At 40.3% G+C, this 106,818-nt stretch overlaps 1 protein-coding gene across 6 annotated transcripts; it reads left to right on the forward strand.

Annotated features, from left to right (window-relative positions):
* The first annotated feature begins 11,826 nt into the window (after positions 1 to 11,826).
* Positions 11,827 to 88,766, forward strand: Lrrc9 (leucine rich repeat containing 9). 6 transcript variants are annotated; one of them, XM_037210611.1, is made up of 32 exons: positions 11,827 to 12,013; positions 19,243 to 19,324; positions 19,603 to 19,821; positions 20,631 to 20,771; positions 21,402 to 21,465; positions 21,968 to 22,038; positions 23,746 to 23,928; positions 25,757 to 25,912; positions 29,187 to 29,368; positions 30,276 to 30,407; positions 37,418 to 37,594; positions 37,906 to 38,038; positions 44,246 to 44,378; positions 46,828 to 46,950; positions 47,960 to 48,075; positions 48,688 to 48,900; positions 53,626 to 53,745; positions 55,440 to 55,631; positions 56,863 to 56,988; positions 59,835 to 59,969; positions 61,322 to 61,499; positions 63,306 to 63,526; positions 66,830 to 66,952; positions 71,217 to 71,347; positions 72,338 to 72,446; positions 73,051 to 73,190; positions 75,266 to 75,402; positions 76,352 to 76,569; positions 79,559 to 79,627; positions 84,682 to 84,822; positions 86,974 to 87,045; positions 88,531 to 88,766. In XM_037210611.1, the coding sequence occupies exons 2-32, from the start codon at positions 19,277 to 19,279 to the stop codon at positions 88,741 to 88,743; spliced, it is 4,416 nt and encodes a 1,471-aa protein (XP_037066506.1). In that variant the 5' UTR covers positions 11,827 to 12,013; positions 19,243 to 19,276; the 3' UTR covers positions 88,744 to 88,766. The 6 variants fall into 6 exon arrangements, with proteins under 6 accessions (XP_037066506.1, XP_037066508.1, XP_037066507.1 ...); XM_037210613.1 differs by having other exon boundaries at positions 37,906 to 38,023; XM_037210612.1 differs by having other exon boundaries at positions 37,909 to 38,038.
* Positions 88,767 to 106,818: the final 18,052 nt, after the last annotated feature.

Here is a 106,818-nt window from a genome sequence, read left to right on the forward strand (position 1 = left end):
AATAGGGATTTGTTCTCTGTGCCCCACAGGATGTGAAAGCCATCAATCAAACCACTTATCCCCTTACCTTTCCTGTAAAGTTATGCGCCTTCCCAGATTAAACCCCAAGGGTAGTCGTTATTGAACATCTTGTGGATATGTCTTCAACACCTCTGCTCCCCTTTCACCTTTCTGTGTTGGTTATGGCAATTCACAACCTTGGTCCATCCAGCTCCTGCAGTCTGCCATGTTAACACACACAGCTAAACACTGACATAGAAAACTCAACACCATGCCAACTGATGTCGCCTTACATTTCAGACCACTAACTGTACAAGAAGAAAATGCTGCTGGGTAATCGCACTCTGTTAGTGGAGTCCATCCACTTGTCCTCTCTTCTGGACCATTAAATCATCTTTCCTCCCATCAGCCTCCACACCCTTCTTCTTGGATGACATTGAACTCCTGACTTTCCTTGAAAAAATGAATCCATGAGAAAGGGACATCTAAACCCTCTCCCGCCACACCACATAACTGCCTTTTGTGTCTATCTACCCACCTTCTCCCCTGCCCAAGCCAAAGCTAACCCTGTGGCCTGTCCTCATCTCCTCTCGGTTCTTCAGAACCTTGCTTTCTCACCTCATTAGCATGAAGCACACGTTATTCTCTTACCTTAAAAAGAACTCGTATTGACTCTATTTCTCTTTACGTTCTCCACCATTTCTCTTCATTCATAACAAAAATCCTTTTTAAGAGTTGTCTGTAAGCATCAGTTTCTAGTTCCTCCCCTTCCATTCATCTTTAATACACTCTATCTTTAATGTTATCAGATCATTAGGGAGTAGTTTTGGTTACAGCTGTGGAAAGCTAAGCCCCCTCCTTCCTCCCTTTCTTCCCCTTTCTGGTTGAGGGTGATTTTTTGCTGGTTTCCTCTCACGTCTCTGACCTCTAAATATTCAAATGTCCTGGAGCCCAGTTCTGTCTTCTCATGCTTTAAGTTTCAGACTGTAATTAGCTCTCAACATGTCACCACTTGATCTTCTCCCCTCTGTGTTATGGTTTAGATAAGAGGTGTCCCCTGTGGCTCACGGGTTCGGTGATTGGCCTCTAGCTGGTGGCATTATTTTGGAAGGTGGTCCTAGATGGAGGCTGTAGGTCACTGGACATTAGCCTTTGAAGGTTATACCTGGTCCCCAGCCACCACCATCCTTTCCTCATACCAGAAAGAGGTGGCCATGTCAGAGAGAATGAAGGGCCTAGAGGAACCATTCAGCCCCTAGGGCAGTTTTGACTACTACCATGCTGTTCTCCCTAGCTAAAGCAATTGCTGACTAAGAAGAAGCGTAGCACCTGCGCTCTACACATCCCTAAAGATGTGATCTCTGGCTGTGGGTGCTCTTCTACTTGCTGGTCACAACTGTGATACAGTGGGAGCCATTTAATTGGCAGACACTGGAAATTAGATAAAAATCACTCTAGACTAATGTAGAAGAAAGTTCTAATTCTCTTTGCCTATTTCGGTAAAGAACAGGACACATATTAAAGCACATAGATTATATACAAATTCCTAATGAAAACACTGCATTTGTGGAAAGAGAAACTAGGAGACACTACTGGAGCCCCAATCAGACTCCAACAGTGGTCTGTTTTGTTGCCATGGATGCTGGCCTTCTAGAACTTCACCGCCTCATTCAATCTTAAATCCCATCCAAAGGTCTGGTGTGGTTAACCTTGTGATTCCTGGACTCATTCACTCTTAAATCCCATCCAAAGGTCTAGTGTGGTAAACCTTGTGATTCCTGGACTTACCTCTGGCCTCAGCTGTATCGCTCCAAGTCTCTTCCACACAAGATCTTAGGTTGGTAGAAACCCAGATGGGCCTTTTGTTAGTTACTTATCAGCACACTTGACAAAAGCAACTAGAAAAGAAGCCGTTTAACCAAGCAGTGGTGGTGCACGCCTTTAATCCCAGCACTCAGGAGGCAGAGGCAGGCAGATGTCTGGTTTTAAGGCCAGTCTGGTCTACAGAGTGAGATCCAGGACAGTCAGGGCTGTTACACAGAGAAACCCTGTCTTGGAAAGAAAAGGAAAGAAATGAAAAGAAAAGGACTGTTTATTAGGGTAAGCAGTCTGGTCAAATTACATTAACAGTCAAACAGAAATCTTTCTCCATCTAATTTAGTCTGGGACCCCTCAGTCTAAGAAACGGTATTTCCCATATTCAGTGTGGGGTTTCCCTTCTCAGTTAAACGTTTTTGGGCACCAGTTCATAGACATGTCCAGAAGTACGTTTCCTTAGTGATTCAAAACCTAGTTGGCAGTAGTTACCTCCTCCTGTTTACTTTGGACAGGGCCGTGGCCCATGGAAGGCAGTGTGAACACCACGCAAGGGCACGGGCAGAGAGATCCCAGCTTGAGTTGCTTTCCATGCACCACGATCTTTTCCAGAAGGAAGGGCCTCCTTTTTCTTGGTTCAAAGGTGCTAGCCCTAAGTTATGTCTTCCCAGAAGAATAGCCTTTTCTGTTCCCAAAAAGGAGCTCTACGTACGGATTACTGCGGACAAAGTATGTCCCCTTCCTAAGAGTCCCTGCAATATGTCTCTAGGGTTGCTGTAACAAACTATTACTAACAGCCGAAATTTCTTTTCTCCCACTTCTGGAATCCTTAAGTCCCCAATCAAAGCGATAACAGTGTCATGCTCCCTCTAGTGGCTCTCGGTGACTTTATTCACTTTTTCCTGCCTTTTAGAGGCAGACAGACATCTGGTCACCCTTGGCATGTGACTGCCCCCTCCAATTCCTGGTTTGTCTTTTCATGACCTTTCTTCCTTCAGTCATGTCTGACTGCACAAGGCCTTCTTCTAGATGCCAATCAATCATTGGATTTAGGTAGGGCCCACCCTAATGTGTATTACCTTGTTTCCAACTAGTTCATGTTTAATCTTCTTACTTCTATGGTGGGGCATGCCTGGGACTTGGGAAGCAGAGAAGGGAGGATCGCCACAAGTCCAAGGCCAGATTGGTCTACATAGTGAGTCTTAGACCAGCCAGGCTTACGTATAAGGTTATACTCTGAGTTCCATTCTGAGCTTGGGGGGAGACACTATTGAACCCAATACAGAAAACAATGGCCCTTAGGAAACCATTCACCGCCCCCACGTTTTTCCCCTGCTAGGATCATTCCACTGGGTCTTTCGAAATTTCCTCAACCAGTGTTTTAGTCAGGATTTTCGGAACAGGAGCAGAACTGACAGAATATCCCAATTATTAGATTTGCTTACACAGTGTGGTCTGGGTAATCCAGTGATGGTTGTCCTGTACTGAAGAGTTTTTCAGTCCACAAGGCTGGTTGGCTCAGCAGCACCAATTGTGTTAAAGGAGTAAATCAGTGGCTCTCAGTCTTCCTAACGCTCTGACCCTCTACATGTTCCTCGTGTTGGGGGGACCCCCAACCATAAAATCATTCCATTGCTGCTTCATAACTGTAATTTTACTGCTCTTACTAATCATGATGTAAATAGCTGATATGCAGGATATCTGATATATGACCCCCAAAGGAGTTGTGACCCCATAGGTTGAGAACCACCAGAGGAGAGAACCCTGGAGAGCTTCTGGTCTTCAATCCTTGTTGGAAACCCAAAGACATAGCTTCTAATATTGGTGGAGGGATGCCACAGTAAAGGGATAAACTTGCCACAAGAGAGTGGATGAACCAAGCAGGATCTCCAAGACTTGCGGCAGCCGTGGGAGACCCCAGGGAGTGTCAAGTGAGGACAGTGTACCAGAAACCAGAGGCCTTCAACCTGACCAATGACTCACTGCAATGAGCATTTGCTAGAGTAAAGCTGATTGGACAAAAGGGTATATATGCCATGTGACACACCGCCCCCAATGCCATCAGGAGGAATGAAGAGGTACTGGAGAGGCAGGAAAGATGGAGAAGCAAAGAGGTTTTGTTGTTGTTGTTGTTGTTGTTTGCTTGCTTTGTTTTGTTTTGTTTTGATTTTTTTTAAAAATTTTCTTTTGGGGGCTGCTACAGGGGTGAAGGGAGGATACGGTGGGGACTGGGAGGTGAGTGGGTGAGTGGAATTGAGATGCATGATGTGAAATTCACAAAGAATCAATAATGAAATTAAACTAAAAAATATTTTTTAAAAAAGTGAGGACAAGCAGGCAAAAGTCATCTTTAGCATGGCCTTCCTCCTTTGAATAATCAGGTCGAGAAAAATCCCACCCACCAGGGTGTCCAGCAAGTTGTGTGTTAGTTCATTCCAGGTCCAATCAAGCTGTCAACCAAAATTAACCAGGCATCCAGCATGGCAAACATGGGCTCTTTACCAATCTCTGTCGATCAGATTTGACACCCATTCACCCTGAATCTGGAAGCCGGTGAGAGTCGGTTGCAAAGAACAAACGTTTGGAATCGAAGCAGCTTCTCTCAACAGAATAGCAGCTCCAAGTGGGAAAGGAATGTTGTTTGCTCACTGTTCTCACTCAAAAGCAGTAAATGGCAAGTGTTTCTTCAACAGATGGATCAAGAACTCTGGGAATGTCTCTGAATTCAGGTCTTGGAAATCTGTAGTCACAGTCTTGGTTAAAACTCATAAAATAACCATTGCTCCACATTCTGTGCTGCTGAGACCTGATCTAAGATGTTGCCAAAGCTGCTGCAAATATCTGAATGGTAAATATTAGGCTTTGCAGGTAATATGGTTTCTGTTGCATAACTAGTCAACCATGATATTGTAATGAGCAAACAAATGGCTGTGGCTGTGTTCCAATGAAAACTCACTTTACAAAAACATGGAGCCAGCTGGACTTAGACCACAGGCCAAAGTTTGTCTACTCTTTCTCTAAACAAACAGTGTTCTGTACAATGCCCTTTGTAATATCCTTTCTTTGCTACCATCCTTTCCTGTCCTCAGCCACCAGAACCTCAGGAAGAACGCCACCTTTTCTTGTCAAGGTGTACAAAAGCTGCACCTGAATGTGGCATACTATTTGGTGTTTGCTGAATGGGTGGATTAGCTCACAATATCTGCAGAGCATGCAACTCTAAAAGTGTGTAGAGCCTGAACAAAAGCAATGGCCAATGGTATGTGAAGAGAGAGTCACCCCTGGGACCACACAATGAAGGTTGATAAAGCCACCCACATGCAACTCCATCCTGAAAGAAATACAAGTGTGCAGTATAACCAGTGAGAGCCCCAGGAAAGCTATACTCAAAAAACTACAGAACCAGTTAATTGGATGTACATGTTGAAATATAGACATATATTAAAATAGCACAAGATTTAAAAATCAAAACAAAATTTGTATCGAAATACTGTATATGTAAATAAAAATACAGACAAAGCATTTAAAAATAAAGTTATGAGGTTTATAAAATGTATTTGATTGTATTATATCAACCAAAAAATCTTCTAACTCAGTGGGTAAAGATACCTGCTGCCAAACCCAGTGACCTGAGTTCAATCCCCAGGATTCAGATGATAGAAGAAGAGTGTTCATCCTTGAAAGTTGTCCTCTGACCTCTGCATGCATGCCATTGCACATGTGTGCCCATGTACACACATGCACATGATAAATACATGTCTTTTAAACACATTTTAGAATTACAACCTACAAAGTGAGAGAAAACTCTTGCCGGCTATTCTTCCAACAGAGGAATAGTATCCATAATATTAAAAATAAACTTAAATTTTTTCAGGCAGTGGTGGTGCATTCCTTTAATCCTCAAGTTCAGGAGACAGAGGCAGGTGGGTCTCTGCAAGTTTGAAGTCAGTCTGGTCTACAGAGCCAGTTCCAGGACAGCCAGGGCTACACAAAGAAACCCTGTCTTGCCGGGCGGTGGTGGCGCACGCCTTTAATCCCAGCACTCGGGAGGCAGAGGCAGGCGGATCTCTGTGAGTTCGAGACCAGCCTGGGCTACCAAGTGAGTTCCAGGAAAGGCGCAAAGCTACACAGAGAAACCCTGTCTCGAAAAACCAAAAAAAAAAAAAAAAAAAAGAAACCCTGTCTTGAAAAACAAAACAAAGAAGAACTTAATTTTAACATCAAAAGAAAAAGTAATCCAATCAATACATATACAAATGAACTAAAGACACTTCTCAAAAAAATACAGACAGCTGGTAGGTATTTGACAAAAATCTTAGACATTTTTAACCAATAGACAAATGTAAATCAAAACTAGATTGAGACTTTTATCTTGCTCTAGTTAGAAGTGTTATCATCAAGAATACAAAATAAATAAGTAAAAGCTGGAGAAGATTCCTTCTATTTTTAGTAGAATGTAAATTGGTGCAGCTTCCATGGAAATCAATATGAAGATTCCTCAAAGGACTAGAAAAGATCTCCCATATGACCCAGCTATACCAGTCCTGGTTATCAAAAGCAGCATGCAATAAAGAGATCTGCTTAACCATGCTTGTTAAGACACTCTTCACAATAGTCAATTTACAGAATAAGTCTAGGTATTCATCAGTAAGTCAACAGATAAAGAAAAATATACATCACACACACACACACACACACACACACACACACACACACACACTGGAATATACTATTCACCTTTAAGCACAAAAATCATACCATTGATAGGAAATGGATGGAACTTCATGTCATTATGGTAAGTGAAATAAACTAGACTCTCAGAAAAGCAAGCATTGCATGTTTCCTCTCATATGGAATCTGGAGAAGGGAGAGGGGGAAAGGAAGAACATGAAAATATGCAGAGGGCTATTGAGGAAGAAAGGGTACCAGTGGATGAATACTATCAAAATATGTAACATGCGTGTATGAAAATATCACAAAGAAACCCATTGTTCTGTGTAATTAGCATGCATTAACATTAATAAGAAACCTTGATTTGGCCTGGGAGAGGGTAGGATATAGACAAAAGCTGAAGAAGAAACAAAAATGGAGGTCTTCGTTATGCCCAGCTGGTAATGTGCTCAGATCTAAGAACATGATCAAGGTTTTCAGCCTAAGTTCTTAGTACAGAAAAGGTGGAGACAGGGTTCTCCTTCACAAAGGACCAGTTATCTTTCCAGTGGATTAAGCCACCTGCTCTGGCTTGAATTCACTGTCTTTGGGCTGCTGCCTAGAGGTAAATAACATAACCAGAATGAAAAATTAAGAGGGGAAGTTACCTGAGACAGAGGAAGTTCCTTTTTCTGTCCATTAATTATGCATCAATAAATCATAGCCAACGGCGAACTCTTTTAGGTAGAAAACTTAGAAATAGAATTATGTTGACCTAATTAAAAGTTTGTCTAGAACAGCGTCTAACTTTTAATTATATCTTAATATATTCATTTCATAGAATTTGAATGTTCATTGCTAGATGTTAATAAGAAGGCCTCTGATGCTGACTTTGTAAGTACCACATAATTACTCCTTGTACTGCCTGAGTAAATCTTCATTTGTGGGTTTTTATGACATGCAAAATTCAAGCACAAGACAGTGAACTTTTACAGATACTCTAATGAAACCATTAGCTGGGAAGCAGTCATTTGTATAAAGATCAAGTGTCTACAAGAAAATAAAATTCCAATTAGCACTTGAAGTCTCCAGACTTTCCATTCTTTGGACTTATATTGAATGGGATAATGAAGCAGAACTGTAATTAGACATCATTGCCATTCTCTTTTCTTAATGATAGGTTTCCTAGATAAATAAATTTAATAGCCAATCCAAAAGAGTTTAATTAATGAATGATTATGCCATTCAAGCTTTTCTTTTCTTTTGAATTTTTTCTTTTATTGAAAATAGATTTTTTTCCTCACATAATATATACTGATTATAGTTCCCCTCCCCCTACTCCTCCCAGTTCCTCCCCACCTCCCCTCCCCTCTGCATCTAACCCCTTTCTGTCTCTAATTAAAAAACAGGCTTCTAAGGAATAATGATAAAACAAAAACACAATCAAAATAGGACAAAACAAACAGAAGGAAAAGAGCCCAAGAAAAGGCTCAGGAAACATACAGACACAGAAACCCACTCGCTCACACACTCAGAAATCTCATAAAAACCATAATGTATACAAAAAGGACCTGTAGGGTAAAACAAAATAAATAATAATAAAAAGTAAGATGGGGAGGAGCCCTGACAACATTATGAGACAAGGAACCTCCAAAGATGCCATGGAGTTCATTTTCTGTTGGCCATTAAGTGCTGGGCATGCAGTCTGCCCTTAAGGGGAGTTTGTTTCCTAGTGAGACTCCCCCGGAGAAAACTAAATTTTCATTTGCAAGTGGTTATCTATTGGAGACAGCTTCTGGGTTGGGGATGGGGGCAGGGGTGTGTGTCCACTTTTTCTTTCAGCTCCATTAGTGATTTCGCTCCCATGGTTGTTAGGGTGTTTTCGTTTTGTTTTGTTTTTCACAGACACATTTTAAAAAAGTATAATAAAGCAATCTCAAAGTGAGAAGAGATTAATAAAAACCAGCCCTGCGGCTTGGAACTGTAAGCATCTTTTGCTTTAAACGACATCTGGAGTATTGAAACAAGCAAGCAATCTTTTAAAAGCTGCTTTGGACAGAGCCTTGAATTTGACAAATCACCAAAGGTTTCTGACTCTGAACTTGTAGAAGATGCTGGCACAGCTCCTGCTGGCTGAGTCCTTGAGCTTTCCCTAGAGAAAAAGAATTCTCTTCCCATGGTGTGTGTGTGTGTGTGTGTGTGTGTGTGTGTGTGTGTGTGTGTGTGTGTGCAGATGACTCAGCAGGAAAGATGCATGTTAAAAACTCTGATAGGTAGTGTCTGCCTGTAATCCCAGCACTGGGGAGACAGAAACAGGCAGATCTCTGGAACTCATTGGCCAGCCAGTCTACCATAATTCCAGGAGCATCAGGTTCCAGTGAGAGACCCTGTCTCAGAAAACAAGAGAGATGGCTCCTGAAGAGCGACGCAGGATTTGCCTCCTCAGATGTGCACTCACACACAAATCGTTTTTTATATAATATGCAGGGTATGCTAGCACCGTCTCCTGTAGGGAAATCACAGCAGATTTCTATACTTCAAAGCAAAACAAAGTATTCTGATCATCTCTGTATTTTCACCCCCAAACACTACATTCTTCCCATTCTAGTTGGCTTTCTATTACTCTGATAAGCATCACCGACAAAAAGCAATTTAGATGGGAAAGAGTTTATTTCATCTACAGCTTGCTGTGGATATCACTCTGTATAAATAAACACTGATTGACCAGTGTTTATTGGCGGGACTAACAGAGGAGAAAAGAGAAAACAGAAAGGGAGGGGAGAGACTGCCAGCTGCCACCATGACAAGCAAGATGTAAGGTACCGGTAAGCCATGAGCCACGTGGCAACTTATATATTAATAGAAATGGGTTAATTTAAGATATAAGAACAGTTAGCAAGAAGCCTGCCACAGCCATACAGTTTATAAGTAATATAAGCATCTGAGTGATTATTTTATATGTAGGTTGTGAGACTGCAGGGGCTTGGTGGGACCTAGAGAGAAGCTCTCCAGCTACAACAGCTCCCAGAGCACACTCACTCCGTCACTGAAGGGGAGTCAAAGAAGGAACCTGGAGGCAGGAGCTGAAGCAGAAGCTTGGAGAAAGGCTGCTTACTGGCTCCCTCCCCATGGCCTGCTCCATGCTTTCTTATACAACCCAGGACCACCTGCCCAAGGGTGGAACGCCCACAGCGGGCTGGCTTCAATCTGCCATGTCAATCACTAATAAGAAGATACCCTACAGATTTGCCTTCAGGCCAATCTGACGCAGGCGTTTTCTCAATTAAGGTTCCCTCTTATCAGATGACTTTAGCTTGTGTCAAGTTGAGAAAAAAGAAAGAAAGAAAAGAAAGGAGGGAAGGAAGGAAGGAAAAACTAACTAGCATACCCCAAGGTGAAAATTTTGATGCATCAGTAGATAATTTTGTCTAACTGATCCATGATGTAATCTCCTTAAAAGTTATAAAAACAAAACTACCACCTTCTAACTAGTCTTTATAAGCCTAAAAAGAAAACTTCTCCAAGAGTAGGTTATCTTGTTCAACTAGATTTTCAGAGAGGAATATCGCGTACTAGTAAACCATGAATCAGACTTTTTTTTTTTTTTTTAACCCTGGCATTAGTTTTACCCTTAAGCCACAGATATTTTATGTGGCTTACTCTTAATCTGATGCTGACAAGAGGAAACAATGCTCAGTGAAAGGAAAAGACGGAGGGAGAATTAATTTACCTTTTCTGTGAGTTTGTTTACAGACAGCAAAGCCAGAGAATGTGTTGCACCCTTGAGTCGTTAAATAAAATTATTTATAATCTGAAATTTCGCTTGAGAAAGCAATCTAAAACTAGCCGGAGAAAAATGGCCATCTGGTGATGGAGAAGGGCATCACAGACGCTATTTTGCAAGAAGACCCAAAGATCATAAATATTAACAAAACCCCACTGAATAGTTAAAAACTAGCGCAGTGCCATCAGAAACAAATTTTTACCATTTTTTTTGTCAATTTGATACAAATTTAGCATGAAGGGATCTAAATTGAGGAACTGCCCAGTCAAATTGTCCTGAGGTCATGTCTGTGGGACATTTTCTTGATCGGTGATTGACAGCCCACTGCGGACAGTACCACCCTGAGCGGGTGGTTCTGGGCTGTGTAAGAAGCAAGGCGAACTCGCAATGGGCTATAAGACAGTTTGCAGCATTTCTCCGCAGTCCCCTGCCTCTGCTTCTGCTTGAGTCCCCTCCCTGACTTGCAGCTCCAAAGACTGTGACCTGGCCATATAAGTCAAACAAACCCTCTCCTCAAGTTATGGTCGGTCATAGTGTTTATCACTTGCAATAGACAGCAAACAACGGCATTCTCTGTCCCAAATAACCCAATGCAAGCTCCCAAGCCATTATTGATTGCCCTGGTAGCCGCATTTTCAACGTTAAAAAAAAAAAGTTTTTATTTAACCCAATGAACCGCAAATATGTCAACATGTGGCTAATGTAAAAGTCATTAATGAAATCGTTACCATTGCTTCTTTGCATAGTAAGCATTTAAAGTACAAAGTGTACTTTATGGCACACCGGTTTGAATTACCCCATTTCGAGGGCACATACACGGTGTGGTTAGTGGCTAACTCCCGCAGACAGCGCGAATCTCAAGAACAGAGAGGGCTGGCTGAGGGTGATTTGGGTTGTTTTCTAAGTTCATTGTTTTCTCAGCCAGTCTCTTACTTTCTCCCTAAATTCCACTCTATTTTGTAAATAATTATTGCCTCCTGAGCATTCTGTCAAACGTAAAAGACACTCAAAAGCCTGCCTGAGAACTCCTAGAAGACCTAAGGGGATCTATCTCTTGGAGAAAGTGCATCCAGACTTCCCTCTTGTCTGCAGGGCTCTTGGAGTTGCTCTCGGATCTTACAAGACTCCGAAAGCTGCAGGGGGGCACCAGCTGGGGCTGAGAGCATCCGCTGAGGAATGGGGCAGATCTGGGGAACCGTCTGGTGACATCACTGCTCTGTGCCATGGTGGGGATCAAGACCGGTTAATACTGCTGTCTTCACTGCTATCTTCGAGACTCCCAGCGTCGAAAACTTTCACCGTGAAAATGTCTGGACCGGGTTCCCACCGGCTTGCCCACAAACTGTCACTCAGTCCTCGGAAGCAAACAAGGTGTAAGATACACCCAAGACTGAGAGAACTATAGACAACGACCGGCTCCCACCGTTTCCCCAGGAGCACTAGCGAGGGGTGGGGGTAGAGTCTTGGGGGGGCGGGGGCGGGAGCGGGTGTCTTCCCTGCCTATGTTGATTGGTTGGAGGTTACCACCACGTGATGCAGACAAGACTGGACGGCTGATTTCCCCGCCCTCTTCATCCCCTTCGTGACCCAGAGGTCAGGGGAGGCGGAGTGCGGGTTTCCTAGGCAACCGCAGTGGGCGGTCAGTACACAGCAGGCCCGGGGCTGGAAAGCGTGTGGTATCAGCTGCACACAGGGATTGGGAGGTCGGAGTGCACTCTGACCTGTCTCGGACAGCCCCGGAATCCATTCTCTCTCTGGAATAAGGTGGGTATCCGTTCGCCCATGGCCTCCAGGCGTCTCTGCCTTATAGGAAAGACCAGGGTGTTCGCTTTACTCAACACGTGGAGGAATCTACAGCAGCACAAAGGTCAAGGGACCTACGTAATGGTGCAATGGGGGATTATAATGATATTATGATAATAGTTGTAATAATAAAGGAATAATAATAATTTAGAGGAAGGCCCCCAAGAAGTGAAGAAGGAAAGGTATGCCACAGTCTCGGGTGGGTATTGGACTGGAAGACTCGGGTGCTCACTGGTCAACCAGATACAGAGCATCTAGAGAGAGAAGGGCATTTACATGGGCCGTCAGAGAGAACTGTCGGATCCTGACCCCTTTATACTCAGTTGAGAAAACAGTTGGACCACATAGGGCTTCTGCTCTGTAGAAAAGTGTAGTTTCCTAGAATGGATGCTTACTCAGCTCTTCTGGCAGACAGAAACAGTGCTTTACAGGCCAGGTAGAACTGTGTTCTGAATTGTCATGCAGAACAGTGTTCAACATTATATTGAATAGGATCTGTGGTGTGACAGTTAATTGGAACCATTTTGTAAATTACATTGAATACCCACCAGGGGTCAGACATAGCTCCTGTCCTCGATAGTGAGCATGTTGGGAGAAAAGACCTGCAAGTATCCCAATACAATGTGAGAGACAGTGCTATCCACGGGGCATGTGCTAGACTTACCCAGTCACATGAAAGAGACCCTTCATAGTAAGACCAAAGAAAACTCAAGTCTTCGGAGAAGACTCAGCGTAATCTTAAAGATGTATGGAGTAAGTCAAGGAGATAAGACATTTCAAGGAGAGAAAGAGGCATCTTCAGAAGTACAGCTATGTCAGCCATCACAGGAGTTGTGGCCAGTCCTGGGATGTTGTAGTGCTATTTTGGTTGGACAGGAGTTTGAGAGATTGGTGTGGTAGCTATAACACCTTCTAAGAGGAGTGGCATAAGCAAATGTCCACTTCAGGAGGCTGGCTGCCCCAGGGGTGTAGGGAGTGGGGAAGGTGGAAGTAAAACAGTAGGAAGGTGTCCAGAGAAGGGGACATGATGACAGAGGATGGAGAGGAAGCATGAAAGCCCTGATAGACTTTAGGGTACACAAGAAAAAGGATTTGATGAGGAGTGAACCTGGGGAGAAACATGGCAGTAGGTCTCATGTTTCCGACTTGGATGAAGAGGGGATGATGGCGTCCTTTATCACGAGAAAGCGTTCATTAAGGAAAACCGCATGAGTTGGGAAATATGAGCTCAGTTTGGGACACAGTGAATTTGTGATGCTTGTGACAGGTCCACATGGAGCTTTCCACATGGGCTTTGGGATTTATTGCACAGGGAAGAAGAAAAGGTGAGTGACTTTTACAAAGAAGGACGCTATTAGTTCAAAGTAACAAGTAGGGGGCTAGGGAGACACTCTCTAAAGAAAATCAAGATGGATGGGACATGATAGATGGCCCCTGCGTTGTCCTCCGGCCTCCACACTTCACGTGCATACACCAGCGTTTATATCTGCATGTGCATACACAGAGAGGGAGGGTGCGAGGGAGGGGACAGAAAGAAACCAGGCAGAAAAGTTAACAGTCGTCAACATCGCTCGGTGTTATCAGCATTGCTCAATGTCACGTCAAGGTCAAGTTGAGAGCTAACACATATCCTCTGCCTTTGACAATTTGAAGGCTGTTGTTGGTCTTGTTTAACAGTAAGTAGAAGCTGTGGTGGCTTGAAGTGTTTTCTTTCACGTGACAGTGGGCTGAGGACTGAATGGAGGCAGTGAATTGTTGCTACTGATTGTCTGCAAAGCCCCCTGTCAAAGTATCAAAAGTAGCTCTTCATTTAAAAAAAAAAAAAGCAAAATAGAAAGGACTTTTCTAAATAGGAAGACCTGGTACTCATACACAGAGGAAAGGAAACCTTATGGAAAGGAGATCTTTTTTTTGTTTTGTTTTTTGTTTATTTTGTTTGTTTGTTTTGAGACAGGGTTTCTTTGTGTAGCTTTGGTGCCTTTCCTGGAACCCACTCTGTAGCCCAGGCTGGCCTTGAACTCACAGAGATCCACCTGGCTCTGCCTCCCGAGTGCTGGGATTAAAGGTGTGCGCCACCACCGCCCGGCCAGAAAGGAGATCTTATGGAAAGAAAGATGAAAGACTCACAGAACAATGCTCTAACAGAGGTAGAAAAGGGTGGATCAGTGCACAGAAAAAAGAGATTCATTTCAGACAAAATGAATTTATTTATTTATTTATTTGTTATTGTATGTGATACATGTGCCCGTGTATTGGGAGTGTGCATACCCATACAAGAGTGTTCCTCCATTGCTCTCCTCCTTATTTTTTTAGGTAAACCAGGAGCTTACCAATTCAGCCAAATTGTCTGACCTGGCAAGCCTTCCCCACTCCCAACCCCCGGCCCCACAACTTCTTGGGTCCTTTCTGTCTCCACTCCCAGGCTGGGATGTCCAGCTTTCACATGGGGGCTGGGAATCCAAACCCAGGTCCTCAGGCTTTCCACAGCAAACACAAGCGCTTTACCCACTGAGCCACCCTCCCCAGCCCCAAAGTGTGTGTGTCCACTGAGCCACCCTCCCCAGCCCCAAAGTGAGTGTGTCCACTGAGCCACCCTCCCCAGCCCCAAAGTGAGTGTGTCCACTGAGCCAAAAGTCCTAAGGGGAAGCAAGAAAGTATCTTTACGGAGAAAAGAAATTTAAAGGGAGCACATCCTAAGACAGCCCTGTTTTCTTTGACGATGAGGACAAGGACAAGTTCATCTGACGAGAGATGGGGGAGGAGATATGAAGGGGGGGTGGAAGGGGCAGGGAAGAATGAAGGGAGAGAAGGAAAAAGCTTGAAGGGGGTGGTGAACGTTAGAATACTGTCATGTGTCCTAGGATTTTGTCTTTAATCCTCCCCATTGGAAAGGAAGCTAATGAGAAACAGAAACGGTCCCCTCTGTAACTGGGGCATAGCGCCTCATGGCTCAAACATAGTTGGAGTTTTCAGTGAATTTTGTCTTGTCAGTTAACTACTGAGTTAGAATAGGATTATTTGGGGCACTGATGAACACAGAATAATGCAAGTTGAGAGGTAATCCACATTGTATACCCAGAAAATATCTCCTTGACTAAATGCAGAGATTTGGGGCTTTGTTTTTAGGAAGACTCAGCACTGTGAAGGTGAACACACTCCTATATTAATTTTTGTGATGTCCTATCAAATCAGAATTACAGCTGGACTTCTCAAATCCTTTTTTTAAGATTTAATTTTGAATGTTAATTGTGTGTGTGTATGATCAAGGTGTGCAGGAACTTAGGGAGGCCAGAGGAATGGGATCTATGGAGCAGGGGCAGTTCTTAGCACCCTCATGTGGGTGCTGGGAATGGAGCGTGGGTCCTTCTGGAAGAACAGCAAGTGCCCTTAACCTCTGAACCATCTCTCCCACCCCAGGACAGAGTTTCTTAAACAACAACAACAAAATGTTAAATCTTAGTCATAAAAAAATGAATAAGAAAGACTAACCAAGAAACATAAAAAAAAAAATGAGAAGGGAATTGTATTAGTCCCTTTTCTAACGCTATGAGCAAACACTATGGCCAAGGCAACCATTATAAGTTATAGAAGAAAGTGTTATTCTGGGCCTGTGGTGTCAGAGGCTTAAGAGTCTGTATTAGTCAGGGTTCTCTAGAAGAAGAGAACTCTCTCTCTCTCTCTCTCTCTCTCTCTCTCTCTCTCTCTCTCTCTCTCTCGTGTGTGTGTGTGTGTGTGTGTGTGTGTGTGTGAAAAGGGAAATTATTAGAATGACTACAGGCTGTGGGTGTGGTCTGGCTAGTCCAAGAATGGCTGTCTCTAACTAGAGCCAAGACTGGATGTCTCAGCTAGTCTTCAGTCTGTGTTGGAATTCTGAGGAAGTAGGGTTCTAATACCAGCAAAGTGGCGTCTCAGCAGCAGGAAAAATGGGCTTGCCCATGAGAGCGAAGGCAAGCAGGCAAAAAGCAAAAGCTTCCTTCTTCTGTGCCATTTTATGTGGGCTGCGGCAGATGGCGTGGTCCAGATTTAGGGTGGGTCTTCCCCCCTCAAATGATCTGATCAAGAAAAGAATCTCTCATAGGTGGGCCAAGCTGCTTAAGTTAGAGTTGACTCCAGATGTAGTCAAATTGACAACCAAGATTAGCCATCACAGAACCAATCACCTCATCCCTACAGTGTTACGTTCAGTGGCGTAGCCAGAGGGGCCCTTTTCAATATCAACACAGCTGGTGCCACACTCAGAGTCCTGTTTCTTGCTGTCCAAAAATCCAGTCCTCAGAAAGGGCCCATGAGGCAGCAGGGGTGCTGGCCCTGCAACGCTCCTCTGCAGGTCCTGTCCATCTCCATTTTCTTCAGAGTGGTCCACCACACCCATCTGCCTTGTTCTGGACATACGCCGAGCATGTGCTCACTCTCTCGGTCAGACTGCTGTTCCCTCTGCCTGGATGCATGTGATCTAAATTCCTTCATGGCTTACCTTATGTATTTAGTTCTTTGCTCAAATTCCACCATATCAGAAGCTGGCTTCTCTTTCCCCTCCTCGGCCATTTTTCTTGTACCCGTTAGGTCCTTGGTGTATACGTTAATGACGGGATAAACGGCTGGGGTAATTTTCTGGTTGTATTTTGCTCTATGACACTGGCTAGGGCCCCTGCTCTTCTTCTTGGCTCAGTGCCTTAGTCCATTTCATGCTGCTATAACAAAATACCCAGAGCCAAATAGAAACAATAGGCATTTGCTTCCTACAGTCCTGTGTGCTGGGAAGTCCAAACTCAAGGGGCCAGCTTCCAGTATCTGGTGAGATCTTCACATGGCAGAAAGTGGAAGAGGAAAAGAGGACCAGACTCCCTCCATCAGGCTGCGATTAGGGCCCTAGGTCCCATTCTTGAGGGAAGGAACCCTCTTGATCTCTTAAAGACCTTTTCTCTTAATGGCACTGTGTTGACGGCACCTGAACTTTGGAGGGTCCTCGTCCAAGCCACGCCTTCATCATGGTGGGAGTGTCCCCAGTTCACAAGGCCTGAGTGCGAAGGAAGACAGAAGCTGTATGCTGCTCTTACACTGCTGCATCGTGAATGCTCCATGGCTCCCTTTTACCAACAGCTGCTGCTCTGAGTTTGAAAATAGCTTTAAAAAAATTTTTTTAAAATAGCTTAGTAAAACTTCTCTTATGGTGTCTTGAATCTTGGCATAGTTTGTACAAATGGCTTTTCTCCCAATCTAATGTGAGTGCCTTCGCCAGTCTTCCTAGTGATCGATCTTTTCCCTGGCACAGGTATACATCTCAGCTTGCCGTAGGTCTTCTACTTGTAACCAGGGAGCACAGGTAGTAAACCCAGGATTCAAATCGCCACTTTGTTAACATCTTAATTTGTGTAAGTTCCTGAGTATGAATATAAACGTAATTGAATGAGGGGCGCTAATAAAACTTAAGTGAAACTTTATTCAAGTAAACGTATGTACAGATAGCACACAGATTCTCCTCCAATACCTGTATCTGTATCCCCAAAACTCCCTTCTGCTAACTCACCTGTGACTGAACCACAGTTATTCAGGGTGCTGGGACCATAGCTTGTTTCCAATTTGCATGTGAACTGGTGTAGAAAACATGATCATCATATGTGCACATTTTCTGCTTCAGATTGTGCCTATGAAAATCATCAACATTGCATTTAAAAAGAGTTGTCTGTCATTTCACTCCTGGGCATAAACCCAACAGAAGTGTTGAACTTTGTCCCTAAACACGCACTTACATTGCTGGCCCTCAGTGAAAAACAGTCCAGATGTGTATCAACAGTACAATAAATTAAAATACAATTAGACACTCAGACTCTATAATAGTAAATGTATTTTTCAAAAATAACATTGTTTTCTTTTTCCCTTTCTCCTCTCTCCTCATCTTACCTTTTACTCTTAACCTATTCTCATTGGCTTTCTACCCTCAGAGTAACTCATGCTAGTGACTTAAAATGTACATTTCCACATTTTCTCTTCACATAATTGGAAGCCCCTCAAGCCACAGGAATGGCCAGGCCCCTCCCCCGAAAACCCCCAACTGCCAGGTTCCACCCACAGAACACTCTAACTGCCCCGAATGCTGGAGCCTGCCCCCACCCTACAGAGTAAAAAGCCCAGTCTCTGGACATGAAATCTCACCAATCTCCACCTGGAAAGCTCCACCCTCGAAAGTTCCACCCCCTTCCCAGGAAACTCTAGATAAGCCCTCTATCCTGTTCAGTTCGCTGCTGTTTCTCACCCAAGCAGAGGCAGCCATCCTTGTGGATTTTCCCCTCCTAATAAATCTCTCGTGTGAGGTTTGTTGCGTGGTGTGACTTTGTGGTATTCCTTGGTTCCCGGCTGCCGGCATTCCTTACCTTCTAGGCTGTAATGCTGACAATAATCATGCATAGGCACCCATTTATTTACAGATACACACTTCTAGGAGGGAGTTAGAGTTAATGAAATTATACAGTGTTTCCCACATCTTGTTATAGCATTGTATTAAAAACAAGATCCCTCCACTTTTTAGTATATGAATTACATAATGAAAATATTTAAAATTATGAACATTTAGTTAAATTGTATTAAAGCCATTTAGATATTAATTGAGCAACTGTGTCAAAAGAGATACCAGTGAACTCATTTTAATGAATATTTATTGCCATGCCATATAAGCCTTAATAATTCTTCTTTAATATCTATTATTATATATATAGAAATCACATAGCTCTTAGGTATCTAATTTCAGTTTTTTAGCTAGCATATAGATCAGAAACTATATCGACATTCCAGAAGTCCTTGTTTTGCACCTTAGAGACCTGGGTTCAGCTTGGGGCACCACAGCCTGATAAGAAACCGAAGATACAGTCTATGTATGGCAAAGAAGCAGGAAGACCCGGTAACAATTCGAAGTCTTGGGGGAGGGTGAAAGATAGCTTCTTTAAGTATTCTGAAGGTTTATTGTTTAGAGGAAAAACTGAATTTGTTTTATTTGGACTAAACAAAATAGAAAGAGTTATGGAGAGGCAGTATTCAGTTCAAAATACTAAAAACATTTGTAGATGGAAGCTTTAGAGATGGAAGGAGATCTGTGTGGAGACCCGGAAATGTCGCAGTTGGTAGCTTTCAGATGGCTCTCCATTCAGACCACCGTGACTCTAGGACTAACCTCAATCTTCCATTTTCCTTAATAGATATATTAGTATGACCATTGTTTTTTAAAGGAAGATGATTGAAAGTGAAAACTTAACTTCAAGTGACATCATTAAAGAACTGGTGAGTCCAAGTCTGACTTCTTTTCAATAGTATTTGCAAGAATATTAAGTAGAACATTTTGACACTCCTCATGGAGCTGTGAGGACTAACAGGAGGGACATGCCTTCTCTCGTATGACTTTTGGAAGCACAGAAGTCATGTATGTGATCCAACTTTCTCTTTTGTGGGAATACTAGAATGGTGTAGTTCAATGTGTAGTTTATGGTTTGGGATGTCAAAATAACAATTTTTTAACTATTTAGAACAGATAATAATCAAAATTCTTTCTTTTAAAACAGTGTTTGTGCAATGGTTTATCTTATGAGATGCTTGGACAAGAAGGATCAGATACTTCAAAACTGGAGATGTTTTTCTCAGGGTATCCCCGTATAGTTGGATTATCGTTGTTTCCTAGCTTATCGAGTCTTACAATTGTTGCTCAAGATATAAAGGAAATTTCAGGGTTGGAGACTTGTTCACAACTTAAAGAACTTTGGATTGCTGAATGCTGCATAGAGGTAAGTTTAAAATAAAAGAGAAATGATGAGGTGCATCTAATACTGAATTCTTGGCTTTGGAAAAATAATTCATTAAAATATGTGCAGTATGTGTGGATCAAAACTGATAAATATGTGTACAACGTGAAAGCAGAAATAAGGAATCAAAACATAAATTTGTTTGTTAAATGTATCAAATCAGATCACAGCCAATATTTGCTTACTAGTAAAATTGATTCAGTTAGGTGCTAAGTGGTTAGACATGTATTTTAGAAAGCAACACTACAAAATGCATCATGAGCAACAGAAATGTACACACATTTTAACTCAGAAATGCTTATTCTAAGAATTTTATACTAGAGAAGTAATTCAAGAGCAGAGAAGAGTTACATTCATGAAAGTATTTGTTACATCATTTTCGCAATAGTTAAAAATATCAAATGTGAAAATTCTGCACATAGGGTAATTTTAAAGAAAACTATTATAAATTTCACAAAATATTTTGTAATCATTAAATATACTTTGAAAAATTATGAAAATTTGTTAGATGGTCTTGGGCAAAAAGGAAACCACCTATTAAATCAGATGTATGTGATTTTATTAATAAAAAGCTGATGTAGTTGATTAAAATGTAAAGAAAGTGTACAAAATTAAAAACAGCTGTATTTCGGCAAAGAAGTTGTATGTTTTAAATTTTTAGTTTATCTTTTCGGGTGTTGATATTGCGATGAAGGGGTGTTTAAAAGAAAAAAGACTCAGAAACCTGCTTTATCTGATGAATTGAATCTGATGACAAAATAAATGACCGCTTTCAATCTCCTTTTCCACAGAGAATTGAAGGTCTTCAAGAATGCAGAAATTTGGAAAAATTATATTTATATTACAATAAAATTTCCAAAATACAAAATTTAGAGAAATTAATAAAACTGGAAGTTCTTTGGCTGAACCACAATATGATAAGTAATATTGAGGTGAGGTAATTTTGATAATTTGCATGTAAGGCCAGTTCACGCTGTTATAGCATTTAAACCACAGTGTCAGAGATCATCCAGTCAGTCTTGAGGGCAAAATATTTATGAATAGCATAGTTATTGTTGTCAAAAAGAACTGAGGTGGGGCTAGAGAGAGATGGCTCAGCGGTGAAGAGCACTGTCTGTTCTTCCAGAGGACCTGGGTTCCATCCCCAGCACCCACATGGCAGCTCACAACTGTCTGTAGCTCCAGGTCCAGGGAACCCAAAGCCCTCTGCTGTTCTCTGGACACCAGACACACGCGTGATACACAGACGTGCATGCAGGCACAACACTCATGCACAATTTTTTTAATAAAGTAAAAAGAAGAACTAATGTGTAGGCTGTGTTTTAGAAGGAACCATTGTCGCTATAATTATAATCATGCTGTGAGACATGTTGTTTCTCCACTCACTCCGCTTTTCTTCTCCTCCACTCCTTTCTGCTCCTTCTTCAAATTCTCTCCAGGTTCCATTAAAGTGAGAGGGGGTGGCTTCACTGTACCCGTTTTCCTCTGTAGAACACCCAAGGAAATAACCAGGGTGATCAGAGTTAATGGTTTTTAAGATTACATGTTGTCTACACTTCCAGGGCTTACAGACGCTGAAGAACTTAAAAGACCTCAATCTTGCAGGAAACCTGATAAGCAGCATTGGTATGTACTGTTTCCTCTGGACTCTGGGCTAATGCGTTCTCAAAATGCGTGCTTAGAGTCGTTTCTTTTAGACTTTATGTCATTGAAAAACACTTTTACTTTTGCATATATTTTTATCTTAGATTGTGGTTTCTAGATAGTGCTTCTTTGAGAGTTTCTCACAATGGGTTTTGATCATATTTACACTCATCCAACTCTTTCCGGATCCACCCCCACTTCCCTGCCTATTTTGAAATCTATGATTCAAATATGTAACTATCAGTCAGTAATAACTATTGCTGATTATACAGTGGCATCATGAATTCTATTGATATGCAGGAAATAATGGCCATCTTTAACTCACAAGGATGCCAGGATATATAATAAAGGTAGAACAAGAAACTTAATTATTTTTATGATGTTGAGGATTGAACTCAGGGCCTTGGGCATGTCCGGCAAGCACTCTGCCACTGAGCTATATCCTCATCCCTAATGGTTCTTTAATCTTGTTTTTAAATTAAAGGTCCATGTCTTGACCCCAATGAACAACTGGAAAAATTAAACCTTTCTGGAAACCAAATTACTTCTTTCAAGGTATGTTCAACTAAATGATTGGTTTCTGTTTATCAACCTGAGTTACAAATGGTATAGACCAAAAAACACAGCCAGCAGTCTTCCTTCAAGGAACAGTTTCACTGCTTTGTGCTTCCTGATGCTCCAAGGCAGCAGTTCTCAGCCTATGGGTCGTGACCCATTTGAGGGTCTCATATCAGATGTCCTATGTATCAGATATTTACATTACGATTCATAACAGTAGCAAAAGTACAGTTATGAAGTAGCAATGAAAATAATTTTATAGTTGGGGGTCACCACAACATGAGGAACTGTATTAAAGGGTCGCAGCATTAGGAAGGTTAGAACCATTGCTCTAGGGAGTTTGAGAGGCATCTGTTCAATTAGCCATAATGATTGGACCCTTTTAGAACTAAAACAACAACAAAAACCCCAAGTACTCAACTGGCAGGGTGTTACTTTCTCTGAACTTTCTCCTAGGCCTTCTGGCTACATCCATTTTACAGGAGGTTCATCCTCTAATAACCTCTAAAAAAGTGGACTGCCCCTTCTCAGTCCAGAGGTCTCTTCCTCATTTCTGTCTCTATTCATTCTCTGAATAATCCCGTCATACCTTATGACTGCAAATACACCTAATCTATTTACTGCTAAAATGGTCCCTCTACTTACCCTGATGACTTCTCTGAACTACAGACCTCAACCGACTTCAAACTGATGTCCGCTCCCCAACCCTTCTTTCCCTGCAGACATCTCTGATTCCCAAAATGGTATTTCTACTCTTCCAGTTAACTAAGCAAAAATCCTTACAGCTCTGTTTTACTCCTGCTATTCCTTCATTCTCCACCTTCAACCCATGAGCAAATCCTGTTAGTGCCCATTTGGAATATGCCCAGAGTCGTCTTACTGCCTGGATTACTATCGACTATGGGTACCAATCTGCATTACTGAGAGGAAAAATTAAAACACAACTCCTCACAATTCGCTCTATTTTTCAGTGTGTGTGTGTGTGTGTGTGTGTGTGTGTGTGTGTGTGTTCACAATGTAATTCTGATGATGTGGGATCGAGGGCACAGGGTCCAGCACACCTGGTGAAAATATTAGAGAAAGAGGAGTAAGGAACAATTCTGAATCCTGCAGTGTAAATCGGTACTCTTTAACCCAGAGAAAAACAGAAGAGTATTGCAAAGCAGGGAAAGAGTAAATTAAGAAGAAATTTGAGTAAAATGTTACCTGAGTAGTCAAATTGCAAAGGAATGAACCAATAGGAAAGGCTGGAGCATTGTAACAGGCATGGAGGGGGTTCCTCGGGCCGTGGGAGTGGACATCCTAAGAGGAGGAGATGAGTATGCCTAAGAGCGAGGAAATGAGAAACCGTGGGTCCAGTTGAGTAGTGTGAGCATTGTCATCTGGCTCAAACACAGGGTACCCGTGAGAGCCTGGGGAGCTGCGATGAAAAGGCTCATCAGGTCTCCGATGGTGGCCGTGTTTGATAGACAACACAGAGCTGTCACACCTCTCCAGCAAGGGGCCATTATAATACGATCACAGATCTCCCTAGGGAATCGTAAAGTAGAGTTAGTGTTCTTTTGGTTTGGAGCAGCAGCTGGTACAGAAAATGCATGGCTGTGTGGTCCGCCATCTGTACAGCAAAGGCCGATCTTTTCTTCTAGAGTTTCTTCTAGAGACCATTCATAACCGACTTACCACTGCCATCGCTCGCTGTTTTAGGACCTCACGAACTTGACCAGGCTGCCTCGCTTACAGGATCTGTCTCTGAACGATCCGCAGTACAAAACCAACCCAGTCTGCCAGCTGTGCAACTACTCTACCCACGTGCTGTACCACCTGCCTTCTCTCCAACGACTCGACACGTTCGATGTCTCAGCAAAGCAGATCAAGGAGCTGGCCGACGTAAGTGGGTCCACAGTCAGGGGTCTGTGACGCAGGGTTGCCTGGTTCATGGCTTTCCCCGCCTGGGTCCCCCATGTGGTTGGTGGTATTATACAGTCAGCTCCTATCTCCTGTCTGCTCTCGTCCCAAGAGCAGGTGTCTCACCTAAACGTATACAGATAATAACATTAATGCTGGAATTCGGTGATCGTAGCAAAAATGGGAAACACGTGTCTGCTGGGAATAGAATCTTTGATGCATGGTTATTAAAATTATTTTAGAACAAATTAAATTTAGTATTTTTAAAATCTTTTTTCCCACGTGGCAAAAATCTGAGTTAAATTAGAATTTCATATAAATACTAAAGGGTGTCTTGGCATAACTCAATAAATACAAGTAAGTTTAGTGAATATTTCATTGTTTATTTGAAATTTAACTTGGCATCCACTATTTTGTCTGGAAAAATAAACAATTTACTCCACAACACATGGTATTTTAGATTTAAGAATTTATTTGAAATCCTTTTAGCTCTCAATGACTCAAGTATATTTGTTTTGGATTTTCCATTTACCCCAAATATTCAAAATAACAACAAACATCATTTCCCAGTTTTCTTTCCTTTCTTTTTTCTTCTTTTAATTCTTAATATGTGTGTTTGTGCTTGTAGTGAATTGTATGCTTGTGTGTACACATGTGTGTGAAGGTGTGCTCACCTGTGTGTGCTCATGTGGAGGGCACAGGTGGATGTCAGGTGTTTTGCTCTCTGGCTCTCCACCTTATTTTTCAAGAGGGAATCTCTCACTGAAGCTCGAACTGATCCTCTAGGTAGACTGTCTAGTCAGTTCTTTTTGACTAATCTAATTCTCAGGTATCATTCAGCTTGTCTAGTTCATAATAGGCTATTTAACCAATCTGTTATTATTAGCTGATAAGTAAGTGGATGGTATACTAGAATTAAATATAAGGTTTGAGATAATTGCAGCAAAGTGATAATTTAATGACCTCAGTCTGAAGATAGTTCACTTAGAGCATCATTTTGCAGATTGAGGAGCAGGCTAAATCTTTTTTTTTGGTCAGGGTTTTTAAAATTATATTCAATTTTACATTTGCTTTTAACCCCTTTTAATTTGTTTGCTTTCCTTGAATTAATAAACTAGGAACAGTGGTTTAATATTTGCTCCAGTCCAATGTCCTATTAGCTAAATATACTGCTTTATAAATTAAATTATGTCTGCAGTTTCTTTGTTGGAAATTCTGGAAATAGATGTGCGTATGCCACATACTCACATATTAAACACAAAGATGTTCATTGAGATTTTGTGACTTACGTATTAAATTAAGTAAATCCCGAGAGCATCATCACATCGGCTGTCATCATCAGCATTTCTAACGGAGCTAGCCAGCTTCCAGTTTCATCAAGAGCTTGTTGTGCTCATACAGTACCACTGATGGCTATGTCTGAGTCAGATTTCTATTGCTGTGGCCCAAAGCTCCTGGGGAGGAAGGAGTTTAGTTCAGCCTACTTCTCCATCATCCAGAGAAGTCAGGCTGGAACTCAAGGCAGGAACCTGGAGGCTGGAGCTGATAGAAGAGTGCTGCTTACTGTCTTGCTCCTCATGTCTTGCTCTGTTTACTTTCTTATGGAACCCAGGGCCAAACACAGTGAGCTGGGCCCTCCCATGTCAATCATCAGTCAAGAAAATGCATCACAGGCTAATCTGGTGGGGCAGTTTCTCAATTGAAGTTCCCCGGATGACTCAGGTTATGTCAAACTGACATAAAACTAGCCAGCAGAGCTATCTGTAATGTGTTTTATCTAATCCGGTGTTATTTACTCTCTTATGTTCAGACCACAGCGATGAAGAAAATAATGTATTATAACATGCGAATAAAAACTGTTCAGAGACATCTGAATGAAGAACTTGAAAAACTGAATGACAAAAAATGCAAGTTACAGAAGCTGCCAGAAGAACGGATAAAATTATTCAACTTTGCAAAAAAAACCGTAAGATTTCATCATTGTAGGGAAATTATCAGACAAAATAGCAAATTCTTAACTGTCCCCATCCCCACCCTCGAGTGTGTGTGTGTGTGTGTGTGTGTGTGTGTGTGTGTGTGTGTATGTGTGTGTATGTGTGTGTGTGTATGTGTGTGTGTGTGTGTGATTAATACCGAAGACTAAGATCAAGTCATGTTTACTCTAACAGTATTTTGATTCCTGGCTTGGTAGTCTGTGTCTGTAATCACAGTGTTCCTAAGGTGAGATTGGGGAGTGGAGACAAGGCAACGGAGAACAAAGAGACCCTGTCTCCAACAGTCCAACAGGGTGGAACGCGAGGACCAAAGCTGGGATTATCCTCCACATATGTGCTGTGGCATGCATATGCCTGCACTCACACAGACAGATGTACACACACACACACACACACACACACAACACGCACACACACACACACACACACACAGAGGTATACAATGGGGAACTTCAAATCAAACTCTGTTTTAGTAGTATGTGTGCTTTTTATTCAGAATAATTAGATTCCTTTTATTAAAAGTAGATCTTGAAAAGTTACTAGATCTTGAAAATAGAACCTAGCGTGTGTAAAATTTTCTGTAACTTCTCAAAAACGTGAAGGAACAACGGATTGTTCAACAAATAATGTTAGAAAAGAGCCAAGGTATTTAGGAGTGAGGGAGTTGGTTTTACACTTTACCAAACTAAGTATCAGTGGGGGTAAAAATTAAATGAAGAAAAAAATATCAAGAATAAATATGTAAATGAATTGATTTAGTGGGTCCCAACCTGCCAAATTAAAAAAAAAAATACTATTAATTGCAAAGAAACATAGATTCAGTTGCAAAACAAAAAAGTAAGATTAGTTTGTGCTAAAAGGCATTATTCTTAAAAGGTAAGAACACAGGCTAGGGAGGTGGTTCAGTAGATAGAGTGCGCCACACCGCACGAGGACCTGGGCTCAGTCCCAAGCATCCATACACGAAGGCAGGCATGGTAACATGTGCTGGTTATCTTAAAGCTGGTGAAGTGGAGGACGGTGGCCCTTGATGCTTGCTCGCTAGCCAGCCTAGGCTACTTGGCAGACTCCAGGCTACTGAGATACCCTATTGTTATGTGGACAGTACCCGAGGAATGATGCCATCTTTGACCTCTGGCCTCCACACGCTTGTATATACACAAGCACATGCCCGCCACATACACATTAAGGAAAAATATGTCTGAGAAAGTTCAACTATCCTAAAGAAACATGATGTGCACACAAAGAGATTTTATCCTTAGTACAAATGTGTCTCTAAGTAAGATAAGGTTAAAAGTAGATGTGCAAATAGAAAAATTGAAGGAAATATATAAATCAGCACTTTACAGATGAATACATTACAGTGACTGATGAACACCTGAATGTCGCACTCCCTGGTGAATTTTCAAATGTTAATGCAGTGTGAAACCATGTTTACCTATGAAACTCTCACCAGCAGTAGGTGGTACAGATGAGCGGCATACACTCTCCTGGGCTCACGCAAGTGGTCACACTGCTTCCGAGAGCGCCTAGCCGTCAGCTCAGCAAGTCTACTTGTGCACTTTATTCTACGGATGTTTATCACCACCTCATCAATAGTAACCAAACACTAGATGCTACATAAATATTTAACAAGGGAATAAGTCAGTCACTTTCATAATACACTACTAGGGCTGGAGCATGGATCGGCTGCCCTTGCAAAGGACTCCAGTTGGTTCCCAGCACCCATAACCAGGTGACTCCTGACCACCTGTAACTCTGGCTTCAGGAGATCCAGCACCGTCTTTGGCCTTCATAGGCATATTCACTCATTACACATACCCACATATCCATACATTTAAAAGTTAGAAAAAAATGACACTTATTTTAAAAAAAAGAGGTTTGATATATACATATATATGTATATATATAATGGTCTTTTCTACAAATGGGCATGTTTTTATTTTATAGTCAGAAGGATATTCTTAAAGTGTTAATTAAATTTAATTATTTGATTAAAAACCACAGAAAGATCAAGTTGTGAAAATCATTTTATAATGTGCCATTTCATGCATGTAGGTTCAGAATCCCTTATCTAGAATGCTATACAACCAAATGGATTTCAGAGTTTGGAGTTTCTCACATGTTGGAATATTTACATGGACACTACCTTATCTAAGTGTCTAAAACATGTCCAAAGTTTCAAATTTGGATGCACTTCAAATTTCAGCTTAAGAGTACTCAACTATATTAATTAAAATCTGCAAGCAAGAAAAGGAACATATGTCATATAAACTGCACACATATTTAAACATGTAATTTGATTTTAGCAGCCAGTTATAACTATATCAGTGAAGAAATGTAACCAAGTAGTAAATTTCTTTTTATAAACTTTGTGGTTATAGTTTAGCTTTAAATCGTACAAGAGATTTGCCCTGAACCCAAACTTTATGGATGTGAATGAAAGGCTAAGTAATCAAGATAAATAATATTCAACGCAATATTTTAAATATCCCAATTAATACCAAAAACCCTATTATGGACAACAAATCCCAAAATATTAAAATCTGATACAATGTGTATTTGTTTTGTTTTGTTTTGTTGTTTTTCGAAACAGGGTTTCTCTGTGTAGTTTTGGTGCCTGTCCTGGATCTTGCTCTATAGATCTCACTCTGCAGACTAGGCTGGCCTCGAACTCACAAAGATCCGCCTTCCTCTGCCTCCCAAGTGCTGGGATTAAAGGCGTGCGCCACCACCGCCTGGAACAATGAGTATTTTTTTTTTTTTTTTTTTTTTTGCTAGTTGGATAGTAAAACAAAAGGAAAACTTTATCTCCCCTTTGTGTGTTTTCTATGATTTATATCTCTCCAGAAATAGTTAAAAACACTGAAAAGTAATTATGTTTTTAAAATCTCATTTTTTGAGATCTTAAACGGTTTTATTCACACCCAAACCAGCACTGATTGTAATTTCACTTTGGCTTTTGCAAGCTCAACATTCCGTGGTCTATTAATGTCCTCACTGTCGGTTGAGAGACCACCAAGCTTCCTCTTTCCAAACCATCACTTGTTCAACAGATGACGGATGAACTTGCACCAAGGTTGAAGTCAGCCTTTGACTGTTATAAACCGGAACTTCCTATTACCTAGATTTCTACTTTGATCATCTAAACTGATAATAAATCTCACTACAAAATGAATATCTGAATCAAGGCTTTGCCTTAATGTTTGATTGTTAATTTGCTCTCTGGTATGTTGTTGAAAACAGTTAGAACGGGAATTGGCTGAACTCAAGGGACCTGCTAAAGGGCAAAATGACAACGCACCGGAGGCGGAGAAACCCAAGACGAGCGAGACTGTTGCACAAGAATCAGGTCTTCAGCAGAAGATCCTCACCAAACTGACTGCCCTGGATGAGAGGGTCACATTCTGGAACAAGAAACTAAATGAGTAGGTTTGGTGAACTGTCTGGTCATTCAGATTGAAAATATAAAATTGTAACCATACTGGGGGGCAAGAGTTGAGCTCAATTCCCTTGAGAAATGGGAGGCAACAAAACATGACCTGTGTTGGCGCTTGGGCTCCTAGGGCCCCCACCCGCTCAAGGCTGGGCTCTGAGGCCATTTTCAGGTAAGCACCGTGAGCTTCCTCCACTCAGCTTGCTATCACGTCTGTTTCTGTCCACAAACTAAAAGAAAGCAATTGGGCTTTCCTTAGTTCAGAAACTCAGCCAGCAGTCAAGACCCGGCCAGGCACAGCCACGGCCCTTGCATGGTTCACACTGCACTTTCGTTCACTGGGCCGTCGAGGAAAGAAGTTGACTGGCCCTGTAATGATATTAACAGGATTGTAACATTTGGGGGTAGGAGGTTGTTCCATGCCAAGTGACCCTAAACCAGCCATTTAGACGTAAGTACCATTGGTACTGACATGGAACTGAGGATGCTGTGGTACCGTCTCGGTCTGTCTAGGACTTGGCCCCCATGTTCTTAGATCCAGGCAGTCTCCTTAGCTTTCCATACTCTGAGGGAGGGTAACAAAATCCTGGGTTATTTTCACTGCCAGACACAGAGTATCTCATTCCTGGTTAGCTGCTAACATTAACCTTACTCATCCACTGGAAAGCAAAAAGTAACTGATATTAAAATGCATGTTGCAATACATGAACGAATTGAATACATGTTACAGTACATAAATGAACTGAATACATGTTGCAGTACATGAACAAACTGAATACATGTTACAGTACATGAATGAATTGAATACATGTTACAGTACATGAATAAACCTCTGTGCTTGAATACTGTGAGTTTTCCATATCATATACATATCTGCATGTGTATTTTATCTCTGGTAGAATTGAAGCAATTTATCATATTGAAGTAAAACAGAAGAGGAAGAGCCACGGCTTATTGACGCCATTTTTGCTGACCGAGCTGGAGACTGTGGGGAACATCCATTTTGAAGAAGGCACGCGAGCTGATGACTGGTAAATCTGAGCTTTGAGTGTAGCTTTAAAGATAATTGTACTTAGGACCCTGAGCCGGATGATCAACTTATAGAGTGTCTCATTTGAAAATAGTTTTTATCAAAATAGCCATCTGTTGAAAATTTGCTATTACATATTTCCCACCTGTACATTTGTCCAATTGCTTTATTGTAGTGAGCCAAAATCTGGACACCTCAACAATGCTACTCTCTGCACATTTTTTCTTAGCCAGGCAGCAGAAAAAAGCTTATAAGAAGTGTACAGAAATTTGAAGAGAAAGGTTTATGTTCCACTGTTGTCCTCTCGCATGTTTTTTTTTTTTTTTTTTTTTTTTTCGAGACAGGGTTTCTCTGCGTATTTTGCGCTTTCTGAGCTCACTTGTAGCCAGCTGCCTCGAACTCACAGAGATCCGCCTGCCTCTGCTTCCCGAGTGCTGGGATTAAAGGCATGCGCCACCACCGCCCGGCCAACTCTCGCATGTTTATAACGTTGCGGGGTAGCTGTAGCCCTGGATTCTGAATCCTGGCTGAAAACCAGAACAGACCTGCAGCAGACTTGGCAGCAGCAGGTTGCCACAAGGGAGGGCCATCTCATGGCTGCCCTGCAGGCCTGTGGTCAGAGTGGCCACTGCTGGGAGCTCAGTAGTCAGTGAGCACATGGTCACTGTGTCAGGAGAAGGCCCGCAAAGCCAGGCTTCAGGCTGTGGGGTTCCCTGCTAGTGTCACAGCCGGCAGGAAAGCAATCCAGCTGAGGTAAGGATGACACTTGGTTCAGCCTGACGTAGGCAGCCAGGCTGGATCAAACTTCTGGAGTCTGATACCAGGCAGTTTATTGTAACATAGTTAAACACAGTACCATTGGGAAAAACAGCTTCTTGATGTAATACAATCCCCGATGCACAAGGAGTCATAGTTATCTCAAAACTTAATTAAAAATACGTGTTGTTTCTTCTAAGAAGATGGGTTCTAGAGCCGGGCGGTGGTGGCGCACGCCTTTATTCCCAGCACTCGGAGCGAGCCAGGCGACTCTGTGAGTTCGAGCAGCTGGCTACAGTGAGTTCCAGAAAGCGCAAACTACACAGAAAACCTGTCTCGGAAAACCAAAAAAAAAAAGAAGATGGGTTCTAGAGATAGGCTGCATGTGTTACCTTAAGGGTGCAGGAAACGATCTGCCACAATCTTGGTCATACAGATAGCACAGAGGTCATGTGGGCTAATAGCCACTTCCAACCTTGGTTTTGAGAGGGTTTTGGGGGGCTGGCTATACAGCTAGTGTAAGAATCATCTAGACTATTAAATACCTCTGGCCCTGGTTGTGGGAGCTTGATATGGCCTGGTCCTTCAGATAATGCAAATCACCTAGACTATTGACCACCTTCAATTCCTAGCCTTCTGGGTGGGAGAACAGATTTTACATCTTTTCTTTGAAAAGACAATCCTGGATGCTTAACATTCCTGGTTTCCCCAATGATCCGTGGGTGCAAGAACTTTGTGCTCCCAACACCAAGTGAAAATCCCACACAAAGTTGGAGAGGACCACCAGAGACAGAAGTAGAGCCTGGTCATTCATACCTCAGAACCATGGCCTTCCTGTCAGTGAGATAAGGAAACAGGTGTGTTGTCTCAACTAGAAGACATGATTAGAACCAACCCTTAGAGAAAAAGAAAGCCTTGATGAAAACTATTATTCATTATGAGTTTCACATTTCTGAAGTCATTTTCTCAAACCGAAATGCCTTTGATACAACCAAAGGTTGCTCTGGAACCATATTGGAGACCTGGATATGTGCAGAGTCAGATGTGTAGAACTACAGGATGGGCTCATACATGGCCCTAGAGTGCAGTGTTACCTGACATCAGCAGCAAGGCAGGTTCTTATGTTTATGGCACATGATGCCAGGGTCTCGTCAACGTTTAGAAACAACATGTGATTGCCAAGTATCACTTAGATCAACAGCTGCTTTCAGGAGAGGTCTTTACCCTCATGAGTAAAAGCTTGGATTCTTGGTTGAGAAGTGTAAAGAGCTCTCCCCCTAAGGGAGAAAGGGGCTTTTAAAATACATTCTTCTATACCAGTGGATCTTTTCTACCAGTGAATTTGCCCTGAAATTATGTTTATTTAACCACAATACTTGGTTTTTATGTACAAGGCCATGAAAGACATTCACACCAGTTCCCACATAGACAGGTCTTGGTTTTTCAAATGCACGAACTCACCGGTTCTTTAGGTTGTAAAATGTAGTCTTTGTTTATATTCGTTCAGCCTACTTAAGAGTAATAGACAATAGAACTTCCATTAGAGATAATATCATAATTCTGTTTCTGTTTAACCTCTTAACAAAACAAGACAGTAAAAAAAAATATTTAAAAATAAAACCACCAAAATACCATTTCTGTTATTATGGCTTTTAATGGGTATTTGTAGATGTAACTAACCGTCTTATTAAATAAGAAACACAGAAACAATGTAAAAGAAAGCGAGAGTCAGAGCTCAGAGCTAAAATCTCACCCTTCTGCCTCGTGTCCCAGCTTCCGAAAGAACCTATTTCTGTCTGTTCGTCTATTTATAGTATTTTGTTCTGCTTCTCATTGTTGTAAACCAAACACTGACTGCCTTGTCACTGTCTGAATGTACACCCCCTAGTCTTAAAGGTATATGTCTCCAATGCTGGCTGTATCCCTAAACACAGAGATCTATGGATTAAAGCGTGTGCCACCGCCACACTCTTGCTATGGCTCTAATAGCTCTGACCCCCAGACAACTTTATTTATTAACATACAATCAAAATCACATTTCAGTACAATTAGATTACCACCACAGGTATCTACAAAGCATTCATTTGGATTTAATAAGGATCAGCTTGATTCATCTTAAGGAGGTAATCAAATGTATATTGGCAGAATTTCAAGGCCAGTTACTTGCTTTAAGTATTCCACATGCTTGGCCATTCAAGGTCTGCTCTCTTATGTATGATTAAAAAAAAAGAAAATCACAACTAAAATGCTTTAAATATCCAGGTGCCTCATTTCTGGCTGTTTTATTTAAACATTAACTTCTCTTCCATCAATACTCTAAGGCCAAGGATCTCTCCTTAAATAGGAAGTGCTTGAGTAGAGCTAGGTTTTCTATTAGAATAATTTGTATTTCTTCAACAGAAGAGAAAAAATCCCTGCAGATTTCTGATTGTATACCATTCACTGTTTCTCAGCATCATTTCTTTCATGAATACATTTACCATGTTTTTCAGTTTCCAAAAGCTTCTTATTTTACAGATACATGCTAGTCAAATGGTAGGTTGCTGCTGTTAGCGCGGTTGTTTTAGAAGCAAATTATTCCTCTGTGTATTGCCCATCGAGTAACTCATTTGTTTCATGTGACATTCAGCAAGTGGGGACTCAGAAGCATGAAAGACATGGTCCTTGCCCTTGAGACGCTTACAACATCATTACAGATGTAGTCTAGTTAGAAGAAAAATAACCTGAAAGCTCCATGAAACAATGGATGAGTGACCCTGTGAGCTCCTGGGGGAAGAGAGGCTTCACGTGCCTTTAAGTGAAACCTCTGCCACAGGACTGGGTTCACAGCCCAGTACACAATTACTAATTGAAATCTCTCTATCACTTCATAGGTGCTCATTTAACAATCCAACTTTTTAACATATGATGATTTTCAGTAACTGATCTCTTTGTATTCATTTTTATTAAAGTATACTGTTAATGAAAAATAATGATTTTGGGGTCCTTTTCCATACACATATGTAGTGCACTTTGATCATACCTGCCTCTCACATTACCCTCCCACTTCCCAAGTCTATATTAAGAGATTTGGCTATAATACTTACAGAGCTACGGCAGTGGGATGTCATGCTCTACACTCATAAGACAGCACCTTAAGCCTGCCATCCACTAAAGATTTGTCTAGAATCAGGAAGTGAATTTTCATAGATGAGATTGAAAATTTTGGGGGCCATTTAAAAGAGTTTGTGTTTAACATCCTAAAACACATGTGTGTGTTTTAATGGAGTATCTTAGTCTGCAGTGTGTATTAGTGTGAAGGCTTACACATTCAGGCCACATTGAATGAGTGAGGGTCATGGGCAATGAGGAGCCTTCAGTTTCCTCGGTATTGAAATACTTGGTCCACTCTTTCTTCCTTCCATGGGTTTTGTACTTAAACATTTTCCATTTTCTTTTCATGTTTTTCCTTGATGGTGTCTTCCTGGACTTTTATAAATTATTCCTTGCTTCTCTCTCTCTCTCTCTCTCTCTCTCTCTCTCTCTCTCTCTCTCTCTCTCTCTCTCCTCATACCCTTCATTCCTGTCTGTTGGACATTTCTATCTGAATGTTCAATTGATGAGGCAACCTCAACAAATACAGAAGGAATCCACTTTGAGATAACAGAAGAGAAAGGCCTTTCATCCAAACTGCTTGTGTGATCTTGAAATACCATTAGCCCCTTGAGCCTCATGTGGGAAATGAGAAAATAATCAGATAGGATTAGACAAAATAATATGAAAATACTTAGTGTTCGATGTTATGGTTTGGTCTCAGCATTTTCTTGTTAATCCAGGCTGCACAAACACTGAAGCCATTTTTTACTTCATTCTTTCCCTCAGTTTCCATATCCAGTCAGGAACACATGCTGTCATGCTGTCATCATGCTATTCAATCCACCTGTACACCGGCTCTCATAGTGTCCTACCTGGACCACAAAAGCCAGCATGGCATCTGCCCAATGATGCGGTGTTAGCCAACCAGGAAAGCTCCTGGGCATTCTGTAAAACGACCCTTGCTAGCTGGCTTTTACTCAGAAAGCACCTTGTTAAAGACAAAATCAAATGGAAGTCCTTGCCTGTGAGTTTCCAAATTCCTTTTAGACCTTTCGTCTGAGGTGGTGCATTAACTCTTTCCCAACTATCGTCACTCTTTGTGGCTGATCTATGTGCCTCACTGTTCTGGGAGCAAGGCCTTGGGCCTCCCTTTATCTTTGCTACACACACACACACACACACACACACACACACACGCACGCACGCACGCACGCACGCACGCACGCACTCACTCACGCACGCACGCACATAAGACCTGTGAGAGGATTCTATTTCATGAGGCTTTCTGTCTGTTTCTGGTTCATACATTTCTGAGAAACCCATCTGGAAGTTTGATAGTCTGTCCATCACTGCCACGATTCTTGAGAACACTGGTGCTCTGCTAAGAAGCCCACCGAATGATAGGAAGTGTCTCTGCAGTGCCTGGAGAACTAGCTCCTTTTGGAGTGTAGGAAGTGAACTACTGAGAGTGCGGGCAATTCCTGACATGTTATTTAGAGGAGACTTGAAGATCATAGATCCAGCAAACGGTCCCTTTATGGGAAGGGCCAGTGGGTTTCTCACCCTAGATGTTAATGTGGATACTTAGTGCGACCTCTGAACTCCGGGCAGACATAGTACTAGACTGTGACACTGTCCATCTCTGTCTGCTCTACTAGATTTGGACTCTTCTGGATTACCTAGACTTGAGAGGCAGGAATTCTGCCACTGAACCACCAACACTCCCACAGGATTAGCTAGACTTGGCAAGTTTGGTTTTTTACGTTAGGAGAACAGTGGCCGGCAGTCCCTGCCTCTAGCAGTGAGAAAGTGGGGTTCTCTAAGGCAGGAGTTCAGATATTGGGCTCACAAACCACCCATCAGGAAGCATCCCTCTGTTGCTTTAGCTCTCAGACACATTCAAATGATTATGAGGTAAGTGTATCCCATACAGGGTCACTTGCTTCCTGTTTTTCAATCTCATCTTAATCTCCGTCCTGTACAATTTTAAGACAAAATTGTAATTTTATGAGAACGGCCAGATGAGGGCAGCAGAGAGCCGACCAGTCGTTGAGCGCTTCCTTCCTTGTTCTTGAGGTTCACAAAGCTGCAGAATAGTCCATCTCTGGTTCACAGATCCCACTTCTTCCTGGAAAATCTTCCTAAGACTTCAGGAAGGCGCCCTGTGCACTCCTCACCCAACGCATCTCTTCTAAGTCTTCATCAGTTTAGAATCTGCTATATTTATGGTTCTATATAGTTATTGTATACCCACTCCCTTTGGAATATAGGCCTTAGGAGAGAAACCAGAGACACTGCCCTCCCTCACTCATGTGTCCTAACTTAATTAGGAGGTTCTTGTAATAGACACAGAGATAATGATTCCAACAAGGACAGCACCCGCGGTGATGATGACCAGGGATCTGGTTCAGCATGCATCTTAGATGTGGTGGCAGGCATGCTGAAGGATGAGATGAGGAAGAATGAGGAAGAGTGGAGAGGAGTCACTCCTGTGGTTTTAAATGCAGGTTGGGGCCAGATGCTGAGTAAGTCAGTTTTGAAAGGCTTCACATACTCTAGCAGGTATTTTAGAAAACTGTCAGATGCTCAGATCTGGGTATTAGAGCTAAGTTTGGATATGAATATTTGCACATGACTACATGCCAATGAAATCACCTGAGGAGAGTGGAAACAATGTTCTGGTTCCTGGGGGGATGCAACCTTTCCAAGTCTGTTGGAGGCATGTAGCTCAAAGGGCTTCCCTGATTACAGAAGGTTCTAGGTTCAATCCTCGGCACCATTAAAAATGTAAAATAAATGAAAATTTTAAGAAAGAATCATTTCAGGGAGTGGGGGTGGAGAATGAAGGGTATATGCGGTAGGAAGGCAGCCAGGAAAATAAGGTCATGCCAAAGCCAATCAAACAGACTTAGGAAGGAAAGAGTATTCGGTCAACATAGCCTTTAAGAGGAAGAACCAGATAATAGATAATAAAAAAAACCATCTTACTATGTTTCAAGTTTTAGCACCTTTTATTGGTTAAATATGCCAATTGGAACAAAAATACAGTTACTGTGATCTGATGAAGTATGTTTAGCAAAACAATCACAAAATAGGAGCTGTAGCTCTTATTACACGTGCTCTGTGTCCTTCAGCGTCTTCTGTTGTGTGTATGTGTGTGTGTTTTGTATCCCCACATAGGTTTAATTCCTGCTATGAACTAATTCTCTCACGTTTCTGTACCTGGGACTTCAGAGCATATGGTATCACAGGAGTGAAAGTCAACCGCGTCATTAAAGTTAACAACCGTATGCTGAGACTGAAGTTTGAAGAGAAATTCCAAAAGTGTTTGGATCATGAAGATATGCATGATTTGGAGTAAGGATCGTTTCTGTAACCAGTGGCTGTAAAGAGCCTGCCTTTGGTCTGTTTCGTTTCGGGGGGGGGGGGGAGAATATGAATAGCCTGTTTTAAAAGTTAACCGTATGAAAAACACACCCTGCTAGTAAATTATTCTGGCCCTGCATCTTCCACAGCTGAGACGGCTTCATGATTTGTCCACACTGGCCCTGTTTTTTGAGAGTAGGGTAGGGGCACTAGAGGTTTAAATGACTGGACTACCCATTGCAAACGGAGACTCACCGTGGGTGCACAGTTACCTTACCTCCCTCTGTCTCCATTGTTCTGAGGAGCTATCGGAAGATGCTGGAGTGTCTGTTTTATGTTTTTGATCCTGAAGTGACGGTGAAGAAGAAGCACCTGCTGCAGATCCTTGAAAAGGGATTCCAGGAGAGTGAGACAAGCAAGGTAGTGTCCGTCACTGTGAGTAATCCTCTCGCTAGAGCCCATGGTCTGCCACTGGTCCAGAGTGTCTCCCCATCCCTGCGTCCTGGGTGATAACAAGCTTCTGCTCCTATTTCCCTGGAAGCTTAGTGACATGGTAGACAGGCACAGGGGAGGATGGCACAGGAATTTCATTTTTTGTTTGCCTGACTTGACTTCATCCTGCTTGGAGTCTTACTTTTACCGGTGACTTTGAAATCTCCTTATTTAACTGGCTCTATTGGGGACCTCCAGTACCACTGTCAACTCTCCGTGTTGAAAACACCCCATCAGCTGACTTGGTGCTTTTTAATTGTCTCCTAGGTTTCTTTTCTCCTTTTCCTGCCGCTGCTTCTTTCCTTTCTACTTTTCTGTCCTCACTGCTGACACTACTTCATCGCTGGGCCCCCGAGCTCCAGCACACCCAGCCCACTTCCCTGCACTGCCCCATGAGGCAGCTGTAGCCCATTGCTACAGAGCACTGCTTCCAACCCACCTCACACCGTGGCCCACTGGGTTTGAACCCTCACGTCACTCCTCTCCTGATGTACCATGTCACCTGCCTCTGCCCACTTCTTTTTTCACTGTGTAGCCACAGATGACTTTGAACTCCTGATCTTCCCATCTCCACTTCCCAAGTGCTGGAGTGAAAGGCATGCACCATCACACCTAGTCTATACAGTGTTGGGGACCAAAAGGGGAGCTTTGTGTGTGCCAGGCACACTCTACCAACTGAGCTGCGCGCCTATCTCCTGTGCCTGTTTCTGTCTATCCTGTAAATGAAAGTGATAGTGGTATATATTTTGCAAAGTTGTTGATAGGACTTAGTTAAATAGTATGTTGAAATGCTCTTGGGTATTTATATACCAAAGTTCATGCATCATTATTAAACATTCAAAGAGTAGAAACAACCCAAATGCACATCAATCAATAGGTGAGAGATTAGATAAAAAAAAAACTGCCATTAATTTACAGTAGATTATAAAGAGAGATATGAAGAGATGAGATTCTGCAATATGAATCCATACGACACAGAAGAACTTTGAAATCACCATGTTAAGTGAAATAAGCCAAGGGGAAAATATTGTTTAAGTACTACACCACGCAAAGGCAGAGATAAAATAAAGAACAGATATCACCAGGTCCTGGGGTAGGTGAGGGACAAAGACTTATTCTTTATTATGTACAGAGTTTCAGGTCAAGTTAAGGAATTATTTTTGGCCATGGATAGGGACGATGGTGTCACAGTAATGTAAATAACCAATGACACTGTATTCTGTGCTTAAGAAACAGTTAAAATGGTCAGTTTTATCTTGTGTGTATTTTACCATAATAAAAAAGAATGACCAAAAAATGTATTCTGGAATTGGGAAGACAGTTCAACTGGTAAAGTCTTTGCTTTGTAAGGTTCTGAATTCCATCTGCTGCACCTGAGTAAACCTTGGGCATGGTGGTAAATGCTTGTCAACCCAGCTCTGGGAGACAGGAGAGTTCCAAGAGCTTGCTGGCCTCCAGTCTAGCCAAGGGCAAGTAAGACAGATCCTGTCTCAAAAATATAATGTCAAAAGTGATAGGGGGACACCTCTAGTGTCAGCCTATGTCCTCCACATACAGAACACACACGGGGGCGGGGGATTGCAGAGAACTCTGGGGAATGGATTGGAGCAGATGGCAGGCCACTGACTTAGAAAGCTACTGTGACAGCCCAGGCCACAGGAGGAAGTGATTCTGGCAGGTTAGTGAGTGTCCTCGTGGTGACTTCCTGAAAGGAAATAAGAAGGAAGTGAGGAATTTAAGGTCTTAGAAGGCAGAGTGAATGCTCACATTCACTCCAGAGAACTCTGAGCTATCATGGACACAGAAGGTGGGGTGAGGATGCTCACACCCTCCATGTGCTCACTGCCCTCCAGACACTGTGCTGAGTGGTTAATGCCCTGCCTCTCCTGAGAGACAAACTGTCTCCTTTAATTCCCCTGATAGCTGTCTGTGCTGCTCTGCTAACCGAGGCAATCCCCATCTTCCTATGAATACTGAGCAGTGGAAGCGAGGCTAGTCTAAACCCATGTGCTGAAAGTTTAAACACCAGCTTTCCTAGTGTGAAAAAATGGCTCTCATTTCTTGGGTTGATTATGTGTTGAAATGACAGTATTTTGGATATACTCAATCAACAAACTGGGTTATTAAGGTTTATATGAAAAGTCCTTGGATTACTGCTTAGAACATAGATAGTTTCTGATATTTTACCATTATTATCTGGACCATAAGACACATCAGTTCCTCCCTCTGGCTCCTTTTTCAAGCTCTCCTTTGGCATCCATGATTGTGCTTGCTAGTTTTATGTCAACTTGATACAAACTAAAGTCAGCTGAAAGGTAGGAACCTCAATTAAGAAATATTGCCATAAGATGGGGCTGTAGGCAAGCCTGTAGGGCATTTTCTTAATTAGTGATTGATGGAGGAGATTTCAGCCCATTGTGAGTAGTGCCATCCCTGGGCTGGTGGTCCTGGGTTCTATTATAAAGTAGACTGAGAAAAGCCATGGGGAGCAAACCAGTAAGCAGCACCCCTCTGTGGCCTCTGCATCCGCTCCTGTTCTAGGTTCCTGTCCCTGCTTGAGTTCCTGTCCTGACTTCCTTCGGTGATGAACAGTGATGTGGAAGTGGAAGTGGAAAAAAACCCTTTCTTCCCCAACTTGATTTTGGTCATAGTATTTAATCACAGCCATAGTAACTAAGACACTCATACTACACTATTTCTGTCCTTCTAACTTGTGTGTGTGTGTGTGTGTGTGTGTGTGTGTGTGTGTGTGTGTGCGCGCCATGTGCATTCAGGTGCCCTCGGGGGTTGAAGTTACAGGCAGTTTTGAGCGGCCATGTGGGTGTTAGGAATCAAACCCAGGTTCTCCAGAAGAGTGGCAATTGCTCTTAACCACTGAGCCATCTCTCCAGACTTGTCCTTCTCACACTTGGTTGTTCCGCCATTATTTTCCTTTTGTTCCTTGCCTCTACACATAGGAATACTATGAGGTTAAAGTTTACAGTCTTCTCTCTCCAAATGACATCAGTTACTTACCTTGAGAAGATCAGAGGAATGAGAACACTGTCATTGTGAAGCACCCAGAAGACCAGATGAGCTAAATGTCTATACCACAATGGCAACCAGTGAATAGAGATAAGCACTTGGGTTATGCATCAGGAGACAGGCTCTGATAAGTAGTTTGGACAAGAAGCATGTCTTGGGTTGCTTGTGTTTTATACACCAGAGGGCTGGAACAGAGAAGAAGAACCTGGCTTCAGTCTATGTTCCTATTAGCAGATACAGCAGGTGGCCAGATGAAGTGTGGACTGTACTTGAGAGTCTCCTAACTCAGCACCAATTTTCTCTCTGGTAAAATAATGAATCCTCATTTCCTGGGCCAAACCTTCTCATCCTTCAAGACTCAGCTAAGGGTGTTCTTCTCTCTGTAGCTTTCCCTGATTCTCAAACAGTTAGAGCACTCTTTCCTAATTTGCAAGTTAAAATTTTTAAGTCAATTAAAATGAAGAACTAGACAAAAAAGAACAACCAGGCCTCTCATTCCAGCTGCCTGCAAGTCTGAGACAGGAGGATTGCAATTTCAAGACCTGTCTAGGCTTCTGAGCAGGTCCAAGGCCGCTCTGGACAACTACCTGAGACCTTTTCTCAAAATAAAAAATGAAAGGAATCCTGGGATTACAGTTCCATGGTAGAGCATTTGCCTAGCTAGCATTGGGAGGCAAATAGGTTCGGTCCCAAGTAAGTGGGGGAGAGATGGCAAACTGTATACAACCCAACAAATCCTTGAACTTCAAATTTACATTTACATACACTTGTCAGCCTTGTGTGTAGGGCTTAAATCTTTGACAGTGAAATTGACCCTCTTAGAAGTTTTGGCCCCAGCCATAACCACATCTCATTCTACTTTGGATGGTCCTTAGGTTCTTAAACATCATCTTCAGCCCAAGAGCCACCTAGCTTGTAGGAGCCTTCTTGGCTCCCACCAACTTAGACTTGGCTTTGCCCAAACACTTTTGGCAGTAGTTTTAAACAACTAACCTTCACTGAATTTCTGTTGTGTGATATTTTGTTTGTGTTGTGACAAGTAAAGCACTTGGAAAGGCTCACACCTTAGATACCAGCACTTGGGAGGCTCACACCTTAGATACCAGCACTTGGAAGGCTCACATCTTTGATTCCAGCACTTGGAAGGCTCATGCCTTTGATCCCAGCACTTGGAAGGCTCACACCTTAGATCCCAGCACTTGGGAGGCTCACACCTTTGATACTAGCACTTGGGAGGCTCATGCCTTTGATCCTAGCACTTGGCAGGCTCATACCTTTAATCCAGCACAATCAGGAGGTGGAGACAGGAATATAAGGCAGGTAGAGATAGGATCTCCCCCAATTCAGTCTGAGGATTCATAGAAGTAAGAAGTCTCTAGTGGCTGTTACTCTGCTTCTCTGATCTCCAACAAACTTTGTCAGAACACAAACAAAAATCATACAACAAATTTCACTCAATTTTCCACTTAGTTTTCAAAGAAACGAATTTCCTGCTTTTTATTTCATTGCTTTCTGTGTTGTGCATGGTTTCTAGAATAAGAACAACTGCTTGACAAGTTTAAGAATAAAATTGATTGGATCTTGGTACACATGCAGCAGGCTGGATAGGATGAAGTTCCTCCCTGATGTTAAAGGGAGCGTCTTATCTTTGACCGCCCTTGTGCTGCAGGTTAAAGAGCAGGCATGGAAAACTCTGGCTAACCCTCCAAATTGCTAAGCACTGAGTTCATTGAGTAGCAATCACTTGTTATTCCAGAACTTTCAATGTGCTGCAATGCCATCATTTGTAAACCTTTCTCTACTAGTGCATAAGGGCAAGGACTATGTTTATAGACCAAATTCTCAGTAAAATTGTACTGAATGAGTGGAAGATGGTCATAACACCTATGTATGTATGTACCTTAGTACATTTTCTGCTCTTAAATAATTTTCCTTTAAATTTCTCTTTGGATTCCCTCCTGTCTTAAAGCCCAAGCCACCGGTCCACTATTGCTTTCTACTCATTTAAGAAGGGTACCTTGTCTGATGTATCTTGAGATGCCTTATATTTTTAGTTCCTGTTCATAGTTCCTGTCTTCTCTCTGTCCCCTGAGAGCCAAGGTTAGAGCGAAGTTTCCCAATGCTATGCACCAAAACTGTAACTAAGCACGTAGTGATGTTCACTGCAGGGTGAGAAGATCATTTGCTCAAGTGTGGAATTTGTAGACCCAGGAATGACGCTTTAAGTGTTTGGTTTTTTAAAGAACTTCTTTAAATAGCTTTGGGTTTCAATTAGAAAAAAAAGAAAAAAGAAACCTCTGTGCATGTGGGGTGTGTGTGTGTGTGTGTGTGTGTGTGTGTGTGTGTGTGTGTGAGAGAGAGAGAGAGAGAGAGAGAGAGAGAGAGAGAGAGAGAGAGAGAGACATTTCAGAAAAGACATAATTCTAAATAATTTTGGCTGTTACTCAAAAACTAATGATAAATTTAAAACTCTGAGGTTGTGACAAGGACAAATAAATCTGAGTTCAAATCATGACTTTGCCAATTGCTACATCCATCTTTAGATACTCATATAATCTCTTATCGCTCTAATTTTCTTACTCAGAACAGCGATCTATTTGCTCTTTAGAGTGGTCTGTAATTATTCCTGATACAATTTGGAAGAAGTGAAGTTTGTCACATAAAAGCTGATGTTTGTGCACAATTAGAAACGTTTTTGTTTCTGGAAAATCTTGTAGACTGTATGGTATACATGGAGAAGAACAGGATCCTTCCCTGATGTAGTACCTCACCTCCATGGGGCCTTCTTTTTGGAGTTAACAAGAGTTTTCCACGAGTCCGTGTTGAAAGCTGTTGAGCCCTGCACCACATGGTACTGTGGCTGCTCTTGACTCTGGCTCACTTCCTGGGAGCAAATTTTGTTCCTTATCACTTCTTTATAGACCTATTTGCATGTGAATTTTGAATATTTAAATGGCTTTGCATAATGAAGCTGCACCTGGAGGTTATCTATTTCTCCGCAGATTGCCTTGGCAGACGCAGAAACATAAAATGAGAGCTATCTGCATTGAAGTAGGGATATTGTCAGTTTTGTTTAAAAAAAGAAGAAGAAGAAGAAAGTCCTCAGATGTGTTTCCCCCTTTCCAGCCCCCTCTCAGAAACGAAGCCGTTACCCTTGTGAACAGCCTCAGTATGTGTGAGTGCCCCCGGATTGAGTTCCTCCAGCAGAAGTGTAAGGAGGAGATGAGGAGTCTGGCAGACTGTGACCTCTTCAGACACGGTAATACAGACAGTGCTTCTGAAGTCGCTAGTCCCTGCTTCCTCGGTCTCTTCCGAATTGTCTTCGTTCTCGGTTTTCTCCAAGAGATTCTGTCCCAATTGTTTTACGTCATTCTCACACTATAGTGCCATGTTTCTATCATGTTTCTATCATGTTTCTATCATGTTTCTATCATGTTATCGGCGCTGTCAGCTAATACTCAGTGTTTATTGTGTATCAGCCTTAGGAAGAAGCGTCTTTGTTACTCAGATATTTCATCCACCTTACACACGTTTTCGGAGTCTGTGTTTGTTCATGTTGTGTTGCACCATAAGAATGAACCCAGAGGTCTGTACGTATATTTCTTTACACACACTACCTTCACAAGAAGGAGCAAAGAACTGGCTTGTGTGTGAAATAGCCAGATAAAGTAGTGAGGAAGGTTGGACTCCACTGATCTGAGTCATCACTCTGAGGTGGTAAGAAAACCTGATTGACTTGCTGTCGGCAGGACACAGGCTGGGAGGCATGTGGATTAGACATTGTTCTCTAGAAGGCAAGCTGCATGCTAATGTATTCAGTTACTAAATACTATCCTTGCACTTAAATAGACATCAGCATTGTCGGGGTGTTCTGTGTAGCGTGGGTCAGTTGAAGAAAGAAGGCACTCCAAGATGAAATTTTGAGGCCTATGTGTCAGGAAGGTCCAGCCTTTCTAATGAACTGAACCCTGAACAGCCATACAAAGGCGTATTTATTGATTATTACACAAAGTTGTTTTTTGGGTAAAGTATTTCCTCATACCAAGGTCCCTAATCTAATCTATATGTCTCACTAAAGGAAAGCATCACATTCCTCAGGACTTTAGTCCTTTATTATGCATCATTGGCAATACACAATAATCCAAGAGCCTCGGGTGTGCCAGGGTGTCTGGTGACCAAAGCCATACGAAGGCTGTAACACCCCTTCAGTAAAACAGTTCTACAAATCAGGGAAAACAGTCACTGTTTTCCACAAAGATTCTTTACTGGTTACCACACTGATCCTTCAAGATCAGAGTACTTCTAGAAAACAACTGTTCACTCTAATGTCTATCCCAGACACAGCGACTCTGCTAAATTCCAACAACTCAGGGTAAGAACAAGAACCAACTTGCAAGACGCCTCTGGAAGGTTTTATTTCCAGGTTGGGAGAAAGGCCAGTTTATCAAGCCTTCTCTTGCCCTGCCTTCCACCGCTTATCCTTAGTTCCCTATGAACTTAATTTAGTGCTATTGTATGTCAGGAACTGCTTGGTTTGTCTGAACCAGTTGCTATGTCGTGCCTGCAAATACCGATAATCATGTAATCAAATACAAAGTTACAGTTACTATAATAAGTATCAATGTGAAGTATTGATACATACAATAAAGATAATAGATAATCAGGCTAGGGATTAAGGGCACCTATTTCTTTTATCTCTCAATCACCAGACTGACCGAGCATTGGATAGGCAGCACTTTGGTTTGTGCTCAGTCAGGACACCTGCTGTGGTTGGAGCTGTGGCATGGTAGTAGAATGCCTGCCTGGCCTGGCATGCCTCAAGCCTTAGGTTTAAGCCCCAGCAGCACGCATACACTTACTGAGTCTTTGAGACTAGCCTTCCAGGATCCAGCCCACAGTTCCTCGGGGATGCTTCATGGCCAACTGTAAACTGTGCCTGATTTCCCCTTCTTTCATGTAGTTAAATAGCATCAGAAACTCCAGTTGATTGCAAAATCAAGAACTCTTTCCTTGAAAAACTCTGACACTTTTAAATCATTCTTTTCCATTCCCATTATTAGAAAAACCTCATATTTACTATTTACTTAATCCTCCCAAATTTACTATTTACTTAATCCTCCCAAAATGCATTTTCTAAAGCAGGTTCTCCTGATTTACATTTTGTATCTTATGTATGGTGAAAATAAAGAAACAGGACTAGAGAGATGCCTTAGTGGATAAGAGCACTGGCTGCTCTTCCAGAGGACCAGAGCTCAGTTCCAGCATTCACATTGGGTGGTTCAGAACCACCTTATAACTCCAGTTGCAGGGAATCCAACACTCTCTTCTGGAACAGACACTGTACTCCTGTACACAACCCACGCTCAGACACATACATATACACATAAATAAGGATAATAAATAAAATTGTAAGAGTCCTGTTTCTGCCTTCTAAGTGCCAGGATTTTAAGTGTGAGCCACTGTGCCCAGCACTTAAAGGTGAGTTCACTGCAGTCACGAAGCTCCTTTCGTGACCAGTTCATTTCTTTAACAGATAAGCCTTAGCTCCTATTTTGAATCAAGTTCTGTGCTGTGTACTATATAGTAGCAAGCCAGATAGGCATCTCTGCCTTTACAGGACGTTATGTCATGCTTGAGGTTAGTAAAGATTACACTGGAGATGGGTTAAGGTCGTATTTGCTCAATTATGTCTCCTTTTCCACATTTAGGCACCATCCTCATTTCGAAGGTTTTCCTTGGCCAGAGTGTTCAGGCTCGTGAACAGGAGCCCATCAGTAAAGCCAACTATCCCACGGTTAACTCGGTGTTCATGCCGCAGAGACATTTGCTAGGTATGTCTGCCAAAAAGAAAAATGTGTGGTTTCATACCTCTCAATACAAAGCATCTCTACTTAATACAATAGTTTATAACATAGCTAATGATCTAACCTCTACGTAACAAGACCTATAAACTTTTCTACAAAAACCTACTTCTGGATACTAATGATTGTTCTGTTACATCAATAAGGTGTGTGTGTGTGTGTGTGTGTGTGTGTGTGTGTGTGTGTGTGTGTGTGAAAGAGAGAGAGAGAGAGAGAGAGAGAGAGAGATTTATTTCACCAATTTTATTTATTTTTTTACATACCTACCCTCGACTCTCAGTATCTGAGGAATTGTTCTAGAGTTTGCACACACACACACACACACACACACACACACACACACATACACACACACCACCTATAGATACCAAACTTCATGGATTCTCAAGCCCATATCAAATAGTGTAGTGTATGCATGTCACCTATACAGTCTTCCTGGGTACATTACACCATCTCAATATTGTTTTAATACCTAATTCAGTACAAATGAAAGGCTGCAAATCTTGACTGTGTTCAATGTTCCAGGAATATGACAAGAAAAAAATCTGTACATGTTCATTACAGACATTTTTCCTAAAAAAAAAATATTTCTGCTTGGCAGTTTTTGAATCTATGGTTGCAGAAGCTGTGGAAACAGAGGTTTTCATGTGTAAGTGTGTGCAGTGTGTATACACAGGTGTATATGTGTATTAGTTTTCAAATGATTAAAATAGGAACCTTTAATAAAGGTCTTAGAGTGCTCTATTTATCAAAACTCCATGGTCATTTATTCGTTGGTAAAATGCTAAGCATAAGCATCAACCCTACTCTGGAGAAAGAGCTGTTATGGTTCTGACATCCATGTTGGAGTACCGGAGCATTTTTATAACTGTGGGAAATTGGTGGTAGGGCCTTACTGTTACTTCTTCATCTGTCCTGGGGTAAAAAGGTTTACTGTATTTTGAATGTTTGTCTTGCTTGGTTTTCTTTTCTACTCTAGATTCTATCCTGGGACAAAGACATTGTGATTGTGGCTATCGGCAGTACAAGTGGTTTGTCTTTGACCATGACCTTGTTTTGCCAGAGTACATCGTTGAATTTGAGTATCTCACAGTGGTACGCATTGCATTGTTGTCCGTTTTTACAAGCAGGGATTCCTTAACTGGGAGTTGAACAACAGAACAGTAGTGTTATGCTGAGCTTGTATTATATGTGCTTATTCATGCTGTGTGTGTGTGTGTGTGTGTGTGTGTGTGAATGTACAATGGCTGTTCTGTAAAGGTCTGCATTTCCAAAGCATATCGTTATGGCACCTGAATGCTTTTGTTATGTGAGCATATTATAGGAGTATTATACAGCGGTAATATCACTGGGAAAGATTCAAAGGCCATGGATGCCTATAGAGTAAACATGGGAAGCTGCTCCCCCCTTAGCCTCCTGCCCCTTCTTTACCAGCGCGTCCACCTAACAGCTCTGTGGGTTTGTCTGCAATCCTTTTCGGTTGACGTCTATGACAACACACAGTCTTAGCTAGTAGAACCAAGCTCTACGCCTTGCTTTTCACAGTACATTGTGAACATATGTTGTACATAGATGTATAATTTCTTCTTCCTGTTAGATATGATGTTATTGTATAACTGCAAAAGTCAATTCTTTTCTATATAGCATATTTGGTTTTTAAAGTAACAAATAAGCAACTGAATTTTAAACATTTGAAATATTTTTTAGGTCAAAGTTCACTCTTTATTTTCTACATTAAACACTGTTATTCTAGAAGAAGGCAAAAAATATTCTGAAGGATTAGTATTCTCACAGGATTTGAAATTTGATGATGAGGTTATGAAGATGGAGCCCAAGATTAAACCCCGCCCAAAACTCATTAGTTTGGATGATAAGACGATAATTTCCCTTGCTAAGACTAATGTTTACAGCCATATTGTGGTGAGTATTATGAGAATAAAATGGGAAAAAGGAAACTTGAATTTGAAGTTTGAATCTAGTTTATGGAGTCTAAAGTTACTAGGTTAATGTCTCCTGTTGCCAGGAATCATATAATTTGATTGAAAAGTGCCCCGCCCCTCTTCATGTGTAGACTAGACCAGGGTTCTCCAGTAGTAACCAAGTGAGAACCACGTGTGTCTTTTTAAATTCTCCAATGACTTTGTCACAATCTTGTCAAGGCAAAACTCGTTTTAATGATACATTTTATTTAGCCCAAATATGTAAAATATTTCAACATGCCATCATTATTAAAATTTATTAAGGAGACATATTAGTATTAAGTCTTTATTTTGGAGTGTATTTTCTACCAATACCATGTCTTAATTCAGTCTAGTCACGTGTTGGACGTTCAATAGCCACATGAGGTGGCTTTCCAGGCAGCCAGTGCTTTTATTCTGAATGATCAACAATCTCTCTTTAAATGATTGAGGTAAAAGCAAAAAGTATCTAATCCGCGTCTGGTATTAATCAGTGGGTACAGGAAAGCTTTGTCTCTACATGTGTAGCGGAATTTGAGCTACTGATTAGAGTGACATGCGTACATTGAGCTGACTCTACTTGAGATGGTAACCTACCTGTGTTTCTGACTTTGAGTCCTACCAGTTTCAGATGTGCTGCTACCGTGATTTCCACACTACCCCCATCTCTGATCTACTCTACTGTCGTAGCCTTCTAACCAGGCCTTCTGAACTCCAGGAATTGCCACTCACCTTGTGGTCTGCTAATCAATATATAACTAAATAAAATTCAGGGCAGGAAAGATGGCTCAGCCAGTAAGGTGCTTGCCACCAAACCTGAAGACCTGTGTTAGAACTCCAGAACCACATTTGGAAGAATAAACCTTCTGCAAGTTGTCCTCTGACCGCCACATGTGTGCCATGGCACACACATCTACATATACATAACTAAGTGGATGAATAGATAAAACAGACATGGTGTCATATTTCAAAAATAATAGGAGGGAGGTTCTGGGAGGTGCAACAAAGCCCTGCCCCAAAGCCTGCTTCACTCAACCTCCCATAATCTTCTCAAACTGCCAATCGGATCTTGATAGTTCCGTCCTATCTCAGATACTCCTACTTAAAATCCTCAAATGTTTTGCCATTACTCTGAAATGGCCCCAAAGTCTTTAACTTGGCCAATAGCTTATAGGCCAAGTTAAAGCTGTTGACACAATTTCTTATCAACCCAGTGTTATCTTAAAAAAAAAAATTAAAAGTTAGACACAAAGCTATCTTGAGGAAAGGGCAGGTGGTTTTTTTCTTAAATTACCCATAAGAACTCCAGGGATTGTCATCAACTCCAGCCATACCCAGTACAGTATGTGGCACACACAAGATGGTCTTTAGTTACTAGTTCAAAATGTTTGTGTACACACACACACACACACACACATACACACACACACACACACACACACACACCAGGGACACTGGGTTGGGTTCTTTGCTTGTACCTGCAGAAGTAGTAAATGGATGCACCTTGAGAAACCAGATTTTCTTCCCACATTGCAGTATCTCACTGTAGGTACCATGGGAGCTGAAATACAGGTAAAGATGCAGAAATGATTTTGATCTTTGAATTTAATTACATGACTCCAGTGCTACATTTCTAGATTCATGGTTCAAGAAGAAAATCCTAAAGTGACTGAGTGCAAAGTTGAAAATAAGGGAAATTGACAGTTCTAAGTTTATTTCCTAAGTTACTAATTTCAGAAAACATAGCTTTCAGAGTGTTATAAGAGACTGTGTTCATGGAACTGGATTGTCACCATCCACTGGATATTTAAGTCTAGATGAGGTTAAGTCTGTCTTAACTGGTTGTCATTACTAGTGGGGGCTTCATGTCCTCATCGCCTCTTGAGCTGTCAAAGTGCAGAATGGTAATTATAGAAGTGGTCTTCTCGGTTAACATGTTGAGAAAAATACTTTGAACTACAATGCTGAGATTTCCACATAAGAACGAGAAACTTTCATGATAAAATTTAGTAATGAAATGTCTCTAAAAGATGAATGTACTTGATTAGACTGAGCCCGGCAGCATGTGTTCCTCTAAACTTAAAGGGATTAAATAAAAACCAGGAAAACACCCACAAAAAGTGGGTGTTGTAAATAAAAATAAAAATAGGAGCAAATAAGATTTCATGGCACTTGGCCTGCTGGGGATTTCTTCACACTTAGATGTCTGCTTTGATTGACACTTCAGATTCGACTATACTGCACAAAACCAGGAATTTCTAGGACTGCTAGGAATTTCTCATTATCATCGTAGGAATACCTAGACATTTTGTCTTCTCTGTCCTTTGTGTGTGTGTGTCAGTATGATAAAAGAAATTCAGAGTGCATTTCTTATTTTCCTCTTAAACACTAGTATTATTATGACATCAGGAAACAAAATTTACAAAAACAAAATAAAAATATACCCCTATATCTTATGACACTGAATTTTATATTCTCTTATAAACAATCAAGTGTTAAAATTAGAGTTGTCAGTTGTAAATCTGACTCTTAAGTTCATTTTTTTCACCTGTAATTTGCTTAGAATTAGCTATGTCAAAGGCAGCAAATTAACTGTTGGTTGCCTGTTCTAATTAGACTTCTATTGTCTTGACAACACCTGACCAAAAGCAGCTTGGGGACAGAGGCATTTATTACCACTTAAGCTTTTCTGTCCATCGTGAAGGAAGTCATGGCAGGAACCTGGAGGCAGGAGCTGATGCAGAAGCCATGGAGGCATGCTGCTTACAGGCTTGCTTTCAAGGCTTGCTTAGCTTGCTTTCTTATACCACCCAGAACCACCAACCAAGAGTGGCCTCCCCAGGCCTAGAAGTGAGATGGACCCACCCACATCAATAATTGATCAGGAAAATGCTTCATAGACTTGCCTGTAGGCCCTCTGATGGAGGTATTTTCCCAACCAAGGTCCCTCTTTCCAGATGACTCTAGCTTGTGTCGAGTTGACAAAAACTAACCTGGACAGTACTGAAAATGAATAAATTACTCTCCTCACCTCAACAACATCAGTTTCATTTAGTGAATAAATATATAAACAATGGAGGAAGACGGGAATCCTGGATAAGCTTTATAGAGATGAGTTTAATATGGATTTTTTAAGGATATGAAAAATCTACTTGTTTATAGCTGCCAGACAAAGAAAAGACTCTGTCTTATAGGAACACGGTTTTGAAAGATACTAGTATCTTGCAGGAACACTGAGAACTTCAGTCTAACTCAAATGCAGGGTTGTGATGGTGGGAGATGAATGCGTGTGTTGGAATTCAAGGAAGATGTGTGAAGCCGAGGCAGGGGATTTAGGAGATTGGAGCCACATTATGGGATAGGTTTTGGAAGCCAAATTCAAATGTTTTCAGAATTCAAGGAACAGAATCTCTCTTCTAAAGATCCTAACTTTGGTATCTTGTGGGTGGTCTTAGCGGCACAGTCAGGCATGTGGTATGAAGAGTCAATAGGAACTGTAGCCGTGGTCCAAAGAGGAATCAGTGCAAGGCACTGGTGTGGGTGAAAAAATAGACATCTGGCTTGAAAAATACTTCTATAGTCAAATGTATATGGAAAAGAAGGGAATGGTAATCAATAGATAATGAACCTCTTAAGCCAGGCAGCCTCGTGGAGAAGATGAATTCCATTCGCGATATATTAAATGTGATGATACATCTGTACAAACTGTCATTGATTTTTAGAATCTTCTGCACAACTTAGCCATTTATACATTTAGCCAATTTTTGAACACTATTGGAAATTGAGTTGTTTCTTCCCGAGAGGAACACAGTTGTATCCCCAACACAAAATGATTGCAGTGCATGGCCATGGCTGACAGTACACACCCGAATTTATCCCACAATGCCACGTGTGCCTACTGTAATCGGTTAGTTGTACGGTACATTTCCTTGTGCCATTTTTTTAAACTTTGTAGTCTACCCAAAAATGCCTCTTCACTTGAGACTATTCATAACAGGGAGTTTTGAAGACAGAGAAGCATGTATGCATCATAAGAACTTCTAAATATAAAACTGCAATGATGTTCATTTTGTGTATCTGAGGGTGAGATGTACAGAGAACATCTAGGCCTCCTTCTGGTGTAGGCTTGGTCTTAGATGGCCTGTCATCTTCTTTGACATTCTGTCCCCCTGTTTCAAGACTCTTCAGAATTTCTTTCTTGGCCCAGTGGCTCCCCCAAGGTGCACCCTGTCATCTCTTTCCTGTGAGGTTTTCTGCCTGATGTCTTAAATCAGGAGAGCCTCCATTGTTCACTGGCTAACCTGAGAAGCAGATCTTTTCTAGTAAATACCTTAATCAAAATATTTATTCACTAAAAATAAATTTTGCCAATTATTAACAGACTTAGACCAAGTAGGAAGTCATGTTAACCACCTACCAGTCCCATTGATGTTGTTATAAACTATTTTTAACTTTCAGCATCACACTGCATATTTACTTACTGTATTAGCATCCTCTGGATGTTATTCAAAACAGCTGTGTGCTCATTTTGCATTATTGTAGATGATTTAATTATCCTACACTTGAGCTTAGCCAAAAGGCCAAGAAGTGGTGATAATTATTCTAAATATGTTAGATTTTAACACCTAGATTGTGTTGCAGAAAGTAACGTATTTTGTTTTTTAATTTACATTTTATTTTGCTTCAGAATCTGAATCTACATGGGAATAGTTTGAGCAAACTGAGAGATCTTTCCAAGTTAACCGGACTTCGAAAATTGAATATTAGCTTTAACGAATTTACTTGCTTAGATGATGTATACCATTTGGTAAGAGCTGCTCTTCTGAAATGTAAATGCAAAATCAAATGCATAGAGGAGGGAAGATGGTCTGGACCTAGGGGAAAGGAAATGTAGGTCAAAGGAGAGACACTTTCAATTATGAGACAAACACGTTTGGGGGATCTCATGTACAGCACAAGTGGTCGCTGTGTTAATTAAGTGGCCTTATTATTTATTTTATTATTTACTACAAATAAAATGAAGATACATTCAAATAAACCATGCAGATGTGCAGCTTGGAGTACTCTTAACAGAGAGCTTGCTCATAAGCAGCCCTCATAGAAAGAGAGGGGAGTTGCTACCTGGGTTAGTGCAGCTTCCTAGATCCCTCTGCCTAGATCCTCTCTCTCCTGCACTTGCCCCCCCCCCGGGGGGGGGCTGCCACCCAAGTGCACATTGCTCCCATGATAGTTTGGCTTTGTCATCTTAGGAAAGGCATGTTTTATTGTTGGCAACCAGTTATTTGATTTCTAATCATTAATTTCAGAGACCGCGCACAAACAGTCTAGAATAGCAGAAAACAGGTTATCACCACCGTGTAGAAATTGTATCTTCGCATTATACCTTTCAGGTCCCTCTTAAAGATTTCCTTCGGCTCCTGAATCATTCCCCACAGTTTACCTGGAGAAATTTTGGCTCTAAGAGCTCACAGCGTAGCAGTTAGTGTCCTTCTTGGCACTTTCCATTGTATTGTTGTGAGCAACTAAAATGGAACATCCTAGTGTAATGTGCAAGACTCTGAGAAATAGTAACACACCAAATACTATGATATGCTGCTATGAAAAATCATTTTGGACAATATGTAATGAATGAAAATCCCAAAAGCATATAAAACAATAGGAAAGTATATATGTGAAAATAAAAAAAACAATTTTTACTTCTTTCTAGCAATAGACTTACAGATGCTTTCCAGTTTTCTTCCTTTTATTTATCTTTCGTTTTCCAAATTTTCAATAAATAATGTGTTCATTTTATTATTGAAAAATTATTTAAAACTGTGTGATTTTTAACTGTGCTGGTGGGGACTGAAACTAGGACCTTGTGCATGCTTCGTAGACATGCTAGCACTTGCCCAACTTTTTATTTCAGATAGGTTCTCAACCAGTGTCTCACGCCAGCCTTGAATTCTCTCTGTAGAGCAGACAGGCCTCGAACTTCTTATCCTCTTGCTTTGCCTCCTGAGGAGCAGGGATCAAAGGCCTATACCGTGAGGCCCAGCTTTAGAGACCCATGCACCTCAAAAAAAAAAAAAAAAAAGAAAGAAAGAAAAAGAAAATTATAGAATAAAATTACATTTCTGTCTCCAAGGATGTGCTTTGTGAATGAAAATATAACCAGAAGTCTAGGTGTAAAGACGTATTTTATTGTGGGTAACAACTTGTCCTGCAAGTCACCATTTGCCTGCCCTCTTGTGCAGAAAGACCTTGCAGTTCTGTGTTCAGAGAGATGGGAAACCTAAGCTGTAGTCTCTGAGAAGGATTGGCTTTGAGTGTGTGTTTGCTTGTAATCCACCATTGTCAAAGCCATAATCTGACTGAATAATTGACCCAGAGTATTGTTACGCTATGACAGAGTGACTCTTGTGTAGGTTTTCGTGAGCATTAGAAGAAAGCATGGGATGTGTTAAAAGAAGTGGAGAAAAGCACTTGGTGAATACAGACTCCTCTCTGTATGTGCTGCAGTATAACCTTGAGTATCTGGATGCCAGCCATAACCACGTGATAACTCTGGAGGGATTCAGAGGCCTGATGAAACTGAAGCATTTGGACTTGAGCTGGAACCAGCTGAAGAAGACTAGTGAGGAGATCAACGTGTTGTGCAAACACACCACGAGCCTTCTCACCCTTGACATTCAGCACAACCCCTGGCAGAAGGTATGTGACAGACACCATTAGAGAAGCAGATGCTCTCGTTCAGAGCCGTTCCTCTGCCTTGCTGGCCAATAGGAGCCAGACACAGGCAAGCTGCCCCTGTGTCTTGTGAGTTTAGGGTGGTGACCTAATGTATCAAATGTGATGTCATGCCAGATATCTTGTAACCTGTGACAGTTTGAATGCATTATTGCTCTAAGAGTGATTGATGTCATAGCCATTTGCAAACTTCTAGAGAATTCCTGTCAGTGTGCTAGAATGCTTTTGTAATGACACACAGGAGCCAAGGAGAATACGATACAGTGAGGGAAGCATACTGTTAAGAAGGGAACAGAATTTTACAATGTGCCCTAAACCCTAGATGATAAACATATAAGTTTACTTTGCAATTTTCATTATTTATTCTCTTTTAAATGCAACAATCATGTCCCCTATTAAACCTGAATAATAAAATCATATTCTGTTATAGAAAGAAAATTGAACATTATTTTATTATTGTTCATAGTATATATTTAAGGTTATCTCCAAGTATTTTAAATGAACCCAAATTTATAATTTTAAATATCTTCATTGCTTCTAAAATATTCATAGAGCCAGACACTGCACTTGAGAAGCAGAAGCAGGAGAATTGTGAGTTCAAGGCTAGCCTATGTTCTGTAGTGAGACCCCATCTCAAGAATAAATAACTAAATGACATTTGTAAGGCTATGTTTAATATTTTAAAAGTACTAGTAAAATGACCAATTCCATTAAATGGACTATATTACTAAATTTATATCATTGAAATTCTTCTTTTAAGCTAAGTAAAAATGAACTATGTTTTTCTTTGGCCAAAGCAGACTTCTTGAATGGTCACTGTCTCTCTGTAGTTAAGTTGGGCATCAAAGGCAGGAGATTTTTGCTGAGTCCAGCACCAGTTCCCTGGCTTACTGCCTACTTCATAAGCAGGAATCACCACCTTGGTTCCCATCATCCTTTTCACCACAGACACTTTGCAACAGCTCCTGGCATCTCCCTCCTTCACACCCAAGAAATCAAACAGGTTTATCCTTACATAATTTAATTCCAACTATTATTTAAAGAATTAAATTAAGTCTTAAGTTTTATAAGTATATAGTAAAAAGAGAGATGTACAGTTCTCAATTATATGGAAAGAAAGGAAGAACTACTTTCCCGTGCCATAATGCATGTGATATTTTATGTAAATTAACTTTTTGATATTTTTTTTCCTAAGCCAACCACATTGAGGCTGAGTGTTATTGGCAGACTAAAGACTCTTACGCACTTAGATGGACTCCTCATCTCTGAAGAAGAAACCAGAGCAGCTCTGAAGTTCATTAATGGAGCAAAGATTACTCAGGTTGGAGTAGTAGGTTACTATTCCTTATGTTAGGTGGAACACACAAATAATACTTACAGTGGAAATTAATGAGGCAATTCCACGTAGTTTATCTGATAGTCAAAAGAGGTTTATTTTGGGTAAATTTACAGCAAGCAAAGGAGTCAGTTACGGGATCCAGGAGAGGTGAGGTTCAGTCCAACATGGTTCTCTGGAGAACTCTGACTTGGTCTGTAGTCCAGCATCCATCATCCAGGATCACGAGGTAGCCAAGAGAGCGAGCATGCAGGCATCTCAGGTCTTAAGGGGTCCCTGTCTCTGCCCCAGGCAGTTACCTGCTGCCTACTAATTCAGGAGTAAAGCACAGACAACCGCTGCTACAAATACTTTTTGTGTTTATTTTCTTTCATTAAGTTTGACATTCTCTCCTAACACATTAATAAAAATCAGCATATAGTGAGCTTACCACTTGACGATGTTTCTACTTCACTGTACCCCCTCCATAACTCTCCATGAAAATGTTACCTTGGAACAGCCCCAAATGCCACTCCCCTCCCCCCAATATCTCCATAGCAACTATTTTCTAGTCTCATGAACTTTCTAGAGCCTGTACTTCTAGAGCAGTATTTGTGTATTCAGTAAGCTTAGAAGACTTTCAGAAAGTAGTTAGTGCAGTATCTGCTTAGTACCAGTATTATGTGTAACTGGCTGAAAAAAAAAAAAGACACTAGCCTGTTAGCCTGTGGAGAAAGAAATACCTCCACTACACAGATAAATAATCCTGTGCTCTGGGTGTTGGACTTGTAGATTAGTGACAAAGCATTTATTTACTCAGCTCGGGTTAGGCCCTGGACTTGATCCCCAACGCTCAAAAAAGATGCTAGCTCTTTTGCCTTATTTTTTGTGGAAAACTTGAATGTTAGTTCTGTAACAACACAACAATTTGTTTGGGATCTACTCAAAATGGAGGGAAGAAAATTTTTATTGATAAGATTATAATTAATGTATTGAGAAAGACTTAGAGATTTGTCCCAATAGAAATCAAAGACCACTAAAATTGTTAAGGTGTGATATTGGTACCAAATGCAAAGACAGACCAACAGCTTGGATCATAGACCCAGGAGAGACCCAAACCTCTGGGAGAGCTTGACAGACAACAGACACACCTTTGCAGACCAAATCAGCTGCTCAGTAGAAAGTGCTAGGGTGAATACATTAAAACTCCACTGCGAAGGCAAAACCAAGAATGGTTTAGAAGAAAATGTATTTGTGATTTATTCTTGTGACCATGGTTTAAGAAATTATTCACAAGGAAGGAAGCAACAGATAGAGTTTGTCTACAATAAAATTGACACAGCCTTCCCTTAAAGGATGCTATGAAGGAAAGAAAAATAGGTAGCATGCCAGGGAAGGAAATTTACAACCCAAGTGTCAAAATGTGGTCTCTATCAATATCCAGAATGTGTACAGAAAAAGATGACCAACTAAGTGGGGGGCGGGGAGGAAGGGGTTTGAAAAGGCATTTTACTAGATAGGATAGCAGAACAGTCAATTAATTTAGAAAAAAAGATTCTTTACCACATTAGAATTGAAAAATGAAGTCCAAACCACAGTAATCAGTCAATTATCCTTAATCTTACAGATTGGTGATAATTGTAAGTTTCAGCCAGAATATGAAATAGTAATTATAATTGTTACAATCACTTTAGAAAAATTGTTTGACTCCTCACACCTCTCTTCACTTCCTACCTCTGTCTCTGTCTCTGTCTCTGTCTCTCTTTTTCTCTTTCTCTGACTGTCTCTGTCTTTCTCTCTCTCTGTCTTTTCTCTCTCTCTCTCTCTCTGTCTCTCTCTCTCTCTCTCTCTCACACACACACACACATACACACACACACATTTCTATATCTCAGCAATTTTGCTTGGGATCATATTCTCTGAAGAAACCCTGTGTATGTACAGGAGCCATGAACAAGGGCACAAGGATAGCCACCATGGTAGTGTTCTTAATAACAAAAGCTTGGGACAAAACATCAGCATTCACGGTCAGCAGAGTCATTAAGAGAATACTATACAAGGCTAGAGATGTAGCTCAGTTAGTACTCAAGGGCTTGCCTAGCATACAAAAAAGCCTTGGGCTCATCCTCAGCACTGCATAAGCTGGGCATGGTGCTCACATCAATATCTCCAGCACTGGGAGGTGGAGGCAGGTGAATCAGAAGTTCAAGGTCATCCTAAACTACATAGAAAGTTCAAGGACAGCCTGGGCTACATGAGACCTTGTCTGGAAAAGAGATTGAGGAAGAGGGAGAGAAAGAGTCACAAAGAGGGAGCTCACATACTACTGACTACCAATGAACTCCAGCTAAATGGTGAAGCATAAATCTCCTAATGTTGAAAAGGAGCAATGGAGCAGAAAACTTACTGTTGGTTTCCAAATAGTTCAAACAGCGTAAGGTATAATGACGTGTTGTGTATGCACACAAACAAGACTGAGAGAAGAAAGCAAGTGAATGGTAGACAAAAATGCTGCCATACGGGGCGGGTGCAGAGGGCGTGGGATGGGACCATAGGAGCTTGCGTGACAGTGGTTCTGTTCTAGATCGTAAGTCGGTTTCTTGAGGTCGTTATATTGGTTGCGGAGTATATAGCGTTCTTAAAGCTGTGTGTTATCTTAGAATGCTTCAGTGTTTGCAAAACAAGAAAAATTGAAAGTTAAAACTTACATGAATGTGGAGGATATTTTAAGAGATGGGAAATTAAAATCGGCTAGGCTATTCATCTTTCCTGGGAAACAAAACTTCTCAGCTATGTATAAATGAACATCAGTGTGCTATTGCTTTTACTAATCATATTTTCTATTTTCTTAGTTAACTCTCTTACAGAACTCTAGTTCTAAGGAGGAAAGACCTCGGATGCTTAGCATATGGCCTTCTGCCAAAATTCTGACCCAGATTTACAAGTTAGGACCACATTTTCATCTGACTGGGAATTGGTACGCGAAGGTAACAGCTCTTTCTACCAAACCTTATACCATCTGATTTAAATGGATCTTTGTATCCAGCGTTGGTGTGAACCATGAAGAGGACACAGACAGATGAGGGCCAAAAATTTAAGAGATAAAGTAAAATAGGAAAGAATACTTAAGATGTTCCTTCTTAGCAAATGTCAACTGTACAATACACTGTTTTGAAAGGGAGTCATAACATATTTTAACCCCTCGGAACTTATTTTTCCTGAAAAGTTGGAACTTTGTGCCCTTCAACCCATTCCCACAAGCTCCCATCTTCATCCCCAGAAACCACCCGTCTTCTCTCTGCCTCCATGAAGTTGATTATTTAGATTCCACATCTAATTGAGATCACTGTTTAATTTATAACACAAGGCTATCAAATTCAATGACATACCTTAGATATTTATCATTTTATTGGTCAATTATGCTTCAATAAAGAAAACATATGAGGCAATTTATCATTTTTAAGATAATAAATGTACCATATGTATGTATGTATGTATGTATTATGTATGTATGTATAAAACATGAAATGCTAAGGCCAAGTTCTAAATGTTACAGGGGGTCGTCTTCAACTGTGGTTATCACAGAATTGGAGATTTAGGATAAAGATTGGCTATAAACTGAAAGGTAGATTTTTATACTAAGTTTTAGCCAACTTAATGCTCAGAGCCAGAGATCAAACCAACATTTTAAAGACGAGGGAGCAGGAATTTTGGCAAGAGAATCAGAGTTATCCAGGCCTCAGCCAGGGACAAGTCACAACCCCCACAACTTCTGGCTGTATAAGGCCACCTGACCATCTCAGAGTCCTTTCTAGACATGAAGGACAGCAATAAAGCTAATAGGACTCTTGAAAAGGGGAAATATTGGTGACGTTTTTATCATATAATATATGGTAATATTGGGCTGCAGTGCAGGCTGAGTGAAAGCCTTGGTGGTCCTAAGTTCTGGAATCAGAATGTGTCCCAAATGAGGCCAAGACGGCCAAGTTTTTCTGTCTACCACTAACAATGAGCCAAGCTTGGAAGGACTATTCCCCGAGGGAACGTGGCTCTGCAGCTGAGGCTGTCCCGAAGGGACTGAGCTCTTTGCCAGCAGATGTCCCCCTGTAGCTGCAGCGGGAACTCAACTGCCACTCCATTGTGTCCATAACACAATAAACATCCCCGTTAGAGTCTTTTCAAGCTTTACTTTTCCCGTAAATGAAGAATTTCCAGTTCCTAAAGGAATTCTAGCATTTACTTGTCACATTTGGACTGTTCTGTTCATTTTTTAAATCTAATGATTTTGAATTTGTTTGCAAGATTTCAGAAGTAACATGTAATATGAATTATTGTATAGATAACTGCCTTAAATTTAGATGGACAACATCTCTTTGAAATCACAAATCTAGAAAAATTGGAGAATTTGAAATGGGCATCATTCAGCAATAATAACCTCTCCAAAATGGAAGGCTTGGAGTCCTGTGTCAACCTGGAGGAGCTCATATTGGATGGCAACTGTATCTCAAAAATAGAAGGTGAGACAGAGACTTGGTAAGAGCCACCAAGTCTCAAGTAACTCAGTACTGCTAAGGGCAGAGTTTCCAAAGGGGAGGATGTCTAGAGAGGCTTCGATAAGGCCTGGGTCTGGGTCTTCTGAATATCGTTGACAGTACTGGTGATGAACTTCTAAGCATAATGAGCTGCGGCAGCTGACTGTCATCCCTAGGCCTCTTTCCTTTCCTAATGCAAGGAATTACTATCTATTACCAAACCCAGTGAGCAGAAGCGAGGTGGCCGTTAACATTTGTAACAGTGAAGAAATGTATGGATGAGGCTTACTTGGAAAAAGATCAAACAGTCCTTTTGCAAGGAATTAAGGTTATATTTAGAAATGTAAAGAAGAACAAAAATGAAATTATACTTACTGGAAATTAAAAATGGAAAATGTGTATACATTTTCTATGACTTTACTTACAAACCAATACTCTGCATTAATAAGGCCTCATTCATAATGAGATAAGTATGTTCTGACTACTTTACGTTTAAAATAAAAACATTTATCCTATACCAGAGAGTAAAGTGAAATTGCCTTCCCCACCAAGTATCTAGATTCTTCAGCTCACTTTAGTCTGTGCTTACCTGAAACTAAAAAGCCCAACATTTAGATGGCATGTTCTAAAATGTACTAAATTAAATATTCTTGTGACTATCTCAGGTTCTCTCCAGACCCTCACTTGAGGCCTTTAATGGCAAGAATTGAAAGAAATCTTCTGTGACCTGTTAAAAACTGTCTTTATTTTCCCTTCCTAAAAACCATTCTATTTAATCCCATAACCCCTTAGAAGTAGGTTTGACATGCCCTTTGTATGGCTGAGGAAATGGAGGAGTGTCTATATCATTTACCTGTAGCAAACTATGACTACAAAGTTCTTATCTATCTGCCAGGTGTGTGGTGATACATGCCAGAAATCTCAGCACTCAGGTGTCTGAGTCAGGAGGACTAGGAACTGTGAATTTGAAGCCAATCTGAGCTACATATTGAAACCTTATCTTTAAAAAAAAAAAAAAAAAAAAAAAAAAAAAAAAAAAAGTTCCTCCTTTCAACTGTTCTCTCCTGCTTGCATGCTTCTCCATTGCCTGCATGCTTCTCCATTGCCTGCATGCTTCTCCATTGCCTGCATGCTTCTCCATTGCCTGCATGCTTCTCCATTGCCTGCTTGCTTCTCCATTGCCTGCTTGCTTCTCCATTGCCTGCATGCTTCTCCATTGCCTGCATGCTTCTCCATTGCCTGCTTACTTCTCCATTGCCTGCATGCTTCTCCATTGCCTGCATGCTTCTCCATTGCCTGCATGCTTCTCCATTGCCTGCATGCTTCTCGTTAGAGCCTGCTGGGCGTAGCCAGCTTCTACACTTCATTCTAAAAATAATTTTAAGCGCGTTATATGAGAATTTGGGCCAAATGGTTGTCATTAATACGGCTGATTCTATAATTTCCGGGGGGTTATACTCTGGTTTCTAATCTTCAGTGTTTTATGAGAGCTGGTGGCTATTTTATCTTTATTTTTTGAAGGAGAAATTGTTGCCTTCAAAGTGCCTTTCTTTAACACCTAAGAAAATGAATCTACTTAGAAATTCAAAATCAAAATTTGATGCGTGAGTGGAACTTTTGCACATGACTGTGTCCTTCTGAAACACAAAGAAAAAATGATGGAATGATTTATTGTCACAGGGTCCTTCAAGTTGTTTAAATTTACAGTTAAGAGCATCAGTGCAGTGGCTAGCTCGTTCTTTGAAACTAACCTACTGTCTGAATTGCTCCTTGACTTTGCTGGTATTTCAGGCATCGCCCGGCTGACTAAATTAAGTCGCCTCAGCATGAACAACAACCTGCTCACCGGCTTGGAGAAGCATACTTTTGATAACATGCTTCATCTCCACTCCCTTTCTCTCGAGAACAACAGGATCACATCGCTGAGCGCTTTACAGAAGATGTTCACTCTGATAGAGTTGTACCTAAGCAATAACTACATAGCTGTGAATCAAGAGATCTACAACTTAAAGGTGACCGCCTGGGCTAACAAGTTTCTGCTTTTCCAAGCATTTACTGTTTGTGGATGCTACAGAAGCCACGCTCACTGAACAGAGTTTGTTGAAAACTATAAAGAAGAAAGCTCAAATAACAAGGTTTAGTGCAATACATTTGCTTTCGTTTAATGCGAATATACAGATGATACCAGTATGACAGCAACCTGATAGATTTATGGGGTCACTTTTCATCAACATGTATTAATTGTGCAAAATACTTTCTTTCATTATGACATTTGTATGGTGCACACAGTTTGCTTTGATCATGGTCATCCCCCTTTGCTGCCCTCCCTCCCTCCCGTCCCTCCTTTCCTCTCCCACCCCAAATAGTCCCCCTGCTACCCTCCCCACTAACACTGTATGTGAACAAAAGCACACAATACTTGTCTTTTTGAGGCTATCCCTCCCCCCAATGTAGTGATCTGTAGTCCTGCAAATGGCATGGATTTGTTCTTCCTTATGGCGGAATACCACATAACATACACATACTATATTTTCTTTATCCGTCCATCCATTAATGGGCATGGGAACTAATTCTGTAGCTTCGCTGCTGTGACAAGTGCTGCAATAAGCATGGATGTTCAGGTGTCGGCATGATCAGCTGACTTCAGCTGGGGGCCATCCACTCAGGAGCAGTGTGTAGATCTTCTCATCTTATAAGGACCCCTATTCTAATTTCCATAGTGGCTGGAATAACTCACATCACTATCAATCGCATATAAGAGTTGCTTTCTCCTCACATCACTACCAGTGTTTATTGTGGTTTTTTTTTTTTCTTTTCTTTGTTTTACTTTCTTGCTGACAGCCTTTTGGGCCAGGGATAAGATAGAATCTCAATGTCGCTTTGATTTGCATTTTCTTAGTTTGTAGGTGTGTCTAATTTATTATCCATTGGATTTCTTCGTTTGTGTGTGCCTGTTCAGTTATGTGCCCATTTATCAACTGGATTATTTGCCCTTTTGGTTTTTAATATTTTTGATATTTGAGGTGTTAAACCAGAGTCTCTCTCATTCCAAGATCTGTCTCTTCACTCTGGTAAATGTTTCTTTTCCGTGAAGAAGTCTTTTTAATGTATGCAATCCTGATTGTCAAACCTTGCTGTGGTTTCCTGGATACTAGACTCCTCTTAGAAAATCATTGCTTTGGCTGACTTTTTAAATACTCCCTGTATCTTTACCTCAGGCATTTCCTCAGTGTTCTGACTTTACTTCTGGCATCACACTAAGATTTTTGATCCATTTTGAGTTGATGCTGTTTTGTTTTGGGTTTTAAATTGATTTAATTTTATGTGTGAGTGTTTTGCCTACGTATATGTATGTGTACTACCTGCATGCCTGAAGCCTGTGGAGACCAGAAGAGGGCATCAGACCCCTGGAACTTGAACTACAGGTGGTTGTGAGCCACCATGTGGGTGCTGAGAATTGAACCTGGGTCCACTGCAAGAACAGCAACGCTCCTAACCACTGAGTCTTCTCTTTTGCCCTTGAGTTAATGCTTTTACAGAGTGAGAAATGGGGGTCAATTTTGCTCTTCTACATTCATATGGGTGTCCGGTTTTCCCAGCACTACATATTAAAGAAGTCATTCTACCCAGCATATAATGTTTCTATCTGTCGGATCCAGAAGGCTGTGCTGCATCTGCGCTGACATGTTCTTGGGTCTTCTGATCTGGTCCACTAATCTACATGTCTGTTTTGATTTGAGAACCACACTAGTTTTTGTTCTGTTTGTTTTTGTCATGGCTCCGAAGTAATTTGAAATCAATCTCATCTTCATGCTCAAATATAAGAACCCATATTTTCTGTACTGACTAGTTTTATGTCAACTTAACACAAGCTGTAGTCATCTGAGAAGAGGGACTTCAACTGAAAAATTGCCTCTATAAAATTAGGCTGTAGGCAAGCCTGTAAGGCATTTTTACTTAATAATAAGTGTGGGAGGGCCCAACACTTTGTGGGTGGGGCCACTGCTGGACTGGTGGTCCTGGGTGCTATGAGAAAGCAGGCTGAGAAAGACATGAGGAGCAAGCGAGTAAGCAGCACCCTTCCATGGCCTCTGCATCCGCTCCTGCCTCCAGGTTCCTGCCCTGTGTGAGTTCCTGCCTTGGTTTCCCTCAATGGACTGTGACTTGGGATATGTAAGCCACTACACCCTTTCCTCCCCAAGTTGCTCTGGGTCATGGTGTTTCATCGCAGCAACAGTAACCTAACTAAGACAAATGTTTTCTTTAGCAGTGCTAAAGGTTCCCAAACCAGGCATTCTGCAACAGTTCTGTTCTCAGTACAAGTTCTCCATAACTGTCTATGGTATTTTATCTCTCTGAACTTTTCTGGCCAGTTTTGTTTATTTGTTTATTGGATTTTGTTTTGTTTTGTTTTTGTTTTTCTAGTACTGGGCTGAGGATCAAACTCAGGGCCTCAAGCATGCTAGGCAAGCATGCTATCATGAGCTATATCACATTTGATCTCTTTAACTTTCCTAAAGAAACTACTAACTCAAGACTAGTGTATAACAGGCTTTACTGAAGGAATTAGCTTCAAATGCAATGTGTGACTTCATTGTCTCTTCAGTTCCTGGCCACTTCCTATGCGTGACACATTGGTTCGTTTGCTGTGACAGTATTTCCTTCCAACAATTTGTATCAGTCTTTCCCTAAATTCAGCCTTCTCTCCACCCTCTTCCCCAATATATTTCTAAAGCTACAGAGGCAGCCTGGGTACCAACAGTGTCAGCAGAAAACAAGCCCACCATGGTATTGAAAAGCTTCATTTCCTCCTCCCATACCTACTGGGGGCCATTCCTTTACTGTAAAAACAAATTTTCCCATAAGATTGGTTGTCCTGAACTTTTCAGAGAGCTGATGATGCACTTCAAGATGGTCTTCTTTTCAAGTGACATTGTTTCTCATCCCCTTTACATAGTGAATACATAAACATACCACCTCATAGGCCATTACTCCATGACTAAGGTATATAGCTTTAAATATATGAACATTTTCTCTACACCTTTGCCAATGATAATACTCTAATACCAATATCCTAAAAGGGATCATGATATATAGCATAGACCACAGAAATGTTGCATACAATTACATCTTACTGATCTAAAGGGAAACCCTTGTGCTTAAAGAATAATTAAAAACACTCAAATTCTATTAAATTATAGATAATTGAAATATTAAAATTCAAGGTTGTCTAACCCCTGGAAAAATAACTTGCTAAAGTGTGATTTGCATATAAATATATATATACATAAATTGAATGTATCCTTATTATCTAGGGTTTATGCAACTTGGTCATTCTAGACATGTATGGAAACATTATCATATGGAACCAAGAAAACTACCGGTTGTTTGTAATATTTCATCTTCCGGAACTGAAGGCCTTGGATGGAATCTCAATTGTAAGTTGTTTTTGTGAATCATAACATTTGATCCACAGTGCATGTATTTGCATACCCATAGGTCATAAGCATCTTGAATATTGCTTTATCTCTGGTATTATACTAAACTTCACCATGCTCATTAAAATCTACATCCCCAATGCTCTTTTGGGATCAGGATTTCACAGTTCTCTCACCTGGCCAATTCTTAATCGTCTTACACGAGACAGAGAAGAAAGAGGGTGCTTACCTTTTCGTTCAGTGAATTCAGTGCCTCAAAAGTGAAGAGTGGGTTCAGCAGGCAGAGACCCCATAAGGCGCTGAGCTAGGATGAAGATGTGCATCCCCACACCCAGCCAGCTTTCTGAGTCACCTCCTTCTGCTCAGTTTCTCATTATTTTGATCCTGCAATATCTTAGTAACTTAAAAAAAGTTATTTCCTCTACTTTCATAAATACTGCTATTAGATGAAAGTTCTTAATATATGGTTCTGGATATATAATCACTCTTCTGAAAAATATTCAGTGCATTCCCATTCCCTTTAATTTGAAGTCCAATTCTCCATCCCATTCTTCATGTTCCATTATTAATTCATAGATTTTTGACATACTCCATTCTATAAAGGTCATATAACAGCTTATAGGAAACATAACATATAAGAAAACAATAAAAGAATAAATAATAAATAGTGAATATCAAGACTAAGAACAGCATAAATTAAAAAGATAAAAACTAGAATTAGGGACAGGGAGAATACAAAACCCTATAAGTGTCTATTATTGAATCATAAAATTGGCTCTGAGCTTTTGAGATGCTAAAGTGAGAAGAGAAATATTTACAAATACCCATCGTCAGTGACTAGAACAAGACTTTCCCCCCTGCATTTATCTCTAGAAGTATTTTCTCATGACACCTTTCAAACGAGGGCCTGTGAATAAGAGGAGTAAGAGCTCCGGCCCATTTAGAGCGATGCAGTATTACTTATGCAAGACTATACATAACAAGTCTACCCTAGTGAAAGCTAGTGACTGAATAAGCCCAGCATACACAGTTCTGGAGAATCTGCATTTATTGGAATGATGATGCTTTATTCAGTGGAACCCTGAAAAATGTGGGGCTAGGATTAGTAATCTTTTCAAAGTGTTTCAGAGTGCTAAACCATCAAGAGTTGTCTCTCAATTTTCTAGAATATCTGATGCACATTTTTGTTTGATGAACACTAGGTAACATCACACTAGGAACTGTGTTCTTCCCATGCTTGTCAAGCACTTATCCTGTTACATGGAGCTTGGGGGAGGCAGAGGCAGGCAGATGGCTGTGAGCTAGAGGCCAGCCTGGTTGACATAGTGAGTTCCAGGGTAGCCAGGGCTATGTAAAGAGACCTGTCTCAAAAAGTAAACAAACAAACAAACAGAAACAGAAAGCTGAAACTTGAGAGAATCACTAGAGGAAATTAACAGAATTTATTACTCCTGGGCAGCAAACACGGAAAGGCGTCTACAAAGTCCGCAACTACAATAAAAAGTGTTATGGGGGAAGTTGGGGTCACCTCTTTGGGTTCTTAGCCTTCCAAAAAGAATTTTAAAAGAGACTCACAAGAAGCTCAAGGTCAACATTACTAACGTTGAAGAGAAAACAACATAGCAAGCAGATTATAGATCTCGGCAGCCAGCGGGAGGCTTATGAAATGGAGGAAGAAAGAAAGCCACGCCTTCTGAGTTAGGTCGACAAGTTCAGCAATGGAGGTCAGCAGCCAGTCACGTGACAGCAGCTTCAGACCGTGGCTAAGAAAACCCAAAATGCCAGAGAAACATACTTAAGCTTTGGTTAGTATCCAAAAGAAAGTGAGAGAAGCCGGGCGGTGGTGGTGCACGCCTTTAATCCCAGCACTTAGGAGGCAGAGGCAGGCGGATCTTTGTGAGTTCAAGGCCAGCCTGGTCTCCAGAGCGAGTTCCAGGAAAGGCGCAAAGCTACACAGAGAAACCCTGTCTCGAAAAACCAAAAAAGAAAAAAGAAAAAGAAAGTGATAGAAAAGTAAAAGAGAAAGTTTCACTTTTCTGATGGATAGACCTTAAAAGATCAACATGGTGGTGGGTCCGGGAGTAACTGCACTGAGGATGATATTTCCTGAGGAAAAGTACATTATCTCAAGGGGATAATTATTCTTCCCAACTCTTTAGAGTGGCTTTAAGTGAATAAACCTACCTGAGGGATGATTCTCTTGGAACAGCTACTGACAGGACCAGATGAATTAGCTCTTAGGGGAGGAAATAATGGTATCTCATGTCTCCACTCAGGCCAGAGGTAGATTCCATGCTTTTGACCAGGAGGAAATAGCTTTCCCCTAATGAGCCTCAACAGAGCCCTGATGTTCTCCGAGATGACTGTAGCCAAAGACCTCATAGTGCAATCTGAGCAGAAGAAAAGCAGCTTTGGGGGAGGAGATGGCCACTTTTAGACATACCGCATTTCATGAGACCTTAGCTTATCTGACTAGAAATATAATGCAGGCAGTTGAAATCATGGGACTAACTTTGGATATGGAAATTTCTTTCACATTTTTTTTTTTTTTTAGATTTAGAAATAGTTTGAAGAGAGCAGATAGTTAAACCGTCTAAAGAAAGAGAATAGAGAATGCAAGGAAGTCTGAATAAGGCTTTAATATTTTGCTTAGGAATCTTAGAAAAAGGAGGGAAAAAAAGCAGTGAAAAGAGGGTGCAGAGGGATGCTAAGGGCAGCAGATCCCTGGAGGATTCTGAGGTGTGAGTGGACCAGGAATGGCGCAGATGAAAGCAGGAGGCACACAGCAGCTCAGAGATACCACACGGCTTCTTTCAAGTTAGGCAGGTCTTTATTGATATCTATTTTAACTAAGGGAGGTCATACATAGTCTATGAAGAACTAAGGCGCTGTCTAGGTAGCTGGAATTTCATTTTATTCCATCTTCATACGTATTTCTAGCTTGCAAAAAATCATCTTGAGCGAAGAATATTTATTCTCGTTTCAAATATGAAGTCTTTGTGAGTTAGGAATCTAAGAAAGGGAGGGTAGGTAAATGTGGAGCGAATGTCTTATCAGTTTTATCTAACAGACTGATAAATTACTGCCCTGGGATAACTGCCTGGCTATGGTGTTTTTCAGTATTAAAGTTGGTTTCATTCTTTTTCCTATCTTCTATTTTATTTCCTTGCTGATAGTTTGTGTTTTCATTTGATGCAAGTGCATTCATAACTGCTGAAGCATTTTTGTGAGGTCCGGTTGTCAGTAATGACTCATATCTATGCCATTCCGGAGGATCTGCTGATTGTCTTTTCACACTGAGAGCTTTCTTGGTTTTTAATATGATGAGAGAAGACTTTTCTATTATTCAGTGGGCAATTTTGGGTCTGCAGCAGAGCAGAGATGACGTGTCTCAGCAGCCCTCCCCTGACCAGTGGGGAGATGGGGGCACCCCTTGGCTGCTGTCAGGCGGGAGTCAGAGATCCAGCCTGAAGTGTGCAGTTTCTTAATGCCAAGGCCAGAGTAGGAGTTCCAGCTTTCCAGCAAGTCTCCATTGATTCCGTGTGGCTAGGATAGTTACCTTGTTACAGTCTCCGTGGGCCTCCAGGGATTCATCCTGGCTGTGAGAGACAGGAATGCCTGGTTAATACTCCACAGGGACCCCTGTTATGATAGACAGTAGTGGCAACCCAGTTCAGCCCCCACCATGTGGTCCCCAGTAACAAACACTTGGTGGTGAAAGTTGGTTTGGTTTGGTCCGTTGTTGTTTTCTGGGGGTTGCATTGTGCTGGGAGGGCATGCAGGTTCAGTCTCTCCTTTGACAAGGAAAGCTAAGGAATGTCTTCTGTCGGCTGGCAGTAGTGGGCTGGCAGTACTGAGCAGCCCGTTCTGTATGTACTTGGTGGTCCGGCCCAGTTTACTTCCTGGTGCTTGGATGGAACAGGTCTATCAGTATCTAAAAGTTTCACAGTTATTGTCATGCCAGGCCCCCCTCTGCTTGTCTGCTGACTAGAGAAAATTAGATGGTTATGGGCTTTCTTTTATTTTCTGGCTCCCCAGCACCCAATCGGACATATATGAGGCAAAAAACAAAATCAAGGTGTCATTCCTCAGGCCCCAAGGTCCCTAGGGCCCTGGTCATCTTGTGTGCGTTTTACCTATCCAGTGTCCTAGGTGGGTAGAAGTAGCTGTTTCTATTGAAGAGAGTAAGTGTGTCTAGGTCATTTATATCTGTAACCAGGGGTCATCTGTAAGAGAGGTCATCACTTTCTCAATGTCCTTCAAGGAACCTCCGGAGATCGAGAATGCAAAAGATTTGTTTGGTGGTAGGCTTACGTCTGACATGATTGCTGAACGCCAAGGCCACTCAAACTTTGTCCAAATGCAAGAACTAAACTGGACTTCATCATCCATCAGGTACAATCGCTTTAGTGTGTCTATTTGTCATTATAATTACAAGTATAATTATCACCACATTGTCTGACTCTCCTTTCCAAATATACTCAGTAATTATCCTAGTCTATCTTAGACACCACTTGAAATGATGCAATAATTTTTATTATCAGAAATTACGATTAAAAAATTTGGGTTTGTTTTTCATCTGATTTTGTTTCGCCTATTTCTTTTACCACTAGTCATATTAGGTTTACTACTTATATATTGTTTTTTTTTGTTTTTTTTTTTTTTAAGGAATAGCAAAAAACGTAACTACATCTGAAGAAAATCATGAAAATCAAAATTAGCAAAAACAAACAAACAAACAAACAAAAAAACAAAAACCTGTTAACACTTTTAATTGTATCTTGTTAGTTCTAATGGGATCCTTAGATGCATGACAGAATATGAATGTGGAACTGTTATGTTCAGGCTCCAACTTGTCTGGCATGTGGATCTCCAAAGCCTCTCAAGGACCATGGGCTGTAATCGCCATTCTCAATTGAGTGTTGAAACCAATGCTTTGCAGGTCTTCCACAGATCTCAGAAAAGTCTGGTTTCGATGCCCTTACTACTGTCTCCTTCCCGTCCACTCCTGTCACTTCTTGACTTCAGAAACCGCCTACTTCACATATGTCCATGGATGCTTACGACCTGGTTATCTTACGTACTTGATAGACTTACTTGATCAAGTCTGCTGTGATTTCATGAACTTGTATGTTAATTTGTGAATCAACTGGAAATGTTTATTGTATAAGTGTCTTCTACAGTAATCGCTTAATGGTTACAGAGATGGTATTTTTTTTAAGTAATCAAATTTCTATGTCGTTTTCTTCATACCTGTGCAACAAAAATATACACTTAGTTGGACATGGATTTCCAATATTTGATGTTGCATAGAACTTAGGAGTCGTTTATGGGGAGCTCACCCTGTCCCGTTAAAATAATGACTGTGTTTGCTTTCTAACTCAGGACTGTGGATCTGATTCCAGTGGACCACTTTAGGAACGTGTGCAACGTGAACCTGCAGAACAACAACCTCACCTCCTTCAGCGGCCTCATCTACCTGCCCAACGTGAAGGCATGTTGCTGCAAAACTGTCTTTGCTCTCACAGACTTCAGCACAAGTTTTAATCTTCATTTTACACTAAAATGTATTTCCTTATTAAGGTGTCGAAATTATTCCCTCAATTGTATTTTATTTTGTTTCTCACTAATCAAGAAAAAGTCGTAGTCTTACCTTCCAGGGTTTTTATTTTTTAACAATCTATCTTACATCATCGACTTACAAACAGATCTCACTCTTCAGTTAGGAGATGGGATGCGAGGCCATGTCTCTAGTGAGCACTTAAGAAATGAAGTTGAGAATGAGGGGATTCTCAGCATCTAAACACAGACCAAAAATACTTCCTTAGTAATTATTCATCTGTATCAGGCTTAGACAAACCAGGAGTGCACATTGAGAAAGCTGAATGGCTGGCTAGTATCTTGGATATTTTATTTGTAGTGATTCCCCAACATGTAAGGTTGTTAAAAACACATTCCAAGCTAAATCTAAATACTTTGGGATAAATTATTTTATTTTTCACAGTAATATATTATGAATTATGTTCTCTATTCCAAGTATCAGTCATACCATTTCAATGTTTCATGGACATTTGATTAATAAGATGTTCTTTCTGTAGGTCTTATGCCTCAACTATAATCATATTGAATCAATCATACCTAGACTGAAACCTCAGACTCACTTAAGCAACAGACAGCTACTCTACCAGAAAGTGCCTTCAAGTGGCTACGGACAGCAAGGAGCCTCAAAACTAAACAAGTACGTTCTAAAATTCTCTAGTTTGTCACACTTCAAAACAACCAAAGAAGTAACACAATCTAATACACATATTTGGCTGATTTTAAGAATTATTTTAACAAACTATATGCCAAAAAAATAAACTTCACGAATAAAAAGGGAGTCTGTCATTTTCCCCCAATTCTAACATTAATGGGAAAGATATCACTTGTGAAGATCAAGACATATCTCTTGCTTTCCTATACATCTATAAAAGGATGGATGGGTGGCTAGACAGATAGACAGATGGACAGATAGATAGATGGACAGACTGACAGAGATGTGTGTGCATGTGTATGTGAAATGTGTATATCACCAAGTCAAAATATTTTTATTTTCATTTTTCTCGATGAAGGACATTCCTTGTGTTTGCCATCTTTATTGAGGTAATTTGCATATAACAAAGTTACCACCTTCGGTGTGCCATTTAATGATTTTTGACAAATGTATTGATCCCTGTAACCACAGCTGACACCACAGTGTGAAGTAACTGCCCCTCAAAACACCCTTATTTTTCTTTGCAACCCCCTCCCCCATATCCCAGCCTTTGGCAATGGCCACTGATCTGCTTTCTTTCCCTGTAACTTTGCCTTTTTCTAGAATTGTGTAAGATTGGAATTACATGGTAAGTACTTTTGTAGCTGGAAGTTTTCCTGTGTCCCGGCAGTCTGCAGCCACTCAGACCCAAGTAAACACACACAGGCTTATATTAATTAAAACTGCTCGGCCATTAGCTCAGTCCTACCACCGACTAGCTCTTACATTTAAACTCAGCCCATTTCTGTTAATCTTTATGTCGCCACGTGCTCTGTGGCTTTACCTGTGTACCATTACATGCTGCTCCCTGGACGTCTCCTGACTCAGCCTTCCTCTTCCCAGAATTCTCCTTATCTGCTTATCCCACCTATACCTCCTGCCTGGCTACTAGCCAATGAGCATTTTATTAAACCAGTGTACAAAAACATTATCCCACAGCATGCTTTTTTCATTTTTATTAGCATGTATTAATTGTACAAAATAATGGGTTTCATTATGGCATTTCCTGTGTGTACATAACATACTTTGGTTATCTCCAATCCCCTATTATCATATCCTGCTCCATCCCATTGCTCACTTCCTCCATCCCCAAGCCCTCCTTTTACTTTCATTTTGTGTCTAGTTCCTTTCACTTAGCTTGCCTTTGAGACCTGCCCCTTGTCACTGCAGGGGCCAGTGATTAATTTCACTACCCTGCTGTGTACTGTTTCAGTACATACACTATAAGAGTGTAAACCACCTAGCTTATTCTTTTCAATATTGTTTTGGATGTTCAGAGTTCTTTGAGTTCTTTTTAAATTTTAAGACAGTTTGTTTTCTCCTAGAAAACTTTTGATAGAGATTGTATTTAATCTACTCATCAATTTGAAAGAATTGCCATCTTAATAATATTCTGACTTATAATCCACAAACATGAAATAATTTTTTTACTTACTGATACCTTTATTGGTTTCATTCACTTGCGTGTATTTACCTATATATAAACTTTGTGCTTCTTTTTTGGAATTTATTCTAAAATGTTCTGAAATTATTTTCTCTTACAGTATTGTAAAAAGTGTAAGAACTGTTTTCTTAATTTTTTAAATTTTTTATTGGCACTGGAACTTCAGAACATTTTTATTATTTGATCTTGTAGCTTGGATGAAGTCATTTTTAGCTCAATTAGCGTTTTTGGTAGATCTGTTAGAGTTCAATACATACAGGAATTATGTCCTTTGAGAATAAAGGTAAGTCTACTTATTCCTTTCTAATGGAATACAACATTTTTCTTTTTCTCGCCTGATTGTATTGACTTCACTTTTCATTGTGGCTTTCTGTACTTTATTATTTGCCCTATAAACATTTTAAAGAGATAAAAATTATTATTATTATAAAAAGCACTACTCAACTATCATATATCAAAAGTTCATACAAATTTTTATCTTATTTTCACTTTGTAGTAAGTACACTTCAGACCTTCTTTTATGATAAAATTGCTTTCAAATCAAGTTAATGACCTCAAGTATAACTGTGTGTTTCAGAGATTCAATAAGCAATGAAAATTTGCCTCCAATAATGCAAAGTTTAGAGGTTCTTCATTTGGGATACAATGGAATTTGTAACTTAGTCCAGCTACAACTTAACAGACTAAGAAACTTAAAATTCCTCTTTCTACAGGGTGAGTAAGACATGCTGTTCATAAATCCTGTAAACTGACTGGATTATCATCTTGCTTTAACAAGCAAGTGTAAGCATTATCAACTACTCTAATGATCACTGACAACATAAATTTATCAAATAAGATTGTTTTAAACAATTGATTGCATATACTCATTGTACCTGGTACTATTATATAGGGACACTTTCATACAACTGTATGTTGTAGGCTGAGTGTATTCTCTGCCTCCCTTGCCTCCCCCTTCGCCCTCTTCAGTCAGTCCCCTTTGTTCCCTTAGATAGTTCCACTTCCTATATGAAGTTTGTTTTCTGAGACTACCTTAATCTGATTAATGTGATTATATCCAGCTGTATGCATTCTCTTGCAAAGAGTATAATATTGTTTTCTTTATGACTGAAAAAATCTATTGTATATTTATCCATCATACTTTCTTAGCTATTTCCCTGATGTTGGACACCTGGGGTGGGGAAGAAGAAATAATTGAGGTTCAATGTGGTTGAATAATGTACCCAAGTTTGCACCAATGTGTTATGGTATTTAGGTCTATCTGACTCTAAAGCATATGCAGTTTAGATTCAGAGTTGCATTAACATATACCAATAATGACCTGGCCCACAGTGATACCAATAGAAATGGTAAGTCTAAAAGTCACTTGTAAAGGAGTAAATATTAGGATTAAGTGACTAATTAGATATATCAAGAAGAGAAGAAAACTAGTCCAAGATTATTTTGTAACTGAATTAACAGATTGCTAAGGCTAGATAGTTTTTTGGGGAAAGGCTGCTCATTAGAGGTTAGGGAAAGACCAGTTTGTGTTACAATTTTGAGACATAAATATAAATGTTCTTTTTTAGTTTTAGAAATCGTTTGATAAATACTTAAATAAAGATGGTTACATAGACTTTGATTCTGGAAGTCGGGGCTCATGCAGCATGTCGTAACTGTTTAGGAAACGAGATCAGCCAGGTGGAAGGGCTGGACAACTTGATCGTCCTTCAGGAGCTGGTTGTCGACCATAACCGCATCCGAGCATTTAATGACAGCGCTTTCGCCAAGCCGAGTTCCCTGCTGACCCTTCATCTAGAGGAAAACAGACTGAGAGAGCTGGGCAAGTTGCAGTCTTTGGTCAAACTGGAGAAACTCTTCCTAGGATATAATAAAATCCAGGTAACAGTCTTTGGGGGTGTTGTCGTTTCGAGGTTTATGTAGTTGAAATCCCCTGTGATGTGAACATAAAGCTCCCAAGTACACCAGTGAGAGTGTTGTGACTGCTGTTGGTCAAGTCTATCTATCTCAGACATATCACAAGGCATGTCCTGTACTCACCATGTCTAGACTGATGACCCAGAGAATATGCACCCACCCACTGATGTTAGTTTACTTTAGTTCGGTTCTAAAGCTGGTCTTGCCAATCCTCTCTCACAGTTTGCACTTAGTCCTCAATGCTCTTGGTCTAGGCAGTCTCTGAGGCTCAGCTGAAGCCTTCCTGTAGCCCATTCACTCCGCCTTGTGTCCTTGGTCTACTTGGCATTCACATCTATCTCACTGACCTGGCTTTTACACTACAGCTCTTCCCACTCATGTCTTCCGTAGCTAGTACCTTGTTTTATGTCCTTGAAATTCAGCTGCTACTTTTAAAGTGCAGCACCAACTGGGCCTTCTTAGACTGTGTCCTGAGGTTGTATACAGGTACGAGAGTTGGTGTTTGTATCAGCATTTTGATAATGACCTATATACCTACTTTTGCCCATGCTGCTTCTGCTAGCCACACTTCTTTTTTTCTTTTTCTTTTTTTTGGTTTTACGAGACAGGGTTTCTCTGTGTAGCTTTGTGCCTTTCTTGGATCTCACTCTGTAGACCAGGCTGGCTTCAAACTCACAAAGATCCGCCTGCCTCTACCTCCCGAGTGCTGGGATTAAAGGCATGCGCCACCACCGCCCTACACTATCCACACTTCTGAGGCAGCTTCAAAGACAGGCTGAACTGTACACTCCCCCTGCACGAGCAGGACCTGTCCATCTTGTCCATATTTATGTCAGTATGGTACATGGTACATGGCAGACACCAGACACTTGACAAATATTTGTCTGCGGCTCTATTTGCTACAGTTCATTAAGTCTTTTCGGGGATAATATGAAATTTCTTTCCAAGATTAGAAGAAAATCATGAGTGATGTCTCTTTTAACTTAGCAAGTAAGAAACACACATACTGAGAAAAATAGCATATAGCTGAGTTATCCAGATTCAAACACCAGTCTGAGGAAAGCCTATCCAAACTGGCAGTGAGCTTTCCAACACTTTGTTTAGGAGAAATAAAAGTTGGAAAAATTGATAGTCTATGGAAATAATCTGGCAACAGTAAGTGAGCTTAGCAAAGAGACTTAGAACTGGGGGAGCAATTCTGTGGTAGAGCGTGTGTGCAGCATGCCCAAAGCCTTGGCCTGAAAAGCCCAGCAAAAACAAACAAAACCTCCATGAGCTTTGCTTATCAGTTCAATCATTAATACTTGACGCCTTGAACATCTGATTGGTTTCCTTTTTCCCACACCACACAGGCTATCTATCTCAGAAAGACTTTGTGGATTGGTCTCAGAGTGAAACATTTCCATTTTATACTTAAGCATCTTATTAGAGGCCATGGCCTGTAATTCCATAGATTCCAGCTTAGTTGACTCTAAGCAGTCTTCATCCAGAGAGATCTGTTAAGAGAATGCCACAGGTAAGAAGCTTCCTGGAAAAGGCCATTGCTCTGTTTGCCGGGACACTCAGTTAACAGTTTGCTTAAAGGAGCTTAGTCCAGGTGACCAGCTTCTCCTCAGGATGTCCCTGCTCACCTGTCGACACCCTGCTCCCCACAAGGGATGGAGGAGATGGTAGATGAGCTTGGTATGATAGCACCCTCCTCAGCAACTTGAACAGAATCATGCTTAGTGGGGTTTCCTGTCAAATGTAATACAACTATATGGTAACCCGTGACAAATCACAGGAGACTATTCATGTATCACTGAAGGAATAACTGAGCCTTAGTGGTTGTTGAAAAATTTTAGCCTTTTATTTTTACTCTTATGGTATTCATCAGTGAGTTTAGATGGGTTGTTTTACCATTGAACTTACATTGATGGTTGGTGTTATTGTACCTTCATGTGACCATACACAGTTAACTGGAGGAGAAGATAAAGGCTGGGGAGTAAGAGTGAGTTGGAAACCTAGTTGAATTCTTCTGAAACCATGTTCTTTCAAAACCTTGGCTGTCCATTCAGATTTTCTTTTGAGGAGAGACTTCGTCTCCGCATTCATACCAATTTGGCCAGTCTGATACAAGCATTAATTCTACAAGTGAGCAGTCAGAATACAATGTCTGGGTTAGCCAAGAATGATAGGACAAGAGAAAAACCTATTAAAAATTAACGAAGCATGAGTACTTCAGATAAGAGGTAGATGTGGTCTCTCATGGACCTATAGGCTATGGTGTGGAGCTTTTGACTTACCTCCCCAATATGTCCAACAATGTAGACTGAGAAAAGTGTGGCCTATTGTGTTGGGTCTAAGAATCATTGCAACACAAACAAAGATTTCAGCTTCACAGTCCCATTCGATCCCCATGGCTAGGTGATTCCTCTGTCTGACATCCAGATTCTCCATTACTTCTAAAGTTATCTGAGCATACAATGAAGGCAAAATACATACACATTAAATAAAAATAAGCATTTATAAAAATTTTGCCAAAGCTACACTATTAGAAATTTACAGTGATGTTAAGTGGATACTAATAAATAGTCCTAGGCATTGTGGAGGGCAAAACATTTCACCAGAGAAGCAGCTGAAATCTGTTCTGTCTTTCACAGCTAGTGTATCAGAGTATAGCCAGTATCACACATTCTTCTGTTATTAAGGTCATCATCTGAGCCCTAGGGTGGCTTATAACTCTTCTAGAAAGTTTGCTGTTCTTTTGCGAGTTCTGCTGTGTGGCTCATTTTCCACGTCACAGTGTTATCTTTGCAAGTCATGTGTTGGGAGTCTACGGTCTTCACTTGGGTTCACTCAGAGGATCCAAGTGGAGCTACTTGAAATCTAAAACTTGCATAAAACTACTTCAGAAAGGTTTACGTTAGGAGATGTAAGCCAACCAAATGATAATTCCTTACCTTTTACACAGGAAATCACAGAATTGGAAAAACTTGATGTCATCCCTTCTCTCAGAGAGCTTACTGTCTATGGCAATCCAGTGAGTATTTACCTTTAAAACTTAGTAAGTTCCCAATTGTCATATGTAAATTTTATAAGATATGAGAACGTGATTTGCTTTTTCTATTTCTGCACACATAGCTAGTTAACACAGCACAGTGCGGGCTTAGTCTTGTCTCCACCTGACTGCCCTGCCAGCCATTGCTGTCAAGTGTAAGCATGTGTGCGCCCCATTCTGCACTGCACCCTTGGCTTACCTGCCTGTGCTGTGCCCGTGATATGATGCTGAGTACTTACTAACATTTTGTGTTGTCTCAATTCTTGGAGAATGTTTTTCCTTATCTCCTCTTCTGTCTCTTCTTTCTAATTAGATCCTTCAATTTCTCCACTGTCTTCACTATTCTTGACCCTTTCACTTTCCTGTGAATTTTAGGAAGCAAATTAAGTTAAGGGAAAAGTTTGTTGATGTTTTAATTTGAATTGCACTTGTTTTAAGTTAATTTGGGAGACGTTTGTCCTTTTCTCATTGGAGTCTTTGAAGGGATCCAATAACTAGCACCCGTGCCCGTTTAACTTCTAAGCGAACTGGGAAACGTGGCAACCAAGCGATGGTGTGATGTGTAGTGTGCCGAGTGTTCCAGGAAAATCCAGCAAAAAGAACAGACAGCAGAAGGTGTAAGACTGAAAAGGCCACGGGGCAGACAGGTCCAGGTTTCACAGAAGGCCGTCAAGGGCAGCAGGACTGTGAGTCAGAGAGGGAGGGTTATATGATGGTTAGGACAAAGGGTCTTTTGTCTATGCCAGAATGGTTCATTTCAAGCTAGGATCAAAGAGGTCAGGTTCATTCCTGTTGGAGGTGGCATTCAGACCCAGTCAGAAAGCTTCACACAATGCTCTAATATTTTTGGGTTTTGTTTTTCTTTTTTTTTAAATGTATAGTGCTGGGAAACTTTGTGGGGAAATGGGTCAGGACTGCTTGGGAACTCTTGCAGGGGTCATGACACAAGATGGCAGTGATCAGGTCAGGCTGGATGCCTGCCTTGAAAATACCGAATAGACATGCTGATAGATGACAGAAGTATGTAGTCTGATTGCAGAGGACCAGGAAACCCCTGGTGGAAACCTCTCTGTGTGGGAGGAGAGAGCTTGGCACAGCCATATCTGGTGGGAATGGTAAAAGTCATAAAGCCAGCACACAGCTGCTTGACAAAGATCCAGCCAAGCTGAGCCGCATGGGGGCTGCCCTGCCACTTTTGGTTTTCATCTCCACACGTTGCATACTTGGGGAATTTTTAATATTTATGCAATTGGGGATATTGGGGGATGGGAAATCTCTTAAGAATCATTTATGCCTTCTCCCAGGAGTACTGCTTCTACTCTCCCCCACCCCCCGCCGGAAGTCCTGAGTATACTGCCTCTCCAGCTTTTAGGGAGATATCCTTATCTACTTGAAGGTCTTCCTTAGGCCTTGATGTTGTGACACACATAAAGAAGCCAGAGGTCTCTTTATGAGGCTATGAGATGTTCTTGAAACATCTGCCCCTGTACTTACTCAGTAACAAGATAATCAAAACAAAGTAAACCTATAAGGTCAACAAGATTTGGTAGGCTAGCAGGGTTAGCCGCAGATCAGATTACAAGACTCCTCCTACTATATGCTAAGGCAATTACGTGGCATACACAGCAAGAAAGTTAGATTAGCTGAAGTTACCTCTGCCCTACACAGGGACTTTTACTGATGGACAAGGAATGGTGTGGAAAGATAAAAGAATGAGGTGTCAGAACCTTCCTTTGTTAGAAAAGTTAGCTCATGCAGAGCCAAGGAGCAAAAGAATGCCAGGATTAGACATACAAATAAATTCTACAAAGATATAAAATTTGAAACATTGTATTATGCCAGAAATTGAATAATAACTACAGCAGCTTTGGCCTGAGGATTTTTCTTAGGCACTCCGACCATTAAGAGTTAATTGCAGCCAGGCAGTGGTGGCGCACGCCTTTAATCCCAGCACTCAGGAGGCAGAGGCAGGTGGATTTCTGTGAGTTCGAGACCAGCCTGGGCTATAGAGTGAGTTCCAGGAAAGACACACAGCGAAACCCTGTCTCAAAAAACCAAAAAAAAAAAAAAAAAAATTGCATTAACACACTTAATAGAGTACTCTACCCTTAAATTCTTGGTATGAATATAATTTATATCTTACTGGATTCAATCTGATAGTATTTGATGTAGCATATCTGCATCTATGTAGATAAAAGCTATGATTCTGTCTTTTTATACCATACTTTTAAATCTTGCATAATGTCTTTTGCTTTATAACATTTATTTGGGAGCACTCCTTCTATTCCTAGTCTATGAATAGTTTAAAGACCCATATGGTCCTTGAAAAATAACTGGACCTTATCTCTAAAACAGCTTGACTCCAGTTTTTTTATAAGCCAGACTTTAACTTGCTTACTCAAATTCCTCCATGAGTATAAATCCCATCATATTTTCTACTTCCTCAGAAGCTCACATTGGGAAGTTAAATTTTCCTAGATATTGTTCTTTAGACTTTAATGTATTGCTATCACAGTAAGCTCGTGATGTCCTTTTAATTCTCCACTGTACCTATTTTGTCACCCCTCTATACCTAAGGTTGTCAATTTTTGCCTTTGCATTTTATTCTTGATAAATCTTGCTGGAGCCTCGCTTACTTCTTTAGAACACCGTAGTTTTCCTTATCAAGGGCATTGTTTGCTTTCTAGTTCATCAGCATCTATTCTTTATCATGTTCTTCTTTTTGTTTCTTGAAATTTTTCAAAAAAAGTTTTACTTTTCACATTTCTCAATCTTAATCATTTTAACTTAATATTAATTTTCAATATATTTCTAATCAGTAAGTTGTAGGTTACACAGTGCTGCTCCAACAATGTCCTGAAAGTTTTTATGTATGTTGCTTTTATTAATCCTCATATCTCAAAATCTTCTACTCTTCAAAAGACTTCATTTTCATATGTAAATTATTGAGGGCTGTGCATACATTTTTTATTCATTTTAAATCTATTTTTTTCTTGTTCCTAGTTGTATCTTCATCATTTTCCTCCAGTTTTGGAGTATTTCAGTCAGATGAAGCAGGCTCTATATTCTTTGATATTTAAGAAAAGTGCTCTGTAACCTAGAATGTGGCCAGTGGTTAGTTTGGCTGTTATATGTGTTAGAGGTCTTTCTCCATCACTGAGCACACCCCTACCACATTCATTTCAAACAGTTTGTCCAGTTTCCTTTCTGGTTTTTTTCTTTTTTCTATTTTAGCTTGCTCTGGAACTTACTGTAGGAACCAAGCTGACCTCCAACTCATGGCAGTCTTCCTGCTTTAACCTCCAGAGGGCTACGATGACAGCATGAGCCACCAGACCCAGCTTAGTCATCCGTCTCCAAGAGTTTGCTGTTCTTTGCTATTACAGACAGTGCTGTACACTCTCTATATTAGGGGTCCCCATGATCACCACCATTTCAGAGATTTTCTAGAGAGACTCAGTCAGCATCATGTTTTCCTTATGACTAAGATCAGTAGCAATGCCATAGTTAGGACACACAATCAAGACTGGTTATAATGGCAGAGTAAGGATGCACAACCACAGGACATGAGGAAGAGAAAAGTCGAGTCTGGAAGTTTCTGTATGTGTTCTTCTTCTTTGTGCTTTCTGTCCCATGGCAGGGGACACAGAGCACACTCTTCACTCAGCCACAAAGATGGCATCTCTTCTGTGTTATGTTTTTATTCAAGGGAGCCCCTTAGAGACTCAGCATTCCAATAACTGATGACATGGGCACCCTTTCCCAGTCAGGAACTGCAATTCCAAATTCCATATGGGAAAGAGTTGAGTATAAATCCTACTATTTTTAGTAATTATCAAGACTTAGTCACCTACCGTTATCATCCAAGGAATAATAAGCACGTTCCCAGGTCCGGGTCCCAAACCCCAAGCAAGAGCCATCCTAGCCAGCAGAGCATTCTAAAGTCAACACCAACAGACCACTCTACTGAAGTCTTTCCATCTACCTTTTTTTTTGCATATATGCAATATTTTTAAGGCAGGTTAACGCTTTGAAAAGACCAATCATACCGACCAGAAGATGTTGAATTAACTGGGATAGGGCCTTTTGGAAAATCTCACGTAAACTAATTCTTTATAAATGAACTTTCATAGAGTTCTACCCATAAGCTGAGATTTTCCCTAGCTAATGGGCAATGCTACAGACTTAAGAGGGATGGCAGTCTGAGTGTGGTGGCACACACCTGTGACTCTGGTGCCACACACCTGTGATTCTGGTGGCACACACCTGTGATTCTGGTGCTACACACCTGTGATTCTGGTGGCACACACCTGTGATTCTGGTGCTACACACCTGTGATTCTGGTGGCACACACCTGTGATTCTGGTGGCACACACCTGTGATTCTGGTGGCACACACCTGTGATTCTGGTGGCACACACCTGTGATTCTGGTGCCACACACCTGTGATTCTGGTGGCACACACCTGTGATTCTGGTGGCACACACCTGTGATTCTGGTGCCACACACCTGTGACTCTGGTGGCACACACCTGTGATTCCAGCACCCGGAGGTTGAGGCCAGAGGACTGTTGGTTCAGACCAGCCCGGGATCCATGGAGGGGGTGATGAAAGACAAGGGGAGGGGGAAGAAAAAGAGGAAGAAGCAGAGGAGAGAGGTTAAACCTCTTAAGAGGAGCCTTAGTTTAAAAATATTTTCTATTTTCACTGGACATCGCAGAGGATTGAGAAACCTTCCAGGAAAAAGTTTCTACCTGTAGCATCTAATATTGTTTGTTTGGTTGGTTTGGTTTTGGTTTTGTGGTTTTATTTAAGACAGGGTTTCTCTGTGCAGCCCTGACTGTCCTGGAACTCACTACGTAGCCCAGGCTGGTCTCAGAATCAGAGATCCGTCAGCCTCTGCCTCTCAAGTGCTGAGATTGAAGGCAGCTGTTATGCATCATCTTTATGTTCTTTCCCAAACTGCCTTCTTTTTAAGGTTAATGTTTTTTTAATGAAAGGGATTTGGGGAATAAACTATTATTTTACCCTTCTTTAGATTTGTAGAAAAATGGTACACCGCCATGTGGTCATATTCCGCCTGCCTAATTTACAGATGTTGGATGGAATCCCTATAAATGCAGATGATAGGGCAAAGGCTGAGTTTCATTTCTCTGAACTACAAGCAAAGAAAAATTTGGTAACTACGCTATTTACACTTTTCCATTTATTATAGATTATTGTAAATGAACATTATACCATGTACATTTTGACTTAAATGTTTAGGCATATGTGGTTTTGTAAATTATAGTATTTACTTAGTGACTACTATCAAAGACAGCTCTTTTTCCTAATAATGCATTAATATAAGACAGATTATTTAATATTTGTTTGTTCAGTGCTCAGATGATACTAGAAGGTAAGAAACTGGGATGTGCCATTTTTATAGAACTAACCATAAAATTGCTTCACTTTAGGCAGAAAGGAAGAAGGGGCATTTTGATCTCAACTTTCTGGGCTGTGTAGTTCACCTAATAGAGATATGTGCTGCTATTCTTATAGATTTGTAAGAGTGCTGGGCTCTTACAAATGACAGGAACAAAATTATAGAATGAAGAAACAATAAAAACGGGCTCTTTAGGAATTTAATCAGTAGCCACTTCTATTTGCTCATGATTATCCTCTAAAGACCAAAGTTAACACAGAAGGATGATGCTTCTTAACAAACACATAGAATTATCAGAGCTGAACCTTTGCAAAGTTTGAAGAAGAAATGGAGGAGGGAGGGGAACCAGTTGAAACTTGTAAGACAATCAAAGAGATGTTACAAAGACCTGGAGCATGTGGGGGAGGAGGTATAATTGAACCTTTAATGTAACTAGAAGCAAAAATCCAAGGACATTGGAGTCAAGGATCCAAGGTTTCATTAAGAACAGGATCTTCACTTGGGAGGCAGAGGTAAGAGGATCTCTGAGTTCATGGCCAGCCTGGTCTACAGAGTGAGTTCCAGGACAGCCAGGGTATCAGAGAAATCCTGTTGAGCCAGAGAGAGAGAAACAGGTGAGGTTGTTCCAGACAGATGCCCTCCTGCTGGACTCTTGCTCACCTCCAGGATGAATATGTGCTGATGGACAGGTTCTCCTCAGGCCCTTCTGATCCTACTCAACTCTCCTCCTTCACTTCTCCCGTCAGCAGTAGAGTCACACACTCCTAGAGAGATGGCTTTGTTTCTTCAAAAACCTGCTGTGGGGTTTATATTAAGTCAACAGATGAAACACAAGTTCAAACTTTAAATTATGATTTCTATGTTCTTATGAAAACCAAATTCAATACTTTGGAAAGTCTAGATAAAGAATAATCACACACACACACACACACACACACACACACACACACACACACACAAGCACAATGTCAGTCATAGACCCTCGCTTAGAAGATGACCTTCACCAGGCATGGTGGAGCACACCTATGGCCATAGCCCTTGGGAGACAGGAAGATCAGAAGTTCAAAGTCATCCTTGGCATGGACTACCTGAGAGCTTGCCTCCAAAGAGGCGGAGATTTCTTCTTCATCAAACATATGCACATTTGAAATTTTGTTAAAAGATAAATATGAATTATATTGGTTTTTTTTCTTTTTTGTGGTGCTGAGGGACAAACACAGGTCATGCTAGGCAAGTGTCCTACCACCCAGAAACAACTTTACCCCTACTTGCAATGTTTATTGACTCCTTGACTTTTTAACTCCAATTTTTAAAAATTAATCTTGATATATTTTGATAAAGGTATTTCTAGAACAAGTTAGAGTTAGACATGTAGGGACCTTGAGGCTCATAATTATTCAGTGTTAATAAAAAAATAGTTTTAAAAAAAGGGATTGAGCTATAGGTCAAAAAACCTTGAAGTTCTAACTTCGAATTCTAACAACCAATGTAGCTAACAGTACTGTCTACTACCATGTTCTCAAATTCCTGCCGTAGGCTCCACTCTTTCAAAAGGTGAAATTTAGTCCAGTGATTAAGCCCTCTTTCTTGATCTTCAAGCCACCTATTGAAAAAGCACATGCCCCGTGAAATAGTTTCCTATTGTTCTTGCCTCAAATCATCACAAATTCACTGCCTCACAGCCTGGGAATTCAGAAATCTGAGCCGGGGTCTTAGACGGAAGCATGGCCTGGACTGTGTTCCCTCTGGAAGCTCTGGAAAGGAACTCAGGTTGCCTTCTTCCGGGCTTCTAGCCGACCTCGACCTCGGCTCCTTGCCCTCAGCCAGCAGTAGTCTCCCTCCCCCTTCTGCTTCCATCCTCACAGCTCTTTTTCACACCCTGACCCTCTGTCTCCCTCTTTTTAGATAATCCAGAGTAATCTCCCCACTTCAAAGTCCTTACCTCAGTCACACCTGCAAGCTCCTTTGCCATGTAAGGTAAGGTCTTCATAGGCTTAGAGAGGAGGCTAGTGACATCTGTGGGAAAGATGCTTCTACCACACTGCGATGTGAGGTTCCGTAGGGACGCGTGGAAGAACTATTGTTTAGTCAAAATGTGTAAGCTCTATTTTAACGTCATAGTGCTAAAGCAAATCATCACTTACAATAACTTTAAGACACCCTTTTCTTAATATATAATTTTGAAATTGGCTTAGTCTATCAAAAAATATGTAGACTCAACCTTCAGCATTACATTTCATTAGTGTTTACTTGTGTATTTTCTCTCATGAATTTCTATTTTCCACTACTCTAACATTATAATGATTTATTCAACATAACTATTCTTGCCTTTTGAATAGTGCTATAAAAAATAAATTAACTATCTACTTTTGTTACATAAACAAACATCTTATTTAAAATTATTTTTGATCCATCTATACCCAGCAAAATAAATGAAGTATTTAAAATATTTGTCTTACAAAAAATGTATTTTAAAATTCAATAATTATTCTTACTTTCATGGCTAGAACAAACCTGAGCTATTATTTCTTTTAGCTATTTAGAATAAACAAGAATAGAAAAGATTTCAAGTTTCTCAGTTCAAATTTCTTTATTTTGGTTGTGGCTCTTTCTTTTTAACAGCAGAAGGGTGAAGAAGTATAGTCTAAACACTTACACCTCAACATTTTAGGGGTTTGGCTTTAATAGAAAAGTTGACAGCATGTCGAGTTAGTGACAGAAAGGGACTCCCATGAATGAGCTGTCGGGCCACTGAGGACTGCATGGCATTCGTAAAGAGCCTAGGTACCCACTCAAAGCTGCACTCTGGGTAGTGCTTGCTAAAGTCAAGCTGGTTACTTCCCACAAATAGCAAAGGCCTGTATCTCTAAATAAGTCAAACCATATGTTCAGACTTCATCTCTTTAAACAAGCTCACAGCCCTGAGGAAATAGAGCAGCCATACATTTATGGAGAAAGCGGTTCCATTCCCAGCACCCACGTGGTGGCTTATACCTGTCTATAGGTCCAAAGGGTTCACGACTTTCTTTTGACCTCTGCTGGCACCAGCATGCATTGGTGCACATACATACATGCAAGCAAGCGAGACACTCATACACACAAAGTAAAAAATACATATTTGAAGAAAGAAAAAGAACCGTTACAAAGGAAACACATTCTCGAATTCACGGCTTTGTTCTTCCCTGTTAAGAGCTCTGGGAGTAGGATGGGCCATCCAGCACTGGCTCCTAGTGATGAGGATAAGGTAGTCTGAAAAAGCAGACCATATATAATATCTGAGGGGTGTCAGCCCTGTGCGGGCAGGGCTCTACTCCGTCCCTATTTACAGAGTTACCAATCCTGAGCTGAGGCAAGCATGTAAAAGTTTTTAAGTTCATTGTGTAGTGGATCTTGTGATAAGGATGCCTATTTATCTCCACTTCAGTGGTAAGATGCTCTTAACTGTTTTATTTTATTATGTAGCTCGTGCCTGTTACCAGCTCTCCTACAGACGGTGGATCCCTCTGCCACGTTAAAGCCTCTCCCATTAAAATAACCAATGTTATTCTGCCTGCTGGATTTAGCCATTTCTTGGGACCTGACTTCACCTTAACTCCTGAAGTTGAAGGTATTTTTACAAAGAGTTTCAGAGAGAATGTAAAAACAAACAAACAACAACAGCAGCAACAACAATAAAAAACTTTAAAAAAAATTTGAAACAGCAGTCTCATTTGGTTTATGATGCAACTTAAGATTACATGGTTTAATTTGCATTCTTAGTAGTACACATTTTGGCAGATTGTCTGTGGTCATGCCGATTTCAAATACCATGCTATTTTTTTATTATTTCATTTCATTCTACATTACTACGAATGGATTGAGACTGATCTACTCTCACAGTGTAGACAAGAATCCCCTGACTTCTTCCCACAATTTTACATTTTATGTATGTCATAGTGAACAACCACCAAAACCAGTCCAGCAGAGAATTCTGCTAAAAGCAAAAATAAGAGAATTTAAAACATAAGAGAATCTTGTAGTCACGGAGTGTCTTTCAAAGAGACACAAGAGTGTCTTCCAAAGAGAGCACATTTTTCTCAGGATTATCAGGAACTCATGAAGCTAGCAAGAGAGAAGAGTTTGAGAACCAGGGCTTTAAGGGATGGCCTATAGTAAAAGAACAGGACATGGAAAATATTTTACTATATTCGTTTTAGTTAGGGTTTAGAAGAAGCCTGTTTCCTAACTGCAGATCCTCACTCAAAAGCTCTGTTTTTGAACAGCTGGGGAGAGTGTCCCCGCTTGAGAGAGAATCTCTCACATTCCTTCTAAGTTCCCCCTTTGCTCACAATAATGACAAAATTATCTAGGAGCCTACTAAGAGCAGGAGATGACGTACATGGCTGTAACATTTAAAGAAGAGCTTGTTACAGGACACCAGGTGTTGGTGAGCTGGCTCAGTGGGTAAGAGCAACCCCGAAGACCAGAACCCACATGATAGAGCAAGAAAACCACTCCAGAACGTTGTCCTCTGAACACCACCCACACCCCTGCCTACACACACACACACACACACACACACACACACACACACACACTCACAAATAAATGTAATAGAGAGACTCAGCATAATTTATCATTGTGGTATTTATCTTAGTTTTCATATTTCTACATCTTTACCACAGTAACATTTTAGTCATAATGAGGCTCGTTATGTTTTCATTCAAAAGATTCTGCCTACACACAGTTGGACCTGTCAAATTGTTCTCAGTCTCTTTGAGCGTATAATGTCGTGTTTCGGGGTGCGGATTTATCTTCTGAATGAGTTCAGCCCTGACTCCATCTTTGTTCTTCAAGATTTGTCATGCAGCAGTTCTTTAGGATTTTCTGGGAAAATCCTTACTCTGCTGTTTTCCAATTATACTGCTCAAATTCTTAGTTTGAAAAGCATGGCCGAGTTCTGTGTATACTTCCTACTACAGCGCGCAGTTCTGGGTATCTACATTCTTTGAATTTAAAAAATCAAATTGAGCCAGGCAGTGGTGGCACATGCCTTTAATCCCAGCACTGGGAAGGCAGAGCCAGGCAGATCTCTGTGAGTTCGAGGCCAGCCTGGGCTACAGAGTGAGTTCCAGGAAAGGTGCAAAGCTACACAGAGAAACCCTGTCTCAAAAAACCAAAAAAAAGAAAAAAACCAAAAAAATCAAATTGATTAGTTTGTAAAAATGTAAGCTACACTGAGTATTAGTAATTATGACATTCTTAGAAGGTTTTTTGGTTTTTCTTTGGGGGTGATGTTTGTTTGGTTTTTGAAACAATGGCTCTTTACATACCTACCTCTGATTGTCCTGGAACTCTGTAGACCAGGCTGGTCTCAAACTCATAGAGATCGACCTGCTTCTGCCTCCCCAGTGCTGGGATTAAAGGCGTGGGCCACCACTCCTGGCGTGTGTGTGTGTGTGTGTGTGTGTGTGTGTGTGTGTGTGTGTGTGTGTTTGAAGCAGTTCTTGCTATGTAGTACAGACTAGCTCGTAACCCCTCCATCCTCCTGCCTTGCTTTGTCTCCATTCCCAACCCAATTTTATATTTTTATTTGAAATTTGGAGTCCATATTATCAAACCCATATAGCATGTATTGAGCTTAAGGGCGACCTAACTTACTGTTTAATGCTCCTTACTATTTTATAACCTAACTATCTGAATTCCTGATTTCAGAAACACAAAACAAAACAAGAATAGACGCATTCTGAAAAATAATCTTTGAAGCTTCCATATAGAATCAGCTTTGTGGCAACTCAGAGGAATAATCTCTCTCCTCTCTTATCACATCAGAACATTACATCTCCAACTGCACAAATGTACCAGATCCTTCAAGCTGAAGGAGGGTAAAGCTCTCTGTGTGTTGTTAGCATTCTTCTCTGTGTAAAAACTCTCCAAACTCGCTAACCATGTATAAAAATAGTGGCTATTGCCATATGTGTTATAGCTTACTTTGCTTGCTGGGGAAAAAAACTCTTAGCCTAGGACCTCCTTCCCACATACATGAAGCCTTTGTCAAAACCTCATAGTTTTGTATAACAATTCAAAGGTTTAAAATGACAATTAAGGTTGAACAATGTTACAAACACAGGAAGTAGTCACTAGTGAGAACACATCGAAATAACTCCAGAGCAGCCACTGCTGTGTACTCTCTCGACTCACAGCACTCAGGGAGTGTGGACTGCAGCTCACGTGTATTTTAAACCGCAAATAAATTCGACACTTGGAAATTGTGAAGGCAGAGAATTTTGTAACTATTCCAAGCTTTCTTTGAAATGCCCTCTCGCCTTGTCTCCAGTGTTGACCCCCCCCAGCCCAACTCTATTATAAGAGCGTCCCCACCCCCTTTGTGCTCACTTGGAGTGGGCTCCACTGTGCAACACCCCCCTGCCTGAATTTCTGAGAACTGCCCCTCATCCACCATCCTCTTCATGGCTCCACCCCTACAGTTCCTGCTTGCTGCACTCACTCCCTGGCTGCAGTCAGTTGTCTGGGTGAATCTCCAGGCTGACATAATTCCTAAACAGTCAAAATGAGGTTCTGTCCTACACATTGTCTTTTGGGAACTGGATGTATATACAATGCACTAACTGCAAAGGTACCTCCAATTATCTGAACCCTTAAGTTGTTGGTAAGCGGCCATTATGTGATTTGATACCTACCTTGTTTCTTAAAGAATTCCTGGAGCCGGGCGGTGGTGGCACACGCCTTTAATCCCAGCACTCGGGAGGCAGAGCCAGGCGGATCTCTGTGAGTTCAAGGCCAGCCTGGGCTACCAAGTGAGTTCTAGGAAAGGCGCAAAGCTACGCAGAGAAACCCTGTCTTGAAAAAAACAAACAAACAAAAAAAAAAAGAATTCCTGGGAGTAAGTTTCTCAGATCAAATCAGGTGTAACTACCTAAATATAAGTGAGCATGAACCAGCAAACATTTATATTAGGTGTCACGAAAAAACTAGCAGACAGTAGTCAGTAAAAAAAAAAACTTACGTTACTGATATAGCTGAGACACTTGAGTTCCATATGAAGATGTTGCCCTTGGTTAATCTGATTTCATACCATTGGTCTTAAACTTTATGGGTATATTGGGTACTTGCCCCAATTTCTATAACAGTCATGAGCTACTTATTATAGTATACATCAATCTCAGAAGATAAAAGTGTAAGGACATGAAACAAATTCTAGAAATCCAAATGTTTGCTTCCAGCATTAGAAGCAGTTAGTTCTGAAATCTCATTGTGGTCTGTCCTAGGAAGACTTCCACTGTGGAATTGCTACTCAATTAGAATTACATGAAACTCCCTTTTATTGGAATTTTGATTAATTATTAAAGGTCAAAACTCAGTTTGAACATGTCTTTTTCAGCCTGAGACTGCTTGTACAATCATATCACTGCAAACACAACTGTTTGTATAGGCAATAAGATTGCTGTAACTCACCTCCGAGTAAAGGGCTGGGAAAAGGCTTTCCAAGCAAATGGACCTAAGAAACAAGCTGGTGTAGCTATTCTAATATCTGATAAAATAGACTTCAAACTAAAATCAATCAAAAGAGATCAGGATGGACATTACATATTTATCACAGGAAAAATCCACCAAGATGAAGTCTCGATTCTAAACATTTATGCTCCAAATACAAAAGCACCCACATTCATAAAAGAAACACTACTAAAGTTTAAAAGGCACAACAAACCCCACACATTAGTAGTGGGAGATTTTAACACACCACTCTCACCAAAAGACAGGTCTACCAGACTGAAACTTAACAAAGAAATAAAGGACCTAACAGATGTTATGACTCAAATGGACCTAATAGATATCTACAGAACATTCCATCCTAACACAAAAGAATATACCTTCTTCTCAGCACCCCATGGAACCTTCTCAAAAATTGACCACATGCTTGGACACAAAACAAATCTCAACAGATACAAAAAAAATTGGAATAACCTCCTGTATTTTATCAGACCACCATGCCTTAAAGTTAGACCTCAACAACAACAAAAATTATAGAAAACCCACAAACTTATGGAAACTGAATAATGCCCACATCAATGAAACATCAATGGGTCAAGGAAGAAATAAAGAAAGAAATTAAAGATTTCCTAGAATTCAATGAAAATGAAAGTACAACATACCAAACTTATGGGACACTATGAAAGCAAAGAGGAAAATTCATAACTCTAAATGCACACATAAAGAAGATGGAGCAATCCCATACCAATGAATTAACAGCACAACTGAAAGCTCTAGAACAAAAAGAAACAAACTCACCCAGGAGAAATAGACACCAGGAAATAATCAAATTGAGGGCTGAAATCAACGAAATAGAAAACAAGAGAACAATACAAAAAAATCAATGAAACAAAGAGTTGGTTCTTTGAAAAAATCAACAAGATAGACAAACCCCTAGCCAAATTAACCAAAAGGCAAAGAGAGAGCACCCAAATTAACAGAATCAGAAATGAAAAGGGAGACATAACAACAGACAATGAGGAAATCCAGAGAATCATCAGATCATACTTCAAGAACCTGTACTCCACAAAAATGGAAAACCAGGAAGAAATGGACAATTTTCTGGATAAATACCACATAACAAAATTAAATCAAGACCAGATAAACCACTTAAATAGACCAATAACCCCTAAAGAAATAGAAACAGTCATCAAAAGTCTCCCAACCAAAAAAAGCCCAGGACCAGATGGTTTCAGTGCAGAATTCTACCAGACTTTCAAAGAAGAACTAATACCAATACTCTTCAAAGTGTCCCACACAATAGAAACAGAAGGAACACTACCAAACTCTTTTCATGAGGCTACAATTACCCTGATACCCAAACCACACAAAGATGCAACAAAGAAAGAGAACTACAGATCAATCTCCCTCATGAACATTGATGCAAAAATACTCAACAAAATATTGGCAAACCGAATCTAAGAATACATCAAAACAATTATCCATCACGTACAAGTAGGATTCATCCCAGGGATGCAAGGATGGTTCAACATACGAAAACCAGTCAATGTAATACACCATATAAACAAACTGAAAGAAAAAAACCACATGATCATCTCCTTAGATGCTGAAAAAGCCTTTGACAAAATCCAACACCCCTTCATGATAAAGGTCTTAGAAAGATCAGGAATACAAGGAACATTTCTAAACATAATAAAAGTAATTTATAGCAAGCAATAGCAAACATCAAATTAAACAGAGAGAAACTCAAAGCAATACCACTAAATTCAGGAACAAGACAAGGCTGTCCACTCTCCCCATATTTATTCAATATAGTACTAGAAGTTCTAGCTAGAGCAATAAGACAACAAAAGGAGATCAAAGGGATACAAATTGGCAAGGAAGAAGTCAAACTTTCACTATTTGCAGATGATATGATAGTATACATAAGTGACCCTAAAAACTCTACCAGGGAACTCCTACAGCTGATAAACTCCTTCAGTAAAGTGGCAGGATACAAGATCAACTCAAAAAAATCAGTAGCCCTCCTATACACAAATGATAAAAGGGCTGAGAAAAAAGTGAGAGAAACATCACCCTTTACAATAGCCACAAATAATATAAAATACCTTGGGATAGCACTAACTAAACAAGTGAAGGACCTTTTTGATAAGAACTTTAAATCTCTAAAGAAAGAAATTGAAGAAGATATCAGAAAATGGAAGGATCTCCCATGCTCATGGATAGGTAGGATTAACATAGTAAAAATGGCAATCTTACCAAAAGCAATCTACAGATTCAATGCAATCCCCATCAAAATCCCAACACAATTCTTCACAGACTTGGAAAGAAAAACACTCAACTTCATATGGAAAAACAAAAGACCCAGGATAGCTAAAAGAATCCTATATGATAAAGCAACCTTTGGAGGCATTACCATCCCTGACCTCAAACTCTACTATAGAGCTATAGTAATAAAAACAGCTTGGTTCTGGTATAAAAACCGACATACGGACCAATGGAATCAAATTGAAGACCCTGACATTAATCCATGCACATATGAACACCTGATCTTTGACAAAGGAGCCAAAACTATACAATGGAAAAAAGAAAGTATCTTCAACAAATGGTGCTGGCATAACTGGATGTCAATATGTAAAAGATTACAAATAGATCCATATCTGTTACCATGCACAAAACTCAAGTCCAAGTGGATCAAAGACCTGAACATAAATCCAGTTACACTAAACTTAATAGAAAAGATAGTAGGAAGCATCTTAAACGCATTGGCACCGGAGACCATTTCCTAATAAAACACCAACAGCACAGACCCTGAACACAACAATTAATAAATGGGACCTCTCAAAATTGAGAAGCTTTTGCAGGGCAAAAGACACAGTCAATAAGACAAAAAGACAGCCAACAGAATGGGAAAAGATCTTCACCAACCCCACATCTGACAGAGGATTGATCTCCACAGTATATAAAGAACTCAAGAAACTAGACATCAAAATACTGAACAGTCCAATTAAAAAATGGGCTAAAGAGCTAAACAGAGAATTCACAAAACAAGAATCACAAATGGCTGAAAGACATTTAAAGAAATGCTCAACATCCTTAATCATCAGAGAAATGCAAATCAAAACGACTCTGAGATACCACCTTACACCTGTCAGAATGGCTACGATCAAAAACACCAATGGTAGTCAATGTTGGAGAGGATGTGGAGCAAAGGGAACACTCCTCCACTGTTGGTAGGAATGTAAACTTGTACAACCACTGTGGAAATCAGTATGGTGGTTTCTCAGAAAATTAGGAATTGAACTACCTCAAGACCCAGCCATCCCACTCTTGGGCATATACCCAAGGAATGCTGATTCATACCATAAAGATACATGCTCAGCTATGTTCATAACAGCACCTGGAAACAACCTAGATGCCCATCAACGGAAGAATGGATGAAAAAAATGTGGTACATATACACAATGGAGTACTACTCAGCAGAGAAAAACAATGAAAGCATGAAATTTGCAGGCAAATGGATGGAACTAGAAAAAATCATCCTGAGTGAGGTAACCCAAACCCAGAAAGACAGTCATGGTATGTACTCACTCATAAGTGGATTCTAGACATAAAATAAAGAACAATGAGACCACAACCCATAGAACCATGGAGGCTACATATATAGCATGGAGGTCCCTAGGACGACTGTGGCTTATAATAAATTTCGGTTTTACTCAATTATTGAAAAAAAATAGCCAAATGAATGGAAACACATGAACTATGAACCAAAGGCTGAGGGGCCCCCAGCTGGATCAGGCCCTCTGAATAGGTGAGACAGTTGATTGGCTTGATCAGTTTGGGAGGCAACTAGGCAGTGGGACCAAGTCCTGTGCTCATTGCATGAGTTGGCTGTTTGAAACCTGGAGCTTATGCAGGGACACTTGGCTCAGTCTGGGAGGAGGGACTGGACCTGCCTGGACTGAGTCTACCAGATTGATCGCAGTCCTCGGGGGAGGACTTGCCCTGGAGGAGGTGGGAATGGGGGATAGGCTGGGAGTAAGGGGACGGGGTGGGAGGGAGAGAACAGGGGAACCCGTGGCTGATATGTAGAACTGAATGGTATTGTAAAATAAAATTAAATAAATATAAATAAATAAATAAATAAATAAATAAATAAATAATAAGAGATTGCTGTAATTCTGAGAACAGGAGCCAGCAAAGCAAACACAACCACTGTTAAAGCAAGGTGAGTTTTGCCACTCTTTAGTGCTATGCTTTGCAAGGGGAGAAAAGAAAGACCCTTAAGCCAGGACAGCCATCAAACCCGCTTAGAAATCAATGTAAAAGGTGGGCATCTTTGCTAGCTCCTAAATGTAACCAACTATGGGCACTCAGAGTTACAGTTGAGTCTTAATTCCTATTCAAGCAATTGTGTCTGTAGTGACATGATTTTGCAAGCAGTTTCAGGCTAAAAGAATACACATTCAAAACTAAGTTTTGACCTTTAATAATTATATTTCATTTGAAATTTTGCTAAATTTTTATATTGTCTAAAATAGCACAAAACAATCAAATATGGGTTTGACTTTGGTTGTTAAATAAAGTTTTTTAAATTGATGACTAACGAACTGAGGATGTGACTCAGGTGCTGGAGTGCTTGCCTAGCCTAGCATGCACAAAACCCTGGGTTCAATTCTCATCCAAGCATCAATCAGGCATGGTGGCAAACAATTATCAGGGGAGTGAGGCAGAAAGATGAGACGTTCAAGGTCATCCTTGGTTATTTAGTGAGGTTGATGCCCACCTGAGCTACAAGAGACCCTGTCTCAGAAAAAATGATGAATAAGTTGCCAGTCATATTTTGGTATAAATAGACTGCACAATTCAGAAAGTACCCTATATTCAAAGTATTGACTCCACATTGCATATAATTTCACAGTACTGCAATGTCACTTGTATAAACATAAGGCGTCTTTATCCGACTGTGCATACCCTATAATCTACCTGAGAATAGTTCCAAAAGTATTTTGGAAACTATCATTCCAATATGCATGCAAAAACTTCGTGCTTTTTAATCCTTTAAATACTGGCTTTTGTAAATTAATCATGTAATACGTTAAATTTTAAACCTAACTACAGATTGATTTTGCACTTCTTGACGTGTGGTTTTTAAATAGTTACTGCATTCAGGCCTTTGTTCAGAGAATAACTGCGCAGTTCTGAAGATGTCCAGCAGGGGTCTGGGTTGCACTGCAGTTCCAACATTGCAATGACTGACGGTGTGTGCACCCATTATGAAACTAGGACTCCATGCTCTTTGTTTCCTTTTATGATTAGAAATGAATATCAAACTTTTATAATAAAATGTGTCTTTTTAAAATACGAGAACAAATACGTGTAATAGGTTTTCACTGGGGAAAAGTGTTTAGGAACAGAAAAGTATAAAGCAGAAAAGAATAACTTATACCACATCTATTTAACATTCTGGGATTTTTCATAAATGTTGTCTTTTATTTTTATGTTCATTTTTTAATTCAGGGATATTTTATAAATATTATTTTAACTACATCTGAATTTCTTATTTAACATAAAATGATTTTAATACATAACTTAATAGTGACACAAAGAATAATAATAAATATGAGTTTAGGCATTGCCAGGCACTGTACAGAATACAGTGAACACAAAGCCAGCCTTCAGCAGCTTTTCATGTAAATTATGGTGATTTTATATGAAAACAATAAGGGGGTGATTCTGAACATGATTTGGCACAGCAGATCATATTTTTTTCTGTAGCACGAATCTTAAAAGGTCTTATTAATAAAAATCAAACCTGAAGCAGGTATTGGGGTGAATGCTGAAAGATCAGAGAATCAGAACAGGCCACAGCCACCTCACCTCGCCAATTCCTCAGCTGATCCTGTTTCCTCAGACTAGAAGCTTCTGAGTCCTCATCCGAATGGATTTCAGCTGAACTGTGCTGCTAAAAGCCTAAAAGCTTAATGGGCTCTAGTTCCTGGTTTTCACACCTTATATACCTTTCTGCCTCCTGCCATCACTTCCTGGGATTAAAGGCATGTGTCACCATGCCTGGCTGTTTCCAGTGTGGCTTTGAACTCACAGAAATCCAGATGGATCTCTGCCTTTGGAATGCTAGGATTAAAGGCGTGTGTGCCACCATTTTCTGGCCTCTATGTATATCTAGTGGCTGTTCTGTCCTCTGACCCAAATAAGTCAATATATTGGGGACACAATATATCACCACGTTTTTCTGCCATGATAGCAGATGTCACTGATATGATGCACAATTCCTCTGGGACTATCGAGTGGGTGAAGCTACATGTTATTCATAGGCAATAATTTGTCTCCATCCCATTCCTATTTAATGAAACGAACAAAATATCTTATGTTTTTATAGGAATGTAACTAATGTTTTATAGGAGTGATTGTAAATGTCTTCTATTCCTGGCACACATTTTGAATGACTTATTCTAATACTCTTATTAGATAGGCATGGCATGTACTATCTCTTTAAAGAATGTGTGGCATACAAAAAGGATGGTATATAACATGTCTAATCTTAAATTTTTTCAACTCCAAATCCATTGCTTTTTCAAATACACATGAATTAGCAATTAATAATTACATGCTATTTAGCCAGCAGTTTGTGTAAGCTTTCTATATAACTAATGTACATAAAGACTATAAACTATTTCATTCTTCTCTGATATATTTGGCTTGAATAAAAAGTATAACTTCTACAATGCAAGTATTATTTCTTTGTTCTCAGTAAATACCTCCATAGACATATTTTTACATGCAGTCGATCAAATGCATTGTGACTTGATTTTTAATTCCACAAGCAATCGGGAATGTGAGAAACTAACACATTTTAATTACAGAGCAGGAGCCTACTATGCTGAACTAAAAGTGGATGATGGTAAGTCAATCTTCTGCTAGCTACAGACGGCAATTAACTGTAATTATAATTGTTCAGCAAGGATCTTATCACAACCCTAGAGTCTTCTATTGAATTAACTATGATTGTAAATATTTTTGTCTAAAATATGTCCTGTTGTACAGGTGTACAGTGCATATATGTTTATAGCCACTAAAAACTAGCTTTAAAGTAATCCTATATTTGCAACGTGAATTATGTTCCTATCCATAAGCTATCATACATTATAATAAGCAATCAATGTTTTAAAATATTAGATCTTAATCACAGCTTCAGTTAAATGTTACTGACATAAAAGGAAATAAATTATTCTTAGTTATGAGTAGAGTCGGCACCTATGGTCAAATTCCTTTGGTTATTAAGTGGATCTAATCAAGTCAGTTCGTTTATGGACTAGAAACTGATTTTTCATCAGAAAAAGTTGCCTCTGCAAAAACCCTAGAGATTCCAAACAACCTTAGAGCACTTAACTATTTTCTTGTTCATCTTTCTAGACTTTCTTTCATCATTAAAATGTTTATAAGAAAATCAATACTAAATTGCTATTTAAGTTCATAGCTGCTTTTGAAAACTAGACTGGCTAGGAACACATAGTTATTTTACTGAAAATAATCTGCTTCTATACATTTTTATTTTATAAAAATATTAATTATACCATTATATCATTAATCTTTAAATTTTTAATTTAACTTACTTTGTAAACTATTTAAAATGTACCTCTCTGTAACACGAATCTTAAAAGGTCTTATTAATAAAAACAAACCCTGAGGCAGATATTGGGGTAAATTCTGAAGGATCAGAGAAGCAGAACAAGCCACAGCTAACCTCACCTCACCAATTCCTCAGCTGATCCTGTTTCCTCAAACTGGAAGCCTCTGAGTCCTCATCCGAACGGATCTCAGCTGAACTGCTGCTCAAAAGCCTAAAAGCATAAAAGAGCCTCTAGTTACTGGTCCTCACACGTTAAATACCTTTCTGCTTCCTGTCATCACTTCCTTGGATTAAAGGTGTGAGTCACCATGCTTGGCTGTTTCCAGTGGGGCCTTGAACTCACAGAGATCCAGATGGACCTCTGCCTCTGGAATGCCAGGATTAAAGGCATGTGCTACCACTGCCTAACCTCTATGTTTAATATAGTGGCTGTTCTGTTCTCTGATCCCCAGATAAGTTTATTGGGGTGCACAATATATCAACCACACCTCTCAGATTCAACTTATGTACTTTTATCTTAAAATTTTATTTTTGTAATGACATTTTCTTAATTAATTAATGATTTAATAGAAAAATACTATAAAAATTTGTAACCTAAAATAGAATAGCTAGTCAGATAAATGTAAAAATATATTTGAAAGTATTAATTACCTGAAATTGAATTATTTACCTTCTATATTTTGGGGAACTTCACCTTAACTCTATAGTCATTTGAGTCAAGATAACCTTGTGTCTCTACATTGATCCTGTTCCATACACGGTTCCAGCGATCGCAGGCTGGGACTATGGCTGGAAGCTACAGGAGAGAGGGAGATGGCCATTAGAACACTTCCTTTCTGGTCTATCTATAATCGGGACAGTGTTTCCGTGTGTCCTGAGGGGAAAGTGCACCAGAATAAAACATCTTGGCCCACTTTTAAGTGAACTACATTTTTACCAAAACTCTTGACTGTAAACAAGAGTGAGTGCTTTTCACAAGTATTAAAATGTGTGACTTTTACAGTTACATAAATGTAAACCCATAATTCTAAATTTTCTTCTACTTTTGAATTTTATGATTCTAATTAGTTTCTAAATGTGTAAAAATATTTCTTACCAGCAATTGTTTGTAAAAGAAAAAAAAAGACAATAATCTTACTACTGTATAAATCGTAACTGCAACGGCTATACTTTTTTTGAAACTATTTAAAATGTTGATGACATTTAGATATTATCCATGACCTGTGTGCTCTTTACACCTCCCTTGCTGAAAAATGAGGTTTTTTCCATAAACTCTTGTGATCGTTTTTACTGACTTGGCTTTATTCTTTATTCCATCTTTAAGTATAACATGGGGCTCCCTCTCTTCCCTTCAAAATGTTTTATAATTGTCTCTTTCTATGAACAGCCAAAAAAGACTAATCTGTTAAATATATATATCATATATATATCAACAGCATTTTTAAGTTTCCAATTATTTCTCATTTCTTCCTCTCGATTTGTCTCAGACAGGTATTTGCAAACACTGTGGCCTCGTCTCACACAGCCTTTCACACTTTATGGAGAGCTTTGCGAGAGCTCAATCAGCGTTAATGGTGCATTTTTAGTTAAGGACACAGAGAATAGGGAGAAGTCAATTTGAGATCGCAGATGAACAAGTGTCTTCAGAAAGAATGGGTGTAAATAGGTTTAGAAAAGAGAATGCCCAAGCGAAAGGCAGCGCGCAGAGCACTCAGGGAAGCCAGACACAATGGGAAGAGGAGGGAGGCACTGCCGAGCTTTTTAAGCTCCACACAATTGGAGCAATGGACTTGATCCAACCGTCTGTGTTAAACTGTTAAAAAAAAATAGGTGAAAAGCAGAGCAAGCTGGAATTCTATAGAGTGCTGAGGAACAGCAAATGGAGAGCTAAGTCTAAAAGGGATGAATGCAGTCATTCAACAATGAGTCAAAATTGGCGCATTTCCCTGGTTAATTTACCTTGGAAGGACACTTTAGGTATTGAGCCATTATTAACAACAAAAACAGTGTTTAAATGCCACCATTAGAATTTTGAAAAAAACAGCCTACACCTGGTATTTTATAAACATATTTTTATGCATTTCTATGTATAAGGGAAAACATAGCTCATATAAATATTGTAAATTCTACAGCCTTATATCGATCATTGTACTTATGTCGAGCCTTTCCACTCAAAAGGAAAAGATGCTAATTTATATTAATGGCAAAGGTGCAAGTGTACAGTTAAACAAACTTGAAACAGAGACTCAAGCTAGATGTCACACATTACTTATAGAACATGGAAGTACTAATACTGACTGGCTTTAGTTAGTTGAAAGAAGAGTTGTATCTTTTTATACTTTTGAAAAATGTTTCTTAAATTTATTGATATGCTTTCCTGCTTTAATAAAATTGGTATCATCATAAAAGAGGTGCCATGAAATAATAAATTCTAGAATTTGAAGTTGTGAAATACATGAGAAACATAAATCATACCTTAATTTGCCCATCATTAGCATCTTGAAGTAATTATTCTTCAAAATAACTACTAAGAATTAGTTGTATACCAAGCAGTGGTTTTGGCTGAAAGAAAAAAATACTTTATAGATGTCATTATATAGCTCTCATAGCAGAAAGACTGGAAAACTCGGATTTTAGAATGAGACCTCAGGAACTGAGTGACACCATGAGGATTAAGTCGTTCATTAATTAGGTCGCCAGCGCCTTGCTCTCTGTCCCGGATGCAGTGCACATGCGTGAGTGTTCCTGGCCCCCCGCAGTACTGGCTGCCATCAAACTGAACTGGAAGTGTTTCTGCCTCCATGCTTCCTGGCCTGTCTCCATGGAAAGTCCCAGAACCTTAAGAAGAGCCTTTGAACTTTCCACCTTCCCTAACAGGACATCCTTCCCACTGGAAGCAAGTTCCATAAAAGAAAGGGATTCAAATGTTAGGAGGACAACTGTGCGGTCCATTGCCTGAGACAGTGGACTGGACAAGAGCAGAAGTGATCAGTGGTCTAAGTAAAGAAGCCTCCATGGTAAAGCGGGAAAACACTGCCTCAGTGGACAATGGAACTATTCTTTTGTTGTGCCTAATTTTCCCAGCCCCTCTCCAGATTCTTCTTTGAAAGTCTGTCCCTGTTCTGAGTGAACGTTGGGATTACCAGTCACAGGAGTGGGCACACACAGCCTGCAGCTGGGATCTGGACTTAGGGCGTGATTTCCTTAGTTTATGTCCTTCATGACAATGGCTAACTGGGAGGATGTGGCACAAGTCTCTGGTAGCCATTTGCCTGCCACTTGAAGAGCTTGTTTGGAGAACAAGGCAATGAAAACAAAGAATATTGTTTGTTGGCAGTAGTGTTTGAGTCTCCAAATATCTTAGATGTGCCGTTTGACTTCCCAATTAGATAATCAGGACGTGCCTTTGGGGCAATTAAATTGCTGTCATTTGCAACCAAAAATGTTTTTAGTGTGATGCCTAACTTCAGTCTGGGGTACAAAAGACAGTATCACTTTCATTTTGAGTCTCAATTACAGTAATTTGAGGAATATTGTTTAAGACAAGAATGTGGTAGTAGGGATGTAAAACAAATTTATAAAATATATTACTCCTAAAAGTAAAGAGAATACAACCTCTCTTAGGATCAAAAGGATGAGAAAACAAACTTATGAGAATATAAAAAAATAACATCCCCAAAACAGAGCCATAGAAACAAGCAACTATATAAGAAGTTTATGTAATTATGTCCTTATATAATCTTTACTGCTTTGGACCTCCAGCTTCTTACCTCTCATGTAAGTATCTTTCACCTCTAAAGTTGGGACTGAATGCTCAAAGTTCATTTTAGTCTCACAACTACATTTTTTGCTACTACGTACTGACATTTATATTTTCTGCTACCACCGATGGACTAAAGAAAAGAAAGGCATAGAAAATACTCAAATAGAACAGATTTTTAAATGACTAATTTCATTTTAGACAGAATATAATTTGGTGGCATTTAAGATTCTCTATAAATTCAAATTTTTAATTGTACTGTACCCTTATTTTGTAAACTAGACCCCTTTTTTATTTCTAACAGAAAAAAGACCCTGATTTTGATCCCTTTCTGAAAATATTGCAATGAAATACATAGAGCATTTTTCATTTTTGATGATAGTATATATAATTTACATGTTACATAATTATGTATGTATGTATTATGTGTGTCTATGTATGTATGTGTGTGTGTGTGTATGTATGTATGTATGTATTATGAAATAGGGTCTCAAGAAGCCTAGGCAGGTCTCCAGTGCTTAAGGTAGAGGATGACCTTGAACTTGGACTCCCTCCACTGCCTGAGGGCTAAGGTTATAAGGAAGTTTGTGCTACCATGTCTGGGTTATGGAACCCGGGTCCTCCTGGATGCAGGTAAGCACTCGACCACCGAGTACAGTTCTCATCCCATCTTAGCCATTTTGTTTTTGTAGATTGTAGATTAAAATGCACATGAAGTTTACCGTTTTAAATTATCTTAAGTGTACAGTTCACTTCCAACCATCATTATCATAATTCATCTTTAAAATCATATTATCTTGCAAAGCTCCAAACCTTGTCCAAATTAAATAAATTCCTCTCCTCTAGGCAATGTGTCTGCCATTTTACTATTTGTCTTTATGGATCTGGCTACTATAAATAAGGTATATAAGTGCAGTTATATAATATCGGTATAATAAATGTGTGAGTGGACTGTCTCACCAGGCATGCTTTGAAGGTTTATCCATATTGTAGTGTGTGTCACAGTTTTCCTCCTCCTTAGAGATGGCTAAGAAGCCATTGTGTGTATATTCCACATTTGGTTTAGCAATTCATCTACCTCTGGGCTATTTAAGTGACCTTTTCATGAATACGTGCACAAATATCTGCTTGAATCCTTGTTTTCAGTTCTGTTAGGTACATACTCAGAGCAGAATTGCTATCATATGGTAGTTCTAATTAATTTTTTTTGAAGAGCCATCATACTTTCCACAGCAGCTGCATCACTTTATATCCCTACAACAATGCACGAAAAGACTGTTGCACATTATAATAGTTTACTATATCAAAATAATATGTGATGCTTAGAAAAAAAAACATTAAATGATTGTTCAAAGTGACATCAAGACATTATCATAATGTTGTAAGACAAATTGTTAAACAGTCTTATTAATAAAAAGAAAACCCAGAGCCAAATATTGGGGTAAAAACTGAGAGATCAGAAAAGCAGAAAGAAGCCAACCATGTTCTTACCACTTGGAAATCCTCAGCCAAAGAGACCTACTCCCTGTATACCCACACCTATATGCCTTTCTGTTCTGCATCTCACTTCCTCTCTCTGCCCAGCTACATCACTTCCTGTCTGTCTGTACAGACCTCCAGGCCTCTATGGTTAGTGCTGGGATTAAATGTGTGTGTCATCATGCCTGGTTCTGTTCCCCAGTGTGGCCTTGGACTCACAGAGATTCAGATGGATCTCTGCCTCCCAAATGCTAGGATTAAAGGCGTATGCTACCATTGCCTGACTTCTATGTTTAATACAGTAGCTGTCTTTTTCCTCTGGTCCTCAGATAAGCTTTGTTAGGGTGCACAATATATTGGGGGACACAATATATCACCACATGATGTTAACAAAACTGTCAGTTAAAATTTTTCCAAGTTTTCTCATTTGCATATTGTTACAGAATTAGAATACCACATACAACTTTTTTTTTTTTTTTTTTTGGTTTATTGAGACAGGGTTTCTCTGTAGCTTTGGAGCCTGTCCTGGACTAGCTCTGTAGACCAGGCTGGCCTCGAACTCACAGAGATCTACCTACCTCTGCCTCCCAAGTGCTGGGATTACAGGTGTGCGCCACCACCACCTGGCCTGCATACAACTTTTTATGCTATCTATCTAAATATTTCCATGATATTACAAAGACAACATAATCATCTTTTAAAGTGTTTGTAACAGAGTCTTGGTGTAGCCCTGAGTGTTCTAGAACTAGCTGTGTAGACTAGACTGACCTTAAACTCACAGAGACCAACCTGCTTCCGCCTTTCAAATTCTGGGATCAAAGGAGTATACCACCACACCTGGCTGTAATTATAATTTTAATGGGTCTATTATGTTCAACCAAGAAAAATACTGTAATTTTCTCAAGTACAAAAGGATGCAACATTCAAGTTGCTAATTTTTTTGTTTTGTGACAGGATTTCTCTGTGTGGCCCTGGCTGTCCTGGAACTTGCTCTGTAGACCAGGCTGGCCTCAAACTCACAGAGATCTGCCTGCCTCTGCCTTCTGAGTGCTGGGATTAAAGTTTTGTGCTCCCACCATCCAGCTGCTAAAATTATTTTCTGGCTTTTAAATATATAAAAAAAATATTTTTGGATAAATACTCCCTTCCAATAATTCCCATAAGAAAATATTAATCAGCTAAAAGATATGCATTTTTGACCATTGCTAATATTAAATTTCTTTCCAAAGTTGTTTTATACATCTCTATTATCCCATTATTCTAAACAGAAGAGCACATGTCAGGAGGTCCTGCTTTTTTCTATGAACCACTGCTCCTCTAACCAATTATCTATCACCTAATAAACAAAATAAGTGGGCATGCAGTGAAT

Source organism: Peromyscus leucopus, chromosome 14, assembly GCF_004664715.2.
Source record: "Peromyscus leucopus breed LL Stock chromosome 14, UCI_PerLeu_2.1, whole genome shotgun sequence".
Taxonomy (NCBI): domain Eukaryota; kingdom Metazoa; phylum Chordata; class Mammalia; order Rodentia; family Cricetidae; genus Peromyscus; species Peromyscus leucopus.

Coding starts and splice junctions, on each gene's coding strand:
- Lrrc9 (XM_037210611.1), top strand. CDS start 19,277: ATGATTGAAAGTGAAAACTTAACTTCAAGTGACATCATTAAAGAACTG. Junction 20,772..21,401: donor ATATGATAAGTAATATTGAG/GTGAGGTAATTT, acceptor CTACACTTCCAG/GGCTTACAGACGCTGAAGAA. Junction 48,901..53,625: donor ATGTTTACAGCCATATTGTG/GTGAGTATTATG, acceptor ATTTTGCTTCAG/AATCTGAATCTACATGGGAA.